General features: G+C 37.0%; 12 protein-coding genes and 1 pseudogene across 15 annotated transcripts in view; 10 read left to right on the plus strand and 3 right to left on the minus strand.

The window, feature by feature from the left end:
* Positions 1 to 1672: 1672 nt before the first annotated feature.
* Positions 1673 to 6820, minus strand: LOC116292299 (stromal cell-derived factor 2). Its single transcript, XM_031699582.1, has 6 exons — positions 6663 to 6820; positions 6440 to 6546; positions 4847 to 4929; positions 3887 to 4108; positions 2975 to 3077; positions 1673 to 1928 (listed from the first exon to the last, which is right to left on the minus strand). The coding sequence occupies exons 1-6, from the start codon at positions 6781 to 6783 to the stop codon at positions 1893 to 1895; spliced, it is 672 nt and encodes a 223-aa protein (XP_031555442.1). The 5' UTR covers positions 6784 to 6820; the 3' UTR covers positions 1673 to 1892.
* Positions 6821 to 12868: 6048 nt separating this feature from the next.
* LOC116292305 (lysosomal cobalamin transporter ABCD4 pseudogene) lies at positions 12869 to 13837 on the plus strand (annotated as a pseudogene).
* A 2785-nt stretch (positions 13838 to 16622) lies between these two features.
* LOC116292310 (coiled-coil domain-containing protein 43) lies at positions 16623 to 22887 on the minus strand. The gene is made up of 5 exons (XM_031699594.2): positions 22703 to 22887; positions 21992 to 22082; positions 20641 to 20794; positions 18857 to 18927; positions 16623 to 17352 (listed from the first exon to the last, which is right to left on the minus strand). The coding sequence occupies exons 1-5, from the start codon at positions 22871 to 22873 to the stop codon at positions 17165 to 17167; spliced, it is 675 nt and encodes a 224-aa protein (XP_031555454.2). The 5' UTR covers positions 22874 to 22887; the 3' UTR covers positions 16623 to 17164.
* A 3682-nt stretch (positions 22888 to 26569) lies between these two features.
* On the plus strand, positions 26570 to 33713 carry LOC116292326 (uncharacterized). Its single transcript, XM_089029269.1, has 4 exons — positions 26570 to 27312; positions 29984 to 30191; positions 32101 to 32243; positions 32827 to 33713. The coding sequence occupies exons 1-4, from the start codon at positions 26895 to 26897 to the stop codon at positions 33711 to 33713; spliced, it is 1656 nt and encodes a 551-aa protein (XP_088885395.1). The 5' UTR covers positions 26570 to 26894.
* Positions 33714 to 34032: 319 nt separating this feature from the next.
* On the plus strand, positions 34033 to 34927 carry LOC148911770 (uncharacterized). The gene has a single exon (XM_089029270.1). It carries the CDS (start codon positions 34037 to 34039, stop codon positions 34868 to 34870), a length of 834 nt encoding a protein of 277 aa, XP_088885396.1. The 5' UTR covers positions 34033 to 34036; the 3' UTR covers positions 34871 to 34927.
* A 4382-nt stretch (positions 34928 to 39309) lies between these two features.
* Positions 39310 to 66312, plus strand: LOC116292323 (uncharacterized). The gene is made up of 12 exons (XM_089028748.1): positions 39310 to 40061; positions 41860 to 42067; positions 43229 to 43371; positions 44096 to 45071; positions 49421 to 50157; positions 50236 to 50455; positions 51760 to 51917; positions 52217 to 53175; positions 57218 to 57962; positions 59929 to 60148; positions 60652 to 60809; positions 65007 to 66312. Exons 1-12 carry the CDS (start codon positions 39443 to 39445, stop codon positions 65999 to 66001), a joined length of 6138 nt encoding a protein of 2045 aa, XP_088884874.1. The 5' UTR covers positions 39310 to 39442; the 3' UTR covers positions 66002 to 66312.
* Positions 66313 to 67033: 721 nt separating this feature from the next.
* Positions 67034 to 69512, plus strand: LOC116292325 (protein IMPACT-B). The gene is made up of 2 exons (XM_031699614.2): positions 67034 to 67489; positions 67676 to 69512. Exons 1-2 carry the CDS (start codon positions 67105 to 67107, stop codon positions 68185 to 68187), a joined length of 897 nt encoding a protein of 298 aa, XP_031555474.2. The 5' UTR covers positions 67034 to 67104; the 3' UTR covers positions 68188 to 69512.
* A 273-nt stretch (positions 69513 to 69785) lies between these two features.
* Positions 69786 to 88056, plus strand: LOC116292322 (uncharacterized). Of its 3 annotated transcripts, none has more exons than XM_089028792.1 (4): positions 69786 to 70645; positions 71290 to 71512; positions 72131 to 72276; positions 87991 to 88056. In XM_089028792.1, exons 1-4 carry the CDS (start codon positions 69904 to 69906, stop codon positions 88002 to 88004), a joined length of 1125 nt encoding a protein of 374 aa, XP_088884918.1. In that variant the 5' UTR covers positions 69786 to 69903; the 3' UTR covers positions 88005 to 88056. The 3 variants fall into 3 exon arrangements, with proteins under 3 accessions (XP_088884918.1, XP_088884917.1, XP_088884916.1); XM_089028791.1 differs by lacking the exon at positions 87991 to 88056 and adding an exon at positions 85208 to 85314; XM_089028790.1 differs by lacking the exon at positions 87991 to 88056 and having other exon boundaries at positions 72131 to 74192.
* Positions 75254 to 77590, plus strand: LOC116292324 (protein IMPACT-B). Its single transcript, XM_031699613.2, has 2 exons — positions 75254 to 76020; positions 76945 to 77590. Exons 1-2 carry the CDS (start codon positions 75639 to 75641, stop codon positions 77574 to 77576), a joined length of 1014 nt encoding a protein of 337 aa, XP_031555473.2. The 5' UTR covers positions 75254 to 75638; the 3' UTR covers positions 77577 to 77590.
* LOC116292321 (uncharacterized) lies at positions 78538 to 98422 on the minus strand. 2 transcript variants are annotated; one of them, XM_031699607.2, is made up of 11 exons: positions 95770 to 98422; positions 90584 to 90782; positions 90242 to 90339; positions 89430 to 89555; positions 88971 to 89028; positions 88051 to 88157; positions 87152 to 87211; positions 85381 to 86765; positions 83924 to 84108; positions 82966 to 83014; positions 78538 to 82253 (listed from the first exon to the last, which is right to left on the minus strand). In XM_031699607.2, exons 1-11 carry the CDS (start codon positions 98386 to 98388, stop codon positions 82157 to 82159), a joined length of 4983 nt encoding a protein of 1660 aa, XP_031555467.2. In that variant the 5' UTR covers positions 98389 to 98422; the 3' UTR covers positions 78538 to 82156. The 2 variants fall into 2 exon arrangements, with proteins under 2 accessions (XP_031555467.2, XP_031555465.2); XM_031699605.2 differs by having other exon boundaries at positions 82966 to 83053.
* An 8400-nt stretch (positions 98423 to 106822) lies between these two features.
* Positions 106823 to 113252, plus strand: LOC148911771 (uncharacterized). The gene is made up of 5 exons (XM_089029209.1): positions 106823 to 108716; positions 109394 to 109572; positions 109659 to 110660; positions 110875 to 111877; positions 112114 to 113252. Exons 1-5 carry the CDS (start codon positions 108527 to 108529, stop codon positions 113058 to 113060), a joined length of 3321 nt encoding a protein of 1106 aa, XP_088885335.1. The 5' UTR covers positions 106823 to 108526; the 3' UTR covers positions 113061 to 113252.
* Positions 113253 to 119196: 5944 nt separating this feature from the next.
* Positions 119197 to 131395, plus strand: LOC116292290 (RNA-binding protein 38). The gene is made up of 5 exons (XM_031699573.2): positions 119197 to 119377; positions 122371 to 122875; positions 122985 to 123105; positions 123267 to 123324; positions 128909 to 131395. The coding sequence occupies exons 2-5, from the start codon at positions 122711 to 122713 to the stop codon at positions 129321 to 129323; spliced, it is 759 nt and encodes a 252-aa protein (XP_031555433.1). The 5' UTR covers positions 119197 to 119377; positions 122371 to 122710; the 3' UTR covers positions 129324 to 131395.
* An 11364-nt stretch (positions 131396 to 142759) lies between these two features.
* LOC116292313 (uncharacterized) overlaps positions 142760 to 144179 on the plus strand; it is a 2762-nt gene continuing 1342 nt past the window's right edge. Inside the window, exon 1 of the mRNA XM_031699597.2 lies at positions 142760 to 144179. This exon is cut by the window's right edge and continues 1342 nt beyond it. Within this exon, the coding sequence (XP_031555457.2) occupies positions 142893 to 143744 (852 nt within the window). The 5' untranslated portion in view covers positions 142760 to 142892 and the 3' untranslated portion in view covers positions 143745 to 144179.

Here is a 144179-nt window from a genome sequence, read left to right on the forward strand (position 1 = left end):
TTTAGTCATTTTTAGTGATTATTATAATGATGATGATCATGATGATAATAATAATGGGAGGTTCTTATATAGCGCATTCATACAACGTCCCAATGCGCTTAACATTTTTATGATTAGTGGAGCTAACTTTACGGGTTGCATATTAAGGCGCTATTGGTAGCCATGCAGCTTACAATCATGAGTCGACCGAGTATTTAATTAACCAGATACTAAACCTTATCCAAGAACAAGACCCTGGAGGCAGGATAGACTGGGATGCCTGGTCCAGTGAGATAGTTTACCGAGTCGCTTTAGAATCTAAAGGCTAAGTAAACATAAGTTGCTAAGTTTTGAAAGCCTGAAATCGAGCGAAGGGCATAAAAATACAATTCTAAATCAGGGGTTATATGCACTTTGGAGAATTGTAAACGTGTAAACGTAGCCTGACACTCAAAAGAGCGGTCACAAGGAAGTAGATCGTTTTCTCAAGATTGCGTGCGCATCCAAAGTTAAGGAACTTGACGGGCCATGCTACCAGAACAGGAGCTTTGTAATGAGAATTATCATACATTTCGAGAGGTCGACTTGTTCCTCTTGCATGATTTTCATTTGCGTTTCGCGCCAAAAAATGCGCGCTTGTATTTCTGTAGCACTCGCAAAAATTTCTTATGCCTTTTTTAAAGAGCGCGAGCATAACTGGACTCTGAAGATGACTTCTGTTCAGGTTGTCAAAACGTCAGTCACCACCAACAACAGTCTTCCTAAAGACTACACTCACCCGGACGAACACATTTCAAACTTTGAAAATTATGTTAACGAAGGAATACTTTAAATTTTGTTTTGGTTGGGGAACGGGTTAATAACTTTCTGAAAAAATAGCCCACTTCAAGCAAAATCTTTTTTTCAAAGGTTTTAGAAATCGCCTTCAACTATAAGGTTTCCAATGGTTTATCACACTGCCCCAAAATGCCTCGTTTTACGCTTAGAGCAGTAACACGGAACTCTTGATGGATGTGTTACCATCCAATAGCAAAAGCCATTAAAATAAGGCAATATTTTAATATGAGTAACAAATACTATGATTGTTAGACAAATTCTAAATTAAAGATATTTCAAGTGCTCCTAGTTATATAAAATATTGAGAGCAAATCACCAGAAGTTAAATTCAAGAGCAAAAGGATATCAAATACCCAAGTTGGAATGTCCTGTTGGTAATATTCTTTGAGAATGAATTCCAGAATTGCTAAATGTTACGAAAGCATTATTTTTAAAAGATAACGCTGTCATCTTCTGGGGTGCTTACCATTTAAACCAATCCATTGGGTTTGGATATGCATTCGCTAATAATAAGAAAAGAGCGGGAAACTTTGACTTTCGAAAAATGGTACACGCGTCTACCGGAAGAAACAAAAAGAGCGGGAAACTTTGACTTGTGAAAAATGGTACACGCGTCTACCGGAAGAAACAAAAAGAGCGGGAAACTTTGACTTTCGAAAAATGATACACGCGTCTACCGAAAAAAACAAAAAGAGCGGGAAAAGTAGATTACCTAAATCGGAAAACAGAGAGACTTTCCGAACGGAATGATTCATACCATTTGTTTATCAAAAGGAATTTCTGGTTTTTCCGGGTAAATGGTAAGCACCCCTGGTTTTATGTTTTGTTGGGTCAAGTTAAGAGAAATAAGCCAGACTCTGGATTAGAAAGGTATTTTATCTACAGTGAAGGAGTGAAACCATTTTAAAATCGTTTTTGAACACCAACATCACGCATCTTGACAGAGAGGTATATTCAAGACACTTATAGAATGAGAGCAAATAGCTTCACTAAGATCCAAGGTGCTGTAGAAGTGATATGTTTGTTAAAGAATTCAGAAAATCCAGTGATCTTGTCAAAGGAGGTCGTCGGAATTTCTAGTTATCTGAATCTGGTTTGATGTATATTCCCTCCTGAAATCGAGAGGAAATTACATTTAGCTCATCCATTAGTAAAGGAATACATACTGTCCAATTTGAAAATAATTGGATGAAAAAATTCTGAGGACTGACAAAATTGGAAGACGCCGATAGGCCAAGTCCAATTTGGCAGTCAAGAAGAGTTTTTTGAATTCAATTATTTCCAAATTGGACAGACATGTAGTCCTATTGCAGATTAATCATATCATCCCACACTATACTAGGCTGATTCCATAAGTCATAGTTTTCACTCGAAAGAATGCGAATGGAAACCATGGTGGGATGGAATATTGAAGTCATTGTCAAAGGAATTAAATGTAGGGGAGAAGAAATACATTCCTGCTAAAACAAGATGTGCTAAAGGTGGTTGAACTCTTGCCTCATTTCCATGAAAGGACATGAAATGTACCAAAAACATCATAGTGAGGCTCATAGGTCCTTGGTTCTTGCTTACCATGCAAACTTTTTCAAATTACCGCTGTGTTCCTTGATTACAGACTCATTTGCTCAGGCTAAGCCTCAAATCAGTGCCTAATTACTCGCAAATACCAGTAAAAATAACAGTAAAGTAAAGAATGCACAAGTTCAACAATACGAACACTTTGAAACTTGACAGACCTTGACTGGAACACGTGAATATTCTTCACAAAATAGAGGCTTAGCCTGAGCAAATGAGTCTGTATTCAAGGAACACAGTGGTAATTTGGAACTCAAAAAGGGTCTATTTCGAACAGCTGTAGGTTTTTATCATTTATTGTTACTACACTGACATTTTGGAAGATCACTAATTTTGATATACTCTTTCTAATGAAAGCATTGTTGTCTCCTATAACTGATGAACTAAGGTATCTCAAGGGACACGCCTTTTTCATATGGTCTATAAATAGCAATGAAACAGCCCCCATGTTTGTTGATCTAACAAGAGAAGCTAATGAGGAATGCTTTGGTATCGTCAACCCAACATGGTGGCTATGATATAACATGCACCCCAAGAATAGGTCAAGGATTTCGTAAGCTCTGAGAGGTACAAGTGTACTTACCATTGCCTTCCATTCATTGCCAGTCTCAGGGTAACTGTATCCACTGATCTCTCTCTGCCCATTGATTGGTCTTCCAAACTGGTCTCCTGTTGTGTGCAGATATCTGTTGGATATGAAAACAAAAATGATCAACAGAAATTCTCAGACATTACTTGGGCTCCCTACTGGGCCAAAGAACCTTTTACATGAAGAATTTTTTTCCTGTAACCTGCAATGCAATGCTTATAAAAGTAGGACATTGAAAGTTGCAGGTGAGATGTCAGAAGTGCTCAAATTTTTTTGCAACATAGTTTTCTTGGCCTGCAATAAGATCAGATATCTGAGATATCTAACTGTGCTCGGATTGTTCATTTGATTGCATTATAGATTGTGGGATAGATGCTATTTACTGCAGCTTGCTATGTCATATTGTGAAAAGAAAAAGCTCATTCGGGGTCTTGAATACACAATTATGCTGGAATGCAATTACATTGCATTGTATTGCAAGTAAAATCGAGTAACAGGGCCTATTTGAGAAAGGGAAACCACTCATGGCTATGACATTTTTTACCTCCTCTCCAGGGCGGAACTGTAAATCCATAATATATTTAACGAACTTATATTTTACAACCATCACTTACCACACACGGCTCTTCTGTGGAAGTTCACTACACTATACATTCTATGTTTACAACATACAATACTCAACTCACATGTTGATATTCACATAGGGAGAGAGGAAAACTAGAGAACCTTGTGAAAAACCCTCCTTGCAAGAGTTAGAACAACTAAATAAACAAACTCAACTCACATATGATCCAGTCTGAGCTGGGGCTCAAACTTGGACCAAAGCGGTTTGAGGCGAGCATCAGCAAAGTTCACATACATGTAATATTGAAAACCGCTATATGTGTACAAGTAGAGTATACTCACACGTTGGTTTCCCTATGCTTGAATCTTACAATCTGCTTCCTCTCCCAGTACTTTGTAGAACACACAGGTAACCATTCATCTAAATCATCCCCAACACCATCCTCACCAAAGGCACTCACTTCTTGATTGTGAGAGATAGGAGACTGGAAGTGGTGACTATGTAGGTTGCGCTTAGTCGCTAAGTGTTGTATTCTAATGGTAGAGCCACATTTTATAGGTGTTCTGTTGAGAATACATTTTAAACTGTTATTTCTACCACTTGAGCTGTGAACGAGGTGTTCAAAGCATGATTGGACGAAATGAACAAGCTAAGCATTTTTGGAGCTTGAAAGAATGAAGCAAGCATGGAGTTAAAGCAAAATTGTTTTTATTCTTTCTTTTCATATTTCTGCTTCTTGTAGGCACATACACCTATTTTGAAAATCGTTGTTGCACCAAGAGCCTCAAGTAACAAACCAAGGCTCCAAGAGAACGTCGGTACTGTACTTTTAATTATAATTGATTTATTCTTGGTTCATGCAAGTGGCTATAGCTCTCCACTAATTATCATCTCAAGCAGCCTTGCTTGGAGCAATTTGTGAAGTCAATAAATGAAAATGCACCATGAATAAACTAATTACAGCTAAAAGTACCGGCGTTCTCTGCGGTCTTGGCTTGTTGTTTGAGGCTTTTGGTGCAACAACGATTTTCAAAATAGGTGTAAATTAAACCAAGTTTAGTCAGAAGAAAACAGAAAAATATGCAAGGGTTACAGTAGCCTGGGAGTCAGCATTGTGATTGGCTGAAACAAAATTCAGCTAGTATCTCATTACCACTGTAGAGGGATCACATCCCATGAGATTGTGGCTGGCATGCGCAAGTCAGTTTTTAAAGCTCAAATATGAATGTTGAAGAGAATTGATACTGTAAAATACATTTTGGGTGTGACAAGCATGGCACCAAAGAAAATAATAGTCTTACCCTCGTTTACATGGATCTTCTACTTTTCCTTTTATTACCCAATAACTATTGCCATCATCAGGTGAGTCTACACCAGTAACAGACTGTAAAATTTAAAGGAGACAAAATGCTAGTGTTAGGAACTTCAATCAACTACAACTGAAATGATGTGCAGTAATGAACGTACATGTACTGTACTTTGCCTTGGTGCAAGGTTTACCCACTTTAAACAATGTGACGTTCCCAAGAGTATCATTTCTTTTCGTTAATGGTTACACATGGAAAGACGCATTGAATATACAGATACGACTCAAACAAAGAATCTTATTCTCAAGAGAAAAACACGAGGTCTGAAAGGGGGAAAACAATAAGCCCAAACTAAGTTGGTCTGTAGTACTAAAAAGTATAGTGAGCAAAGTGTATTAGATAAATATTGCTTGTGTACTGGGATAAATTGCTTGTTCCAGTCTATGTGAACAGAGTTGTTCTCTCCCTAGCCAGGAGGGTTTTTCTCCAGGTTCTCTGGTTTTCTTCTTTCTTTAAAAATCAACAACAATGTCTAGGAACATTAGAATATTTAATATAGTTGTAGTGTGTGAATGAACTGTAATATCCCCAAGTAGTATTTTTACACAAGTGAATATAATAAATGCGGCACGCTAATTGGTCACAATTTACATCTTATGCGCACGCCTATTCGTTGATTTGTGCCGCTTACAAAGATAAATAAAATTTGAAAAATGAAACAAAAATTATTATCCTTATTTATTATATATTCCCTTGTGTTAAAAATGCTAAAACAGTTATTCACCTCAGGGCCAGTGAATATCGGGGAATATTCACCTCACCCCTCGAAGACTTGTGTCTGTGTAAATATTTCCCGATATTCACATTGCTAATTATTGCAAAAATTCAAGAAGTATTTTTTCACAGTTTTCCGTGTTAGATACTCTGATGTAAACGTGTCAGATGCTGAGAGAGCATGAGAGAATTGTAGCAAACCACAACATGAAGCTTACAGTGTAGATTTACTATCAGAAAATAATCAATTTAACATAGACGATATGGAATTTCAAGACATTTTCATGTAAAACAAATGGTCACAAGCAAGAGAGGGAATTAGACGAGAAAAACTGTTTTCCACAATTTCGATATTTTGAGCAGCAAATCAGGTGAAGCCACGAGAAATGATTTGCATATATGCTAATGACATGACAGATTCAAAAAAATTTCTCAAGACCTTTTCCTTTACAAAATTTTGAGTATAAAATAAAGAAAAGAAGAATATCGAAAGAAATAAAAGGAATCGAATGTGATACTCTGAGAGCTGTTTTTTTTGTTTTGATAATATTTTTACGTAAAAACAGTCTGCTATTTCACAATGTCTTTCGAAATCGTATTCCAAGATTTCATTTTTTTACTTCCATCTAATTTAAATCATTTTCTTTGCAAAATTCAATAGCTTACATAGAAACCTTGACTTAAAATTTAAGATTATATATATTGTTTAAAATTTAAGAGAGTTTTTGAGTTAGTTTACGAAAGAAAATAAGAAAATATGAGGCAAGAATAACACTTGCAGGTTGTTTTAGGTGGAAAATAATTTGCACAAACCTGTTGTCCACTACCAGAACCATATCTAACTTCATGAGAGTGTAGCCTAACATTATGCTGTACATTTACGAGCTTAACAACACTTCCACAAGTCACAAATTTAAAATCTGTGGAGGAAAAAGGAGAGAATTATGACCAGTTCGTTAATTCGATACCCTGAACGAACTACCTACTGTCGACGGGAATTCAAACTTTTAAAACATTTAGAAGTTCTCAAACTCACCGTCCTTGTTTCCAAAGGCACATTGAGATATTACAGAAACTATGAGAATTAATAAATATGCTTTGAGAGCTGTTAAAGTTGGTAAAAATGAGGGTAAATGTGACGATAATGTGGTCGCCATGTTTGAATTGAGTCAAAAGGAACTGCAAAGCAACAACGCGGCGTCTTGGATGGCTAAGCCTCGATACCATGACGAAAGTGGACAAACAGGAGACAAACAGGAAAAACCGGTCAACCGGAAGTTAAATTTTTGCCAGAAGAAACGCAGGCTCTGGGTCCTTTTTTTCGTGCTCCGTTCGGTTCATAGTGTATATTGAACCTCGCCCAGTAAATAGACAAAAATGTAATAATATATGTAGATATAATATAGGAAAATGCTATCTGGAAAATAAAAAAAACCTTGAATTACACTGGGTTATCAGTTTGCCCGTACATGATTTTCAAACCTAACAAAGCTTTTCCTAAACTTTTGTCGGTAACGCCGTTATTTAGCGCATTATAAGAGGCGTGATTTATGCAAGTTTCATAATTTTGAAAAAGAAAAGCAAAAACATAGAAAAATTCGGAAAAGTGTTAAAATGATAGACCGCTGACTAGATGACGCTCAGCAGAGAGTTAAATTTTTATCAGCTCTCAGACGCCACACAGGGAGCCCGGCTTGGTAATGCTAAATCGGTAAAACGATCACGTTTCATATGTTGATGACAATACATAATAATCGTAACTCAATACACCCCTATTACAAACGGTCACTACGTAATAGAATACCAGTGTTTGTAACGCGTAACTTAATACCGTGATAAATTCAAATACGTAACGCACGCGTCTTACGGGGCATCTAACACTATTGCATTACAAGTTCTATTACGTAGTGACCGTTTGTAATAGGGGTGTATTGAGTTACGATTATTACGTAATGTCATCAACATATGAAACGTGATCGTTTTACCGATTTAGCATCACCAAGCCGGGCTCCCTGTGGACGCCATTGATTTTATCATAATCGGAAAATATAGTGTCAGAAACGTTGAGCCATCATCCTCAGCTTTCATTTAGCGTAAACTTTAGTCAGAAAGTAACGAAAATTTTAAATCTACGTTTTTTGAATCTTTATACTTGTCGTCATAATGAAGATTATAAGAAGTGACGCCGATAAAACCAGACCGTATCCAGTCGTCACTGCACTCACGCTTTTTTAAATGTGCGCGCGACGGCTTTTGGGAAGGAGCTTTGCTTTTCTCTTCTTTCCTTCCCTTGATGCACCGCGAACTCACTAAATTCTTCCCATCAACCACAGCGTGAGATTAGTAAGACAAGAGAAGTGACTGGGTACGAATCTGATCAGAAACAGTGACGTTGCAAGACGTCAATGCAAATCTTAGGTGCCATCATGAAGCTTGCAAAAATTGAACTGTGAAAAACATGCCCGCTATTTCAACTGAAAAATATATAACTCATTAATTATTGCGTCGCTCTTATGAAAAGGTCATTAGCAAAGTTATTTTTGTCATTTGGTGGCCTCAAATACAAAGCATTCAGTCGAGGTTGCAAGGTTCAAATTTAAACAATCCTTTGAAAGTACCTTGGCGCGTGGCTTGAGCGCTTTGTGATTGACCAGTGAACCGATGTATGGAAAATAGTGAATACTAAAAAATATATTACATGCTATTGAAGGTAACACAGAGCAAAAAGAGTACCCGAAACAGTAGAGTATTAACAAATCTTTCATATCATCCTTCATATTTTATCAAACCCTAAAACAACCTCTGAACTATTCTAAGTAAGGGCACGGCTATCTCACACATCATACTTGAGTTCTCCCCCCTTGAGTCCAACTCCATATCCGGGGAGTGGGAATCCCGATTGGAAACGGACGGGAATACTCATCGTACCTTTTTCGGGTTCCAGATCTGCAGTTTGGTACCTCTTAGGGTGTCAAAAATCTAAAAGGACTACCAGAGAGTAAGCCAGTACCTCTTAGGGTGTTTTTGAGGCAATAAGATACCTGAGATTATATGATGACAGTCAGTTGTAAATCAGGACTGATATTTATTTTCAAGTCATTATCTGACTTCTTTCACTTAGATCATAGATAATATTAGTACTTTTTAAGAGATAAAAATGATTAGTAGTTGCCACGCCCAACTGGAAAGGACTCGGGTCATTTTCGAAATTACCGACGACCATCCCAGCCCTTCAATATATTGGAGTAACCCCCTGGGCTCCATATACAGAGCACTCATTCTTAGTTAACGGGACCATTTGATGTCGCACATTAATAGATCACTATCTTTTTTTTTATCTTATCACCAGAACCACTTCTTGCTACTGCGATAGCTGTTTAGCGAATCCTCAAGACAGCCAGTGTTCTTGGAAAGCAGCCATTCTACGACAGCCTAGCACGTCAAGTGTTCACAACGAGCTTGTGGTGAAGATCGATGATTTTGTTGCAGCCTCATATGACGGAGAATGGTACATTGGCAAAGTGCAGGAAGTGGATGCAAATGACGGCGAGCTGTTGTTAACCTTCATGACAAGGAGTGGAAAGAACCCCCAAGCATTAAGTTTTCGATGGCCAACCCGAGAAGATGTACTGTGGGTCCCAAGAGCTTCTATAATATGTGTTATAGAGCAACCCACACAGATCGGCAAGACTCGCAAGTCCTACCGTCTGTCCTCTGCAACACTTGAACTCATCGAGACACGCTTCCGTCTTCCTTAAAACGTTTATATTATATGAGGTCGTTTGTTACAATTTAATAACAAATATCGTTTTTAGGGGGAATATAAATCATAGAAGTCATTACAAAAGTAATTCATGTTAACATAATCAAGTGTTCTTCTCAAGTAAACCTGTTGCGTTTTGCTATTGATCATATGGTCATTTACGTTACTTAAAATAGGAAACATGTAAGTTAGTTTAATAGTCAAACAGCTGTTTATTACATCTTATAATCTTCTAGAGTCGTGCGTTTTTTCATAATGAACGCAGTTTGAAATCCATATGTGTGCATACGAGCATATGTCGTTTACGTTACGTCAGGGGTCATTTACGTTACCAAGATACAATTCAAGCCTCTACTTTATTATAGCGTCTGATCAAAACCATCCTACTTTTATTTGAATTATTGACGTTTTAGACAAAATTACTCATCGAGATTGAATCTTAACTCCTCTGGAAGTTGAGATTAGGGAAAAAATATGGAAGGACATTCAATTATCTGTAAATCGTACAAGAAATTTTCAACAGCATTTGTGATTTTTTCCCATTTTTAAGAGGAGTTCAAGCTGTTGTATATTGTTTTCTGTTACTGACATCATAGAGTTACAAATAAAACAATAAAATGAAACCAAAATTAACGAAAACACTACCTTGGACTTGTATATTTAAAACCAGGGGTTAGAAAACTTTCCTTCTCCTAAGAGACAAGAAGGTTGTATGAAAACAGATGCAACTTTTTTTCTTTTGTAGATATAGATGAACAATTTTGAAAAATGCATTTTTAGATAGTATACATTAATATAAGGCTATTTTCGAGTCGTTCCAGCATACTTCATTTTTCAATCTATTTTAAGTCGACTTGGTCCCGTTAACTAAGAATGAGTGAGAGGCGCGCGAAATTCTGATTGGACTTGTTACCTCGGGCGTAATGCTTTCCTATTTCAGACATGTCATTCTCTAGAGTATCATTAATAGGTTGCTATCAATAGACGTCACTTAGAATAGAATAGAATAGAATACCTTTATTTAAACACGATAAAATTTAAAGCTAAAAGCTTGTGGGGTCGTGCATAAAATAAATTAAATAAATAAAATATAATATAAGTATGAATCTGTAAAAATAGCTAATTAACTTAGATAACTTTAAATATCTTATATATAATTCTCACACACATTCACATACACAAACTGCGCAAGCTATTAGACCCGCCAGGGGCAGAAAACACAGACAAATGCGGTGAACACCGTGTCAATAGGCATTCACCTCATCTGAACAGCACCCGCCACCCATAGCGAGTCCAACAGCCCGCGCAGTTACATTCACTCCATAATAAAATAATGTTACATATATACAAAGTCCTTTTTTCTAAAGCGAGACGTCGAGGCAGTAGAGTCAAAATTGAAATTTATAAAATAGTCCTTGGCACTGAGCTGTACTTTGATGTCCTTAAAATTTGAATGTGTTACCTTATCAATATTACAAATTATTAGATTCCATAGAACTGAGCCTCGATACACCAATGAGTCCTTTAAAAATCTGCTTTCAAACCTTGGAATTGCGAGAGTTTCATTTCCGCGTAAAGAATATTTACTATTGCGCTTTATAAAAATACTTTCTGATAAAGATTCTGGTAGACTACGATTGCTTGCTTTATGAAAAATCTTAAATATTTCTAATTTATAATCTAACTTAATTGTTGTCCATTTGTCAAATGCAAGTACATCAGATGACGCCATATCTTTGGGTAAATTGAAGATAATCCTAGCTGCCCTACAATGTAATCTCTCAATGGAATTGAAAATTTCTGAATTACAGCACGAACCCCATAAAACTAAGCCATATTTTACAGAGGGCAAAATTACTCTAAAGTAGAAGTTCCGTAAGATATCCTTAGGTAGAAATCTTGAACGTTTTAGCAGTTCTAATTTGTTGACAAAGTTCTTCTTTAGTTCCAACGCATGTGGTACCCAACTAAGCTTGTCGTCCACAGTCATACCCAGAAGACGCGTTTCTGAAACGTATCGTAAAACTGAGTTGCCCAGAAGCACAGGAGCTAACGGTCCAGTAATGGTCTTCCTGCTAATTATCATCACTTCGCTTTTTCCTGGATGTGGTGTTAAACGGTTGACCAAGCACCAGCTATAAACTTCTCGTAAGGCTTTATTGAGATGAGAGACAGCAATATCTGCAGATTCGCCGATACAGAAAATTGTTGTGTCATCTGCATACATATACGACGATCCTGAGACAACAACAGATGGTAAATCGTTAGCAAATAGTGTAAAGAGTGGTGGACCTAACACGGATCCTTGAGGAATTCCGGTAGACACTGGCAGCAGTTCAGATGTAACTCCATTCAACACAGTAAATTGCTGTCTTCCTTCTAGATAACTCTTCATCCACTCTAATAGGCCACCTTTGATGCCGAAATTATTTTCCAATTTACGCCCCAAGATGTCGTGCGAAACGCTATCGAACGCCTTTTTGAAATCGATAAAGGCTACTGCCACGACCTTACCCGAGTCTACGGCCTTTCTCCACATCTCCGTCAAATGAACCAACAACAGTTCTGTTGAATATCCAGCACGATATGCCCATTGCCTTTCTGAGATTAGATTATTGTTCTTAAAGACATGCTGCACCAGTCTGTCGTTAACCTCACTTTCCAAGATCTTACTCGGGACACTAAGTAAAGAGACGGGCCGATAGTTACCACAGTCAGTATCATCGTCCTTTTTAAAGATTGGTGTCAGCCTTGCGGTCTTCCGGTAATAGTTCTTTTTTGATGGCTTGTAGAATCCTGGAGATTGTTTTGGTCTCTTGTTTTCTGGTTTGATGTCGTGAAAATAGTCAAATACAATAGTTTGAGGACTTATTTTGATATGTTTTGACTTAGCATCCGCTAGTTGCCCCCCAGTCAACCGCTTGTTTGCCCCCCAGTCAATTCCAAAAAGTCACGTGATTGATAGTAAGCAATTCTTTGTTTAACAGTTGCAAACGAGAGGACACATGAATATGGATACAACTCAAACAAAAAATATTATTGCAAAGAAAATGACACGGGGTCTGAAATGGGAAAACATTAAGCCCAACAATATAAAGGTTTTGCACCATCACGTGGCCATCCCATAATACTGCTTGGGCTTCCTGTGGTTAGATGGCAGAACAATAAAATCACTCTGCTCTCGGGAATCGAATTGAATCCTTTCTTACGTAAAACGACTGTATTGCTCCTGCCATTTAACATGGCTGCCGTCACGTGGTGTTGCAAAACCTCTATAGAAAGCTAGAGTATATAAAATCAGACGTCCCTCCCACTCTTCAGAATGCACAATAGTGCAGGTGCATGTTACGTCATAGCTCTATTTTTTGTTGTCTTAATAGGTACTAGTGAACTCAGAGGCTCTGGCCCTCTATGGGTTAGGAACGGTTGAAGAAAAAGAGACAAACGAAAGACTCCGAAACTTAATAAATGTCCAACTAATGTTGCTCAACTATCAATTCTTCCTCAACTTCTCCGTCAATTGCTTTCATTATTTCGGTTACATTTTCAGTTACATAATCATCGCTATTGCTCTTTTTGCTGGAAAATATGATGGCTTGACACCAACGGCTCTTAGTGCTGCAATAAGCAAAAATTCGTTTGTGTCAATTTATTTGATTCGCTGTTATAAAAAGTTGATTGATCTGTCCTATCTTGTATCAAAGAAAGCAGGTTTTACTCGTAGGATAGGAGAGTTAATAGAAACCTTGATGAAAAAGGAAAAGAATCATGTTGACAAAGATACCAATTCTTGCTCTGAATCTTTGGATGTGTTGCGGTCTGGTTGTATCTATCAACTTGAGGCGGTTTCGTATGCAGCGCCCAAGTCGTCCGAGCTTCTCGTGAGAGATCTAAATCTTAACATAATTGCCGGGCAAAACATCTTAATTACTGGGAAGACCGGTTGTGGGAAGAGTTCTTTGTTAAGAGTGATGAGTAACTTGTGGAAGCCAGTTTCTGTAACGGTTGTCAGAAATCTCTCATTTCATCCCAGTAATATTATTATATTATCGCAAAGATCTTTGTTGTCTGATGGTTCACTCAAACAGCAAGTTATCTATCCATATGGGAAACCAATACAGCAGAGATATACAGAGAAATGTCAGATGGAGGATGAGAAAATTCTGAGCATTCTTGAAGATGTTGGTCTTACTGCCGTGTGCCGTCGCGTAGGAGGGCTTTACGAGAATTTCGAAGGCAACTGGGAAGATATGTTAACCCCAGGTGAGATGCAAAGGCTGGCGTTTGCTCGTCTGTTCTACCATAAGCCTGTCATTGCTATAATTGATGAAGCTACCAGTGCAATGGATACACAAACAGAGAAAGAAATGTACGAAAAATGCAAGCAATTGGGGATCACACTTGTGAGCATTGGTCACAGAGAGAAGGAGATGGGGATTGGAACTTGAGAGAAATATAAACATATTTTAAAATATCCAAGACCTTACTAGACTCTTCCACAGTCTCTCTCTCGTCCGTTCCGTCTCCACGCCTAGAGACTGTAACGGTACAATATCCGAAAGGACTTATGGGTCCCGAAAACTTGGACCCGGCTTGCGTTGGGAACCAAAATACTCGTCTACAGTCCCTCTTGTTTTCGCCGCCATCTTGAAAATATTGAAACAAGAGAGACTGTGGACGAGTATTTTGGTTCCCAAAGCACGCCGGGTCCAAGTTTTCGGGACCCATAAGTCCTTTCGGTCATTGTACCGTTACAGTCTCTAAGCGTGGAGACGGAACGGACGAACGAGAGACTGTGGAAGAGTCTAAGACTTTACATCCTCTGATTCAGAGCCAATGTCACATGATGGTGCAAAAGGTCTATAGACCGTTTTCTCGAGTTACGTGCACATCTAATCTTGACGGGCCACAAAACTGAAAAACGCAAATTCATTACAATTGAGAAGACAGTTTTATAGTAAAAGAGGAGAATAATCGATTTTATGAATTCATATCGAATATTTTTTCATAGCAATGCATGATAATACTCGTGTTCTGGTATCGTGGCCCGTCAAGTTCCTTAAATTTGGATGCGCATGCAACCTTGAGAAAACGGTCTATTGCCAAATCTTAGTCAGGGCACAAGTAGTGTAATCAATAATGAAATGTACCCAATAGAATGCAAATATTAATATCATCATCTCCATATCATCTTGTATTATATTATTTCTGCAACTCAAGTTGTGCAAAATTTGCAAACTTTCTACAACTAATTCCGAAATGTTTCCTGGGGTAACTACATGAGAATATTCTCTTACATGTAGCTACCCCAGAAAACATATTCTCTTGCTACATAGGTATAACAACAAACTTAATTAACTTTAATTGTCTTTCAGGCTATTCAAATCAATAGTCCCCTTCAAGGTTCCTTGTCAGCCATCTTGAAATCATAAGAATAACGCTGTGTTTCTTGATTACAGAGTCATTTCATTTACACAGGGTTAGCCTCGATTTTGCATAGAATATTCACGTGTTCCAGTCAAGGTCCGTCAAGTTTCAAAGTGTTCGTATTGTTGAACTTGTGCAGTCTTTACTTTAGCGTAAAATTGGAAATTGGTTTATTGCCTAAGGTGTTAAAAAAAGTCCCTACTAATGCAAGGTCCTTGTTTCGATGTACAGGCTCGGTTAACTTTCAAGATGGCGCAGGGAACTATCAAGGGAACTATTACGTCATAACCGCCATCTTGGTCGACGATAACAAAGCATTCCTCATTAGCTTCTCTTGTTAGATCAACCAACATGGCGGCTGTTTCATTGTTATTTATATCTCAAGGGATTTTGAGTCAGATGGTTAGTTGCACACACTCTATTAGTTTTTTTGTCTGGACTTTAAGATAATCCTTCAACACATTAGCGTGACATTTTTAAATATCTGTTTTGAGAAAATAGAATTAATGATTTCGATAACTCGCTAGATTAGGAGCAATCTCTACAAAACCTCTCAATTTTGAGAATATCGAAATGACAAATTTAAATGTCAACTTATTATTTTCTAATGAGGGAACCTTTTTTTACCGGGGAAGGGGTGAGGGGTGGTATGATTTGAAGGGAGGGGGGGTCATCAAAAAATTCAAGAAAAAAATTCGAAAGAATCCGAGCTGCACAGACCAGAAAGGAACGATGGGCCATTTTTTAAACGAGAGGGGGTCAGATTTATGATATGGGACAGCAAGCGAATTCTAACTGACAAAAAAAAAACAAAAAACAAAACAATCCCTAAGACCAATTTTTCAAAATGTCTTGCTAATGTGATAAAGGTTTAATTATTATGCCTTCTCATTCTGCCACAAAAATGTCCTACTTTCAAAAGCATTTAAATGGCTTTCTTGCACTTAAATGGCTTTCACAATCAGACACTCAAATGGCTTGTCCATTCGAGCAATCGGCTTGAACAGTGTGTATTTTCCATTGTTTTGATTGGTGCAAACATGACACACATATCATGCACAAAAAAATAAATTTTCATAAATGTAAATAGGATGGTCTCAAAAATAATTCAACACTGACCCAAGAGAAATACCCAGAGTAACTCAGCACTGTAAACTTCAAAATTCCACATCCAGGACGGAGGAGCATATCTTAAAATTAGGGATGAATTGGATGGGAACTAGAATTTTTTTGGAGCAGATTTCAAAGGGGGTTCATTTCTTTTTATTTTGTACTTAAACTAAGGATGCTTACCATTTAAACCAATCCATCCGGTTGGAAATTCATTCGCTAATGGTAAGAAAAGAGCGGGAAACTTTGACTTTCGAAATATGGTACGCGCGTCTACCGGAAGTACCGAAAAGAGCGGGAAAAGTGGATTACCTTAAGGTGGCTGCCTACTTTTAAACGTTCGATTTGAGCCCAACGTGCGCGCGCTCAAAAACCGCTGAAAAATCTACAAGATTTTATTGAAGAACCATACGCGTTTTGAGCTTCAACAGGGCAAAACCCTCAAATTTTGCACGGGACTCTGTATTTTTTGATAGCTCATTCGAAAAAACTCCTATAAATCTAGGTTATATCAACATTTTAGGAAAAGTTTAAATCAGGAACACGTAAAAAAATAGATTTTTGTAGGGTTATTTGTTCGCGACTTTATGTGATTTTTTAAGAGCACTGAAACTACAAAATATGACAAATCAATGTATCTCTCTGTCTTTTTGTCGAAAATATCCATGTACTATTGTAGAAGGATTGACTAGCCTTCGTTCGTGCAATCATATAGTCTGCAAATAACTATTATCTTATTAATCTTAATTTTTTTCTAATCACTTCCGGTAGCGCAATTTTTACTTCAAAAGCTCGTGCGTAGGCTTCCATTAAATGCTGATTATCTCGAAAACGAGCTCGGGACACCCTATTTTTCTTTCCAGATTTGAAGTGATTAGAAAAAAATTAAGATTAATAAGATAATAGTTATTTGCAGACTATATGATTGCACGAACGAAGGCTAGTCAGTCATTCTACAATAATACATGGATATTTTCGACAAAAAGACAAAAAGACACATTGATTTGTCATATTTTGTAGTTTCGGTGCTATTAAAGAAACTCATAAAGTCGAACAAAAATCCCTATCAGAATGACGCATGCCATTTGTTTTCCAACTGGAATTTCTGGTTTTTCCTGGTAAATGGTAAGCACCCTAAGACTACTCAGATCTGCCAGACTTCACTTCCTTCGATAAAGCAGTAAAGCATCCCTAGTTTTATACTTTGTTATTTATTAATAATTACTTTACTGATCCTGTCATCTTCGTCTTTCTCCTTTTTGAGTCCTCTTTTTCTCTTTCTCTTTTCTGTCGTCATTTTTTTGCTTCTGTTTTTCTTTGGCGTCCTTGATTTGCTGTTTTTTCTGTTCACTTTCCTTTTTTTCTTTCTCACGTTTTTCTCTTTCTTTCTCTTGAACAGCTTGAGAATTGGTATTTTTAAAGAGATCTGAAGGATCATTAATATTTATTAGTAAAAATACACAACTATGACTGAAGCTCATAGAATTCCAGTGTAGTGAAGCTGGGAAGTGGAATTCATTTTATTTAGTAAAGTATATCTTAACAATTTATTTATGCTATTTGCTTTTATTATTTGAAATTTATAAAAATTGCTGCTACTATCGCATTAACACACTGTATAAAAAATTTTTACAAACATCACTCCTCGTATGGGGCTCTTTCGTGAGGTTCCCTCCACATGCACTACCACTACATTTTATATTATTTTACAACCCACAACCCTCAACTCACATATATGGCTCAGCCAGGAATTGAACCTGTGACTGTAGGCATGAGCTACACATTGGTGAGAAGCCTGGGGGGGGGGGGGGGCACTACCACCCCAACTTGGGTAGGGGTGTGCCGCCAGGACCTCAAAACCCTGACCCTATCCCAAACCTAAAATTTTGATTTTACATACCCTACCCCAGACTATAACTAAGAATTGTACACCCTACCCCAGACTAAAAGACGGAAAATATGGTTTTACAATCGATTGCAATCAATATTTACTAACATTTTTATTGTTTTTGTGTCGGCAGAAAGCGTGGCATATTCGCCAGACAAAAACGACCAAATCATTTACCCTATCCCAGACTAAAACGACACCCTATCCCAGACAAAATGTCAAAAAATGATACCCTACCCCAGACCCAAAAGCCGAAAAACCATACCCTATAGGGCGGCACATACCCGTATAGCAAATATAGGGGAGTACCCCCCCCCCCCCGGGGTGAGAAGACAGTACCATAAGAGCACATGCAATCCATGCCACAATGTACCCATGATCCATTTATTCTCATTCCTCCTTCCATCCATTTATCTTTCTCTCTCTCCTTTTATTTCTTATTTCTTTCCTTTGTTCCATCAATCCATTCTTCCCTCCCAAATGGACCCTTAATAATGATAATGATAATATTTATCTAGACATGATAAGTTTACAGCGTGGCAGATACTGTGTACTTAATTACAACTATAATATCTCAATATCTGTTTCTCTCTACTCTCCCCCCCCCCCCACCCCCTCCGCATTATTTTTCTGGAGTGTTTTTCAAAGGCTATTTCATAAGTTCTTTTTTAATTTGATTTTGAATGCAGTTTTACTGGTGGTAACTCCAATATCAAAATTGTCTTGGACGAGAGCTTACATTGAAATACAATACAAATGAGAGAAATTCCATCAAGAAGAAGGGTGATTTCTTTTGTATTTCCAAGTTCTTTTTGAGAAGGGTACATTCTTTTAGTTAACTAAGCCATGGAATTTCTGTGTATTTGGTGGGATGTCAAGCATAAGAAACTAAGAGAACCATTTAACTACAAAGAGCTTTTCCGTTGTCATTTCCAAACATGGAACCATGAAATTTTTTTTAAATCTCGACTTTTCTTGTTCATCAGCTTTGTTCACCCTAACACCACTTCCTTCATTATTAGTTTAGTTGTAAAATAAATACCTTGTTCGTTGCCAGTTAGTCGAGGTGGGACACGTGCTTCAAGTGTTTCAACTTCATCTTCGCTGTCAGAATTGAGAATTGTTAAGGATCACTTTATCATACTTAATAAATAAAAAATAAAAACGAAAAATGTAATAGGATTTAGCAGCATCTCTTCAACTGCTGAAATTCCAATTGGAATTTATAAGTTGCTTTTTGCGGAGGAAGGAAAACCAGAGAACCCGGAGAAAAACTCCGTAAAGCACAGGAGAGAACCAACAAACAACTCTACTCACATACTACACAGGAGAGAACCAACAAACAACTCTACTCACATACTACACAGGAGAGAACCAACAAACAACTCTACTCACATACTACACAGGAGAGAACCAACAAACAACTCTACTCACATACTACACAGGAGAGAACCAACAAACAACTCTACTCACATACGACACGGAGCCCCAAAGTACTTGAAAACAGGTTTTATTGGTAAGAGACGAGCGCTCTCACTGCTATGCCACCTGTGCTTCCAAGGATATGCCCCTTTTGATTAGCTCGTTGATTTATTTGATAAGGCCAAAAAAAAAAAGTGTGTTTCCTGTTGCATGAGAAAAATAATTGGGGTCGGTAGGTCGGTTTTTTTTACTGATACAACAGTGGAAATAAGCTTACTGGGAACCCTGTGGTGCATTTGGAAATGAAAAAAAAGATTAGGGTTGGAAAAAATCGGCAAGAAAATTAGGGTTGGTTGCGCAACAGGAAACACACTAAATTTTTTGCTTTGCCTAATCCTAGTTCTTTTAACAAAGAAATTTTTTTTGCAGGTTCCCTAGTTTTTCTCCCTCTACGAAAATCCACATCTGAGTTGACTATGACTCCCAACTTGAAAGCTCAAGCTACTTTGAGAGTTGTTCACAATAAACTCTTTTCTCTTTTCGTTTTACTCAAGCTGTATATCTATGTAATTTACTTTGTATTCAAAATTTTTTTATTACAGCACTTCTCAATCGCATGTGTGAAATCATACAATTTGCCATCGTGACGAAGTAGGTTTAAGTGGATGTCAATAAATGCATTTCCATGACATTTTATAGGCATGTGCCCTTAAAAGCTTTGTGCTTTCCGACAATGCTGGGAAACGTTTTGATTGGTAGTCAACCAAAACTCTATTATGTCTCTAATTTTTTTTCACGATTTCGTGTGTTTGATTGAGAAGGGCTGTAATCAGTGGATATAGAATTGAATTGAATTAAAGTGGAGTGGGTTGTAGGTACTTCTACAAAAATAGTAGAGTCTGGGTGCAGGGAGTGAGACTTGAGAGTGACCCTGTATCATGACGCAAAGACAAAAACATATTATCTATATTTTATCTTTCAAATGAGTACAGCAGTGATGTGCAGGGGGGTGGGGGGTTGGGGTTGGGGGGGGGGGGGGCATTTTCTGGTTTATTTTCCTTCCTTATCAAAAAATCAACATGTGAGTTGTGTGTGGTATGTTTTATTTGAATGCAGTGGCAGTGTGTGTGTGTGTGCAGTGATGTCAATAGAAGCCAGCAACCAGCAGATTCCACCGTCTACTCTTGCTAATTCAGCCGTCTACTCAGCCAATTCTGGCCCCATTGTTTGTGTGTCACAGCCGCCTATTTCAATTTCATAACCTCCTACCAAAAATTTTATTGACAACCCTGGTGTGTGCACAGGGGGGCACCCAAATGAAAAGTATTTCCATTGCGGCACTTTGGCAATAACTATTTTAAAAAGAAATGAAATTCAAAAATTATACAAAATATTCAAGGATATTAATTTTCTTCTTCAGACTGATGGCCATACTCATTCAGCAGCTTTCTTTTGAGTTCAGCGTCTACTTGCTTGGCTGGTTTGGCAGTTGATAGAGTGGATGCCTGTTTCTCCATTATTTGGGCAAGCTTGTTTCTCTTATCGGCAGCTTCTTGTTCTGTTTACAATGAAAATAGTCATTTATAGAGTATTATAGTAATGTAAAAGAATCTACCGTAGATGACTTAATTAGATGATCAGCAAGAGGTTGTTTCAGAGTTTGATCTGTGAGTTAGCCATGCCCTGACTTAGATCAGCCCAGAGGTTGTTTCAGGGTTTGATCTGTGAGTTAGCCATGCCCTGACTTATATGATCAGCCCAGAGGTTGTTTCAGGTTTTGATCTGTGAGTTAGCCGTGCCCTGACTTAGATGATCAGCCCAGAGGTTGTGTCAGGGTTTGATCTGTGAGTTAGCCATGCCCTGACTTACATCAGCCCAGAGGTTGTGTCAGGGTTTGATATGTGAGTTAGCCATGCCCTGACTTAGATCAGCCCAAAAGTTGTTTCAGGGTTTGATCTGTGAGTTAGTCATGCCCTGACTTAGATCAGCCTAGAGGTTGTTTCAGGGTTCAATCTGTGAGTTAGCCGTGCCCTGACTTAGATCAGCCCAGAGGTTGTTTCAGGGTTTGATCTGTGAGTTAGCCGTGCCCTGACTTAGATCAGCCCAGAGGTTGTTTCAGGGTTTGATCTGTGAGTTAGCCATGCCCTGACTTATATGATCAGCCCAGAGGTTGTTTCAGGGTTTGATCTGAGAGTTAGCTGTGCCCTGAATTAGATCAGCCCAGAGGTTGTTTCAGGGTTTGATCTGTGAGTTAGCCGTGCCCTGACTTAGATCAGCCCAGAGGTTGTTTCAGGGTTTGATCTGTGAGTTAGCCATGCCCTGACTTATATGATCAGCCCAGAGGTTGTTTCAGGGTTCGATCTGTGAGTTAGCCGTGCCCTGACTTAGATGATCAGCCCAGAGGTTGTGTCAGGGTTTGATCTGTGAGTTAGCCATGCCCTGACTTAGATGATCAGCCCAGAAGTTGTTTCAGGGTTTGATCTGAGAGTTTGCCATGCCCTGACTTACATCAGCCCAGAATTGAGGTTGTTTCAGGGTTTGATCTGAGAGTTACAGTGTAGCCATTTCCCGACTTTGATGATCAGCCCAGAGGTTGTGTCAGGGTTTGATTTGTGAGTTAGCCATGCCCTGACTTAGATCAGCCCAGAGGTTGTTTCAGGGTTTGATATGTGAGTTAGCCATGCCCTGACTTAGATCAGTTTGTTTCAGTATATCCTACTTTGATTACAATATTAGTTCTTTTAAATAAAGTTACCTTTATCAAGCTGTCTTTTCTTTATAACATCAGCTCTTGATATTTTCCACCGTGACAGGATTTCATCAGAAACTTCTTCAACTGGTGCTTCCTGAAATGTAACAACAGAACGATCAACAATGATCCACAACAAGCAATACAACGATACAAAACAATCTCAAAAGTAAAATAAATGCCTTGCGAAAACACAGTATCGAGTTACCAACCTGCAAATCTTACTCATGGTTGTTACATTTTTAAAATTATTTTCTTTGTCATGTGCTCATTCAGTGATCATAAACCTGGTTCCGCGTTTAAGTAATTGCGAACGAGAGGGGAGGGGGGGAGGGCGGTCAAAAATGAAATGGCCCAAAATTGGTTGACACCAAAAATTTAAAGTACAACAGGAAAAATCAAGGATCTTACAAAGTTAAAAACCCAAAATTAGTGATCTTTATTGTCGAAAAAATCTATTTAAGATGACTCAAACCTCTCACAAATCCCACGTGCACAAAATTAAGCAATTAAGAAAAAACCTTTGACAGACAAAATATGAAAGCTAGTTTTTACCGACATTAATACGTGAACCATTCCTTTGAAATATTTAAGAAATAATCAAAGTTATGATTGTGAGTTCCATATCTTAAATTATTAATAGTTTTAGCAACATTTCTAGAGAAAAGAAGTTGATGTAATTAATCTTAGACGTTCGGTAGCGTTAAGTTTAATTACCGTCATTCCGTCTAGGATCCCAACCAACGCTTCCTGGCGATCGTCATCGTTAGAGTCTTCCTCGTCAAGAACTCCAGTAACATAGCTGCCAAAGACCTCTTCATCGAGTCCTAAATGCTTTAGTTTTAAGCACAACCATTGTTCGAAGTCGCCACCACTTTCGACCTCCATGTTGGATCTGGTGCCAAGAAACTACAGGCAACCCAAGGAATACTTTTGTCACTCTTCAGAAATATGAACAAATCTCATAGCCCCAGGCTGTTTTGCTCAAATCTCAATTCTATTCACATTTTTTGATCGTTTCTTGTTCATTTTTTGAATCCCATTCCCAGTGCATAAAATCTCATTTTCCCAGCCCAAAAAAGGCAAATCCCAGCTCCCATTTTACCCCTTCAGGACCCTCTTTCAAGTTTTTCAAGTTGGAGTTACCGACCATTTACCATAGGGTGCAGATTGTTCACTGTTACCAATTATTAATTAATACTCAAAGGAATGAAATGTGGTTTAAAATGGAAAATCATCATGAAAAAGGCATCATTTCTTTTATTTAATAATTATTTAACAAAAATGATATTCAAGAAAACTTGACATGTAGTCGGCACAATGGAAAAGATTATGTATAATTTGTTTTCACTAATCAATCACTTCCATTCCCTTTAGAATAGGCCTTTCGCAGGACATAGTCACATGACTTTTAATGACTGGCAAAAAAATATTGTACTATCCTTATCCTATCCCTGATAGTATTGCTGGGTTTCTTTAAGCTGATAAAAGTTTTTGAATCCCATTATCTGCTCAACATGGTGGACAAACACTGACCACCATGTGCTGTCAGCCAGAAAGAATTCTATTGAAACTTGCGATTCAGCTGATGAACATTCCACATGACACGAAATTACGTCACTAGTGCAACTCACCAATTCGATAAGTCATTCTTGTTTTACTAGGATAGCTTTTTAATAGCAAACCCATGACCTATGATCCAAGATCCAGGAAAGAATTTAGGAGTTACGTTTTGTGTAGGGAGGAAAACCAGAATGTCCAAAAGAACTAGAAATCCCTTGAAGCACAGGAGACAACCAACAAGAAACTCTACTATGACACCAAGTCCAGCAATTAAATTTAAAATTAAGATTAAAATTTGATATTAACCTGGGTCCGCTTGGTAAGAGGTCAGTGCTCTCATTGCTACATCATTTGTACTTCTCATAATATTCCTCAACATTTTTTAATGGGAAAATACGCTAAAGGTGGGGAAGGTTTTGGAAGTTTGTAGATGAGATTGGATGACAGATTGAACAGTCTCAAAATTGTGTTAATTCTTGGACAGAAAAACCTTCATGGTACTCAAGTTGCTAGTTTATGTAATTTATCCATCATGTTTATTGAATTTAATTGTCTTTCAATCTGTGTGTAAGAGTTAATTACCTCAAACATCGGCAATAAGCCATATACATCCTTAAAGCCACAGGGTCACAGGCCAGAGGGATGTATAGGCTTATTGCCGTGTTCGAGGGAATTAAGTATTTTATTTCTCAATTGAGAAGGTTTCCTATCAAATGTTGCTCATTATAAATGCAAAGTCTATATATAGTTATTAACCGAGTTAATAACTAACTATATATTGATCTTGCATTTATAATGAGGGTTATAACAAAAATAAAGCCTTGTGAATAACAAAGAAAACCATGTCAATTGAAAAATAAGAGTCATAAGGGACTGCTGGCATGTAGGGATTCAGGCTTTAGCCTCCACACCTTTGGATAAAGAGACCTTTAAGACGACGTTCTTGCTCGGTAGTGCAAACCTCAAGCTGCAGTTTGATGTCAGGTGTTTTCCGTCAAGCTTTTTGACATTTAGTAAGGCATCATATGGAAGTTGTTGCTGGAAGAGCCACCATATTGAATGTTGTTGATGCTGAGTGTTTTTCCGCATTTGTTCCGCAGTGGTTAGTAGTAAACTTGATGCTATAGGTCTCTAATATCCACTACATTACTTGTCTAACTCTTGCATATCTCAGTTTTTTTGGTTATTCATTTTATTTTTAGAAGTATTTTATATCATATTGAGTGGATAGATGGAAAAGTGGTTGGGCAGATGGATTATTGTATAAATGGATAGATGAATAGATAAATGGATGGATGGATGGATGAATGGACAGACGGACGGATGGATGGATAAATGGATGGATAAGGCTGCTCGAATAAGGGCCTGATAATCAGGGTAAAACAAGTATAACCGATGATGATTATAATAATAATGTTAATTTTTTATTAAATAAAACTATCTTATTCATTTATTTTAATATTGTGCAACTAATCAACTAAAGACCTCTTGCCTCTAACTCAAAGTTCAAGGTCTTTTTGCATTATATAAAGTGTTTAACTCTCGTATGCCAATGGCATTATGTTTTACGACAGCATGCAAGTGCAAATTGTGCTGTGCTGTCATCATATTTCATGTTTTTATCATGATTTCCAAAAAGAGTCTTCAATATTTCCCAGCTATATGCTAGATATCATATACTCTACCATATCAACAGTTGATGAAGGGTCCACAACAAGAAAGACAAACTTGAACATCGATTGAGCAATTGGTTTCATGAAGCTTGGTAGCTATGGTAAGCTTATCTTCACATATCGAAATGACGTCTATTCATATTTCAAATTGATGTTGTCGTTCTGGGAATTTTCCACTGTTACTTTTGTGTCACATTTCACGACGAACTTCTTAAATTGTGATACCACATCTCATAATTGGCCAATCTCCCATCAACAGGACGATTAGGTGTCATTCAGACTCTATTACTGTTTTGCATCGAAACTTACGTTGCATGAACACTCGCACAGACCCTGGACGTTGCATCAGAAGCCACTCCGATCAGAAAGACCCAGAGAGGAATAAACACATAATAATACGAAGCTGTTACCATTCCCTCTAGCTTAGCACTAAGAACAAAGAGAAAAGTCATCTTCGTCGAGATAAGAAAGAAAAACCACAACTTCCTTTTTAAAGTCGAGTCTGTGTCGTCGAAACCATTTTTTAATTGTTGTACAAAACGAACGGTGATGTAGCACAGTAATACAAAGTCAAACACGAAGAATGGGATGAATACGATGAACCAGAACCAGGTTGTTTGGCGATCAAGGCGAATAACGAGGAAAATCAAGAAGAGAATGAAGACACACCATATCGACAGGACTCTTTGAGCCATCGCCATCTTGTATCCTCTTCCAACACAGGAATCCCAAACCCTGATTTAATGAAATTTTGTTGAATCGTTCAGTATTTACTGCTCGAAAAAACATTTAAAATCGAAAATAAACGAAGAAACACGACTTAAAACTTTAACTATTAACAGTGAATTGAAAAAATTATTAATTTTTCTGAAGGTGAATGACAAATATTCGTTATTGCCCACCACAGGAAACCCAACAATTTATTTAGTGATTTGGATTCGAAAAACACTTAAGGCAGAAAATAAACGAAGCAACACGACTCTTCATGTAAATCTCATTTATTTCTACTTATCAACCTCATTATTTATCTGGATCTGGAGGTGGAGGAAAAAATCCCTGCCCACCACAGGAAACCCAAACTCTGATATGGTTTCTCCTTGTGGGCATTGATGTTCCAAAAAAACCCTTAACTATATTTATTTTTACTTTTTTTTTTTGGGAGGAGAATTACGCACGAAAAAACCTCCCAAAAAAAAAAAAAAAAAAAAAAAGCAAAAGCAAAACAAAACAACGTCAACAAAAAACAATAAATAATAATCTGGGTTGCCTGTGGTCGTTCCAGTGCCCAATGCGTGTCATATTTCCCGGAAGTGAAAAATAAAGTAAACTGAAACAATTCCAAGAAAAAAGGCGGGTCGGATGAGAAATTTTTAATCGGGGTACTTTTTAAGAATTATAGGCTTGAAGTTTCTAATTCTTCGTTTAAAGAGAATTTGTATATATCCTATAGGTGGAAGTTTAATTTAAGATCCATTAAATGGCAAATGCAGCAGTTGGTTTCGACGTACTAAAAGCTTCACCAGAGAGGGACAATTTCATGAGGTTACACTGGTGTAATAACGCTTCTGAATTGCAAAGGAGCTAAGATCGTTAGTGGATTCTTGGATTATAAGGTCCCTGATCTGGCAACCAAACTGAGAGATCCAGATGTGAAAAAAACACTAAAGAAACCTATGTACGATTCTGAATGGAACAAACTTTACCCTTCCAGTGGAGTTGTGGATTCAAAGTCATTCGATCTGTCTTTATCAATTAAATTACTAAAGCGAAAAGAAATTTATGATGGTCTTGGGGATCTTACGACTATTAGTTGGAAGGAACGTCCAAGCCAAACAGATACAAGGATCGTAGCAGATATAGCAAGATTGAAATGGTACCGTAACAAATTCGCACATGCTGATACCTTGGAAGTTAGTCATGATGATTTTAATGATCATTGGGATGATATCAAGGGTGCTTTACTAAGGATTCTAGCTTCATACAGTGATTCATCTAGTGTTACCCAGTGCGAGAAAGAGATTGATGAGTTTCGTACTGCTCCTCTGAGTACTAAGGATATTAAACAAGTTGGAGAAAGTTTGAGCTGGTCAGGTGGGTAACCTTCAAATTAACTATCTCCCAAATACTGCTAGATATGATGTACCCATGGGCGGATTTAGGAATTGGAGAAGTAGGAGGGGGACCTTGGAAATTTTGGCATTAGAAGAACCTCTATGACTAACAAAAAGAAAAGAGGGGACAGCAACCCCTTTTGGTCCTACCCCTAAATCTGCTCATGGTATAGCTTAATTGTTATCTAGAAGTTAAAAGTGTTGGAAGTATGATCCTTGAATGTCTGGATATCTGTTATAAGAGCAGTGATCATATGAATGGAAAACAAACAACGTGACATCGTGATTGTGATATTGACATGGCTTGTCATTAAATTTCCAGTAGTTCATTCAATCACAATTGGTAGTTACAGCTACACCCGGGGGGGGGGGGGGGGGTACTACCACCCCAACTTGGGTAGGGGTGTGCCGCTAGGACATCAAAACCCTGACCCTATCCCAGACCTAAAATTTCGATTTTACATACCCTATCCTAGACTAAAACTGAGAATTGTACACCCTTTCCCAGGCTAAAAGACATTATTCAATAGGTTGCAATCAATATTTACCAACGTTTATATTGTTTTTGTGCTGGCAGAAAACGACCAAATCATAACCCTATCCCTGACTAAAATGATACCCTATCCCAGACAAAATGTCAAAAAATGATACCCTACCCCACACCCAAAAGCTGAAAAACCATACCCTATAGTGCGGCACATACCCGTATAGCAAATATAGGGGATAACCCCCCTCCCCTCCTGGGCAAATACAGTAGGCCTACAGACAAATTCCTACACATGGTATATGCCTGTAGCTGTATCATTTGACCCACTCACTATGAAAATTAGTCTAAGCACAGCACAAACAATGGCAGACGCATTTTAATCTTTTTTTCCCTGGGATGCATGACGAGCTGGAGAGCCTATTTTACGGTAAACAGCATGTAGTCTTGGTTTCTACAGATAATAGTTAATCCGATTTCTGTGATGTCAAGATGACGAATGCCAGGCAAAAAAATCAAGCATCTGTAAATATGCCTACACTCGATCTATTTAGAGTTATAAACCAAGTCAATCGCACAAATAGGTCGCTCGGCTATGAAAGTCCCAATAAGACACCCAAAGCATAATATACTTGTCATATAATCACTTATTACCTGTAGCATTAAAAAGCCAATGAAACAATTTCATTGAAACAAACATTTATGAAAAGTACAACACAAGCTAAGAACAGACGTATTACAAAACAGAAACTGGACACATCTATCACAAAACACAGTGATCTAAGTAAGCATGCAAATTATACAGGTATACAAGTACCTAAGCATAAATGCTGCCTACAGATCTATCACAAAACACAGTGATCTAAGTAAGCAAGCAAATTATACAGGTATACAAGTACCTAAGCATAAATGCTGCCTACAGATCTAATACAAAGACAATAAACGCACATCACATACATAAAATAACAGTAAAAGGGCTAGAGCAGTGATAATGTGTAAGAAAAACCTGAAATCCTTTGATCTGGCCCAATAGTTCATCGAAATGTTCTCAGTGACCCATTCAAATAAAGCGCCACAGAAGAGTCACATGATATCTTATAACGACGTAAATACTGCTTCAGTGACGTCCATTGATAGTGGCATGCTGTGTTAATCCGTACGATGACATGCATTACGCAAGTATTCCCTATGCAATGAATAGAAATGAAATTTGAGACCAGCACTTTGAAAGTGCTGCTTCACGCCGGTAACTAGGCCGTGTAACTCGTCATGTTACATACCCATTGTTTACATTAGCCGCAATAGTAAATTATACATTAGACCCTTTGCAGTCCATTGGAATGCAGTTCAATTTGTAGGACATACCAATCGGTTTCCAATTCTCAGGAGCTTGAAATTCTTTTGTTTTTTTCCCTCCAAATTGAGCTGCTTTGACAACACATGCAGGGGTCTATGGACAGATTCATTTTGTTGTCCTCAGGGATTGCTTCAAGGGAGGGTCATGTGAATCCAGTGTTGGATCATGCCCCACCCCTCATTGTGAATCCAACTTTGCCCCTATTTCGTTCTATCAGTAATAATTAATAATAATGATGATGATGATGATAGTGATAATAATAATAATAATGGTGATGATGACAATGATAGTGATAGTAAATATTGATAGTGATAACAATAATGGTGATGATGATGAATATGATGATGATGGTGATGATGGTTATGATGAGGATGATGGTAATGATGATGATGGTGACAATGATGATGATAGTGATGATGATGAAAAAGGTGATGATAATATTAAGTGGTCACGTGACTTCCGGTATTATTCCCCTCTCAGACAACTTGCCAGGAAACAGTTGAATTTCTTTGTGTTCATGTGACTACACTCTCGACCAATAGAAATTGAAGAAAATTTAGCTTTGACATTTGGTATATGATAAATACAACATATACCATGCTTGCAGAGGTCCTTCTCTGTCCTCCCTTAATGTGACTGATAAAGTTTAGAATCTGGTTTGGTTAATTTTATGTCCTATAGTGATAAACTTGTTTAATATATCTTAAACATTAGTAGAGTTGTAGAGGAGAAGAATGGCATTGTCTTTTATTATGACTAGAATCCACCATTAGACCATCAATTAAGTCATTGAATTTTTCATGTTTTCAGACATATCGGTATTCTGCACTATAAAATTAGCATCAACAGGAAAAGAGTGGCTTAAAGGAAGTACCTACATACTAAGTAATTGTATAAATGGTATATTAAGGTGCTTTTATTCCATGGAAGGGGTAGCAGTAGGTGATGTTACTGATGGATCAGTGAAGATTGTACTCTGGGTGACAAATACAGGTGCACTTGAGAGATTCTGGAGAAGGTAAGTAGATATTTGATGTACATGCTATGCACCTACATATTTTACTGTTGCTTATGAGCCAGGTTAATGAAGAGATAAATGGATGGATGGGATGGATAGATGAATAGATGGGTGGATGGGATGAATGGATGGATGGAATGGATGGATGGGATGGATGAATGGATGGGTGGATGGGATGAATGGATTGGATAGATGGTTGGAATTGATGAATGGATGGATGGAATTGATGGATGGATGGATGGATGGATGGATGGATGGATGGATGGATGGGATGGATGGAATTGATGGATGGATTGATGGGATGGATGGGTGGATGGATGGATGGATGAATGGATGGGTGGATGGGATGGATGGATTGAATAGATGGTTGGAATTGATGGATGGATGGATAGGATGGATAGAATTGATGGATGGGTAGATGGATGGGATATATGGAATTAATGGATGGATGGATGGAATTGATGGATGGATGGATGGGATGGATGGAATTGATGGATGGATGGATGGATGGATAAAATTGATGGATGGATGGATGGATGGATGATATGATATCAACTTTATTTAGACACGAAAGCTCTATCAAACTTAAGTACATTGATATAAAATGTCTCATACAAAAGGACTTAACTTTGGTCTACCTAGAGGCCGTGTAGAATATAACAGTAAAAATATAAATACTATTTACACATTATATTGTAATATGCTAAACTATCATTACGAAAGAGAAAAAAAACAGATTTTAAATAATCAATTAGATAAAATCAATCCTTATAGCTATTGATGCAGAGATCATACTGTTTAATTCTCTTTTTAAATTTTGAGAGGGAGCGCTCCTCTTTCAAGGAATCAGGTATGGAGTTCCATAATTTTGCACCAGTGTACGCAAAACTTTTCTCATAGATATCTGTTCTGACCTTGGGAAGTTGGAAATTGTTTGCAGAACAGCGTAAAAAGTAAGAATCGGTTCCGAGGTGATTTTGGAACATATCTTTCATATAGGGTGGGGCTAAACCATTAACAATTTTAAACATCATTACAGCTTTCTGCTGTAATCTGCATTCAGCTAATGGCACCCAACCAAGGTATTTAAATATATCGTTTGTCCGTACACTGGTGTATGGTGCTCCAGTAATTATGCGCGCAGCACGATTTTGTAATTTCTGTAATTTTTCTGCTCATATTTCATCAAAACCATCCCAAACAAGACAGCAGTAGTTGAAATATGGTTCAACTATTGCCTTGCACAATTTGTTAAGGCAGTCTTTGTTTAGGAAGGGCTTAATTTTCTTAATGATGGATAAATTACTTGAAATTTTCTTCTTGATATTTTCGATATGACGGCACCAAGTCAGATTATTATCTATCTGTACTCCAAGACATTTTGTTTCGTTGGTTTTTTTCAAGTTGAGGCCATTTATAGAAAGAGTTACATCCTCCTCGCGGAAAGCAGATAATCTCTGTCTAGAGCCTATTAACATGAATTCTGACTTAATGACGTTTAAAGTTGGTTTGTTTGCACAAAGCCAAGATGATACATGATCTACATCTATGTCAATGGATGGATGGATGGATGGATGGATGGATGGATGGATGGATGGATGGATGGATGGGATGGATGGAATTGATGGATGGATGGATTGATGGATGGATGGATGGATGGATGGGTGGGTGGGTGGATGGATGGGTGGATGGGTGGATAGATAGATGGATTGATGGATAGAGTTGATGGATGGGATGAATGGATGAATGGATGGATGGATGGATGGATGGATGGATGGATGGATAAATAGATAGATAGATGAAGAGGAATGGATAAAAGGAAAGAAGGAAGGAAGGAATCAGGAACAAATGACCTTAATTCTTGATCTCAAGAATGATTTTTTGGTAAACCCAAACTTTTTTGTTCCAGATACCAGTCAGGAGAACTTACAAAAGAGTTAGAAACAATTCTGATAACTCACGAGCTGAGACAGCTCGCAAAGGATGACGAGGTGAAATTAGACGTCTTTGTTAGTGAAGACGAATACAAAAGAGCACAAGAACAGCTACAAGGTAAGCAACTTTTCATACTTAATCCAGCTATGACCACTTCAAGCAGAGGAGGATCCACTAGTATCCCAGAATGCATGGCGAGCAAGATAAAACCATTTTTTTATTTAAGCAGCTAAAATTAATATTTCCGAAATTGAAAAGTAATGTTATACTTAACGATATCTATTTCTAAATTCTTCAAGAGATTTAAAAATACACGTCAAAATACTGTTATACTTGTTGCGTATTTTCAGGTTCAGTACAGATCCTACAACTGACTACTTTTATTTTGGCAAATTAGTCATGTGCTAAAGCCACAACTTAGTAATGGTAATGTTAGAATATTAGGTAGAAGTATCGTTTCAAAAAGATTCACATAAACCGGTGAAAGCTTAAGAAAGCAACAATAAGCATGCAAAGACACTTGGGATACTACTGAATCCTCCTTTGGCCTTCAACGCTCCTTATAATAGGTAGAGAAGTGAAGAGAGACAGATGCATTGAAAGGGTGTTGAGCCCAGACATCTCACACACTAATGCTGAAAGAAAGTACAGTGAACACCAATTCGTTATCTTTTAACTCGATCAACTTTTTTTTTCTTAGCCAAAGAAAGAGAGGAACTGTCAGAGGAATTTGAAACCTTAATGAGAATCGAGGAAAAAGCCTCTAAATTTGAAATTTTTGATGGAGAAATTATTAAAGATGGCGAAAACAGGGTTCAAGCTCATCTTGCTGTGATAACATCCAAGGACCAGGTCGAGGAAGTTTTGGCTGAGCTGAAGAAAAAAGATCCTGATGTTCCTAAGGCGACGCATAACATCTGGGCCTACAGGATTTTTGATGCCAAAAGAGATGCCTACGATGAAAAATGTGATGACGATGGCGATGATACTTCTGGAGCGAAACTCCTTCGCTTTTTACAAAGAACACGAGCTACAGATGTGATGGTTGTTGTGTCGTGTTGGTATGAGACCACTGCAGAAGAATTAAGGGAAGTTAGGTTCAAGTGCATCCAAAAGAGCGTTCGAGACTTATTTGTGACCCATAGCGGGAAAGTGAGCATTCTACCACGGAAAATAAAATGGAAATTTTACGAGGAAGCCCCAAAGTTTGAAATTCTTCACGGAGAAACCATCGAAGATCGCAAGAGCACATTCCAAGCTCACATTTGCGACATAACATCTCGCAAACAGGTTGACCAAGTGTTGAACGAGCTGAAGAAAGATCGTAAGATTGCAAACGCAAAGTACAACATGTGGGCTTGCAGGATCTATGATGAAAAGAAGAAATCCTACATTGAAGAAGGTTACGATGATGGCGAAAATTTAGGAGGAGAAAGGTTGTTGCATTTGCTGCAAAAGAGCGACGCCAAGAATGTGGTTATCATCGTGACTTGCTGGCATGATGGAAAACTGGGCAAAGACAGATTCAAACACATTAATAAGTGTGCTAGCGACCTTCTTGAACAAAGAAAGATTTCTAAAAACTAGTACGAGCATTTGAACATTTTATTGATTCACACACATAAATATAATACAAGTATTCACAGGAGCAATATTAATGAATAATGAAAAGAAAGTTGAAGCTAAATTAATAATTATAAAAGAAAGATCAAATAGTTAAAACTTTCGAGTCGACAACCACCCATTGTAAGGTTTTAAAACTATTTATGACCAAGAATATAGCTAACTATTTACACAAGATGGAGATCTTAAGGTATAATTCCCTTGAAAGAAATTTTGCCAATAATTCTTTCATGAAACTTTGCATGGACATTAACTATGTTATGGACATTTAAAAACTGCAATAATGGATGCTTTTCCATTGTAATATCGTAAGTTTATCTAAAAATCTAGATAAATTAGAAAATTTACTTATAACCTTAGATAAGCTTCCAGAAATATTAGCAATTACAGACACTAGATTAAATTCCAATTCTATTTCAAACGTTGATATAGGAAACTATTCTCTTTATCATAATGATTCACCTACCATGGCAAGTGGGACAGCTATTTATGCGAAGGAATCTCTAACAGTTATCAATAGACCAGATTTAACAATTAATATGCCTAATGTAGAATCTACTTGGATAGACTTTGAAAACGAAGAGAGTAAGCAAAATATCATTATAGGCTGTATTTATAGACATCCTAGTGGGAACTTAAATGAATTCACCTCTTTATTTGAAGACCTTCTTAAAACAATACATACAAGATATGACGTTTATATTACAGGTGACTTTAATATTGATTTAATGAAATATATTACTAATGCATCTGTTGAAGAATACATAAATATGCTCTTTTCTAATGGCTTTTATCCAACTATCACAAAGCCAACAAGGATAACTAATACCTCCTCAAGCCTAATAGATCATATTTATACTAATTGTCATCATTTAGACATGACACCTGGTAGAGTAGAGATCAATATATCAGATCATTTGCCAATTTTTTGTTTTATTAGTAATCACAAGCAAAAGAGTGAGCTTCCAACCTATTATCGAGATTACAGTGGACTCTCCCGTAAGCGACAACCTCGGGGCCAGGAGAATGAGGTCGCTTACGGGAGATGGTCGCTTACGAGAGCTAACACAGGAAGCCCAAACAATGTGAATCCCAACACAGGAAGCCCAAACCCTTTATAATTTTGTAACTCACGTGTAAAAACTACTGTATTAACGATTAAACTGTTTTAATCAAAATTTTGAATTTGCTATATGTTTAAAGTAGTGTAATTGTAAATATTTCGTCGGGGTTTCAATACCCGATGACTATGTTCTTAAATTTTTTATTGTTAAAGGATCTGTCACCATTACTGGCTCTTGGGTGGTCACTTACGGGAGAGGAAAAACAATGAAAAATTCCAAAATTTTAACCCCAAAGGTGGTCGCGGTCGCTAAATTACGAGAGTGGTCGCTTACGAGAGAGTTTTTTTACAGAGTTTATATGGGGAACAAAACGGGAAATTCAAAAAGTGGTCGCTTATGGGAGATGGTCGCTTACGAGAGTGGTCGTTCAAAGAGAGTCGACTGTATTCTAAGTTTAATGAAAATACATTCTTGGAAGTGCTTCATCATGTCAATTGGCCAGAAATGTATGATACAGATCTTGATAGAACAACTACAAGAGTTCTGGATCTAATAAGGGATATTATAGATAAACATGTACCCTTAAAAAAGTCTTCTAAGAAAAAAGCAAAACAATTGTCAAAGCCATGGATAACAAATGGAATTTTAAAATCAATTAAACATAAAAACTACTTGTATAAAACTCTCTTTCAATCAAATGATGATCAAAAAATACAACACTATAAAAAGTACTCTAATGTACTAAATAACCTGATTAAGTCTAGAAAACAATAAAAACTTTTCAATGAAATTTGAGGAAAATAAATACAATCCTAAGAATACATGGAAATTAATTGGTAGACTAGTTAACAGAAAAACAAAAGGTCAAATTCGGCCTTCCAAGCTAATACATAACGAGCAAACTGACTGTCGAGAAGGATATTGCAGAGGAATTTAATACATTTTTTATCAATATTGGACCTGAATTGGAAAAATCTATTCCACAATGTAATGTTGAAAATGTTACCCAGTTTATTAAATCTACACCATTAGAAAGTGCTGTCTTATCACCTCTTTAACACTAGATGAAGTAAAAACACGATTTAATAACCTGGACAGCAATAAATCTTCTCTTGATATCCCTAATCGCTTAATTAAACTAGCAAGCTCTGAATTGGCGATTCCAATTACACATATTCATAATGAATCAATTAGATTGGGATTAGTTCCAAGCTCATTCAAGATTTCCCGAGTCACTCCTATATTTAAATCTGGTATGTTACTAATCCAAGCAATTATAGATCAATAGCTACATTATCATCATTTGCTAAAATACCTGAAAGAATAATATATGAACAAATTGTCAGTCATCTTGACAAAAACAATTTACTTTTTGATTATCAGTATGGATTCAGGAAAAAGCGTTCTACGGAACATGCTTTGTTAGAAAGCCTTGCGGATATGATGAAGCAAGCTTTTGACGACAAAAAATCACTTGTGGTACATTTTTAGACTTCACGAAAGCCTTTGATACTGTTAAACGTGGCATCTTGGTACAAAAATTGTATGCTTATGGAATTAGAAGGCTGACACTTGATTGGTTTAAAAGGTATTCAAGTAATCGTAGACAGTTTGTTAAGATTGGCAATTCTGAATCTAGTCATAAAGAGATATGTGGAGTTCCCCAAGGTTCAAACCTTGGTCCTCTTTTGTTTTTCATTAATGTAAGTGATCTACCTAATGTTTCTGAAATGCTTAGTTTATTTATGTATTTATGGTATTTATGTTGATGAGAACATCAAATGGACTCGGCATATTAAACATGTTACTAACAAAATAGCAAAAAATATAGGTATTATTAGGAAGTTAAGGTATTTTGTCGACCTAAAAACATTAAAGGACATCTATTATGCTCTCATTTACCCATGATATGGCTTGCTCTCATTGGGGTAATACAGTAATGATGAAAAGGTAAATTATACACCGTGAAAAGATGAAAAAACTTACTGACGTTTCGGACGCTAGTCCTTCGTCGGAGTAAAAGAGAAAGAAGTGGTAGAAAAGAGTGTATATATGATAGAATAAGACAAAAGAAACCAATGAGAGAAAGGTAGGCAAGGAAACAAAAACAAACAATCAAAAGACAAAAGAAAAGGTTAGTTGAAAGTAAAGCGTTCATTAATCCCGTTGGGACTAAGAGTGCCCAATAGGTGAATAAGCCGCATTTCTTTGGTCTTGCGACAATCATTGTTGCCGTTAATCAAAGAAAGGCCGAAAACAATGAAGTCAGAAAGAGAATGGTTGGCTAGGTTAAAATGGCGGGAAACTGGTTTGGTGGGATCGTTATTGCGAATATCATAAAGATGATCGCAAATGCTATCACCAAGACGGCGGCCAGTCTCGCCCACATACAAAAGATTACAGCGGGTACATTTAATACAATATACAACATTAGAAGTGGTACAAACAAAGTGGTCAGTGATTTTAACAGTTGATTTAGGACCGACAACAGAAGTGTGAGAGGCTATGTGAGGACAAGTATAACAACGTTTACGAGAACAGCGAAAAGTACCAGGTTCTTTGTTAGAGGGAAGAACTCCCTTGACCAAGAAAGAATGACCTTTTCATCATTACTGTTTCATTAGAAACACCGACGCAGCTCACACTAGTTTTTAGCTAGTTATATCTTTTGGGGTAATACATCTAAATCTCATCTAACTAAAGTCAATACTCTGCATAATAAGTACCAAAGTAAGTAAATAAGTAATAAACACCATTCTATAACCTACTACCAGTGTACACATTTTGAATTTCAATAATCTGCTGAAATTCAAAATGGGTCGTTTTGTATATCAAATTATTCATAACAAATCGGAAGTCCCAAAGGTCTTCTGGTCAGTTCTAAAACCAATCTCTTCTGCTGCGCATTCCTACAATACTAGACATGCTTCAAAAAGCAATTAATACACACCATATGCTAGGAACAACTATGGTCAGTTTACTTTTACAGTATACTATGGGAAGAAATCCCTTAATTATTAAAAATATCAATTCATTCAAAGTTTTCAAAAGTTCATTAAAATCACATCTGTTGAGTACCCAATAGTAGTATATAATTAAAATTTCAAAATAAATACATTCATATAGCTATTAAAAATACTTGTGCTAGTTTTGCACGACAATCTTGCCATTGATAATATATATTTTCTGTATTTAGTGAAAGTTTACTCGAAAGTTTATACTACTTAAACCATCACTGCACACTCACTGTAGTAACTGTTTATATTTAATATTTATTTATGTATCTTTTTATAAAATCTAGAATAACTTGAAAATACAGTGGAACCCCGCTCTAAGGACACCTCGGTTTTGTCCGTCCCAACGGTGTCCTTATTAACGGGGTTCCACTGTATAAACAATTATGATTTGTTATATTTATTTCTATTTAAAGTGTGTGAATCAATTGAATTGAATTGAATTGAATAAAAAGATGGGGTCACCATTCTCGTTTTTACGCTAGATGGTCTCCAAATATGTCAATTTATGGGTTTTATAGTGAAATGCGGTAGCAACCGGAAGCTGTAATCAAGAACCTTTATTCACAATTAAAAGATAACAAAACGTACTTATAACTCAAAGTTTACTAGATAATCTATACTATTAAATCCATCAAAGTCATTGCATAACTATGATTCTTGAACTATGAGTGAAAAATGCAGGTATGTGCGCCTCTAGAACGTCCAAAAATTACACATGTCAACTATTCCCATCAAAATATTTCAAAAGCTATCCAATAAACTTTCCTTCATATTTTGATATATAATGACAAGCGTTGCATTTAATCAAAAATCTGAAATAAAATGGGGGTCACCATTCTCGTTTTTGATTTATCTTGGAAAAACATCTCAAAGTAGTCGAAAACTGACACTTTTCCGAGTGGAGACTGGGGCGAGTCAGATAAAAATCGTAATTTCTCTACTCAAAAAAAGAGAAAAAATGTGAAAATTGGTTTTGAACATGTTTCTTATTTAGTTTCTGAAAGAAAAATGCCTAAACTTTGTTAGTTCCATGCTTTTAGTAGCATGCGCAGAAAAATGGGCAGTGCAAAACAAGGGGAAAATATAGATATTAGTGTAATGGGATATGTTAATGAATATTGTTTAAATTTGGTGTGCAATAACACGTAAAAGATTATTGTTATTGCATTACTTTAAACTTGGAGATTAGAACTAAGTAATTAATAAAATAAATATTTAAAATTGAAATTCAAAATTTCTATTCATTTATCTGGATCTTTCTTGTGGCCATTGATGTTCCAAAAAAACCGTTAACTATATTTATTTTTACTATTTTTTGGAGGAGAAATACACACCAAAAAACAAAACAAATGCAAAACAAAACAAAACAACAACGAAAAACAATAAATAATAATCTGGGTTGCCTGTGGTAGTTCCGAGGCCCAGTGCGTGTCATATTTCCCGGAAGTAAAAAATGAAGTAAACTGAAGTAATTCCTATGAAAAAGGAGGGGCGGATGAAAAATTTTTAACCTGGGAAATTCTCAAGAATTATTGGCTTGAAGCTTCTAATTCTTCGTTTATAGAGAATATGTATATATCCTATAGGTGGAAGTTTAGTTTAAGATTTATTAATGGCAAGTGCAGCAGTTGTTTTAAACGAAGTTCTACAAGCTTCACCAGAGAAAGATAATTTCATGAGGTTATCAAGGCTTCTGAATTCCGGAGGATCTAAGATCGTTAGTGGATTCTTTGATTCTAAGGTCCCTGATCTGGCAATCAAACTGAGCGATCCACTTGTGCTTAACGTGCTACAGCGATTGAAAAAGAAAAAAGTTATAAACGATTCTGAATGGAACAAACTTTTCCCTCCCAGTGGAAATGTGGACTCAAAGTCATTCGATCTGTCGTTGTCAATTAAATTACTAAGGCAAAAAGAAATTTATAATGGTCTTGGGAATCCTATGAATGGATGGAACAATCTTCCAAGCCAGGCAGATACTTCAATCGAAGCAGATATAGCAAGAATGAGATGGTACCGTAACACATTCGCACATGCTGATGCCTTGGAAGTTAGTCATGCTGATTTTGAGAATTATTATGATGATATTAAGGGTGCTTTACTTAGGATTCTAGCTTCATACAGTGATTCATCTAGTGTTACCCAGTGCGAGAAGAAGATTGATGAGTTTCGTACTGCTCCTCTGAGTACTAAGGATGTTGAACAAGTTAGGGAAAGTTTGGGCTGCTCAGGTGAGAAAATAAAAATACACCCATACTGCTTGCTGGGTATGACTTAACTGTCCATATTTAGAGATTGGAAGAACAGAATTACCCATGGGGGGACACAGATTAGAGAAGGGCGGGGGCGGGGATGCTCGTCGTAACTTTTAAGGTTCCAGATCTGCAATTTGGTACCTCTTTGGGTGTCACAAATCTAAAAGGACTACCAGAGAGTAAGCCAGTACCTCTTAGGGTGTTTTTTGAGGCAATAAGATACCTGAGATTATATGATGACAGTCAGAATGGCAGCTGTAAATCAGGATATTTATTTCCAGTTCATTATCTGACTTCATGTCACTTTGATCATAGGTAATTTTAGGGATAAAGATCATAAGTTGACATGCCCACCTGGACTGGACTCAGGTTGAGCCAGCCCGTACCGCTCGGAACGAGTTACATGATTGGATTAAAAAACAATAGATTGGTCATCCAAACAATAGCACTAAACCTAACTTTACGAAAGCCGTACTGTACTTAGGGAGCAATGAAAATCCAGCTTTCAAGCGGTGCTGGATTACTCCTCAGGTTACCTCTTAGGGGTCATTTTGAAAATTCCAGACGAGCATCCCTGCCCTTTTTTATAAAGGGTCCCCCCTGGGCAGAAATACTTGCATTAATTAAACCGCTCTTTATATGACATAGGACTTTTATTAACCATCCCTCACCCCCACTCCCCCCACCCCTCAGCACAGCAGACACATTGTCAAGTATTTAAAGTGCTTATAAGCCTTTACACAATATTTTCAGAACTGATTCTTTAAATAGTGAATAGTTGATTGTGAAAATAATTCATCATTTGAATGTCGGGTCTTTGAGATACGAGGGTTTATATTCCCAATATGTTAATGACTATGACATAACATAAGGGATTTGAATTATTTTGTGGCAACTTTTAATATTGAACGCTGGACATTTTTTGAAAACAAATTTGTAAGAACCTTTACGTGATTCACAAGTAAAAGGGTGATGCTTTTAAATACTGTATTCCAGAACAAGTGCAGTGTTGTATGTTAAATGATCCCTTATGTTACGTCATAGTCATTAACATATTGGGAACATAATCCTTCGTATCTTAAAGACCCAACATTCAAATGACGAAATATTTTCACGATCAACTATCCACTATCTGAAGAATCAATTCTGAAAATATTGTGCAAAGGCTTATAAGCACTTTAATTTGGCTTCTTCCCCCCTGAGTTAATGCAACAGCACTGCTCCAAATATTGAACTACTGATCAATCTATTGTGCTGTCTTCAAAACTAAGGGGTTTCAGCAAGGGAGGGGTTATAATCTAACCTTAAAGAATTTTGCAAGGTGTGAACCCAGTGTTGGATCTGGGGGGAGTAGGTAGGACATGCCTAACCCCTTATTGTGAATCCAACTTAGCTCCAATTTTATTTGATTTGAATAAGCCTAAAGCGAGATGACATTTTACCCCCGACTCTATACCATAATAGTTTTTAAAATTCTTTCATATTAAAATTTTTGATTCCTTAGAGAATACAGGAACAATAGTCATAATTAAAGAACAAAAGCAATGTGAAAAGAATTATGGTCTCGCTTCAGGCTTATTAAACTTTAGAATTTGGTTTGGTTAAATTTTATATCCTAAAGTGAACTGGTTTATTTTGTTAAACATTAGTAGAGTTCTATAGGAGAAGGTTGACATTGTCTTTATGATGATCCCTCTTCTTATAAAATCCTAAAATCCTTGATCCACCATTAATTTGACCATCAATTAAGTCATTGAATTTTTCATGTTTTCAGAAATGTTGGTAAACTGCACTACAAAATTAGCATCAACAGGAAAAGAATGGCTTAAAGGAAGTACCTACATACTAAGTAATTGTATAAATGGTATATTGGAGTACTTTGATCCCATGGAAGGGGTAGAAGTAGTTGATATTACTGATGGATCAGTGAAGATTGTACTTTGGGTGACAAATACAGGTGCACTTGAGAGATTCTGGAGAAGGTAAGTAGATATTTGATGTACATTCTATACATACTTCTTACCTACATATTTTACTGTTGCTTATGAGCCAGGTTAATGAAGGGATAAATGGATGGATGGGATGGATGGATGGATGGATGGGGTGGATGGGATGGATGGATGGATGGATGGGATGAATGGTGGATGGATGGATGGATGGATGGGTGGATAGATAGATGGATGGATGGATGGATGGATGGATGGATAGATGGGATGGGATGGATGGATGGATGGATGGATGGGTGGATAGATAGATAGATGGATGGATGGATGGATGGATGGGTGGATAGATAGATGGATGGATGGATGGATAGATGGGATGGGATGGGATGGGATGGGTGGATGGGATGAATGGATGGATGGATGGATGGATGGATGGATGGATGGATGGATAGATGGGTGGATAGATGGATGGATGGATGGATAAATGGATGGATGGATAAATAGATAGATGGATGGAAGGAAAGAAGGAAGGAAGGAATTAAGAACAAATGTCCTTAATTCTTGATCTCAAGAATGGTATTTTGGTAAACCCAAACTTTTTTGTTCCAGATACCAGTAGATACCAGCTTATAAGCCAGGTTAATGAAGGGATAAATGGATGGATGGGATGGGATGGATGGATGGATGGATGGGGTGGATGGGATGGATGGATGGATGGGATGGATGGGTGGATGGGATGGATGAATGGATGGATGGGTGGATGGATGGATGGATGGATGGGTGGATAGATAGATGGATGGATGGATGGATGGATAGATGGGATGGGTGGATGGGATGGATGGATGGATGGATGGATGGATGGATGGATAGATAGATAGATAGATGGATGGATGGATGGATGGATGGATGGATGGATGGGTGGATAGATAGATGGATGGATGGTTGGATAGATGGGATGGAATGGGATGGGATGGGTGGATGGGATGAATGGATGGATGGATGGATGGATAGATGGATGGATGGATGGATGGATGGATGGATAGATGGGTGGATAGATGGATGGATGGATGGATAAATGGATGGATGGATAAATAGATAGATGGATGGAAGGAAAGAAGAAAGGAAGGAATTAAGAACATATGTCCTTAATTCTTGATCTCAAGAATGGTATTTTGGTAAACCCAAACTTTTTTGTTCCAGATACCAGTCAGGTAAACTAACAAAAGAGTTAGAAACAATTCTGATAACTCACGAGCTGAGACAGCTTGCTAAGAATGACGTGGTGAAATTAGACGTCTTTGTTAGTGAAGACGAATACAAAAGAGCACAAGAACAGCTAGAAGGTAAGCAACTTTTCATACTTAATCCAGCTATGACCACTTCTATTCAGCTTGGATGTAATGTTTTCCCATTTTAAACCACGTGTTATTCTCTTGTGAATAAGATTCTTTATTTGAGTTGTATCCATATTCATGTGTTATCTAATGCGCAACGATTAGAGCAAGAAATGATTGGGAGTTTATTTCACGTGGTCTGAAATAGGAAAACGTTAGACTCAAGGTGAAGAGGTCTATGAAGTCAGTCACCTAAAAATCCTACGAAACTAAGAAACTTAGACATTGATATTTCAACCTCTTGGTAACTATTGATGCACTTGAAATCTTTTACAAGTCACAGTCTCACTTCCTGTGAGCATCCTCAAGTGCTTTTATCAATAGACCATTTTCTGGAGTTCCAAATTACCACTTTGTAGAGAGTTTAAGATTCTCGTTTACGGCAAACGTGAAACGTCAGTTGACAATTAAGAAATTCTTTAAAATTAGTGAAAAGGAATCGCAAAAATCTCCAAGTAGTAGATAAACAAAAGAATGCTGGTCTTTGTCGAGAAGGTTTGCAAAAGGTAAAGTGAAATGTAGGGAAACGATGAAAACGTGGTCACGTTTGCCGTTTCTGGGAAGGAAAAACGGGAATCTTAATCTGTTGACCTCTCACACACTAATGCTGAAAGAAAGTACAGTAGTGAACACCAATTCGTAATCTTTTAACTCGATCCACTTTTTTTCTCAGCCAAAGAAGGAGAGGAACTGTTGGAAGAATTTGAGACCAAAATAAGAATCGAGCAAAAAACCTCTAAACTTGAGATTTTTGATGGAGATATTGTTGAAGATGGCGAAAACAGGGTTCAAGCTCATCTTGCTGTTATAACATCCAAGGACCAGGTCGAGGAGGTTTTGGCTGAGCTGAAGAAAAAAGATCCTGATGTTGCTGAGGCGACGCATAACATCTGGGCCTACAGGATCTTTGATGACAAAAGAAATGCCTACGATGAAAATTGTGATGACGATGGCGATGATACTTCTGGAGCGAAACTCCTTCGCTTTTTACAAAGAACTCGAGCTACAGATGTGATGGTTGTTGTGTCGTGTTGGTATGAGACCACTGCAGAAGAATTAGGGGAAGTTAGGTTCAAGTGCATCCAAAAGAGCGTTCTGGACTTATTTTTGACCCATAGGATAGTGAGAATTCCATCGTGGAAAATAAAGAAATTTTACGAAGAGATTAAATACAAGCCATTTGAGAAAGAGCAAGAAGCCCCAAAGTTTGAAATTCTTCATGGAGAAACCATCGAAGATCGCAAGAGCACATTCCAAGCTCACCTTGCCGATATCACATCTCGAGAACAGGTTGACCAAGTGTTGAACGAGCTGAAGAAAGACCGTAAGATTGCAAAAGCAAAGTACAACATGTGGGCTTGTAGGATCTATGATGAAAAGAAGAAATCCTACATTGAAGAAGGTAACGACGATGGCGAAAATTTAGGAGGAGAAAGGTTGTTGCATTTGCTGCAAAGGAGCGACGCCAAGAATGTGGTTATCATCGTGACTCGCTGGCACGGTGGAATACATCTGGGGAATGATAGATTCAAACACATTAATAAGTGTGCTAGCGACCTTCTGCAACAAAGAAAGATTGCTGAAACTAGTACGAGCACAGCATCTCCTGACCCGAAAGCCTCGACGGGAAAGGGAAAGAAGTCGCGCAAGTAATATATATATATATATATTTTTATATATTATAGAAAGACCAAAAAATTATAGATGAAAGAAAGTCCTGTTGTAGATGATATGCCTGAAAAAGAGTTTCCACGAGTTTAAAAAAAAAATTGAAAAATTTAAAAAAATTAATTGAAATAGTTTTTTTGGGATAATTTCTTCATCAAGTACAACGTTGTGATCTTCTTGTACTCATAATTGTGCTTAATATACCAAAAGTGGTATAAATATAAAAGTTCCTGGAAATACGAATGGTCAAAAAAGAATGATTCACGTTTTTTGTTTTATTGTTTAGACCAGTTTTCGTTTGACTCAGTGAAAAGTCGGTGCTGTGTGCGTGCATGCCTTGCGGCGACCGCGAGGTTTTTGCCAGAATTTTGATTGGGTTTTGAGCTTTTTTTCTCGCACAATGTGATTGGACTGGCAGTGCCGTGACATTGGCGTGACCTTGTCTGGGGCGTGTTCATGCCTTGTTTCAGGTATTTGATTGGATGGAGAGTAAATTCTCGTTTAATGTGATTGGTCTGGCGTATGCATTGCCTTGTCACGATCAATAACCGTGTTCGTACCGTGTGCTTCTCTCAGTCATACAAAAACTGCTCTATTTCAGTGCGTGACCAAGTTAAACGGTTTTAGGTAACGTCTACACTATACTAAAGCCCTGGCTAAACGAGGAAACATTTTCCCAGAACTGTTTACCGCGCGCATGTTTCCCCAATGTTTCCCAGTTTATCCACACATGCGAAACGTTGCTGCGTGCAAAAAAATTTTGCTTCCAAAAATGTTTCTGCTGTGCGGCAGAAACATTTCATGCTTCCAAGACGCATGGAAACAATGTTTCCCGATGTTTGCTCGTTTAGCCACAAAAAAGTCAGCATTCTAAAAGTTCGTTACTTGGCAACGCTCGCTCTGTCTTGTCAAAACAAGATGGCGGACGAGGAGGTGCGCATGCGCTAACCGATGTTGAGTAAACATGTTTCCCGTTTCTGGAACACGTTTCTTCGTTTAGCCAGTGTCTAAATGCGTATTCGAAACGCTTTTTTTTGTCTCAACGAAAAGGTATCACGTTCACGCGTTTTCGCCCGTTCACAAAACTGAAACGATTTCTATATTATTCTAACTACGGCCGTAGGAAAGTTGTATTGAATACAAGACGCTAGAAAAAACTACTGTGTTTTTAATTTAATTATCCTGTCTGCTTGAAATATTGATTTAGCACACACTTTCTTAAACTTTTTCCTATGTTTTTCAGTAAACACTTTTATCTACAATATACGATACATTTTGTTAATTTTTAAAACACTCATTAATAATTCATAAGCTTATGGTCCAATTGCAGCCACCATACACGTCACGTGCATGAACCTTTATACCCGATAAATTCCTCTTCATTAGTATTCAAGTGATTTTATATAGAGACACATGTGTCTTTATATAAAGACACATGCAATCTTTATATAAAGACCACTCGAATACTATGAGGATGACTTCATCAGGGATGAAGTATGCATCCAAGTTTAGATGAAGACATAGAGCTTCAAGGCCATAGTCAACCCTAATGATCTTTGACTAACGTGCCTATCTTTGCCTTGGCACGCAATATCCAACGTGTGGGAGCTTCTATTGAATCTGGTTGCGCATGCCCGTGACGTCAAATCTCTATCGAAGTATAAAAATCCATGTTCGTGACGTGTATGGTGGCTCCAGTTGAACCAAAATCTTATAAACAGTTCAAAAAACTCGTAGATCGTGTTTTATCAGGTATAAAAACACTCCTACTCGTTTTTTAAACACTACATAATACACTCTACAAAATTACTCGATCAGTTCTGATTGGACAAGAGGAGTACGATTAAATCCCAAATCGTACTCTGCAGAGTTGGAATTTATAGATACTCGTGATGTTTGGAAAGTTCTCAAATTTCGATTTTAAAAACTTTCAAAACATCACTCGTACCTATAAATTCCGAATTGTACTCGAGATCGTGTGATTTCCTATACTAATTCCAATTGGGATTTTCAGAATTAATTAAAGTAATAAAGTAATAAAGATGCAATTACAAATTCAAAGGTGGGACAGTTAAGCAAAAGAAAGCAATAAATTACGGGAGGCTTCTAGGGGACATGGGAGATGCGAGTTGGTTAAAATGACTTTATTCCTGTTTGCTAATCATAGCCGAGTTGCAACAAAGCAACTCCTGATCTCGTCTTTTCACTAACTCGCATCTCGTCTTTTAACCACCTCGCACCTTCAGCCTGAACCAGAACTTTGGACAACAAATTCAGTCTGTTATGAAGAAAATGTACAAACAATCTTTATGGCACGGTGCTAGCGCTTTTGTCTCAAGACCTTTTGCGATACCATCCAATCTCTTACCTAGAGAGCCAGCGTTTCTTTTAGCCTGCGGCAAAGAAAGAGGGCTCTGGCATAATCCAATTTTTGAGATCGGGATTTCTTGGACTTCCGGTATAAGAGCGCATGCGTTTAAAAACTTGCCAAAAAGTATGTTCCCGATTTCTAATTTTCATTTTGATCGAGAGTTAACACAGAACTCTGTTTGAAAGGATGATTTTCATCGATCATTTCACTTCCGGAAAATTGCGCATGCGCCAAAAATGGATTATGCCAGAGCCCTCGTTCATCGCCGCAGGCCAGAAGAAACGCTGGCTCTGGGTCAAGATTGGATACTAGCAAAGTTGCTTAACGGACCACCTAAACCTAGTTAAATAAAGTTTACAATATACATCCCAAAGCTCTATTAGGAACAAAATAGATGATGTAGACAGTGCCCGGCGGCAAAAAAACGGTTTTTTGGCCTTTTGCCATAAGGACAGCTTTACGTATTTAAGCTCGATATTTTGTAAACACGTTCTTTTGAAGCCAAATAGCAAAATATCAAATGCGACCAAAATTTATTGAATGCGTATTTGAGATATAAAGCCGTGTACTTTGGGAGAGGTGATATTTTGATCAGCAGAAAACTGACATTTTCGTGAATACTAATAAGTAGCCTTTATTCTAATTCGACAAAATTTCGTCACAAGTTTGGAGCAGCAGTGACACAAATGAAACGCTTAGAAATTTGGAGTATTTAACTCAGTTAAATAAAAACATCGTGAAAGTAGCGGGCTTTTCGTTTTTCTGCCCTATCGATGATGTAACCTCAGCTCACCGAACTCGTTATATTATTTATTCAGCAACCATTAATAAGGCCATTAAACACAGTAAAGACTGTAACGGTTGATACAAAACAAGCATCCATGAACTGCTAAACTTTAAATGGTATCTTATATAAAAATGTCTAGACTGATTCCATAAGTCGTAGTTTTCACTCCTTTGTGGGTTGTGCACGATATCCAGAAACGACAAAAGAGCGAAAACACCGAGCAAAACACGAGGATATACTTACGATAATGATTTCTGGCTAAAATACGAAAAATCATATTTCTAACCCAAAGGTCATGCTACATATTCCAATATTACTACGTTGTTCGACTGTGAATATATTACATTTTGCAACATGTTACTCGGTCTCTGATTTCAGATCTCAGAACGAACGAATGTTTTTTTTGAAATAGGTGTATAACTATGGCGGCACTTACATAGAGTACTCAAGTGTGACGTCACGAAAAAATTAATTTTGACTTTAATTATTTTCGATCTCTAATTTCTATAGACAATCAAAAAAGACGTTTACACACCAAATTTGACCAGAATCGGTCAAATATCAGCTGAGATATGACCATTTGAATGCATAATTACTCCTTACAAATCACTGTATTTCCGGCTCCGTTCCAAACGTCATTCAAAACTCGAACTAGGGCGCTAAAGCTCATCAAATAATAGTATGGATAAATTCATAGGCTACCCTGAACCGAAGAACGCTGCCATACATGCAAGTTACCTTAAAGACGCCGAATACTTATCTAGTTGACCTCACTTATTCAATAAGCTAGCCTATTGAAAATATTTGACTTCAGACAAGACCACTCAATAGAATATTAAGTAAATAATATTCTCTTGGACAAGACTTATATGCAAATGGTCATTCTCGAGAATGAGCAGATGGTCTTCTTGTGTAACAGTACCTTAATTGGTGTCATAAAACAAAACAAATCTATCCCAAAATGCATTACTGCACTCGCTGTCTTCTCAGTGCAAATATTCTACCCGACGACTTGAAAACGTTTTCCGGGTAGTTTAATAACTGATTTACTCCTAAATAACAACTTTCTACAAAATCTGTCGATGCAATCGTAGGCTCTACAATGAAGTAGTTCGATCCATTAACATTGAATTCCAGGAGGGAGACGTTGTAAAGCGTTATCCTTCTTAAAATTTCACGTGGGAAATGGCGAGTGCAAGAGTTTACCGAAACGAAGTCTTGCGGACTACACCAGGAAAAAGTCATTTTACAAGACTATCACGGCTTCTAATATGTGGAGGAACTAAGGTGTTGAGAGAGCTTTTTGATTCTATGATTCCGTCAACAAATCTCCATGCATTTTTGACAAATAAAACGGTAAACAAGCAACTAAAGCAGATGAAAAAGAAGAGATTGTTGACGAGACCTCAATGGAATTCTCTTTTCCCAACCGTCACTTCATGTGGTAAATCTACTGATTTTGATATAACTTTGATATTCAAACTGCTGAGAGAATTCTGTAGCTTGACTCCACCACCAAAAGGATGGGACGAGCTTCCTGACGACAAAGATTTGACTTTACCAGCCGATCTAGCGAGGATCAAGTATTATCGGAATGATGTTTACGCTCATAACGACAAAATGGAGCTGGATGACACTGATTTTCAGGACCTTTGGAAACGCATTAAAGATGCTTTACTGAGGATAGTGAAGCATTACGACTCTTCTGCTGTTTTAGATTGGGAAATGGCGATCGAAAAGCTCCTGACAGATCCATTGTCTGAAGACGCTCAAGAATATGAGGAGGAATTGGAAGAATGGTATCTGCAAGATCAAGATGTCAAAAAGATGATCTTAAATGCAAACAAGGACGTCATTCGGGAACTAAAACTGGCTCAAAAAGAGAGAAAGCACTTTCATTCTTCTCCAGGTAAGAAATCCACGGTCCTCCCTCTCCTCTGAACCAATAATGAATTGAATATGCAGTCTTCTTTTTATTCGTTTTAAGTCAATGTGCGATGTGTCTGGAAGCTAGCTACTGTGCTAGGATGGGTTGGAGGAAGTTCTTATTTGTTATATCATTACAAAGATGATCCGGAAAAACTGGTAAAAATGGTAAACAGAGTTGTACTTCCAATGGGTCTGGCAGTAAGTGCTATCGTAGCTGGCTCTACCGTCTTACAGATCCAAGCAGAAAGCGTAGCTGCACTGGACGAGCTGTGGAAAAGGTAACAGTTATGTATTTAACAAATAAAACAGCTTTTTCCGCTCAGTAATAAAGCATGCATGGAGGTGACGTAAGCACAAAGTGTCTTGAGTGCTTTATTACTGAAAGGAGCACAGATATATATAGTTACTAATTTTACTTTTTAACCATGTAATAAATACTAAATACATGCTTGAGTTGCTGGTTAAGAATGGGATTTTCTTTTAGTTTGAGTTTGAATTCTGCACCCTTTACATTCCAAGTCAAATTAAAAGAAACCATGCATATCGCGCCATGTAAATTCCCGATTGGGCTATTTTTAGAAAGCGGATGCAGTTTAAATTTTGCCTTACCATACTCTCGTGCGTCATCAAATAGCACACACGCACTGTTTCCGTTTCGTTTTTAGTGATCAAAACACAGGCTTCCCAGACTCTCAGTTCGTGGATTGGGTATGGGCTTCCTGTGGCGTTATGGCTGACTTTGGCCGTTAAAATTTGTTTTAAGTAGGGAGTGTTGAACTACGATTTTTATGAATTTTCTTTTCTTCAGCTTTTTTAAATACCGTTTTCAAATAAAGTTTAATACTTACAATCGTCTAAAATGTGTTTCATTTTTGTCGTGCGATGCGTTTTAGGCAGCAGTAGTCTTTTAGCTGTTTATTTGGGTGGTTGAAAACTCGCTACTTGTGCATTAAAATTACGTAAATCGCGCGAATATACCGGTAACAACATTGAACGCGCGAGTTGTTTATTTGAAGACCAGGGAAAAGTACGCAAAAATAGTCTCTGATTGGTGGCATTTTGGTTCCGGTTATTGGTATCCATGATTGTGGCATGTATTTCTTTCGCAACTGAAAATGGCTGTATACGTAATGACGAAACATGTCTTGTTTCAAAATAGAAGTCTTAAAATCTCTTAAAATATCTATGACTTTAAATTCAGTTAAAATATTTGTTGTTAAGTGTGATTGTCCAGTGAGAAAACGAAACTACATTCTCTTATGACTTTACTCTAGGATCAACATCATTGCTGATTGCTTATAGTATTTTGACAAAGAGTAAACTTTATAACATAACTAAGATATAACGCGCTCGGCTCCGCCTCGTGCAAATCTTACGCTACCATCGTGCCCTCCCAACTATCCGCGTGCACCATCAATAGATTTACGCACGCTAAGCATTGACCATTGCTTCAAAACCGGCCTTATACGAGCATAAGTTTACCCTAGATCAAAGAATCACTGGAATTATCAACGGTATTATTGACAGATTGAAGTATCTCATATGATATCCTCTGACCTCTTTCCCTTTTCTTTTCACTCAGATACGAAAGTGGCCAGTTGGAACAAGACCTACAGGAAGTCCTTCTGATAGATGAAGTGATACGCCAGGCAAAGGGCAAGGAGATTGAAATTGAAGTTAGCATCAAGGAAGACGACTTCCATAACGCTCGCCTTGAACTACTGAGTGCTCACCAACAAGGTATTTATAATGGTAATTGAACTGAGCGTAGAGCAATTTTTTCCTTATGCTTTTTTGGCTTTTTTTTCTGTGATGTGTTTGGTCAAATGATCAAATTTAATTGGCTTTTCAAAATGTGCTATTTAAAGCTCAAAGTGGTGCGATTTGTGATAAAATCGCACTTTTGAGAGGCAATCAGATTGCAGCCGAATCACCAGTGATGTCAAAATCATATAATTACTGTCATATAATCAGTTTGTCACACTATTACAAATGTTAGGATCATAACGATATCTTATTTTCCATAAATTTTGGAACAGATGCCTCAGAGGGCGAAAACCCCAAAGACTTGCAGACTGTATCTAAAATTAACATCTTCGAGGGAGAAATTGTTGAAGATGGCGAAAACAGGGTTCAAGCTCATCTTGCTGTGATAACATCCAAGGACCAGGTCCAGCAAGTTTTGGCTGAGCTGAAGAAAAAAGATCCTGGTGTTGCTGAGGCGACGCATAACATCTGGGCTCACAGGATCTTTGATGCCGAACGAAATGTTTACCATGAACATTGCGATGATGATGGCGATGATACTTCTGGAGCAAGAGTCTTTCGGTTTCTACAAAGAACCAATGCCATGAATGTGATGGTTGTTGTGTCGTGTTGGTATGAGACCACTGCAGAAGGATTAGGGGAAGTTAGGTTCAAGTACATCCAAAAGAGCGTTCTGGATTTACTTCTAACAAGTGGACTAGAAATTCAAACTTCCAAGATAAAGAAATACTTCGAGAAGATCAAATACACGCCATTTGAGAAGATGAAAGAGCAGGAAATCCCAAAGTTTGAAATTCTTCACGGAGAAACCATCGAAGATCGCAAGAGCACATTCCAAGCTCACCTTGCCGATATCACATCTCGAGAACAGGTTGACCAAGTGTTGAACGAGCTGAAGAAAGACCGTAAGATTGCAAAAGCAAAGTACAACATGTGGGCTTGTAGGATCTATGATGAAAAGAAGAAATCCTACATTGAAGAAGGTAACGACGATGGCGAAAATTTAGGAGGAGAAAGGTTGTTGCATTTGCTGCAAAGGAGCGACGCCAAGAATGTGGTTATCATCGTGACTCGCTGGCACGGTGGAATACATCTGGGGAATGATAGATTCAAACACATCAATAAGTGTGCAGTAGATCTTCTTCAGTCAGTGGGAAAGATCAAGAGCAAAGGCTGTGGTGCTCCTAAATCCAGGGTTGGTACAGCAAAAGTAAAAAGAAAGAGCAAGGCCTAAATCAGTAGCTGACGTTAAATCTTACTGCTTTACCTAACAGGACGTTCAGGCATTTATATAAAAACATTTATATAAAAACAGAATAGAATCAGGTTTGCTGCACTAAAGTGGGGTGGTACGGTAGTACATACAATTTTTCTCAGTATAAGCGTGTTTAAGTCTAGGAAACTAGCTGGAAAGTGCTTTCGATGTCATAGTTAACACATGCTCAAAATAATTGGATGTTACTAAAACAGGAAACGGGGAATGTTCAAAATAATTGCTTGATATTACCCTAGCATGTAGACAGTAAACTAAGAACCAAAGATTAAAATGTAGGTTTTTATCTTATTTTTTCCAGTTGTATTTAGGGACAAAAAGGAATGCAATTTTTTTCGGATTGGTTGATTTGTTAGTTATCGCATTTCAAATTCATGCCAACCTCATAGTCTTGTCAAGGAAAGCAGTTTCGAGCCTCCTTAAATCAGTGGTAGGGTAATGACGTCAGTGAAAGAATGCTTATCACAAAACTTAAGGTTTTTGTTTTACAATATACACTATTTGAAACGATTTGAGTCGTGGGCAATACCATACATGTATTCATCTTTAAAAAGTAGGCAATAGTTAATGGTTATAGTAAGACTAGTAATGATTGCATAGCTATAGTATAATAATTAATAATAATAATTTAATGAATTTGCATAGCGCAAATCTCAATTGGGATATTTTTATTTGCGCTGTAACATAAATGTAAAAAATATATAAAAAACTAAAACTATACTAATATTAAAATATAGGATTAAAAACAATAGTATAAAATTATTAGCGATATAAACGATAACTAAAAATCTGCGAAAGCCATCTTATATAAAAAGGTTTTCAATGATTTCTTAAAATTAGTCACAGTTGGAGCTGTCCTGACCTCCAAAGGTAGCCTGTTTCATAAATTAGGTGCAGCTACCATAAATGCTCGATTTCCTAATGTCTTATATGTTATAAGATTAACATGTTCAAGTAATATTCTATTGCTATTTGAACATAAACTATATCTACTCTCTTTTTTAATGTTAATAAGGTATTATAAGGTATAATAGAATCCATATTAGTGACAACCTAGCTGTATAAAGTTGTAGAGTTACTTTTATAGTAAATCGGATAGTTTGAATGTAAATAATGTAAATAATGCAAGGTTAGAATGCTCCAGTTTCGAGTTCTCAGCTGCTCAGAGTTAGCCTCGACTTTGTGAAGAATATTCTTGTGTTCCAGTGAAGGTCCATCGAGTTTCAAAGTGTTTGTATTGTTGAAGTTGTGCATTCTTTACTTTAACGTTGGTTTTGGTGAATGTTTATACATTGATACTGAGTTTGTAATCAAGAAGCACAGAGTAACAACTCAAAACGAAACAAAAAATATCGAAGGATCCTTACTTTAATACTTGCTCTTTTCCAAATAGGAGGTTCGTACGTAGTTGTCACTTAAGGGGTACGATTACAGTAATGAGGTGAAGTTTGATCATCTGTCGATTCAGTGTCGCTAGAACCCCCAACAAACAAACAAACAAACGAACAAACAAACGAACAAACAAATAAACAAACAAAAAACACAAACAAACAAACAAACAAATAAACAAACAAACAAACAAACAAACAAACAAACAAACAAACAAAAAACACAAACGAACAAACAAACAAACAAATAAACAAACAAATAAACAAATAAACAAACAAAAAACACAAACGAACAAACAAACAAACAAATAAACAAACAAAAAACAGACAGACAGACATATAGCCAGACGATACAAACAGACAGTAAAAGTTCATCCGTGTGCCAACCACCTAAAACACAGCCTCAAACTATAGCTCTAGTAATCGATTTTCTAAGAATTAAATACATTTATAACATTTGACAGTTTAAAAAGCTTTATAGTATTCGACAATAAAAGTTGTAGAGTTTTTAAAATACAAGTTATAGATTAAAGTAGTCTATCGCTCTTCGGTGGAGCCAGTATCTTCTCAGTTTCATTTTAAATATTCTTTAAAATTAGTTGTTAAAGTAAATTGTGTAAATATAGTAGTTTTGTTATTTTTTATCGTGTAGAGTGTTTATCAAAAAAGAATAAGAAAATAAATCAATAAAGATTGTTGTAGATCTCGTATGGTGTCTTGCACTATTTTTTATTTTTGAAGCGTTTCAAGCTCGTCAATTTCGGCAGCCACAAAGTTTGGTTTTAGTCGCCTGTCAATCAGACTGTTCAACCTGACTGCGTTTCTAGAGAAAATTTTTTTTCCCCTCAGCGCTTAATGTGTGATTATAAAACTACTACTATAATCAGGGCCACCTTGACAATAAGAACCAATCTAATTGTAGAATGATTTCAAATTTTGAGCCAGTCAAAAACCAGAGCACCACGAGAATTGTAATTTCGCCTTAATGTAACGGACACCAGGGAAAAACGTTTGCGCATGCGTGCACCTCAGCACGTTTTCTAAGAATTTTGAAGAATTTGAGTAAGAAAATAAATGTTTGTTTTCTCCAAGTATACAAAAAAGTTCGAGAGTATACTTTTGTCAGACCAAGATACTGTATTAACAAACCCAATATAAAAAAATAGTCTTAATTTTCAAGCATGGACACTAAGTTTTGGCATTTTGTGAAGTCCAATTTATAAGGCACGTTTGAAAGTCAAATTTACTTATGTTTTGACTAATTTGCATACGGATTCAGAGCATGCGCACACGTTTTTCGATGTTACGAGTAAACAACTAGATAGGCATCATGAATTTCTTTGAAATTCATCTTATATTTGCTATTTTTACGTCCATTCGGTAACATTTAACATGACTTGAAAAATAAGTAACGCGATGAAAATGAAGAAGCAAGTGGGAAAAACTTATTCTTCTGAGTTCAACTTAAACATTTTAATGGCTTCACATGTCAATCACGGAGATTTGCACAGAATCGTCAAAACTAAAGCTTATTTTGGTCAGAACACTTCGAAAACAGACTTGAAAATTCGTTCAATTTATAAGAAAGACTATGTTTAGCGTTTATTTTGATGCATACGCGCTTTTTGAAAGTGAAAAAAAAAATTATCTGAGCTCCGTCTTCAAACATTTCATTGGCTCCATACGTCAGTCACTGAGATAATTTATTCATATTGATGTATTTTCGACTATACTTCAAGAGATTTGCGCAGAATCGTCAAAACTAAAGCTTATTTTACTCAGAACAATTTAAAAATAGGCTTGAAAATTCGTTCAGTTCATAAGAAAGACTAGGTTTGGAATTTATTTTGAAGAAAGACGTGCTCCTTCTAAATGAAAAAAAATTATTTGAGCTCAGCCTTAAAACACTTTATTGGTTTCATACGTCAATCACAGAGATAATTTATTCATATTGATGTATTTTCAACTAACTTTATGAGATTTGCGCAGAATCGTCAAAACTAAAGCTTATTTTACTCAGAACACTTTGAAAATAGGCTTGAAAATTCGTTCAATTTATAATAAATGCTAATTTTGACATTTTTTTGAAGCAAGACACGCTCTTTCAAAGTGAAACAATATATTTATCTCAGCTCAACTTCGAATATTTTTATGGCTTCAGACATCGTTCATGGAGATAATTTAGCCTCACATCCGGAATTTTCTTCTATTTACGAAGAAAATTCCGGATGTCACCGCAGGCTATTCCACTCTAACTGCTTGAAATATTTTGCTCAGAAAGTTTTCGAAATAGGCTCGAAAATTTGTTCAAATTATCAAATAAAGGCTATGTTTGACAATTTTTAAAACAAATGCGCTATTTCGGATTCAAAGTGCACGAAACAAAAATCCCCACCACCACCACTCATGAAATTCTTTTTCTCAACTCGACTAGCTTTAGAGAGGCATGGGGACGAATAAGAACAAACCTTTCCTGGAATCTCGTGCGAAAAATATAAAAAATTCCAAGAAAAAATGGGCGGGTAAATTTTTAGTATAGGAAATGAAATTTTTGAAAAATAGGTTCTTCTTTGACGAAACGCCTTCCATTATGGCCAGTGGCTTAACTTTAGGAGAGACACTATGATAAGGATATCCTGTGTATGGCCAGTGCTCCAGCAGATCCAAGCGAGATCTTGCGATCTTCAACAGAGAAGAATAATTATACGAGACTAACAAGACTTTTAATAGAAGGAGGAACTTTTATCTTAAGAGAATTATTGGACAAAATAATCCCTCCCCACCAATTTAAACATGTACTGATGTTGCCAAAAGTACATAGTAAATTAAAGTTGTTGAAAAAGAAGAAAGTAATCACGCCTTTGCAGTGGAAATCTCTTTTCCCAACCGTCACTTCATGGGGTAAATCTACTGATTTTGATATAACTTTGATATTCAAACTGCTGAGAAACTTCTGTAGCTTGACTCCACCACCAAAAGGATGGGACGAGCTTCCTGACGACAAAGATTTGACTTTACCAGCCGATCTAGCGAGGATCAAGTATTATCGGAATGATGTTTACGCTCATAACGACAAAATGGAGCTGGATGACAGTGAGTTCCAAAACCTTTGGAAACGCATTAAAGATGCTTTAATGAGAATTGTCCAGCATTATAACCGTCCTAACCCTTCTGCTGTCTTAAAATGGGAGACAGCGATCGAAAAGCTCCTGACAGATCCTCTAGACATCAAGAAAAGTCATGAAGATAACGATAAGTTAAAGATTTGGTGCATTGATGATCCGCAAACGCTTTCAGATTTAAAAGATGAGAATGCGAGATTGAAAGATCAAGTAACTCGGTTGGAATCTTCTTTAGGTTAGTATTCAACGAATTGCTATCAAACGTATTCATTTACAGTAACCTCGTCAGTAATGGGAAATCTTACAGCACATATTATACGTTACGCGTGACCAGTAATTCTGAAAATTCATCGAATGTAGCTAGCTTCCAAGACTTCATTTCAGTAAAAATATTAGGTTTTGAACCCGCTAACATGAATGATTGTAAATTATTATCCAAAAGAATTCACTTTCAACCACAACGCTGAAAATTAGCTTGAATATATCTATTTTTCAAATATAAAGTAATTTGAATTGCTGAAAGCCGCCGAAAGCAATCGAAACACGAGATACTGGTCACGCGTGACATCATAAATTAGCTGTAAATAAATGAAACACAACCTTATTATCATATACATATAACTTTAATTAAGCAATAATTGTAACAATCTACACAAATGAAAAGATAAATTTGGCTATAAAAATACTGAATATCTCACTTCATTAAAAAAAAAAACAATTTCCCAAAAACAATCTACACAAATGAAAAGATAAATTTGGCTATAAAAATACTGAATATATCGGTTTAATACTTTTTGGGAAATTGTTTTTTTTTTTAATGAAGTGAGACCTAAAGTTTCACCAGAATTTTGTTCAGCGTTTTTTAAGAAGGTTTCCCAGTACTTTTAATAAGTGAAAATTAAGAATTGGAGGAGTGCTGGGGGTAGTAGGGTGAAAAGCTTTAATTAGGAAGAGCAGGACTTCACTAAAGTTTGCTAGATTGTCACTAATGCCTATCAATAATAAACCACATTCCTAAACCATCTAGTATATACAAATACATCGTTTTAAATATTGAATAGATTTTTTAATGACGAGAATGTAGAATTCCATATTTAATTTCTTACGTCTAGAATTTCTGCCACCAGCATTCCTTTTCGTTAATAAGACTTTTACATTTCCTGTTCTTCATTCCAATTAACCAATTAGTGTTAAACTGAATTAGGGTTATAGTGTTGTAGAACCATTTTTTGTTCCCAAATGATCTAAATCCCAGTCCTAGTGATGAGCCTTGGGGGAATCCCATGTTGGTGATTCTATTTTACATTCTCAGTGACCTTAAATCCCAGTCCTAGTGATGGACCTTGGGGGAATCCCATGTTGGTAATTCTATTTTACGTTCTCAGTGATCTAAATCCCAGTCCTAGTGATGAACCTTGGGGCAATCCCATGTTGGTGATTCTATTTTCCATTCTCAGTGACCAAAATCCCAGTCCTAGTGATGGACCTTGGGGGAATCCCATGTTGGTAATTCTATTTTACATTTTCAGTGACCTAAATCCCAGTCCTAGTGATGGACCTTGCAGGAATCCCATGTTGTTGAATCTATTTTACATTCCCAGTGACCTGAATCGTGGTCCTAGTGATGACCCTTGGGGGAACCCCATGTTGGTAATTATATTTTACATTCCCAGTGACCTAAATCCCAGTCCTAGTAATGAACCTTGAAGACTTCCCATGTTGTTGATTACATTTCCCATTCTCAGTAAATCAAATTCCATTTTCCAGTAAAAAAATGTAAATCCCTGTACCCTCTTGGGCCTTCTTCACAAGTCTTTTCCTGATTACTGTTGTCAAGTTTTTCAAAATTCAAAAGTTCTTCTTTAAAAAGTTTGGGAACATATTATAATAAGCTAAGATGAGATCATTATCCACATGAATAAGACATGTTTTGGGATTCAGTTTTTTGTTTTCTTTTAATATTTAATACTTTGTTATGCATGAATATCACTACAAGTAAGAAGCTTAAAAATTTAAAAGTTAAAAATAACGTTATTTATTCAAGTTTATAGCCCATTACTAGCTTGGGCTATGCCATCTTGCTTCTGTAGTGCTTAACAGCTCACAGTGTGTTTATATCACAGTACAGAGACATGTGCATTTTATCTATTCCTTAAAAAAATAATTATCTTTATTTGACAACATTTTTCAAATTATAACAGTCAATGTCCATTGCAATTGGAGGTCGAGAATGCAATGGATGATAGCTGGTAGTGTGAGTACTCTCCTAATCCTCAACTACAAAGATGACCCAGAATCTCTGATCAACATGATAAGTGATGCATTACCAGTTGGACTGGTGGTAAAATCTATTGTGGCAGGATCTATTGTTTTGCAGCTAACATCTACCTCAGATGAAGCTCTGAATGACCTGCTAACAAGGTATTTGAAGAAATAAAACTATGTTGATAGCAATTAAGGAAATGAAAGGAAATCTCCTTTACTAATAATTACTAGCAATAATCATTTACTACTACTACACTAATTATCATTTACTAATAATTATAGTATTAAGTGTGGCAATATGAGTGCAGTTAAAATGAAATTTAGCCATTATACTAGAACCAAAAAGAGGTGTAGCAAGGGGAATCCTGTTAAAGAGGGATAGACTGATATTTAATATTGTCACTAAACAATGTTATGGGGGGGGGGGGGGGGATAAATGGTATGTTCTTCGACCCCTCTCTCCATCAGTATTTATTATGTAAGGGTACTTACATTGTCCAAGCTTATATAGTCCTAAAGAAAGTAAAGGAAAGAAATGGAAAGAAATAGAAGGAACTGAAAGGAAAGAAATAATCAGTAGAACTATCCCAAGGATGGAAATAACCCGACCACAACCGAATACCATCAATTAAAATGTAGTATTTTTTCTTTTCTTGAAGATACCAGTCAGGTCAACTGAGAGAAGATCTCGCGAAAATATTCATGACAGAAGAAATCAAGGCGCTATTTGATGGCCAGGACGTCGAATTTAGTGTTGAGATATGTGAAGAGGAAATAGAAAATGCCCGTCGTGTACTAATAAGTGCTGCAGAAGCAGGTAATGTCAAGAAATATTAATATTTAGAATTAAGGAGTGTAAAAAATCTTCATTGTGGTCAGGACATGCCCTGCGAGAAAGCCAAGTACCGGAGTGAAAATGTTTAAAGTGATCCCATCAAGGATGGTTTAGAAGTAGTTCACTTTCCTCTCACTTATGGGGACTTGGGACTGCAGGGTTTGTTAGGTCTCTTCCACTTAATTCCAATTAAGTAAGTAAGCCATGCTATGGCTTAGCCGATAGGATGTTAGCGGAGCTCTCGGGCCCGACCGAGAATGGCACCATACTTAAGAAAAATTGGTAACCAATGGAGTTGATTTTTCATTGCTTGATTACGTCATTTCCGTCCGTCCGTACGTCCGTCTGTGTACACACCACAGGGTTCCCGCTTGATTTCAAAGCAAAACTCATGAATGCACAGAAAACATCGCTCTGGGACAATATTAAGACCAAGAACAAAAGTAAAAAACCCTTTAATGGAGTCAAAGATGGATAAATAAGTATTCTTCAAGAATTCAGGTGCTTTTTAGCGAGCAATGGTATAATTTTACTTTTAAGAAAAATAAGCAGTTTTGTCGACAAATCAAAGACGTTCTATCATTTGTTTTAATATTTCTAAAGATTATTTATTTTAATCTTGAATAAAATTTAAAAAGAAGTACATATTACATCAAATATTCGCCATTTATTTTCTTTGAAAATCTTTAAGAATTCAGCCTGTTTTTTTAGCGACCCGGAATCGAATATTTTTACTTTGCTGAAAAAGCAGTTACGTTCGTCTCCTATCGGAAAATCAGAGAAGACTTTCTTTCATTAGTTTTAGTATTTCTATATAATTTGTTTTAATGTAGCATTAAAATAAATTATCTATAGAAATGTTGACTGCAGTATAATACGGAATACATATTATACCAAATATTTGCCATTTAATTAGCTTTTCCAGCCAGTATGATTAGACAAAATGACCTTATATTCGGTTTTTGAAAAATTCCAAATAAGCTATAAGCCAAATATTCAAGATCATTTAGGAAGGCCAATTACTGAGAAAGAAAATTGTTGTTTTGCATTGATAGATTTATCTTTTGTTCTTGTGAAATTGAACTAAATGTAGGCATATATTTTTCGAAAACGTTTGCCTCTCAGTACGTCGACTGCAAAAAAAGTTGTTCTAGATGTGAAGCCGTTGTCTTTCAACCACAAAAACCAGTTTTTACATACGAATCCGATGGAATCCTTTCTTATGCACTAGAAGTAATCAATAATTGAGGGAATTGAATAAGTTTTCTGATGCTTTAAAGGCTTAAGATATCGACTTATCAGTTTTTTTTCTGTCTGAAAACCAAACGAGTTGGTCATGCTGTTTCGTGAAGCAACTGTTATATGAGAGAGAAAATTAATGTTTTTTACAGACTAAGCTAGACATCAGTTTTCTAATTACTATTTCTTATCGTATGAAAACAAGATCGATATAAGATTTCAGTAAGACTACCATCACGCACAAGTTTAGATAATGGTATGCTTTGAATTTACAAGTAAACCTCTTAGCTCCTCCCATTAGCATGTACACCTCTGGTTACGCCCTACACACTCTTTACCCCTTTGCTTAGTTATTTTAGCACTATTCTTTTAAATCTAATTATAGAAGTGTTCCTCGTAGACCTTTCTATCGTTTACCATATATTCATATATTAACTTTAGTTTAAGCTATGTTTAGTTCTAAGATTTTCATTCGTATTACTCTTTAATAAGATATCACACTTAGGAATTTACTATTTCCTTTAGCCAATCAAGACTCAGCGATAATATCACATTGATTGTAGAATGACACATGTCATGAAGTTATTATAAACAGAGCTCATGTAATAAGTTTAAGTCAGAAAAGGAGAAGAGAGTCAGAGAAAGTAGAATAAAGATCCCGTAGCTCGTACCGAGAGCGGTCGTCCCATAACACATCGTCACACTTGCCACGCATTTCTCGATTTATCCTCAATAAAATATTTAAAAAAATCATATATTTTTCTGAAATCTCATGGATATCCTCTTTTCATATGACATCTATGAAAACAGGTTTGAAAAAGACCTTTTGGTTTTAACACTATTTTTTGATTTTCGTGCAAGCTAAAACAACAAATATTGTACAGGGAGCTCCGCTTTTCATGGCACAGAATGCCTATTGTTTTAGGGACATGCACTTACAGTTCAGATTCTCACGTACATTTCAATGGGTGGGCATAAATTTGAATGATAATAGAATTCCTCAAGTTCTGATTGGTGAATGCATCCGAGCAAAGCGGGGAGCGGGAAGCTGCGAAGCGTATCCCTCGAACGAAGTGTGAGACTGACAAAAACCGCCTCTATTGTCTTTATAATCCGTGTTTGACAAGTGAACTCCACGCATGTAAACAAACTAATATCTAGTCTTTTTACCAAACTTTTTTGACCAGCATAGGAATTTAGTTTACAAATTGAAACTTACGGCTCTTTTGCAAGCTAACCGACAAATAAACTCAATACAGTAACTCATATGCTAGTTTAAAGGAAGGATTTAAAACCTAAAGCGGGGTTAACTAATCGGTTAAGTCTGGCGGCCAAAGACAGAAAGCTCTGTTTTCTCTTGTCGTTTATAAAAAAAATTGTTTGCTATCAAAAACCGTTTAATGAAAATGAAAAACTGTTTGAGTAAATCGCTTGTAAACAGAAAGTTTCGCGTACTTCTTGTTACCGGTAAATTTTTATTCCTGTTTTCGATTCAAAGCTTTTCTTTTATAAATTAAGAGTCAAGGAGACGCTTAATACGCAGTTAGCCTTTATGGAGCTGCCGATCTTCACCTTTCTTGAATGAGCGATATGAAAACCTATTAGTAGATTCGATATCATATATAGCATATGAGTCATGACAATTACTCATTTGGTGGCTCCTAAAAGTCAAAGTTGAATGAACTAGGAGGTTTGTCCGATGAAAAAAACACACAAGACAGTGTTTATTCATTCAATTTGGAGACAAAAGAGCTAAATGATAAATAGATAGATATAACTAGCTAAAACTAGTGTGAGCTGCGTCGGTGTTTCTAATGAAACAGAATGATGAAAAGGTAAATTATACACCGTGAAAAGATGAAAAAACTTACTATAAGTAAAAGTTTTTTCATCTTTTCACGGTGTATAATTTACCTTTTCATCTTTACTAAATGATAAATAGCTTAGGCGAGAAATGAAAAATGACTTAATCCATAAACAATAGAGGTTATGTTTTTGATGCTGCCGAGAGTCCCGCGGACAGCTGCAAGTACTTCGGGAATCCCGCTCAACCCAGGCGCAAAGACCACACATTTTTCTAACTTTAAAAACCTCAAGTATAATTTCAACGGATAGTCCGTGTAAAGGGTGCAAAATGTTCTTTAGACATTAAAGTTTGTTTTGCACCTTTTGGCCATCGACCAACTCACTTGGAAAACAAAATATTTCAACATCAAGATGTACGACCTCTATGTTTCCATACTTAAATGTTTAAAAAGTCCTTCTTTTTCTTGTTAAAATCCTCAAAAAAAGTTTTATCGTTTAATTTTTTTGATTTTACCTAACGACGAGATGATATCTCTACTTCCATTTGCACCCTTTGGCCATGTAAATAACTTAAGAAGAAGATACAAAATTACTGGTTTTCAGAGTCTACTTGAGCCATTTTTAGCCATTTCTCTTGTAATTTTACTCTGTAAACGAGTCACAGTCAAGTGAACATGATTTGAACCGCGCGCCAAAACAATAGAAATGTCCCGGATGTGTCCGCCTATTCTGTGCCATGAGGCAGTGCCTAAATAGCAGATATTAGAGTTACACTCTGTCGCCCTCAAACAATTGTTTCAAGTAGAGGTATTTGGGTCAATAAAATGAAATGTATAGAACCTGACCCAAATGCAGCAATTGTCTGAATGCAATAGAGTGTACTCCGATATCTCCTATTTAGAGGTTGTTTTAGAGTTCTATCAGTGAGTTTACCATTCCTTGACGTAGATCAGCCTGGAGGTTGTCTCAGGTTTCGATCTGTGAGTTAGCCGTGCCCTTAGAACAGCCCCAGAGATTGTTTTAGGGTATCGATAAAATAACGTTTCTTGTAGTTCTCAGCTCCAAGCCCCCTTGAAATCCCATGAAGGCAAATTTATATACTTATGTATTCTATTTTTATTCTTATGAAAAAAGAAAAGAAACGCGAAGAATTAACCAAGAAAGAAGGGCTGGCACAGGCTTTAAAAAAAACTAAACTTACGACGGATTTAAACATCTTTGACGGAGAAATTGTTGAAGATGGCGAAAACAGGGTTCAAGCGCATCTTGCTGTGATAACATCCAAGGACCAGGTCGAGGAAGTTTTTGCCGAGCTGAAGAAAAAAGATCCTGGTGTTGATGAGGCGACGCATAACATCTGGGCCTACAGGATCTTTGATGCCGAACGAAATGTTTACCATGAACATTGCGATGACGATGGCGACGATACTTCTGGAGCAAGAGTCCTTCGCTTTCTACGAAGAACCAATGCCATGAATGTGATAGTTGTTGTGTCGTGTTGGTATGAGACCACTGCAGATGAGTTAGGGGAAGTTAGGTTCAAGTACATCCAAAAAAGCGTTTTGGATTTACTTCTAACAAGTGGACTAGAAATTCGAACTTCCAAGATAAAGAAATACTTCGAGGAGATCAAATACACGCCATTTGAAAAGATGAAAGAGCAGGAAATCCCAAAGTTTGAAATTCTTCACGGAGAAACCATCGAAGATCGGAAAAGCACATTTCAAGCCCACCTTGCCGATATCACATCTCGAGAACAGGTTGACCAAGTGTTGGACGAGCTGAAGAAAGATCGTAAGATTGCAAAAGCAACTTACAACATGTGGGCTTGCAGGATCTATGATGAAAAGAAGAAATCCTACATTGAAGAAGGTTACGACGATGGTGAAAATTTAGGAGGAGAAAGGTTGTTGCATTTGCTGCAAAGGAGCGACGCCAAGAATGTGGTTATCATCGTGACTCGCTGGCACGGTGGAATACATCTGGGGAATGACAGATTCAAACACATCAATAAGTGTGCTAGCGACCTTCTTCAACGAAGAAAGACTGCTGAATCTAGAACGAGCACAGCATCTACCGATCCGAAATCCACCGCGACAAAAAAGAAAAAATCTAAGAAGCACAAGTAATATCAGGATTTTTTAAAAAGTTTAAGTTAAAGATAGAAAAACACTTTTATACATGGTAAAGAAAATGAAAAACAATTCCTGTTGTAAATGTTATGCCTAGAAAGAGCTAGAGATATGCCTATGGGGGCTTCGTATTACAAAGTTTGAATGGGGAAACGGTCGTAAGGAGAGATTTGACTCTATTACTAGACTAGGAGGATACCCGAGATTACACTCTATTAACCTCACCCCTCTCTCCCCTCCCCCAAAACGAATGCACGTTACAAAGAAACTGCTAATAGAAAATAGAGTCACAAGCACTCTAGGAGCCACTGGACTGATAAACTTCCTTTTGTGAACACGAACGAGCTTTGAAACTACAATACCCTCCTATAAAAAGGGATACCTTAGGCTCCTTTAACACGTATCCGAATATTTTTGAAAGCGGAAATTTTTTATTGCGTTTTCCAAAAGATACTCATCCATGTTTAGCGTTTTCGAATCGTTTTCCCTCGTCCACAGGTAGCCGTTTTCAAAAAGCTGCGTTTTCAAAAGGCGTATTCACCGGGTAGTTGGGTGGGGGGGGGGGGGGGGGTCGGGGGTCGGGGGGTCGGAGGGAGCTAAGGAACACTTTTTTAGCGGGAGGGAGGGAGGGGGGATCTCTAACTTTCTTAACGGAATTCAAACTAAGAAAAATTAATGTGCCATCTTTGTAAGAAGTGCATGTGTGTGTTTAGGGGGGATGCGTTGCTGTAATATACCGTGGAGTCCCAGGGGAAAGGTTGGCAATAACGAGGGTTCGAAAATCCAGGGGAAAATATTGTAGCGACGTAAGTCCAAGGGAGACAGAGATACACGTAGTTCGAGACAACAAGACTCGAAAAACTACATATAATACAATAAAACGAAAAAAAAAAAGATATTGAATAGTTTTTATGAAGATATAACGTTAAATAACTGCTATATTCCTATGATGTATAAATTGGCGGGGAGGATCTGGGTTTGACTAGATTCCAGTCCCTCCCTTTTGATCGGAAGTTAGTTTTTCCTTTTTCCTGGAAGTACACGATGAAGTCATTTTCCCAGAAAAAAACCAATTGATTAAGTCATGATGATTTTCCAAGATGTCTGAGGAAGACAACATAAATAAACATAGCAAGGAAATCGAATCCATTGCCACATTCTATGGGGAAAATTTCAATCGATTTAGTAAGGAAACTGTAGATGAACCGGGTCTAGAATACGAAATCTGGCCGTTAGGTAGAGATCAAAAATACTCAGCATCGCTTCGGTTCTCTCTCCCCGACAAGTACCCAGAGAGACCTCCTGTCTGTGAGCTCTACTCAACATGGATGACGGATGCTGAAGAAGAAGAGGTGAACAAAAGATTCGGCGAGAAGTTGAAAGAGAATGATGGTAAAGGAATAGGAATGCTAGATGCATGGGTTGGAATACTCAGGGATTTTGTGGAAAGGAAAGCAGACACAGAACAGGAGAAGGATGATGAAAGTAAGTTAGAAAAACCCTGGGAATTACAGTCAAAATCACCCATGCATTCCTATCGAGGTTCAAAGATTCAGTTTATTATTCGAAGTTTGATTTCCATCTTGCTTTGAAGCTAATGCATTAATGAAACGAACGTTGTAAATTTGAAATCAGTCAACAGTAACTTCGTCTCTTTCGGTATGTTTTTAGTGCCTCAAAATGAAGACTTCAATGAATCAGAATCGGATGAAGACGACGAGCAAGGTGCCGCAGATGAACCTGTAGAATTCACCTGCCCTGAAATATTCCATGGTGGAATGATATCAGATCGCAAGAGCACATTCCAAGCACATTTAGCTGTCATCACATCCAAACATCAAGTCGAACAAGTGTTGACCAAACTAAAGCAAGATCGCAAAATTGCAAAAGCAACTTATAATATTTGGGCTTACAGGATTTTTGATCCAGAAAAGAATGTATATGTAGAAGACTGTGATGATGATGGCGAGTCTGCAGCAGGAGGGAGGCTGTTGCATTTACTAGAAGCATCAGACGCCAGCAATGTGATTGTTATAGTAACTCGCTGGCACGGGAATATTAGACTTGGACCTGAGAGATTCCAGCATATTAATGAGTGTGCAAAGACGTTGTTACAAGCACAAGGAATCATTGAAGGCAAAGATGTCAAAGAAAAAGTCAAAGGAAAAGCCAAAAAACACTAAAAAATAGCTGGAACTGCGTCAATGTTTTTTGTAGTTCGTGCAATCTTTATAGAAAATCGTTTTTTCGTTTGGAAAACCTAAAATAATTCCATATTCTAATTTCCACATCTTGGATTCCAGATTCGGTACATCTTGGATTCCAGATTGTACATCTTGGATTCCAGATTGCACATCTTGGATTCCAGATTGTATATCTTGGATTTCAGATTGTACATCTTGGATTCCAGATTGTACATCTTGGATTCCAGATTGCACATCTTATATTCCTGATTGTATATCTTGGATTCCAGATTGCACATCTTATATTCCTGATTGTATATCTTGGATTCCAGATTGTATATCTTGGATTCCAGATTGTATATCTTGCATTCTAGATTGTGCATCTTGGATTCCAGATTGCACATCTTATATTCCTGATTGAATATCTTGGATTCCAGATTGTATATCTTCGATTCCAGATTGTAAATCTTGGATTTCAGATTGCACATCTTATATTCCTGATTGTACATCTTGGATTCCAGATTGTATATCTTGGATTCCAGATTGTATATCTTGCATTCTAGATTGTACATCTGGGATTCGAGATTGTACATCTTGGATTCCAGATTGTACATCTTGGATTCCAGATTGTACATCTTGGATTCCAGATTGCACATCTTATATTCCTGATTGTAAATCTTGGATTCCAGATTGTACATCTTATATTCCAGATTGCACATCTTGCATTCTAGATTGTACATCTTGAGTTCCAGATTGCACATCTTGGATTCCAGATTGGAAACCTTGCATTCTAGATTGTACATCTTGGATTCCAGATTGCACATCTTATATTCCTGATTGTACATCTTGGATTCCAGATTGCACATCTTGGATTCCAGATTGCACATCTTATATTCCTGATTGTACATCTTGGATTCCAGATTGTATATCTTGGATTCCAGATTGTACATCTTGGATTCCAGATTGTACATCTTGGATTCCAGATTGTACATCTTGGATTCCAGATTGTACATCTTGGATTCCAGATTGTAAATCTTGGATTCCAGATTGTAAATCTTGGATGCAAGATATCATCATCTTTAGACAAAGAACATTAACATCTTTTATGGAATTATGATGAATAACTTTAACAAAATCTGCTACTTCAAGATATACCCACCAGAATATCAGGCTCATTCCATACAGAATTTGGTTTTGAAATTCTGTGAAGAAAGAAATCACCTTTAATTTTCTGTTAACTGAGTTCAATACTAAAAGACTAACTACATTGCATGTTTTAAAGAACATGAAAATATGACTTAAATAAATAACTATTTTTTTGTTGATTGACTGTGTAGACGTTTGCAGTTTAAGATATATAATGACAGTGGCTTACATCCTGAAACCCTTGATTCATTTTTAATAGATTGTACTGCTTATATATATATATATATACATACATACATAATATATATATATATTATTAAATATTTTATTCAGATATATACTTATTAATATACCATGCAACCCCTGGAAAGGAACTGAAGCCGACTAGGTCCCAGGCCCCAGTGACCGTCATTTCCAAGAACTCATGAATATTTATGAAGTTCGTAATTTCTCAGAATAAAAACAGTAGGACGGGCAAAATAACAATCACTAAATCCAAATGTTCGCGTCTATGGATTTCAGGCGATTATCCTTGAGATATAGTTATGGTAGTGGTCTGTAAATGAAAATATGGCCGCTGGGAATAGTGCTTCGCGTTTAGGCGAAGCATTGCAAGCTTCTCCTCAGAAAACGAATTTCACAAAATTGACAAGACTGTTGATTTGTGGAGGAACTCACGCACTTAGAGAATTGCTCGACTTTATCATCCTTCCAAAAGATCTCACCAACAGACTGAGGGATCCTACCGTCTTCGGAACCCTAGATGGCTTGAGAAGAGGAAGGATACTGACTCAGGATCAGTGGAATATTCTGTATCCTTCATCTGGCGTTGTAGTCGAGTCAAAATCCTTCGACATTACTTTACTTTTCAAGCTGTTACGAGAAATCTGTGGTCTTACAGCACCAGTCGTCACTGGATGGGACAAACTACCCAACAGCACAGATACTACCGTGGAAGCAAGCTTGGCGAGAATCAAATACTATCGCAATACATTATACGCTCATGTCAACAATATGGAAATCAGCGACGAGGATTTTAAAAACTATTGGAGCGAAATCAAAGAAGCTTTGCTAAGGATATTTCGTTCAATAAGTCCTACGTCGGAGGCGGAGTTTGAAAGAAAAATAGATGACTGCCTTGCTTCTCCTATAGCTGAGGACGATAGCAAAGATGTGAAGGAGCTGAAGATGTGGTACATGGAAGAGGAGATATCGAAGAACTCCGCAAAACTGGAAGAATTTGATAAACAAATAAAGGAATTAAAAGATTCTATGAAAGACAGAACTACACCAGTCATAACAGTATACCCAGGTAGGTGAAAAATAGCTGTCACATTACGAAGGGAAGGCTAGGGTTTATTAAGGGCAAGAAAAGGAAAGTCATAGATTTGCGTCCGGACAATTAAAAGAAAAAAAGACGAGGCTTTATTTCATTATTATATTGTGGACAATATTATAACCCATTTGGAGTTATAATCTAGACCGAATATACTGCACCACAGGTAACCCACGCGCGGAAGTAATGACCTCGTACCAGGCTAAACCACGAAAAAGATTGACGTTTACTGGGGAAGATGATTTGGAACTTGCATCTGGGTGATGAAGTACCTTTTTTGTGCAAATAATGACATTTTCTTTAAATGATGAACATTTTCGATCTGTGGTAGCGTCTAATTCATGCCAGCGGTGAACGCAAATCTATGGCTCATTGTCTTGGCCTAACTTGCAACACAGGCATAAGCAACATACACAGACTCGTTACAGCTCTTCTCCAACAGGTGTGCATAGTCTGCAAATATTGCTACTGTTTATGCCTGTGTTACAAGGCTTAGGTCTGGTACGTACAAACCTGCACCACAAGCATCAGCAACATACTGCACACTTGTTTCAGATCTTCTTTAGCAGTCGTGAAGAAAAGCTAATACCAAATTGAAATATTTTCTCTTTCGAATTCAGAGATCGCTATACAAGCCGTCATCAAGCTAGCTTCAAGAGGGTTCTGGCTGGCTGGTAGTGTGTACATACTGAACCGCTATAAAGATGATCCAGAAAATTTCTTAAAAATGGTGAAAGGATTTGTTCTTCCGACTGGTGTGCTGGTGTTTGCTATGACAAATGGGTCTATACGACTACAGATAAGAGTGATGACCTTGAACGGTCTGGAAGAAGTCTGGGAAAGGTAACAATGATTTAGAATTTTGACCTTGTGTGAGGAAACATTTTGACTAGATTTGCAGGACTGTAAAGCAGTACGGCACATGAAATAGAAATGACTACATCCTCTGAGCCAATCACATCACAGACAAGCTACCGTCATGGCTTCGGCACGGCACGTCCGTATCACTATGAGTTTTTCTGAATCATACAAAATTTTCTCTCAATGAAACTTGCGTGCCAGACTAGTTTACTCCTGACATTATGCATAGTTCTGTAAACCTTTCACGAAAAGCTGAGTAGAGCTCATTGTTATTTCTGAAACAATAACTCTTACGTCATGAGAAAAGTTTCACAAGAAACACCCTACGTGAAACTTGTCACACAACCCCCTTCGTGAAACGTGTCACGCAACACCGCTCCATGCCATTGAAATCTAGGCAACACGGTTTAACTGAACTTGTAGTTTGCAAACATTTTGAAGAGAGTGACATATTGAGCAAAATACGTGTCTGACATGTTCTTTGGCATGAAAAAATTGACGAAAGCATATTCTTTTGCGGTTAAGATCAAAGCACAAAGTGAGAATTCTATAGATGTAAGCTGAGATAACACTGAAATATGTAAGCTTTTGTTTTGTTAGGTACCAAACTGGTCAACTAAGAGAAGACCTTCAAAAAGTGTTGGTCAATGAATGTGGGCTTAAGGAACAAGCAGATGGTGATGTGGTTGAGGTAGACGTCACTATCTGTGAAGATGAATACAAAACAGCTCGTGAACTCCTTAAAGGTAGGTCGAAATCTAATGCATTTATCACTACTGGATGTACTGCGTAATGCCATTTTGCAACCCAATAAGCCCTTTGCAGTTAACGGTCACGTGTCTGTACTGGAGAGCAAAATTTTTTATTTTATTTTAAATTGGTGATTTTTTTTAGCTACTTGTAAAGAACTGAATGAAACGATGTGTAACCAGTGTGTCACGAAAAGTAGTTTTATTACGATCTCTCGAAACAGGTTGTAGAAAGTTTGTTCGCTCACCAGTATATTTCATCATGGGAATCAAGATGTTCATTCATTTGCTCTCAGTGAATTAATCAGCACGTGTTTACTGGAGCTGCAAAGGGCCTATTGATAAGGCAGCCGATAAATCGAATTGGAATTTAGATGTTGAGGGGGAGGAAAAACCGGAGAACCCGGAGAAAAAACCATCACAAGCCATTAGCAGCACAAGCCTCGTGCTTCGTTTGGACTTAGGGACTTCAAGATTTGCAAAATCTGCGACGGCGACGTCAACCGGAAGTGTAAATAACTTCACTTTGGGGTTTCGCGTCTTCAAAGTCTGTCTTCCCTGTGGATGAGTTGACTTTACTGACAATGTTTTAAATGAAATCTCCAATGAGCAGAACCCCAAAGAAAAATTATTTACACTTCCGTCGCCGTCGTAGATTTTGCAAATCTTGAAGTCCCTCTTTTCGGAGTCGGAGAACGCGTTGCATCTTGTGGTTGTTTTAGGGAACGTTTTTTTTACATATATGGCGTCTTTTCCGCTTGCTAATAGTGAGTATTAAAAAGAAACCTTAATCATCTCACGGTTCGGACAACACTGAAAGCGATGAAATGTGAGACGATGCAGCTTAGTCTCCCACGTGACCTGTATGTTTTAGAGAAAAACATCTACTGGGGCATCTAAGTTATCTATGCGTGAGTTAACAGATAAAGACCAGCGGTTACTAGTTAGGACTGCATTGGTGTGTTGAATACAACAAGTGAATAAGAATGACTAGTGGTTACTAGTTGGGACTGTGTTGAATACAACAAGTGAATAAGAATGACTAGTGGTTTCTAGTTGGGACTGTGTTGATGTGTTGAATACAACAAGTGAATAAGAATGACTAGTGGTTACTAGTTGGGACTGTGTTGAATACAACAAGTGAATAAGAATGACTAGTGGTTACTAGTTGGGACTGTGTTGAATACAACAAGTGAATAAGAATGACTAGTGGTTACTAGTTGGGACTATGTTGGTGTGTTGAATACAACAAGTGAATAAGAATGACTAGTGGTTACTAGTTGGGACTGCATTGGTGTGTTGAATACAACAAGCGAATAAGAATGACTAGTGGTTACTAGTTGGGACTGTGTTTGTGTGTTGAATACAACAAGTGAATAAGAATGACTAGAGGTCATTCTGCAGGTTCACACAGCTAGGGCAATGCCAGAAATTTTATCCCACCTACCCTGTTTTTCCTTTAGCGTATTCCATTACGAGAGAAATTATTTTAGTGATTCAGTTCTATAGAACATTATTTTTTAGGATAGCTAGATAGCTATTACTTAGACAATTTGGCTACCTATGGACATGAACTTTAAATCTACACAGTTAGCATGTGAACAATTTCATTTTAAAAATTATTAGTCTTAGCTGATTTACACATGTACTCCAGAGTTATAAAAATTGTATTATAATTATAATAAAGCAAGGGTTTGGGTTAAGTGCTCTCATACTGGTCACGCTTTGCCCATAGACTCATTGCTGACTATATCCTTGGGGATTATAACCCCTATGTATCCATCACCATGGAAACTAAGGCTAATTCTGGGAAAAATTACCCTGGGGGAATATGATCCCTCTGCGGCCTAGGGGATACTTACCCCTAGATTGAGAGAGAATTATTAAGCTGCGTTCATAGTGTATGGCAGAGGGGGGGGGGGGGGGGGGGGGGCAGGTGAAATTGAGGGGGGATCGGGAAAATTTTGGTAGGAAAAAGGGGGGATAGGTAAATTTTTATCAGAAAAACGGGGGGATGCACAATTTTTGGAAGAAGCTACAAGCCTTGCTTAAGGGGGATCGTATTTTTTTGCATGACTTTAAGGGGGGTGTTAAGAATTATTCTGGGCATTTCAAATTTTCACCTGCCCCCCTCTGCCATACATTATTATGAATGCAGCCTTACCTCTCTTTGCCATTCATGACCAGTATGCTAATTGCTGTAATTGCGATTGGAGCCACTTAATTCCCATACCCCATTACCCCACCAACTATTGCTCTTGTTGTTGCTATTACTCTAATGGTTTAGCACAGGCAGCCCAAACAAGGTTCCTGTGTATGGTTTATAAGGGAATGTATGGGAGTTATGATAAAGTCATGACAATAAAATGTTTCACTTAACAATTTGCTTCAAAACTTGCTGCAGTTGTTGCTTTTACTTTGTTCAGTCTTCTGGCGAAGTTTCAGCGCGATTTGAGGCCGTTTAGTGGGTTTTTTAAAATTGTTGAGTGAAACATTTTATTGTCATGACTTTATCATAACTCCGATACATTCCCTTATAAACCATACACTGGAAATTTGTTTGGGCTGCCAGTGGGGTTGGGAGCATTAATTTTGGTTCTCGAGAATTCTGCGCAAATGTTGCAGATTTGAAAGAACGCAAACTGAACAACTTCAAAGCCGAATAGCGCACTTTTTATGCATTTTTTAGCAAAAATAAAAGTTCCTAAACTCACCTCTTGCCCTACTTTGCCTTTCTTGGTCATGTTAGGAAATTTTAGAATGATTTTGGTGAGAATTCGTGAGGTTTTTCTTTGACCTTTTCTTTGACGCAAAGCGACGCAAGCAACTTTGACGAACTTTGACTGGAATGAAAATACACAGGTAGCCCAACCTTAACTGTATTGAAGGTTTAGAAAATTAGAAGAAAATCTCTTTATAGATATTAGAAAAATCAATAACAAAGTTCTGGGAATTAGAAAAATTCCATACCAGTTTTTAAAGCTTTTTTAGCCTATTACTTGTAAACATTTACAGCATTCATTAAAACCAAGTTTGGGCTCCCTGTTTATCCTCAGCCTTTCAGCACAGGCAGCCCAATTCAGTAATAATTCTTAAAAGTTCTTAACTTTTTATGTTAAAAATAGATACGAACAATTCTTGAAATTATTTTTATGATAAAATTTGAAGGCGACTCTATAAAACTAAAGATAAATTTATTTTGATAAGGTTTCATCATCTTAATTTTACCACGAAAAAGCCCGTTTGGGTAGCCTGTGGCATTTAGGGGAACAATGGCCATTTGTATCAAAATATGAAATTTAAACAACTTTTAATTGCATAACTCTTTCTAAAAATCATGATATTTTGTGCATAGAATAATGTCTGACTTAGACGTTAATGTCGACGAGAATATCGCTCGACAACTGGAAGAAATCGAAGCTCTCAAAGCAATTTATGGCGAAGATTTTTATTCCACAGATTCAGATAGCAAAACGTGTGAAATGTTGATAAAAAACGAGTTCAGTTCTAAATTTTCCGTTTCTCTTCGCATCGTTCTTCCTATTGATTATCCCAGTAATGGAGAGCCTGTGTTAGAGATCGTCTCTTCGTGGATGACTGCTAAAGATTACGAAGAAATTACTGAATGTTTTCAAGAGATTTTTATGGAAAATGTTGGGGAGATTTTGTTATTCCAGTGTATTGAGAGGTTGAGGGAGTTTGTAAAGGGGAAAACAGCCGAAAGACAAGAACTGGAAGAAAGTAAGTTATGTATTTGATTATTTTACGTATTCATAAAGCCTACAAAGCATAAGGGACCGTTTGTTTAACCAGGGAGGGGAGGGGAGGTGCGTGGGATTCACCCCTCAACTTCATTATCCCATTAAAAAATGGCTCTTCAATTTTTATTTTGCTTATTGTAAAAGTACAGTGCTACTCTGAGTTTTTGTTCGCCCCCTCTTTAGCCTAATTTTTTTCAATAAGCCCCACTCAAATCCAATTGCAACCCATTCCTGGAAAAAATGAATGTGTCATTCCCTTGAGTGTTGTTTCTTTATTTCATTCACAAGATACATAATATAACCCTGAAACAATCTCTGGTCTGATCTAAGTCAGGGCATGGCTAACACAGATAGAACCCTGAAACAACCTCTGGGCTGATCTGAGTCAGGGCATGTCTAACTCACAGATAGAACCCTGAAACAACCTCTGGGCTGATCTAAGTCAGGGCATGGCTAACAGAGATAGAACCCTGAAACAACCTCTGGGCTGATCTAAGTTAGGGCATGGCTAACTCACAGATAGAACCCTGAAACAACCTCTGGGCTGATCTAAGTCAGGGCATGGCTAACTCACAGATCGAACCCTGAAACAACCTCTGGGCTGATCTAAGTCAGGGCATGGCTAACTCACAGATCGAACCCTGAAACAACCTCTGGGCTGATCTAAGTCAGGGCATGGCTAACTCACAGATCGAACCCTGAAACAACCTCTGGGCTGATCTAAGTCAGGGTACGGCTCACTCACAGATAGAATTGGAATTTAACATGTAAGGTTTCTGTGAAGAGACCTAAGCAAAAAATTAAGAAAAAAACCTTGAATAATTAAAGGAGAGATGGAGTAGACTCTACTCTTCTTGAGGCTGGTAACCATAGTAACTGGTATTAATTTTGAAATATTTTGCAGGTGCTTTTAGTGTTGCAGATGTGGAACCAAGTACAAATGGAGAACTGGATATTGCTGAAACAATGAAAAGCTTCAATCTTCTCGATTGTAATGATGATAATGATGATGAGGATAATGATGATGATGATGATAATGATGATGATGATGATAATGATGATGATGATGATGATGATGAATTGAATAACATTGAAATAATGCATGGAGAACCAATGAGTGATCGCAAAAGCACATTCCAAGCCCATCTTGCTTCTATCTCATCTCGTAATCAAGCTCTTCAAGTTTTGGCTGAGTTAAAGAAAAATCGGAAAATAGCAAATGCTACACACAATGTAATTGCATACAGGATATATAACGAAGAAAAGAATGCTTATATTCAAGATTGTGATGATGATGGTGAGAATGCCGCAGGGTCGAGACTCTTGCACTTACTGCAAATAACTGGCGCACAAAATGTTATCGTGGTAGTTACTCGTTGGTATGGCGGCTTAATGTTAGGACCTGATAGATTTAAGCATTATAATAACTGCGCAAGAAACTTACTGCAAACCGCTGGACTGGTTGAGAATAAAGGAATGACAGATCAAAAGGATTCAAAGGGAAAGAGTAAAACAAGAGTTAAAAAATACGAATAAGAGGGGATTGAAATTTGCAAGGGGTGGGGAGGGTCTGAGGAGGGTATATTGTGTAGTACCAGAAAATATCCATACCTCCCCCATGGAGGGGGACTGGAATTTCCAAGGGGTGGAGAGGGTCTGAGGAGGGTATAATATTGTGTAGTACCAGAAAATATCCATACCTCCTCCATGGAGGGATATTGGAATTTCCAAGGGGTGGGGAGGGTCTGAGGAGGGTATATTGTGTAGTACAAGAAAATATCCATACCTCACCCATGGAGGGGGATTGGAATTTCCAAGGGGTGGGGAGGGCCTGAGGAGGGTATATTTTATAGTACCAGAAAATATCCATACATCTCCCCCATGGAGGGGATTGGAATTGCCAAGGGGTGGGGAGGGTCTGTGGAGGGTATATTGTGTAGTACCAGAAAATATCCATACCTCACCCATGGAGGGGGATTGGAATTTCCAAGGGGTGGGGAGGGGCTGAGGAGGGTATACTTTATAGTACCAGAAAATATCCATACATCTCCCCCATGGAGGGGATTGGAATTGCCAAGGGGTGGGGAGGGTCTGAGGAGGGTATATTGTGTAGTACCAGAAAATATCTATACCTCCTCCATGGAGGGATATTGGAATTTCCAAGGGGTGGGGAGGGTCTGAGGAGGGTATATTGTGTAGTACCAGCAAATATCCATACCTCCCCCATGGAGAGGGATTGGAATTTCCAAGGGGTGGGGAGGGTCTAAGTAGAGTATGTTGTGTAGTACAAGAAAGTTTCCTAACTTCCTTCATAGAGGTGTGCTGCCTATATGTCCACAATAAACAGGTTGTTCCTGATGTTGATGTGAAGTGTAGACATAACATATTTATTCCTCAATCCCGGGGGGGGTGGGGTGGGTGGGGTAGGGAGGGTCTAAGTAGGGTAATACCTCACCATGGAACATGATTGGAAAAATCAACAACTGCGATAAGAAACTTTGAATTCATTGTTTTATTTACCTCTGAGTAATAACTATTATAGAGATGCCATAAATTGTTAAAGACGATAATAATCTACATAATATAATAATTGTACAATGAATTGCAAAACCTAAAGTCCTATGATGACATATATCATTCAAGTGAAGCACGACATACATTATCACCCTATATTCTCTATAATTTAGCCCAATAATTTTGAATCCCATTTCACTTCATAAATATAAATAATAATTAGCTATGAATTTAAAAAATAATACTATAAATGATAGCTGTTTGTAGCAATTTTTTTTAATAGTCTTATTAATACTCATAGATGCTGAAAGCATGAGAAGGTAGCTTTTATGATCATAGCAAAGTCTTTTTCTTACTTTTCTTGTGCTCTACAGCTCCCCGGGTGTTTATATAGGGGTTTTGCACCATCACGTGCCGACAGTCATGTTAAATGGCAAAACAATAGAATCACTTTAAACTTGGGAATTGAACTCTTTCTCATCTAAAACAATTGCGTTCCTATATTCTAAGGCCCTGGCTAAGCAAGGAAACATGTTTCCAGAAACATGTTTACCACGTTCATGTTTCCTCAATGTTTTCCAATTTAGCCACATGTGAAACATGCAACAAATTTTGCTTCCAAGACGCAAAAAATGTTTCTGCTGTGATCCAGAAACATTTAATGCTTCCAAGATGCAAGGAAGCAATGTTTCCCGATGTTTCCTGACAGTTTTGCCACCTTTGGAAACATTCAAGGAAACATGTTCCTCGTTTAACCAAGGCCTAACAGGGCTGTGCCATCACACGATGGTGCAATCTTCATAAAATGCTTTATAAAATAGTACATTTTTATGATTGTGTGCACATCTCTATCCTCTGATAAAAACAATGTACGAAGCCGATTGGCATTCAGTTTAACCTCAAATACTTAGTTATATATGGCATAGATATTTCTGCTACAGTTTTTATATGAAGATACTCAGTTTTCTAACCAGTCTGGAAGATTGACATTAGCTTAATTTTTAACAAGCACAAGAAAAGCACCAAAAAGATGAAAGAAAGAAGGAAGCATAACTTATGAACCAAAACAATTCAACCAAACACAAACAAAAATGAATAAAATGGAACACAAACAAAGCAAAACAAACAAACAAAAAAAAAAGGAATTAAAAAAAAAACAACAAACTGAGCAAAAAAAAAAAAAGAAATCAAATTACAAGCAAATGAACTAGCAATTAATATGAACCAAACAACAAACAAACAGCAAACAAACAAACAAAAAACAACACAAATACAAAAAACTGCATATGTACTAAAAAAACAAAATATTATAATACATCTATTTCAAGAAACGTCGGTAGGAAATCTGAAATCTGAGACCAAATTGACTTGTGGGTCGTAAGCTGGTAACTGTTTTGTGATTTTAATTAACAATTCGCATTAATATTTATATATAGGATATTACATGGCCGCTTGGAGATACGAATTTTATCTTCGAGTGTTCAATTGATATCTCACAAGTGAGCGCACTCCAAGCGGCCATGTAATGTTCTGTTTATTACATAGATATCGATGAAATTTAAATAAGACAAAAGCTCAAAAATTCAACAGCGATATCTTCGCGTGTGAAAGATATGGTATCTTCCACTGATGAAAGATATCAAGTTTTCGACACTAGAGAAAACCTGGTATTTCATCGATATCTATATAATAAACATAAATATTTCCTACTTTGAGGGATGACCTGTGCTAACGACCTATCTGTCTCTTGTGCTTTGATTTTTTAACGAGAAAACACTTAATTCACACAATTCCACTTGGTCTCAGATTTCAGATCCACAACCAGCAACGTTTTTTGAAATAGGTGTATGCAATATTGTAAGTAAAAAAATAAAATCTTAGAAATCCTTGCAAGTCGAGGAACTGAAAACGACTTGTCATTCAGTATTTATATTTAATCCAGCTAATACACGAATATTCTTTTTGTCACAATCCATAAATTATATAGAGGATATTACATGGACGCGTGGAAATATAAATTTTATCTTCGAGTGTTGAAAAGATCTCTCACAAGTGAATGTAGCGAATGAGCGAGAGATTTTCAACACGAGAAGATAAAATTCGTATCTCCAAGCAGCCATGTAATACTCTGTTTATTATATAATTATCAATGAAGTATGTTTTGGCTTTTTCAGGCAATTCTTTCCATATATTTTTGAATAGCCATCGCAATGGTGTTATTTTCACACGTGAAAGTAACATGTTATTTTCACGTGTGAAGATATCAATTTTTTGAAATAGAGAAAAATAGATATTTCATTGGTAATTATATAATAATAATAAATATTTATTGTGAAATCATTGCTTTCATTCATAATATTTAATAGCCGAGCACAATATTCTATTTTTCATTAATTACATTTTCTATGATTTCAACATCTGATTATGTATATATATAATATGCATTCATTCTTTTTACCAAATTGAATAAAAACGTCGTCAGGCTCAAAATGTTAAATCATCACAGGGTTTGAAATAACTGCCGGTCAACGGTCAATGTTTGACCTAATATGGCACTTGACAGGTCAGATAGAGTTTTAAAGGGACATGTTAACAAGTCATATTTAAAAAATAAAAAAAAATAAAAAAAATATTCAACCTTGACCGTCCAAAAATTAGCAAAGACCTGTCAAAATGTATTTGGCAGGACATCTTGACTTATGACCAGCTGTAATTTTGGGCCCTGCTTTAAGGCTAAGGGCACGAGGTATTTTGGCTAGCTGTGGCCTAGGCATTCAGAAAGTTTTTGCATACAGACACATGCACTAAGAGTGCTAAAATGCTTTGTTCACTGACTGTGAATCTATGTTCAAGCGCCTGCAAAACTGCATTATTCATGTAATGTTAATAGGTCATTTCACGGATCCCATTACTCAACCTCAGCCTCGTCAGCGTGTAATATATTCTTTAGAAATTGCCTACAACCTGTGAAATTTTTAAGTGTTTCAATTGTTCGTTGATGTGTAAATTCCTTTCATTACTGCGGACTGTAGTCAAATTCTAAAGAATAATTACACGAGCCGCGGGATCTGTGAAATGGTCTATTCTATCTACACAGAACACCCTTTGGTCTTAGCTTCGATAATTTAACCTTTTCAATTTGACAATGTTTTTTCAATAAATTTTAGATAACCGGTACTGATTTGTTCCATCGGCGGCTACTTACCTCATCTTAATGACTATTACAATGCAACTACTATAACTGTGGCCACCTAGACAGCGAGAACCAATCAAATTGTAGAATGAAGACAATACATTCCAACTTTGGATAGTGAAGCCAATCAGAAAGCAATAGCCTTTTGACATCTTTTTTATTCCCACGAGAAAATGACAAAGGCTATCTAGTTGTTTACATACATAACGTCAGGGTAAAATTAGCATTCTTGTGCAGTCTAGTTTTCTGATTGGCTCGACCACCCAAAGTTGGAATGCATTGTTTTCATTCTACATTTTTATTGGTTCTCTTGTATAACTGGTCTAAGAGGCCATGGTTACAGAAGTCATAACGTAAGAGAAATGCAAGAAGATATGGAGGGTTTGGAATGAATATTGCAATAAATATTTCATTCAAGGTATCCTTGTCTTTCCATGTTTATACCATGTTGTAGTTCTGGTATTAGCTCCGGAAGGAAAATCTCCAACAAGATGTAAATTAATATTCTGTCCAAGACAATAGCAAAAAAATAGATTTAATACTTATAGGCTTTTGGTGAAGTTGCAAGTTTTCAAGAGAACTGAAGAAGTAGAATAAGAAGGAATGCATAGAAATATGTCTGGGATGAATGGATAAAACACAGATTGATGGATGAGTTGAAGGATAGGCTTATTAGTGGATGAGGAACAGAGGGAGGGAAAGACAGATGGATGGGATGGGTAGGAAGGGATGGATGGAGTCGGATGGATGGGAAGAAGTGAATGGGTGGGATGGATGGATGGAAGGATGGATGGATGAATGAAGTGATGGGTGGGTGGGTGGATGGATGTATGTATGGATGGATGGGTGGGTGGATGGATGGATGGATGCATTGAAGGATGGATGAATGAAGTGATGGGTGGGTGGGTGGATGGATGGATGTATGGATGGGTGGGTGGATGGATGGGTGGGTGGTGGATGGATGGTGGGTGGTGGTGGATGGATGGATGGATGGATGGATGGATGCATTGAAGGATGGATGAATGAAGTGATGGGTGGGTGGGTGGGTGGATGGATGGATGTATGGATGGGTGGGTGGATGGATGGGGTGGATGGATGGATGGGTGGGTGGGTGGATGGATGGATGTATGGATGGGTGGGTGGGTGGATTGATGGATGGGTGGATGGATGGATGAATGTACGTACAAATGGGAGAAATCTTAAAATAAAGTTGTTTACCTATTGATAGCAGGGTTTTGTAGAGACTCCACTGCATTGCTTGCACAATCTTTGTACACCCGAGACCCAACCAATAAAGGAAAAAGGTCTGAAAATTAAAATAATGAAATACTAGAGAAAGAAAAACTTAAAGATAGAAAATGGAAAGGTGAATGGGCCAATCTAATGGGGGAGGGCAGGGGATTGTGGATCCCCAACCTAGGTGTGATGATCTTTTTAATAATATTGAGTATGACTTGATGTGCTGCCTCATCGGCTTGCCCTGAACATAAATCTTGCACTCCTCCTAAAACAATCCTGCATTACAGCCATTCCCTCTAGCGATTGTTTCTGCCGCGACGAAGAAGCTTTTGGTGGACGTCAATCAAGGTGTTTCCATGAAATTATATAGGCACGTGACCTTATAGCTTTGTGTTTTCCGACATGTTATGGAAAAGCCTTGTGATTGACGTCCACCAAAACCTTCTTCGTCATGACAGAAAAAATCACTAGAGGGCGCATGATTTAGAATGGCTGTAATGCCCTGATTAAATGGGTCTTATGCTGATTTTAAAATGGAAATATATAATTTTATTGCAGCAGCACAGTAAAATATTGCAGTATCATCAACAGCTTAAGGGATTGAAATTATTAGTCAGTAAGTCACTGGTCATGATGACAGGTTAAATTAATTTTAACTTGGCCACACCTCGTTTCTGGCTCAATGTTACTGGTTAAAATGACCAGCAAGGCAAAGATTTGACCAAACAAGTACCAATCTGGGCAGACATTGTTCGATGTCCTGTTGTATTTTAAGCCCTGACCTAAGTCAAGAGAGCAAAGATGGATCATTTTAGCCCAAGGGGCCGCAGCCCCTCTTTTATTTTGCTCAGTCAAGAGACCTCTAGAAAACAGCAAAGCTTTCTAACCCCCTCCAATTTTTTCCGACTCCTGGTTCTGCCAATGCAAAATTCATTACCTGGAAAAAACTCCATCAGTGTTTTAATGGCTTTTATCTTTGTTTTCTCTTTTTCTTCCTCTGATTTCTGCTCCCCCGAGGGTTCAAAGAGCTTTCCATCAGGCCAAACCACTTGGATAAGGTTCTCTAGATAAAAACCCCAGTTGTCCTCTGTAAATAAATCATCTATTTCACTTCGCACAAACCTAAAAAGTAAAAAAATAAAATAAAATAAAATGTTGGTTCTAAATTAGCTTAAACCTAGATTAACTTGGACATGTTTTCCCAATTCAGACCATGCGTCATTCCCTTGAGTATCACTTCTTTGTTTAATGGTTACGCATGAGAAGACACATGAATATGAATACAACTCAAATGAAGAATCTTTTTCCCAAAATTTTAGACCATGTGTCATTCCCTTGAGTATCACTTCTTTGTTTAATGTTTACGCATGAGAAGACACATGAATATGAATACAACTCAAATGAAGGATCTTTTTCCCAAAATTTTAGACCATGTGTCTTCCCTAGAGAATGAGATTCTTTGTTTGAAATGTATTTATAATCATGTGTCTTCTCATGCGCAACCGTTAAACAAAGAAATGATACTCTAGGGAATGACACGTGGTCTGAAATAGGAAAGCATTTATATTTTTATTTTTATCAATCATTAAGAACATTATGCCTAAGCTGTAAAGTATTAGAGTGACCACAGTAAATCCGTGAAACGTTAGTAGTACTAAATAGCACAATTTCATGCAAATTCCATTATTTTCTATTGTTTAATTAGCACTATTTTGTACTATTTAGTAACTGGTGTTTCACGAATTAATTGTTTGCACTCTATCAAGTCAGTCATAAACAAATTTAAAATTTCATATCTTTTGTTTTAAGTCCTGGTAGAGGGGGAGGGGGGGTAGAGGGGTGAGGGGGTAGGGGAGAGAGGGTGTAGACAGGGAGGGGATGGGTAGAGTGGTGAGGGGGTAGATGGGGGTCGAGGGGAGAGGGTGTAGACAGGGAGGGGATGGGTAGAGTGGTGAGGGGGTCGAAGGGAGAGGGTGTAGACGGGGAGGGGAGGGGTAGAGGGTGTAGACAGGGAGGAGATGGGTAGAGTGGTGAGGGGGTAGAGGGGGTGGAGGGGGGAGGGGTGGAGGGGGAGGAGTGTAGGCGGGGAGGGAGGATAGAGGGGTAGAGAGGGGAGGGAGTGGGGGTAATGGGGGGAGGGGTTTGCAGAAGCAAATATCTATGGCTATGAAACACTCGCTCCACATTCACTGATACTACATTCATTCAATATTCTATGCAGGCAACTCTCATCTCACATTTTGAAGAAAAACCCTTGTGGCAAGCTGGAGAGATCAACACATCAAAAGAAACTCTATTGAATTCATAGGAATGGAACCAGCATCTCAATCCAAAGGACACACAGATGTGAAAGATGAATGTTTTACAAATGTATTTTTATTCAACATATCATACCATTCAAAAAGAGCTCCAAAGATTCCCAGAAATCCATCTTGTACCCTGTCAATACTGGCCCAAGAGTCATGTCCCTTGAGGACCTCGCACGTCAGGTCCAATATAGCATGCGAAAGAGGGCACTGTGGCTCCTCTACCACCATATCTCCTGCTACTTCAGTCACACAACTTGGATCATCAGAGCTAGACGTGACAGAAGGGATGTCTATTTCTCCTCCATTTACAGTGCTATATTTGAAATTTTTTTCGTGTCCTCGTGTAGTAGTTTTCCTGGTATCAACTGGGATACTTTGAATATAAACATCTTTTTTATTCTCACCCATGGGGGAGGACCGAGAAGCATATTTTTTGCGCAACTTCTTAGAATCAGGAATCTTCTTTTGAAATGCTTTAACCTTGTCTTTAACTTGATGTAAGTTTTCCAATGACTCTTCTCCTTTTTCCTTTGAAAATGCTTTCACTTTATCTTTAGCATGGCTTAGGTGTTCAACAGTTTCAATCTTTTTCTCTTTAGAAAACGCTTTGACTTTCTCCTTTGCTTGATCTAGGTTTTCCATTGTTTCAATCTTTTTTTCTTTAGAGAAAGCTTTCACCTTATCTTTAGCATGGCTTAGTTGTTCAAGCTTTGCATCCTTAGACAAGGACTTCACCTTCTCTTTTGCCTGACTAAGATGCTCAACTGTTTCAGCTTTTTTATCCCTAGAAAAGTTTTTAACTTTGTCTTTAGCATGGCTAAACGGTTCCATCGAATCAAATTTGGTTTCTTTGGAGAAGGCCTTTACTTTATCTTTCGCATGACTAAGTTGTTCAACTGTTTCAATCTTCTTTTCCTTTGAGAGTGTTTTAATTTTCTCTTTAGCATGACTCAGATTCTCCATCGATTCGACCTTCTTTTCCTTAGCCTTTTGAGCTGCAAGCTTTAACTTTTCAACATTACTTTTAGAAAATTTAAGTTGATGTGAAAACTTGGACTTTTGTTGGTCATTAGTAGGATCTGTTAGTTCATCTGCTGGACAAGGAGGTGGTGGTCTTTCTGGGACCTCTGGTTTTGGTTTCTTTTCATGAACATCTTTCTGGAACCACTGTTTACCAAAATCAATAGTATCTTTTTCATTCAAGCTTCCTGTACTAACAGAATGAGTTAAGGTAGATGGGATGCACAGTCCTGGAGATTTGCTTCCTAGAACACCATTCAACATGTCATCTTGTGACACGGCAGAGGCTGTGGAAGGTTCGTTTGGGCTGTCACTTGTGTCACCTGCAGTTCTTGGGGCAAGAAGATGTAGAAGATCGTCGTCGTCATCATCGTCATCGTCATTACCACTGCTGTCATCATAGCTGTTATCCGTATCAGTATCATGATATGTCAGATATGGTGTTGATAGCTGTGAAATCAATTTAGATATAATAAATATCTCATTAACTAAAACTGCCGTGCCCTGACTTAGATCAGCCCAGAGGTTGTTTCAGGGTTTGATCTGTGAGTTAGTTGTGCCCTGACTTAGATCAGCCCATAGGTTGTTTCAGGGTTGGATCTGTGAGTTAGCCATGCCCTGACTTAGATCAGCCCAGAGGTTGTTTCAGGGTTGGATCTGTGAGTTAGCCATGCCCTGACTTAGATCAGCCCATAGGTTGTTTCAGGGTTGGATCTGTGAGTTAGCCATGCCCTGACTTAGATCAGACCAGAGGTTGTTTCAGGGTTGGATCTGTGAGTTAGCCATGACCTGACTTAGATCAGCCCAGATGTCATGGTGTTTTCCAAGTATCATACCTCAAGAGTGTCCAGAAATGCTGAGAAACAGTCACCAGCACACACCTCCTCTTTATCCACCTACAAACCCACAAAAATAATTTTTAAAAAAACGTTTTCATCAAAAATACTTATGAGTAGATTTACAGCCTCTCCATTCAACATTTATATAAATTCTTTTGATCTAAATTAGCCTTAGTTTGCGGATTTGTAGAAATGCAATTGCATTATGGGGTAGTTTTGAGGGAAGCTTCATTTGTCAGTTGACATTCTAAGTACTAGAAATGAAAGTTAAGAAAATTAACACAAAAATTAAGGTTTCCTATATCACTCTTAACTATCAGCAAGCAAAAAAGACGCCATATAGGTATTACGAGAGAATTCTTTTCGTATTTGAGTGGTGAGCACCAAAAACTATTTTCTTGAAGAAAGGCTGTTGTACAAGGCTAAATCTTGTCATTTAGAAAGTTTAACTTGTTTGGAAGTAGAGATGACCAATGAAAGTGGAATCAAAGTGTTAACCCAAAGCAAAAATTAGAATCTAAAATGAGGTTTAGGCCTTCATTTACTTATTTCCCATATATTTTCTATAAAAAAGCCTGACAAAGCAACATTCCAACACAAATGCAACAAAACATCTTTGTACAATTGAAAATACCACTTTAAACAGGCATTTTATCATAGTACATCAGTTTCTAACTGTTTGAAAAAGGTTTTGAGTGTTAACCCAAAACAAAAATTAGGATCAAAACTCATACGATCTAGTTCTAGTTTTTGCCACTTTTTGCCATTATTGTCTCGTCATTGAAAAAAATTTCCTCTAAAGCATCTCCATAATGCAACACATTCTGCAATTCCAGATAGTCTTATTTAGACTCTAAATGACGTCACCTAAAAAGAAACAACTCATTCATACATACCAATGGCTGTTCATCTATGCTACTGTGACGTACTATTGTCCAATGACAAGAACTATCTACAGTATCTGGACATGCTTTGGCTGTGTCCTCTGTCCCTTCTTGATGCTCTGCAACACAAAACAAAACAAATAAATGAAGATGATATAAAAATCCTGTAACCTTCCTAGGTCTTCTCAGATCTAGGGAAAACTCACTTTCAAGTGGTGGAGTGGGGAGTGAGGGTCTGACAGAAAATATCCTATACATTAGACTATACATTAGAAATTTGCAAGGGGTGGGGAGGGTCTGAGGAGGGTATATTGTGTAGTACCAGAAAATATCCATACCTCCCCCATGGAGGGGGACTGGAGTTTCCAAGGGGTGGGGAGGGTCTGAGGAGGGTATATTGTGTAGTACCAGAAAATATCCATACCTCCCCCATGGAGGGGAACTTGAATTTCCAAGGGGTGGGGAGGGTCTGAGGAGGATATATTCTGTAGTACCAGAAAATATCCATACCTCCCCTATGGAGGGGGATTGGAATTTCAAAGGGGTGGGGAGGGTCTGAGGAGGATATATTCTGTAGTACCAGAAAATATCCATACCTCCCCCATGGAGGGGGATTGGAATTTCCAAGGGGTGGGGAGGGTCTGAGGAGGGTATATTGTGTAGTACCAGAAAATATTCATACCTCCCCCATGGAGGGGGATTGGAATTTCCAAGGGGTGGGGAGGGTCTGAGGGGGGTATATTGTGTAGTACCAGAAAATATCCATACCTCCCCCATGGAGGGGGATTGAAATTTCCAAGGGGTGGGAAGGGTCTGAGGAGGGGGACTTGAATTTCCAAGGGGTGGGGAGAGTCTGAGGAGGGTATATTCTAAAATAAAGAAAACACAAAGGAAACTTTGTTGCTCCGGAATGATCAAAAAGAATTCCATACCTATTTCGAGAGCAGTCTTAATGCTGTCAATCACTTTAGTCACCTGTCTGCTGAGCATCTGAAGAATCAAAAAAACAAAATTCATCATTAGCGCTGATTAAACTCATGGTGTTAGGTGCTTGTTCGATGTCACACTGAGGGTCTGGTCAGTGGAATACTTATATATACCTACCATAGGCAGGGAGGTTGGGAAAAAACCAAATATAACATTTATTGTGTGGTTGACAGAGGCTAGCGATAGCGAATATCATAATGCATATCATTGTTGGCCAAATTTAAGTTCAACCAGGTTATATGACAGAAATTGATTAGCCAATCAGATTGCGAATCGCGTTTGCTGAAAAAGAATCAATACCAATAGACCTTTGCACACCTTGAGAAGACGTGTGGATTGGTAATAATCAAGGTGGGTTGGTGGGTGGGTGGATGTATGGATTACATTCTTCAACAAGTCCTTACCTTGGGAACATGTACTGACTGTACTATCTGCGCAACGCTCGGTTTAATGAATGACACCCCATCAATCACACCAAGGAACTGTTTCAGATCATCACAGTCACGCAGCTCTGGTTTAGACACAAGACTCTACAACAATCACAGAAAATATCTCCATTAGTTTATGGGTCTGTAAAGAGTAATAACTCATCTGAAATGATACGTGCGTATACAGGCAAAAAACGTTGTTGTCGACCAACTGAAACCTACATGACTAGACCAAAAGGGAATATGGGTAGGAATCACTTAAGCCTGTGTCTGGATATTGGGGTTTCATTTTTATGTGACTAAACTAGTCATTGCAGACCATAAAGCTACAGACACACGGTGCAACATTGCACATGATGTTGCATGCAATTGATGTTGCAAGCCATGACGCATGATGCAATTTGTTGCACACAATGTTGCTTAAGTAGAAAACTATCCTACTTCAGCAACATTGCCTGCAATGTTGCGAGCAATATTGCACCGTGTGTCACGCCTTAAGAATTCTTTTCTAACAAAGCAAAGAACATTATATAAGGACAAACAAAAAAATAAGTGTGTTTCCTGTTGCGCGACCAACCCTAATTTTCTTACCAATTTTTGCCGACCCTAATTTTTTTCATTCCCAAATGCACCACAGGGTTCCCAGTAAGCTCATTTCCACTGTTGTATCAGTAAAAAAAATCCGACCTACCAGCCTCAATTATTTTTCTCATGCAACAGGAAACACACTTATTTTTTTGTTTGGCCTAAGTAAAAATAAACTCAATAACAGAACTGACAACACGTACCACAAGATAGTTCTGCAGCAAGCATCTCCTTCCTTCCACAACTTCCTTGTCAAGACGACCAAAAGGTAAGTTGTATTTTCTGTTTGGTTTTAAAATTCCTAGGGACAGAATGAAGTAAAAAATAGTCTGTGTGAATTTACAAATTAAAAGTAAACTTAAGCATGTGAGATCACTGCGCATTGAGCCACGAACCTCTTGCTTAGAAAGCAACACACTAACCAACCAAGCCACAAAACAAGTGTGTCACTGAGGATCAAACTATGGACCTCTTGCTTAGCAGGCAGCACACTAACCAACCAAGCCACACTTGTTCAATTATATCTTCCTCCCAACACAACATACCTTTCATGTACATTGCGGTAGGCCCGCTGCAGAGCCGGCTATGAAGTTCCATGAATTCTCGGTAGCGTCTTTTGATTACTCTTTTGTAAGGTATGGTTTTCTTGTTGTGAGGATTCTCTTCTTTCTCCTCAGTTGATTGCAGCTGGTTTTTTTCATCTAACACAGCTTTGTACACACTGGGCCAGATGCGTATATCATACTGAAAGAGTGAAAGAAAAACTGTATTACTAAAATGAATGAATGGATGGATGGATGGACGGACAAACAGATGGATGGACAGACGGACGGATGGTGTATGGGTAAAGTGAAAGGAAGGGAAACTAAAATCTAATACAATATGTATGAAATTCTAGATCTAAAAATATTATGAAGTGTAGAAATCTATGTAAGAGTATACTGAACCACCCCACCCCACCCCACCCAAACCAACCCCACCCTACTCAAAATCTATAATCTAAATTCCACTAAATATACATAAAAAAATATTACATAATAGAAATCCATGTTAAATTAAAACCACCCCACCCTACCCCCTTCCCCCTTTTTTTGGCAGGAACAATAAAATCGTTTTATATGAGAAAGAATTCAATTCCCAAGAGGAAAGGGATTTTATTTTATTAAGGTTTGTGCTCCGTTGCACATGTGAGAAGACACATGAATATGGATACAGCTCAAACAAACAATCTTGTTCTCAAGGGAATGACACGTGGTCTGAAATGGGAAAACATTACCCCAAGCCGAAGAGGTCTATTAGTACTATGAAAATGTCATCAGACCACTGAATGGGTGATAAATACTAACCACAACTTGGTTGATTAAAGTTTATACAGACATGTAAAACCACACCAGACGAAACAGATGTGAATTCTATTGAACAGTTGGACAAATAATAATACAGTACGACCATATAGCTTACCACACTTTCACATGGCTACTATAGCATTATAAGATGTCAATTCTGATCGCCGGTCTTATTCATCTCGATAATAATCTTAGGGAAAATTAGAAGAGATAACTAGCTAAAAACTAGTGTGAGCTGCATCGGTGTTTCTAATGAAACAGTAATGATAAAAAGGTAAATTATACACCGTGAAAAGATGAAAAAACTTACTGACGTTTCGGACGCTAGTCCTTCGTAAAGTAAAAGAGAGCAAATTTTAGGTAACATTAAGAGTTTGTTTGATGTGTTGTTTATTCCCTTGCCATAAGCTTTTCTCTAGATTCTTAGGCTTTCCCTCCATAAGAATCAATATATTATGAGTATTCAGATCAAATTTGGTCACCTCCGATAAAAAGGTTTTGAAAATTTTAAATTTATTTAAAAATAATTGAACTACAAGTGTAACTTGAAAACAATATATATAATATTGATTGTATTGCTAGTGAGAGAGAGAGTAAATAGAAAATAGTATATTTAAGAGGAAATTTTTTTCAATAATAAGCAATAATGACCTTTTTGAAGCGGTATTTTCAATTTGTACAAAGATGTTTGGCTGCATTTGTGTTAGAATGTTGCTTTGTCAGGCTTTTTCATAGAAAACATATATGGGAAATAAGCAAATGAAGGCGTAAACCTCATTTTTGAATAACGTTTTTGCTTTGGGTTAACACTTTGATTCCACTTTCATCAGTCATCTCCACTTACAAACAAGTTAAACTTTCTGAATAACAAGATTTAGCCTTGTACAACAGCCTTTCAAGAAAATATTTTTTGGCGCTCACTGCTTGAATACGAAAAGAATTTTCTCTTAAAAGGTAAAAAATAAAAAATATTTAAACTAGCATAAATGTATAAAAGGTTTTTAAATTTTAATTCTATTTAAAAATAACTGAACACAAGTGTGACTTGTACACATTTAGGATATTGATTGTATTGGTCGTGTAGCTAGTAAACTAAATTGGAAAATTATAGTATTTTAAATACCTATAATACATTTTAAAAAATTATTGTAAATCTTTGTAAAGGCACTTGTAAATGTTTCAAAGGATTTTCCTACGATAAGCTTCAGGATCTTGCTAATCGTTAGAAAGAAAACTGCATTGGAAACTTGAATCAAAGTCCTACAGTATTAGTTTTTTCCTCAAAGAATATCGTGAAAGTATTTTTCTATTTACGAATAAAGATTTTAATTTCGTTACTTTTGTTTGTAAGTTGTTGAAAAAAGAAAAGAAAAGAAAAGAAAAAAGAAAAAAGAAATATATAACTAACAGCTTAATTAACTTAGGTGGGTGTGAAAGTTTTTAAAATCTGAATAATTAACCTACTTGTAGACAATAAATAATTTATGAAACAATTTATAATTCATTTTTAAATGCTTTTTTTCCTTGGAGACTTTATCTATGCAGCTATACTGTTTTCCCATTTCAGACCTTCAGGCTTTAAAATAACAGTTGGTAAGTCGCTGGTCATGATGGCGGGCAAAATTTGTTTAGCTCGGTCGTACCTTGTTTCTGGCTCAACTTTACAGGTCAAAATGACTGGCAAAAAAAAGATTTGACCCGACAAGTTCTAATTCTGGGCAGACATTGTCTAATGGCTTGCCATATATTCTAAGCCCTGCCAACTTAGAAATAAGATTTCCTTTCAAGGTACTGCAGTGGAATACCAATTTATCAGAGCTTCATCTTTAAGTTAATTCCACACACAAAATAGTAAACTATAAATTAAACGAATAAAAAAAAAATGTGGAATATGCAACAGAAAAAATCTATGGGTTATAAACAAAGCTCTTCCAACCTTGGTACATGGACAACATGTTACTGATAAACATTGAAATAATACTCAAGCAAATATATGTGAACTTGAACTAAAATAAAAATCAAAAATTGTTGATTATGAAGATTTTTAGTGATGGATACACCTAATTGAAAAACGTAGTCGGGTTCGAGAAGGTCATATCATCGAAGCTAAGACCGAAAAGGTATTCTAAGGAGAGATAACTAGCTAAAAACTAGTGTGAGCTGGGTCAGTGTTTCTAATGAAACAGTAATGATAAAAAGGTAAATTATACACCGTGAAAAGATGTCCTTCAAACACTAGTCCTTCGTCAGAGTAAAAGAGAAAGAGGTGGTATTCTAAGGTATTCTAAGTATATTCTAAATATGTTTTAAAAGTCAATTTCAATTTCCCAAACAAACTTCTGGGATGAAAAGGAATGGAATTAAATGATTGAATGAAATTTAGCATTTTTTACAAAGAATTTAGCAAGAGTTTAGAGTTTAGAAAAGAATTTTATTTTTGATCATGAAAATGGAAGAAAAAATTTCAGATTATCAAAATGTATTATATGACCGTGAATCTTAGAGCCTGGACACTAGCAAATAGAGCAATCTGATTGGATAGATCGCATCACGGACTGGTCTAGATTCTCCAGTATTAACCGGTCCGATCACATATTAATCTTACAGCGAAAACATTTTGTCCTTTTCATTGAAAAGTGGTCATATAATAAAACTCTTCACTGCACTCGGTCTGTACATTCCGACCTCGGCCAAGATTATCCCGTACAGACCTCCCGCTCGGTTAATAAGATCTAAGTATAGTTCCAAAGCTTTGTAGCACTTTTCTTCTTAAATTTATATAAATTTTAAATATTTTCAAAACATAGCTTGTTATTTAGATAAGTGGAATTAGATAAAGAATAAAGACTGTTTATAAATATTTATAATGATTGTACAATGCATTGCAATAGTGAAGATAAGTTGGAAACCAATAAATGAATGAAAATAAATAAAATGAATTGATAAATGAAATGAATAACAATATTATTAATTACATTTATCAGTGGCTTTCCTATAGAGGAGCTCTTCGTCCACTGAAATTCCAATTGGAATTTTAATTTTTAACATTAATTTTTGTGACAGGACAAAACCCCTTGAAGCATAAAATAATTTAACAATAATAATAATAATAATAATAATAATAATTTTTCAATAAACAATTCTACTTAAAATGACACCAACTTCGGAAATAGACCTCTTCGACTTGGGGTAATGTTTCTCCATTTCAGACCATGTGTCTTTCCCTTGAGAATAAGATTCTTTGTTTGAGCTGTAACCATATTCATGTGTCTTCTCATGTGCAACCGAGCGCAAGTCTTAAACAAAGAAATGATACTCTAGGAAATGACATGTGGTCTGAAATGGGAAAACATTAAGTCGGAGCCGAGGAGGTCTATTGTACCAGGGTTGCATTGGTGAGAGGTGAGTGCTTTCATCGCTATGCCAACCGTGCTCCCCATAATAAATTAGTGAATGAAAGAATAAATGGGAGAGTAAATGGATGGAGTAATGAATGAATGGATAAATGAATAAATGGATGGATGAATGGATGAATAAATGAATGAATAAATGGATGGATGAATGGATGAATAAATGAATGAATAAATGGATGGATGACTGAATGAATGAATGGATGAATGAATGAATAAATGAATGGAAGGATGGAATAATGAATGGATGGATGAATGAATGAATGAATAAATGAATGAATAAAAGAATGGATGAATGGAATAATGAATGGATGGATGAATGAATGAATGAATGAATAAATGAATGAATAAATGAATGGATGAATGAAATAATGAATGGATGGATGAATGAATGAATGAATGAATAAATGAATGAATAAATGAATGGATGGATGGAATAATGAATGGATGGATGGAATAATGAATGGATGGATGAAGGGATGGATGAATGAATGGATGAATAAATGAATGAATAAATGGATGGATGAATGGATGGATGAATGAATGAATGAATAAATGAATGAATAAATGGATGGATGAATGGATGGAGTAATGAATGAATAAATGAATGAATAAAGGAATGAATAAATGAATGTATGTATGAATGAATGGATGGATGGATGGATGTAGGAATGAATAGATGAACCATAAGTTTATGAGTGAGAATATGAATTACCGTAATTAACAAGTGGATAAGTAAAGAAATGAACAAATGAATAAAAAAAATTATGGATGGTATGAACGAATGATGAATGAGTAAACAAATCATTGAATGAGTGGATAAGTAACAGAAAAAAAAAAAAGATTAAATAAATGAATTGATGTTGAGAAGGATGGATAAGTACGTAGTTCGATGGATGATGGATAGCACTGACATTTTGGACAAAATATGTAATTTTCTCAGTACAAAATTTTAAAATAAACCTCAACTCTTACCTCAATCCTGTAGAGAGTAAATTTACTCCTTCCCGGCTCCCAATCAGATTCCAACGCTGTCTCAGAACTTGGTATACTAATCAACTTACTGGGGTGAATCTTCACGACAGTTCTATTATCACTATCAGTAGTATCACCCGAAGAACTTGACGGCATTCCATATACAATCTCCTCTTTAACTGACGCTGCTGGTGGCGTACCATACCAAGTCTCTGTTTCGCTCTCTGATGACACATCTACTACAGCTTGACTACGAGAAAGCTTCCGCCCTGAGCTGGGTGAGTCTGTCTTGGTTTTAAGGACTGGCCGATGGAATGGTAAATCAGAGTCAAATGAGGCAGAATCAATACTAGACGGCACGTTAACTTCCATAGAATCTGCACCAGAGGAAATACTGGTTGACTTAGAGCTTCCACTGCTAAAACCAAAATTCTTTACTGGTGATTTAATGCTTGAGATAAACTTTCGCCCTGCTAAAATCACAGAATCGCTAAATGAAGGATCCGATTCAAGCATCCTAGGCTTCGGTGGTGTCGTTTCCATTGGTGACCGAGGGTCAGACGAATCGCTGTCTTTTGAACTATATCTGTTGTCACGGAAACTATCAAAACTGTTTTTCCCATTAGAAGTATCCTCCGTGCTTCCTGTTATCTCTCCATTACCTTTATATCTGTCTTGCATAAATTCACTCCTTTTCGCAAAGCCATGTTTTCTTTGCCGAATATTATGTTGATATACGTCACCGTCGCCATTCATATTATTGCCTTCATTGTCAATTTCTCTTGATATTGCACCCCTCGGAGGTGCTTTCATGATCGGTAAGGGTGCTATGTCTTCTGAAATTTCATCATCATCACTATCATTCCCTTCGTCCATTTCTTCTCCTTCCTCAACCTCCATGTCGTCGTCACTAAATGACTTAAAAGATCCATCGCTGCTACAGAAACTAATGTTGTAATAGGGTGAGCCGTAAACCGGGGTCGGGTGGATAGTGGAAGATCGTAACGGCCTTTCTACAGGGTCAAGAGTCTCATCACGTTCCAAAACTGAAGACATGTTATTTGGAAAACTCACTGATCTTTGAAAGCTTCTGCTGCCATTGCTAACACACATCTTATTTTGCTTGTCAATACCATTTGTCATAACATCCAAGTCTTCAGGCAGTGATGCAGTTCTTTTCCTCATCTGTGCAAATTTATTTTTCAGATTTCCATCTAACTCATCGCTTGCTTCAAACCTTGTACAACACGTACCAACAAAATCCACAATTTTTTTAGAGCTATTTTTAAGTCTTTCTCTCTCAATTGCTTCTTGTTTCATAGCCTCAAAGCTTTGAGTTTGAAATGTTTTGTCGCCCGAAGAGGGTAAATATCCCCAAGAAGAAGACAAACTAGGTCTGTTACAGCCTTCAAGATCTTTTTCAGAATCTTCTGGCGAGATTAAATTTCCATTACCAGAATCAAAAGTTTTTACATTTTCATTAAACATTGAATCAGAATTATCCAATTGTTGATTATTTCGAACTAATGAGTCTTCTGTGTCCTTGATTTTGATCCTATTATCAATGATCGCTAAATCTGTAGTCTCTTGTCCTTCCGCGGGGAAGATCCTCACCTGTCTTTCAAAGGAAGAAATTACATTCTCTTCCTCTCCTTCGGGCAGAATATTCTCAATATTCTTATAAATCCCACTAGGGTTGATCCCAGTCGAATTTCCAATCGATTTTAAGCCATCCTTATTAGCTTTATCGCTAGTTTCTTGATCGTGCAGTTTCTGATCTGTCAAAACATCTGACAGCTGTTCTCTTGGAGGAGAAAGAAGATCAATGATGGCTTCGTTGACCCACTCTGCGTCACTCAACATATCCACAAGATCTACTAGTTGAACGGCCAAAATCTCCCTCAAAATAAATCTGCCCATATCACAACTAAAAATATTTTCAGGTAATAAAGCAGCTAGTAGAGAATCTACGACAGTTCTTAAATAATTGAGCTCAGAAGTTGGGTTTTTTAAAGCGAGGTGTTTGCTTGGGATCTGAGATTCGTATGTTTGGTGTAGAAGCTGTGAAGACGTGATGGCTAACTTCAGATTCGGATCCTTGTCTTTGAGGACAGAGACAGCTTTATTAAACCTTTCTAGATGCGCATGGAAGACCATAATGACTTGTTCTGATAGTAAATGTGAGTCTAGGTTACTCATTCGGTTGTAAATGTCCACGGATAATTTCTGAAGTGCCGCTTTACTTTCTTCGATGAAGACATCACCTTCTGCAACCTCGCGGTACCAAGACCCCACAAAATCCCTGCTTACATTCTGTACTACCACATCGATCCTCTTAGATATAGGTTCAGGTATCCTACAAAGAGCGGTTTGTCCATCTGTAGTGTTTTGTGAAGAAGATAAACAGCTCTTATTTTCAAGGAAGTGCGGAGATCCATAACCTACCCACTCTAAGACTTTAAAGACTACATCAAAGTCCAGTTCGTATTTACTGGAAAGAAATAGATAAATAAGCCACCAGCTGGCAAGCGCAAAGACTGAATAGTAAACCAAACATTTCCACGAAAATCCTGTTAATATGAAGGCTAGTAAGGCTAGAAATGAGGCTAAAAGTCTCATCTTTTCATGATGGTTTTCGGTTTTCTTGCGCCATGTCCATTTGTTGTCGAATAACATGACCTCCAGCGTGACCAGGCCTAGTGGCCTTATTCGGAAAGCTGTCGGAAAAACCGAACTCCTTCCGAGTGTTTAAGACCCACAAAATAGGGCGCAGGGCGCGGGTGCATTCGAAGAAAGAAAGAAAGAAAGAAAGAAAGAAAGAAAAATATCCCAAAATTAATGTCCCAAATTACGACAAAAAATAAATATAATAATATTTATTATTTAATTTAATTTTTTATTTTATTTTATCATTTCATTTCATTTCATTTCATTCCATTTCATTCCATTTCATTCCATTTCATTCCATTTCATTCCATTTCATTCCATTTCATTCCATTTCATTCCATTTCATTCCCTTTCATTCCCTTTCATTTCCTTTCATTCCCTTTCATTTCCTTTCATTCCCTTTCATTTCCTTTCATTCCCTTTCATTTCCTTTCATTCCCTTTCATTTCCTTTCATTCCCTTTCATTTCCTTTCATTCCCTTTCATTTCCTTTCATTCCCTTTCATTTCCTTTCATTCCCTTTCATTTCCTTTCATTCCCTTTCATTTCCTTTCATTCCCTTTCATTTCCTTTCATTCCCTTTCATTTCCTTTCATTCCCTTTCATTTCCTTTCATTCCCTTTCATTTCCTTTCATTCCCTTTCATTTCCTTTCATTCCCTTTCATTTCCTTTCATTCCCTTTCATTTCCTTTCATTACCTTTCATTTCCTTTCATTCCCTTTCATTTCCTTTCATTCCCTTTCATTTCCTTTCATTCCCTTTCATTTCCTTTCATTTCCTTTCATTCCCTTTCATTTCCTTTCATTCCCTTTCATTTCCTTTCATTTCGTTTCATTTCCTTTCATTTCGTTTCATTTCCTTTCATTTCGTTTCATTTCGTTTCATTTCGTTTCATTTCATTTTATTTTATTTTATTTTACGGCACGGCACGCTTATAGCACTGAACTTTTCACAGTCACACGAAAACTGCTCTAGCGTCCACGTCCACCCTTTCCTCCATCCACCCCACCCCCCCCCCCTCCCTTCCCATACAAAAACGTTTTTGCTCAGTCATAAAGAGACAAACAAACTAAGAAAAAAAGAGATTGAGAGAGTCATTATGATCATCCTTTCAGTGCCTGTGTGGCAGATTTGAATAATGTTAGATTTAATGGCGCAAATACAAGTTCCTTCGGAAATTACTTTTCTTCATTAGAATTTTACGAGCGCGTTCCTCAGTTTCTTGGCGCCAAAACTCCGCCACGGAAGCTAAGTAAAACTGGCTTTAAAAGCTTTTTTTAAATGAGGATCTTACATAGGCAGTTTTACTCTACTACTTTAGCCGATAATTCTTTTGAATAGTACATTTTCATTAGCTGTTTCATATAGCTCGGTTACTACCCTGCGAGCAGAGGATATTTTAAAAACCCTCTCCCATCTCCCAACTTTTATAACTTCATTTACTACCACTACCACTACCAGAATCCCGTGCACACTTTCTTTTGTTCAGTTGATTAGCACCAATTGTCTTACTATTCTTATGAGGGAATACAAATTTCAATACAGTAGGAAAGAAAATTGGCGAAACATTTTGGTCGGAGTCAAATGACGCCATCATGCAAACAGCCTTTGGCTTTCGGTATACACCTATTTCAAAAAACGTTGTCATCGCCAAAGACGATAGGCGATAGGTCATTCCGACATGGAAATGGTTTTGTTGAATACAAAGAACATCGAATCAGTCTCAACACTAAGGTCCATGTTCCTGACGAGAATAAGAAGCAGAAACACAAGTCATTCCAGCTATTCTTGGATCTCGGAATGACATATATCCTATCGCTTTTCGCCTATCTCCTATTGCCTATCGCCTTTGGCGATGACAACGTTTTATGAATTAGGTGTATATGCCCAATTTCGAAAAAGTTTAAAGAAAGGATTCCTGGAGAGTTATATCTTCAACACAAAACCAGGCCAAACCAACTATAATTTTACCTGTTGTAGCCAATGCCTGTATTTTCGTATAAACACTATACTTTTTTTACTTGTCAAGTGAATTGCTGCTCGAGTTATCGCGGTAAATGAGTCTAGCTTTTAGAAGCCAAAACCAGGCTAAACCAACATTTTCTTAACGTTTTTATTCATGTTTTCAACATTTTAAGCCACTATAACCGTGTTCCGCATATTCTTATTCTTTAATCTTATACTCATCAATTGTTCATGAGCTCATCGACCAACCAGGGGTTTTTATTTGTACCACGTGCAGTTTGAAACCCCCATCAAATACGACCGCACCCATTTCAAAGTTCTAGTACTTTGGAATATTTCAAAGTCCTACTACTCGGACTTCGAAATATTTCAAAGTACTAGAACTTTGAAATAAAAACAAACATAACAAAAAGAGTATAAGATGTCGTGTCAAATACTCGTTGCTGTATTCTATTGGGGTTTCAAAATCCTCGTGGAATTTCAAATGCGTCGGCTACGCTTCGGCATTTGAAATTCCACTCGGATTTTGAAACCCTAATAGCATATATAACTAAGGACTTTACTTTTATTTTCGTACGAAATGAAAATTGAATGTTATAGATTATCTACGTAACATTTGGCGAGACCATTTTGACACATACAGTCACCATTTTGATTAATTTGTGGGATACTTGGACGCCATTACGGCTAAGATAGTCATCACAAACCTCAACTTTTAAATAAAAATGATGAATGTGTGGACAGTAATTGAACTAAATGTTAAGAGGAAATGTTTTTCAATAGCGAGCAATAATGGCAAAAAGCGCCAAAAACTAGACCTTTGTATGAGTTTTGATTCCAATTTTCGTTTTGGGTTAACACTCAAAACCTTTCATAAGCAGTTAGAAACTGATGTACTATGATAAAATGCCTGTTTGAAGCGGTATTTTCAATTGTGCAAAGATGTTTTGTTGCATTTGTGTTAGAATGTAGCTTTGTCAGGCTTTTTTTTATAGAAAATATATCCGAAATAAGCAAATGAAGGCCTGAACCTCATTTTGATTCAAAGTTTTGCTTTGGATCAACACTTTCATTAGTCATCTCCATACTTCCAAACAAGTTAAACTTTCTGTATAACAAGATTTTAGCCTTGTACAACAGCCTTTCTTCAAGAAAATAGTTTTTGGCGCTCACCGCTTGAATACGAAAAGAATTCTTTCTGAATATAAAAACAACATTTCGTGTTGTTTAACCAATAAAATCTCTTTTTGGTCTACTTCGTCTTAAGGAACTGAATCAGTAACGAACTTGTAAAGTAAAACGGATGAAATACGTTGTGAAGTGTGTTCACTGTCAGGACAGAAATAAAAATATATAATTCCCCAAAATTGTTATCAGAAATATAAAGAAACAAGCATAAAGAAATGGCCCTGGCAGCGACCATCCTCGGTGCCTTACACCTCATTGTAACCATCTCTCGTGATTGTAAGAGCCTTTCATTGCATACGCACACCGTTCTCATAATGGCTGACGAGCGCACGAAAACGATGTCAGTCACCTAGTCATCATGCAAGGCTGAGCAAGGCGAGCAAGGCTGCTTATTTAAAATAAAGGTGGATAGACCTCTTGCATCGATCTCCTAGAGGGATTGTTCTGGGGGACAAAACAATAGGCCATCTTTTCTTATGAAAAAAATCCATTGTTTTTGTCCCCCAGAACAATTCCTCTCGGGACTCAAAGGTGCAAAGACTCGGGGTGCAAAGGGTCTATAGCGCAAATTCAGGTCAAAACAAAAGGCCAACTTCTTTTACTTTTGATTCTATAAACACATTTCACGTGCTTTTATATCTTTTATTGTGAACTAATGACTGGGTGAGCTCGTTTTCGTGCACTTGTCAGCCATTAGTGCAGTTTTCGTATGACTGTGAAAAGTTCACGGCACGAACACGGTCGTGCCACAGCAAGGGATACGCCAGACAAATCACATTGCACGAGAATTTACTCTCCATCCAATCAAATACCCGGAACACGACATAAACACGGCGCGGACACGGTCACGCCAAGATCACGGCACATTTAGACCAATCATATTGCGCGTGAAAAAAATCATCCAATTCTAGAAAATTCTAGAAAGTATCACGGTCACGGCACGTCATGCTTACGGCACTGAGCTTTCACAGTCATACGAAAACTGCACTATGAGAACGGTGCACGTGTATGAGTAAGGGCGATTTATAACTTATAAATCAACATTAAATCATTACTCGCGATACTGGTAATTTTGAGTTGCATCAAAGTGCCTACACCACCTAGCTTAATATTTTCAGCATTGATTCTAAATAAAGTGAATATTTGAATAGTACAATATTTTCATATGGTTTGAGTGATGCATCTTGGAGATATCAAGGTTCATACTTTCAATATTTTTTTATTTTTTTATAGCTCTATACTTTTCGAAACTATTTCGCCAGGAAAATGAATATTTTGCAAGGATGCAAGATCATGTTAGATTGCAGGCTCTCTGAACAATAAGAAAATGATATAAGCTCCCTGCATAAATGAATAATAATAATGATGATGATGATGATGATGATAATAGTAATGATAATGATAATAATAATAATAATAATAATAATAATAATAATAATAATAATGGGAGGCTCTTATATAGCGCATTTATATAACGTCAGGTCTTAATGCGCCTTACATTTATAACCAGTGGTGCTAGACTTTACGGGTTGTAATCATCTTACAATCTTCGGAATTGTTATAGTTGATTAGTATTATGCTTCCAAATTGGGATGGGCTGTTGAACCGGAAGACAATCCCCTACTCTGACACGAATAATTTAACAGGCTCTTTTATGTCCCCCATTTTACTGTAGGTTATGAAGAGTTGGAGACAGGGCCTACGGTTTTGAGTCCTTGTCCGAGAAGACTTGAAGGTCTAACCAGGCCATTTGCAGATATTCATTACAAAGGCAGCGCCTTCTCCTCAGTTATTTTAAAACCCTGAGTATTGGTCCGGCCGAGGCTTGCACCACGACCTCCAGCACAACAGACCGACGCTCTTACCAACTGAGCTAGCCGGGTGGCTTAACTGCGATGATTTAGGTACCAGAAGATATTAAAGCAATTAACAATATCTGTTTTTAAATCACTACATGGTATCTATCCCTCCTATATACAAAACCAGTACTTTGATTGTGATGTATATAGTTACTGATGCTTTTACCGTGTCTAAATTAACTCATGTATGTATAACATTATTATTATCATCATCAGAGGGTTCAATTTCATGTGAAACTTGCCCAAGATTGCGCTTGAAACCTTACACACACACACACACACACACACACACACACAATGGAGAAAACAGAAAAAATCCTCGAAGCATGAGAGAACCAGCCAGGAACTAGCTCATAAATGCTCGATGACACTGATCTAGCTAGAAGATCGACCCCGGCTATGCTTGGGTGTCTACCCATACAATGGGTAGTTTTCCCAATGGATTCCACAAATGCCCAACCAACAAACTCCAATAGACCGTTTTCTCAAGGTTGTGTGCGCAATGGGGCCACGATCAAAATGAAAAACGCAAATTCAGTAAAATTGAGAAGACAGTTTTATATTTAAAGAGGAGGCTAGAATAGAATCGATTTTATGAATTCTTATCGAAAAAAATCATAGCGGTGCATAATAATACTCGTGTTCTGGTATCGTAGTCTCCCCCACAGCCGCTTTCAGTGTCATCACACAACGCTTTCTCCCCTGAGTAGCGTTGCGTGACGACACTGAAAGCGGCTGTGGGGGAGACTACTGAGTATCGTGGCCTGTCAAGTTCCTTAGCCTTGGATGCGCACGCAACCTTGAGTACACGATTTATTCATAAGTTTTTTTTAGTAGTTGTTGATTTTTTTCTGAATGTAACCTTATAAGAATGCATTGATTCTAAGACAGGCATTTATGATTTTCCACAATCAGTACTTGTTCCATGCTTTATATCAAAAACACATTTTAGCTTGTCCGAAGTAGCAACAGTAACTAGGAAGGTAGAACAATGAATGGGATTGGTGTATTGAACCCACGCGAGGGATCACGTCAGTGCTCAGCACCATTAAGGCATGGCTCTTTTGAGGAAGTGATGGAAAATCAGTTATTTATTCATATATTTGACAGTTTACTATGAATCTTTCCCAAATTTGGCTCGTAGTAGTAATTCTTCAAGGCAAGCAATTACCGCATATCTTTTACCATGGAAACCAGGTCACGTGACCACAAGGCCGCCATCTTGGATTTAAAAAAAAAATCGTTTGTAATCGTATTGAAACTACTTCAAAAGTCCTTAAAAAATCCATATTCCTTTTGATATTTGTAATACCTATATGGATCTAATTGGATATCTTGGAAATTATATTAAATTTAATTTTTAGAATATTTTTAATTTTTTGGAAAAAATAGAAAATATTCTAAAAATTAAACTTAAAATAATTTCCAAGATATCCAATTAGATCCATATAGGCATTGTAAATATGAATAGTAATCTGCATTTTCATGACTTTTAAAGATGTTTCGGTACGTTTACAAACGGCTTGTTTAATAATCCAAGATGGCGGTCTTGTGGTCACGTGACTTAGTTTCCATGGCAACCAAGGCTTTAAGGTTCCTTCTTTTCACAAAAGACATTAACTTGCCAAGTTTGGTTAAGATTCGTCGAAAACTGGCTATGATATAGCTAATCAGTTTTTCATCTGAGAGCCATGCCTTAATGATGCTGAGTGGGAGGCAGCGTTGACACATGCACAGCTCGTGCTTTCGGATCGATATGACTTTTCTGTTGAGTTCAACTCTCAAAATTCTCTGATCTCTGATCGAGACAGGCGTTAAACTGAACTTCACATGAGGGAAAGTATAGTAGTAATAAATTATGCGTTCGGTGTGTATAATGAAGTAGAGAGAATAATAGAAGAATATCAAATGCCCTTGGCGGGAATCGATTCCCACCAAGGGCATTTGATATTTTTCTCTTATTCTCTCTACTTCATTATACACACCGAACGCATTATTTATTACTCTATACTATGTCTATTCTTTGCGTACATATTTACGGTGTTCAACTTACCTATAGAGAAAAAATATCGCTCTGGGATCCTCACGAGTACCCTACATTTCATATTCTGGCTGCGTTACCAGCGTGGTTGGTCCTTGTAGTGTAGTGGTTAACACATCGCACTAGAATACCGAAGACGTGGGTGCGATTCCCGCCAAGGGCATTTGATATTCTTCTCTTATTCTCTCTAATTCGTATGAGAGAGTCGAGTAGTCTGATGAATGAGAAGACTGTTTTTTTTTTAAACGAGAGAACTGTTTAGTTTGTAGATAGATGAGGCAGTAAGCCGTGTGGGATGGGCTCGGATATCAAACAAGAACATGCGTAATAGGTAAATTACGAGCCTTATATGAAACGACTGAAGAAGAGTGCCAATGGGCCTTTCACAACTTCAAGTCGCGTAAAATGAGCCAGCTCAACTAGAAACCGTGGACAGTATAGTAATAATTTGTATAAATTTCATTTGTTTTGATATATACTTCTTCTTGTTAAATATGACCGAGTTGAATGTTCAAAGTAATAAACTCTAATCGCATGTGAGTTAAGACAACACCGTTTTTATAACATACATCTCCCCATCAAAACGTTCTGCGCAAACTAGATCGTTATTGGAAGTGCGGTTTTTCGAGGCATTCTGCTGATCTAAGTCAGGACGTGGCTAACTTACATAGCCATACTCTTAAACGACCTCTAGGCCGATCTAGAGCACGGCTAACTAACAGATCAAACCCTGAAACAATTTCTGGGCTGATCAAAGTCAAGGCATGACTACTCACAGATCGAAATCTGAAACAAGCTCTGGTTGGATCAAAGTCAGAGCATGGCTAATTCGCAGATATATCAGTTAAAAAAAGGTAAGAGCATTTACAAAGTTTAAAGTAAAGAGAGAACTACAACAAGATTTCATGCCTTTTCCTGTTATAAGGTATTATGTCTATTATAAACACCACAATCCCAATAAAATACCAAAGTGATGGCGTCACAAAATGATTTTTTAAGAACTTTAGTATTTTGGTGACATTAGAGAGTTTTAGATTTACGTTCACGGCAACCGTGAAACGTCAGTTGACCATTTAAAAATTATTTTAAATAGTTTAAAAAGAATCGCAAAAAAGTCCAAGTCGTAGAAAAACAAAAGAATACTTGTCTTTGGTGAGAAAGTTTGCACGTAAAGTAAAATACAGGAAAACGATGAAAACGTGGTCACGTTTGCTGTTTGCGGGGAGAAAAAAAGTCGATCTAAAACTCTCTATTATCTGAAACTGTCGGCATGTAAAACTACGATATAGCGAGGAATTTCAAACCGATAGAGCGAAAAACGGCTGATATTAAGAGGGCTAGTCCCTAAAAACCAAACAACGTGAGCAGACCTTGAAAAATCAAAATTCTTCAAACTTTGCCAGATCATAGCATTTGGGCTACTATTAAACACAAAATAACTCAAAGGCTTATTGGGACGTTATTTTTTATGAACGGAGGCAATTTTGATTTTCGCCGTTTTAGGGCGACTTTTGGGGTTGGAATACTACCTCTCAACCCAAGCTCATTTCTATATCAATCTCAAACGCTATGCACTTTTAAAGTTGATACATAGAAAGTATAGGCATTTTTCTACATTTTATTAGTTTTCTTGATAAATATGTAATACGTGGAATATTTTACAGATTTTTGAGTTTTTTCGATTTTGAAGCAAATTCAAGAAGAGCAAAAATAAGCCAACTTCACACTAAAATATCTCCACTGGTATGTCGATCCAGGACAAAAAAATACTTCTGGAACAACGAAGGGCATGTCTTCTTTCGAAATGTAAAATAAAATTTTGGGGCCAGTTGAAAACAGGATTCAGAGAGTCGAAAATTGAAAGGCTCATAATCTCAAACATCCACGCGTTACGGTATTGTTATGTCACGCAAACTCGCGTCTTCAGCGTAGTGAAAAAATCCCTTTGCCCGTAGAATGACTTAGATCATCAAAACTGACTAGCAAAATCATTTCTTATAACCTTTAACACATTCGAGTTGCATTTTGTGAGAAATTAAAAATTATATTTTAAACTGGAGCAACTCATTTCACACTGGAAATAGTAAAATTTTCTAACAAAGTTAAACGAACGAAACTCATTTGATTTTCCATCTCGCTACACGCAATTCTTAGGAATTTAAACATTAATTTTATAATTATTTAGCAGTTAATTAGAACTTACCAAAAATACAAGATAGATTCCATTCATTTGGCGCGCGATTTTCGATAGCGAGAGTTTATATATTTGCCGCGATCGGAACTACAAACGAATAACAAGATATTGCGTTACACACAGGAAACACAAGCGCATCGGGGTTTATCAATCTTTCCTACCGATTTTCCTTCTTTGTTTTTTAAGGAAACTCCTATTATTTTGAAATTTGCAATTATATTAGTTTGGGTTTAATTTTTTGGGGGATTTACTTTTTGTGTCCAATTTTTTTTTTCACGTCCTTGGTCCTTGATTGTCAAGGGGGACTGGACTGGGGACACCTGTTTTCAATTTACTTCCAAAACAAACAATCCTGGTCTCGTTTCACAATACCAGGCATTTACTTCAAAGTAAACAATCGTGTTCTTCGTTATTTGAATAAGTATTTCATATTATTGAGTCCTCTCAACAGCGAATGGCTGTATGTAGCTATTCAGCTTATGTTAAAGGCCCTTGTGGCTCTAGTCAGGACAGAAAAGAAGATGTGCTATGCGTAACTCTCGAAAATTGTGAAAGACCCATCAAAGGACATTTGAAGTTTCTCAATGTTAGAGATTCAGCTTTGGCAACTGAATCACAGTTACTTCTGGCAAGGGCAGGTAGGACGACTGGATGTTTGTGAATATTAGCCTCATGAATTTCTATAGATGGTTATGTACTCGCATCAATCGAGGGGAAACGGTCAAAGCTGGATCCGTTAGACATAAGAATTATGTGGTTTGTCGTTACCCTGAAACAAATCATACTTAGTTCAAACGTTATTTAAATTGGCAGGCATATTTGAAAATCCATCCGATAAGCTGATGCTAACAGTGTGTCCGCGTCACCGAGCCCAGCATGGAATAAGGTGGCGCTGCTTTAAAAAAACTTGCTCAATGCCAGTGAGTTGGGCCCAACACAAACTAAACCAGTACAGAGGCGATCGTGGTCTTACGAGCCAACAGTCAAAGGGGCTTTATCAATTAACAAATAACTTGACTCCAGTTGGGACACGTGAGTATTTTTTTATAATTTTGTATCTGCCAATAAAGGTAGTTTTGATAATAATGTTATGACATATCTTGCCATCACAGATCAAAATGAACAAAGACAAATAGAGAATCTACTACTCAATGGATACATTTTTTATTACCTTGGTTCTGCATTCATCGCCCACTTCCACTCCCAGCTACCCCTTTTACACAACACACAAACCCCGGGTTGGGTACTCCGCCAGAATTTTGGTAGGGGTGTTCCACTGGGATTCTGAAAGGGGTACCCTGTTTATGACATAAAAACTCAAAATTGTAGACCCTGTTTATGAAAAAATATATAATTCATTGCACTGAGTTCCTGTTTCAATTGTCATGTCATCTCGCGTATCGTTTTTTTTTGTTGTTGTTGTTGTTGTTGTTGTTTTTTGTTTACGACCATAATAACCAGTTTCGGTCAATACGAAAGTAGAAACCCTGAATATGACAGGAAACTCAAGAAGAACTTGGAACTTGAGTGTAATTGCATACCCTGTTTACGACAAGCAGCTCGAAAAACCCTACCCTGTTCAGCGGATCATCCCCGTATAGTCCATATATGGAAGTAACACTCTTACGCTGCGGAACCATATGTCCCTACTGTTGGTAATTACGTATGTAAGCCTACTACAACTGAGTCAGAAATGTTTTGTTTTCTAGCAATCTGCAAACAATGTCGAATGCAATTAAAGTCTGAAGTTGATTTACTGCAATATCGATCCCTACCCGAGAATGAAGAAGATCCGGTCATTCAAACGTCAGATGATGAACAAAACGTTGAAGAGCCTGACATTGCTTCAAGTGAGTGTGCAACAAAAAACAGTGACGCGGGGAGTGAAGTAAGTAAATAATTTGAGAATCATCGTTCAAGATGATATCGAGTAAATAATGCTAGTGGGGTAACATGATTCAAATTCTTTTGCAGCTATTAGATGATTTGCAATATGCATTAGAGAAGCTGAACTTAGAGGAGGACCCAGCAGTGATCTTTTCAGACTCAACAGAGAGTAGTAATGGCTCCATAGACCTTTCAAAACAGAAACTCCAGAAGTTAAACGAATTTCTACGAGTGTGCAAAGGTAACGCAGAGTTTGGTTCGATTGGACAGCCCAATAAACCATGGGAAAATATGAGCCAGCGTAGCAAGAACGTCTACATCAATAGAGCCACCGAAGCCATTGTTTCTGTATTGGATGTCTTAACTCCGGGTGATGCGAATAATCTTTGGGAAGCTGTGCAGTCCTCTCACTCTGTCGATAAAGTTCTTGGCGTTTTACAACCAACCGAGAGACAGTATCTTGAAGCTTTGGCTGAAGCGTACCAAAATGCAGGAAGCTGGGATACCAAACGCAACATTCTTGCAATCATGAGTGACCTGGTGACATTTTGTCAGATTCAAAAGTTTATTCCCGGCCTGACTAAGTATCGTTTTCAGGCAGCAAGAATGCACATTCTGAAGCATGGTCGGGGTACCCCTGTTCTTAAAGAGAAAAGTCCTCGAATTAGAATCGATCCAAACCAGCTTGATCATTTCCTGTCCTTTATAACAAGCAGCCATGTCGTACAGGATCTTCCCTTCGGTCAACGTTACTTGCACTTATCGAATGGTCAGGTTTTAGAGACTCCCAATGTCATACGACTTATGATTCCTCAGAGGATCATAAATCAGTATACCCAGTTCTGTAATGAAAGTAATGTGAAAGTTCTAAGTCCATCTACCATGTACCGAATACTCTCGGTTTGCACTGCCACAGTGCGAAAATCCCTCCAAGGTCTAGATTACCTTTCAGCAGATGGAGCAAAAGGCTTTGATGACTTGACTATCCTTATCAATCAACTTGCTGATTATGGCCAAGACAAAGCCTGGATCAAAAACTGCGAAGGAATGCTAAAAATAGGAAAGCAGTATATAAAAAACGACTACAAGGTTCGTAATCATAACAAAACAAAACCGTATTCAGTACCACAGCGCATTGAAAAAATTAAGATCTTTTTTATCTCTTTATTCAAGCTCATTTTTAGATTTTAAAAAAAACGTTTTCTTGCAAAAGGAGAAAGGGCAAGAACCCAAAACCACACAAAACGACCAAAAGAACGTGAAATGTGTGATTTTATTATTAAACGATATGAATTTATTATAGGTTCACATATCAGAGAAATCTCAAGTGAAAGATCACTGTACTGTTTACGCACTCAACGACCCAAATGAAAAGAAGTTGTGTTCATCATGTAGCGATCACCAACATGACCTTAGTTGCTCTTCTTGTGAGGAACTAAAAACTGTCCTTTCTTCAATCAAGAACGCAGTGGCAAACGTTTCGAAGCGTCTAGGAAACGAAAAGGGCGATGATATGATGTTTTCTTGTCAACAGGCAATACAGGCTATAGATACTTGGAAATCCCACCAACTTCGATCATTGAGACAAGACAAATCACGAATCGACATGATAAATGAATTAGATGAGAGTACAGTGTTGATCACCCAAGACTGGGCGATGAAATTTCTTCCCCAGAAGTATCGAGAAACTCAGACCGATTGGTTCGGAAAGAGAGGGATTAGTTGGCACATATCTGTAGTGGTCAGAAGAACAGCAGCAGGACAGCTCCAGCACCAAGCATTTGTACACATTGCAAAAAACTGTAGCCAAGACAGCGATGACGTGGTGTCTATCATGGAACACACCCAGAGGCAACTCAAAAGTGAGCATCCTGAAATCACTGGTGCTGTGTACAAGCAAGACAACGCGGGGTGTTATCACAGTGCAGCTATGATAACTGCCTGTCACTTCATGCAGAAAGAGACCGGAATTAGAGTTAAGCGTATTGATTTTAGCGATCCTCAAGGAGGGAAAGGCTCTTGTGATCGTAAGGCCGCAACGATCAAAGCACACGTTCGTCGTTACATTAACGAAGGACACGATGTTTGCAATGCAGAAGCCTTAAAGGAAGCCATTCTCTCCCATGGTGGTGTGCGTGGTGTTAGAGTTGCTGTGATTGACGCTGCTGGCTTACAAACAATCCAGGGAATTAAACTAGTTGGGATTAACTCCTTTAATAATTTCAAGTACAGCAAAGATAAGCTTACGATGTGGAAAGCCTATGACATTGGTAAAGGGAAATCTCTTGACTGGGCTACACAACAAGGTAATTAATGAATTTTTATTTAAGCCCTCCTTATTTATTGTTTTTAATATTACGATCATTATATATGTTATCGTTTTTGTTTTTTCCCACAACGAAAATGATAAACTGGTAGTGAAAAGGGGAGAAAAAAAATTACGAAAAAAAGAATGTAAGAAAAAACAAGAACATGAAGAGAGAGAGAGAGAGAATTAATAAATAAGAACTAATCAATATATCTTTTTTTTTTGTTTTGTTAGATCTTCGAAGCCCTTCCTTTGCAAAGTTTATCGAATCTTTTTCAGAAGGGTATTTTGTTGAAATCATTCAACGACCGGAGAGTGTGGAGGCCCAAGAAAGTAGAGATAACGAAAAAGATAAAGTGGAAGACGACGTGGAAGACAGTGAAGGATCAACCGCAAAACTTTTCGCCTGCCCTAAAGATGGCTGCGTTAAAGAGTACAAGAGATATAGTTCTCTTGAAAACCACATCCAATATGGTGAATGTAAGCGTGTTCAAGAGAGAGAGAGCTTAATGGATAAGGCCAAGATTATTTACCGAGAAAAATTACTTTATGGTGCTGATAGTGTCCCAGATATGTCCAGCTCGATGCTCTACACCTCACCTGCAGATGACTGTCTACCAATGGGCTGGGCTTTGAAAAGATCTAAAAAGACATCGCGATTCAGTGACCGACAGAAACTTTATCTTAACGACAAGTTTTTAATAGGACAGGCAACTGGCCACAAGATTGACGCAGGGACTGTATCGCGCGACATGAGATATGCTAAAGACAGCAATGGCAACAGGCTGTTCACGATTGATGAGTTCTTAACACCACAGCAAATACAATCGTATTTCAGTAGAACAGCTGCAAAGCTGAAGGGCGTACCAGTAGATACCCTAGCTACTGATGCAGCGGAAGAGCAATTCGCTGCAGCTACAGAGGAAGAAGGCTATCAATCGACGCGAGAGGAAGTCATCCAGCAATGTGGGCTTCTACATCCCATTACATACGAGACCTACAATCTTTGTCGGCTTAACAAGTCTAATGGGCTTAAACAATTAAGTATTAACGTGCTTGCTAGCATTTGTGAGTATTTTGATATAGATACGGATAACATCACCAGTCGTCGAAAGGCCCCTTATATCGATCTTTTAAGGACAACTTTACAGTCGTGTTCTTGTGTACTGGGATCCGTTTGATTGATTCATGGTCAGAATCATAAAGAAAATCAGTATACAGCCAAGACCGCTATTATTATTTTATAGATCTTGCGCTTGTGTTTCCTGTGTGTAACGCAATATCTTGTTATTCGTTTGTAGTTCCGATCGCGGCAAATATATAAACTCTCGCTATCGAAAATCGCGCGCCAAATGAATGGAATCTATCTTGTATTTTTGGTAAGTTCTAATTAACTGCTAAATAATTATAAAATTAATGTTTAAATTCCTAAGAATTGCGTGTAGCGAGATGGAAAATCAAATGAGTTTCGTTCGTTTAACTTTGTTAGAAAATTTTACTATTTCCAGTGTGAAATGAGTTGCTCCAGTTTAAAATATAATTTTTAATTTCTCACAAAATGCAACTCGAATGTGTTAAAGGTTATAAGAAATGATTTTGCTAGTCAGTTTTGATGATCTAAGTCATTCTACGGGCAAAGGGATTTTTTCACTACGCTGAAGACGCGAGTTTGCGTGACATAACAATACCGTAACGCGTGGATGTTTGAGATTATGAGCCTTTCAATTTTCGACTCTCTGAATCCTGTTTTCAACTGGCCCCAAAATTTTATTTTACATTTCGAAAGAAGACATGCCCTTCGTTGTTCCAGAAGTATTTTTTTGTCCTGGATCGACATACCAGTGGAGATATTTTAGTGTGAAGTTGGCTTATTTTTGCTCTTCTTGAATTTGCTTCAAAATCGAAAAAACTCAAAAATCTGTAAAATATTCCACGTATTACATATTTATCAAGAAAACTAATAAAATGTAGAAAAATGCCTATACTTTCTATGTATCAACTTTAAAAGTGCATAGCGTTTGAGATTGATATAGAAATGAGCTTGGGTTGAGAGGTAGTATTCCAACCCCAAAAGTCGCCCTAAAACGGCGAAAATCAAAATTGCCTCCGTTCATAAAAAATAACGTCCCAATAAGCCTTTGAGTTATTTTGTGTTTAATAGTAGCCCAAATGCTATGATCTGGCAAAGTTTGAAGAATTTTGATTTTTCAAGGTCTGCTCACGTTGTTTGGTTTTTAGGGACTAGCCCTCTTAATACTGAAGCATTCCCATACGATTTTTCGTATTTGAGGCTGGATCTAACATGATTGCACCCACTCCAAAATAAGAGAAAATTATGAGGATTGCTTGAGTTTAAACAACCAATTTCCACATTTCTTCAAATATGAACAATTCAAGACTGAATTGCAAAATTTAGAGTTTGATGTAGTGTCACACTTCGGTACCGAAGGTTTTCTATTCGTTAAGATTATTGACTAATGGTCGTACACAATATACTAATCCGTGTTTTGTTGCTGCACTTGAAATTAATATTTTCTCTTAAACCAAATTCTTTGTTTTCACAGCTTTGGTTTAATTTTTCCGACAAAGACGTGACAATATATATAGTTTGGAAATGATTGATAAAAAGACGAGCATTTGGAACGCCTTTTTCGCCGACAAAAAGCCGCCGCTCCCTCTGCACACGTTTTAAAACTTTGAGCGCGCATCAACGCATTTTTAAAATGTACTCCCGACATATATTGTGCATGCTAAAGTGTTCTTTACCAGCTCTAAGATATGATATATATGTTTCACGAAAAGCGCAATTACTTTACAATTATTCTAATCCGAGTTAATGGAAATTGATATGCTGATGACGAACAAGAACGGTTTGAAACTGCCTCGAGCGACGAAAACTTCCAAAACACCATCCATTTTGATTGCACAAGAACTTAATTCCAGCAGACATCAGTTTTTTTATTATCTGGGCAATACGCATTAGTTAGATCAAGCCACTAAAACTATCGTTTTCTAAAAGTACTTTCCCCGTATCAGATAGATACGATAAAGCCACAAAAGTGTCTTCAAAAGGTTCTCTTGTGAATAGTGCATTAAGTAGGATTAAGATTGAAGTGAATCGCCACGAGTTTGCCTAATGGTCGTGGGTCGTGGGTACGAAGTCGTGGGTCGTGGGTATGAAGTCGTGGGTCGTGGGTATGAAGTCGTGGGTCGTGGGTACGAAGTCGTGGGTTCCAATTTTTTTTCCAAATTTATCATTTCTTCACTATACTTCCAAATCGAGATTGTGTGGATTTGTTCCTATAAATTCGGTGCAATTGTGGGTTGTGCAAGGTAGTCTGTGTCTATTTGGCCTTTAAATATGGGCAGAAACTAAAGCACGACTTTTAGGGTGCTTTTCAATGCCTTGGTATTACAAAGGACTATTTGACTTTAAATAGAGAATGCGCAGGATTGAAATCAGCGTATATTTCAAGTATTTAGTTCACTAATATGTTGTTCAACGTCACGCAATTCGGACACAAGGCTTTAATCAAAAAGGTGTTGACAACTCTCAATTTGTTCAAGTAAACACTTGACGCTGTTTTGGACTGCTGCTTGTCAAGAGCTCTTGCCACTTTAACCAAAACAAAAGACCGACCGAAGACGTCCAAACAGATCTGTTTAGAAGTATAACCGTCTATGAATGGCCTATCGTCTATGTACTGTTTAATAAACGAGCAGGAGTGTTTTATCAGATATAAAACCTCCTTCATGGTCATGATTTCTAGTGTGTTTTCTTCATGAATGATTAATGAGTTTTCTAATAGAATATAGTCATACTCGACCAACTTTAGAGCTCTATATAACATAAAGAAACGAATTAGTATTCCCTGTTTGTCATTGGTAGTTAAAAGCAAATATTTTGAGTTTTGGCGTGATAATAGAAAATGAGAGGAGCATCTTATCAGATATTTCCATAAATTTTACACCAACAATCAGAAGCAAAAATAGACTATAATAAAATCGAAATTCATAAAAAATTTTGTAGTGTCCACACACCGTGAGCCATACAGAGTAAAATATTCAGTTCAATTTATGGCATAGCTAGGCTCTTTCCAGTCGCACCCAATACGAAAAGATACTATAGATCTCTCGTATACATTAGGACATAAAATTAAAATTTGGTTCCAATAAAACTGAATATAAGGTTTGAGACTGGTGATGAAGATGAAGATGGAGACATGTGGACATGATTTTTTAAAGAGCTGACTCTATTCGAATTTCTACTTTCCTTATAATTTAGGTATAGACCCGCAAAATCAAGAATAAAACATCGTTTTGATTATACTTACATCAAATCGGTTCTTTTCTAAGTTACTAAATATAACTTCTTTGACCTTCTTGGTATTTAAGCCCAACTGATACGCTGCCGCTGCATAAAAGCAGTCCTCATCAACCTTGGAGTCGTAGGTAACGGTAAACCCCGCACTTTCAAGTCGTTTACTCAGGATTTCCATATTAACACAAAGAAAACTACTAAGAAATAGTGAAACAAGATTTCTCGCAACGCGAATTTGCTGTCCATCGACTTCACACGTTTGCAGCGCGCGGCTTGTCGCTCCAGTTTCTAGGTAACATCCGGATAAAGTCCATTGAAGACTCCTCGTTTAAGCGAACAAGGTAGACAACTAGTGGTTTTTGTTTGTTTGTTTGTTTGTTTTCTTCTTTTTTTTTTTTCCTTTTTTTTTTTTTTTTTCTTTCTCTAAATTTATGTTTAAACAGCAAGGCCATTATACTTAAATGAAATGTAAGAAAGTGCTAAAAGGTTCTCCAGGCCACCAATTTTGGTGTATTTTTATAACACTGTCACGCAAATCAGACACAGACTACCTTGCACAACCCACAATTACACCGAATTTATAGGAACAAAGCCACACGATCTTGTTTTGGAAGTATAGTGATAAATTTAAATTTATAAATGATAAATTTGGAAAAAAAATTGTAACCCACGACTTCATACCCACGACCCACGACTTCATACCCACGACCCACGACTTCGTACCCACGACCCACGACCCACGACTTCGTACCCACGACCCACGACCCACGACCCACGACCCACGACCCACGACCATTAGGCAAACTCATTTCTAGACACAGGGATTAGACAAGTTATTGTGAAAAGGTCTGAAAGTACTATAAGATATTGATTATGAATAAGCAAAGATCTTAGAACTGAATAGCATTGCCCTCTAGCGTGCGACAAACGAGTATATGTCAATAACGTTTGTTCGGTTGTGCAATTAAACTTGTGTTTGCCAATCTATAGTCGGTAAATAAAAGACAAAGTTTAATGGTCTGTGCTCAGGAAAATGGGTTGAATTGTAAGGGACTATTCAAGTAATGTCGTTAGCTTAATGAATAAATCAGTACAAGATTGAAAAGTTCGTTAGTGCATACAAGCGACAATAGAAGCGGTTGTTTAATAGAAATGCAAAAATAGAAAGTCAGTTTGAGGGCGAGTAGGAGATAGGAAATAACTAAGTAAGCGAGGAAGAAACGAAGGAATTAAGGTAGGATATAATCAAGGAAGGAATGAAAAGAAAAAAGCGAATGAAGAATCAAGTAATGAAAGAACTCGCTATAAACAAAGCAAGCAAGCAAGAAACGAACATCTATGAAACGAATGAACGAGGGAAGTAACGAAGAAAGGAAGGAACGAACAAAGGAACGAAGGAAGGAGTAAACGAAGGAACGGACGAAAGAACCAACGAAGAATATTATAACGAAATAAATTATAACTATATTTTCATGTTTTTAATAGTATAGACCAAATCAGCTAAAATCTTTTGCGTGTGACGACGTGAACAGGAAGGAAGGGTGCTTGGCAACGCAACACAAACAAACATACAAGATGGGCATCCTCAACCCAAAAATTCTGTAGGCCGAATTTGAGGTCGGACAAAAGCGACAAAATAACATGACGCTTGCTTAGTTCACATTCCTTCCCGGCTTGGCTTCGTCCTAGCTTTCTTTTAAAAAAAAAAAACCCCTGACATTGAAGCCAGTTATGTTAAAACTTATGTACAGTGCTTTCTCATATTGCGCTTTAGTTACATCTAATTTAATTACAAACAAATAAAGAATTCGCTTGTCTGAGGATCAACGGTTTTAAAGAACCTGCTTAGCTCGAGAGAAAAAGTTATGTGTATAATTTTGGAAAATGAATTTACTACAAACTCGTAAAATCTAATGTTGCACTGATTTAGTGAAATTTAGTGAAAAGATACGAGAGCTGAATAATTATAAATCAGTAATTGCAAAGCAGTATGTTCCTTAATTTCAGTGGTAGAGGTTGTCTATGGGAAGGATTGGGACAAGTCTTCCTGCATGGGACGAGTCGTTTGTTTCTTTGCCCAGGAAAACAATGGTTAGCCAAAACAATTTTATCAAAAATGATAAATAACTCCTTACACTCACTAAAATCCTGGCATAAACTTTCTTTTGTTCTTTGCACACCTAAAAAAAGCTGAATTAGCATAGCTTTAACTGTACGCTTAATGAGAACAGAGTTAATATAGTTCCCCTCTATTAACTCTGATGAGAATGAAGTCTTGTAGCTCCATGTTCAAAGGGACGTAGTTGCTCGTTCATTTTTGAGTGCTTGTGAAGTTTCCATTAGTAGATACACAATGTTTAAATCAATGCTCCTTGGAAAGATGCCGATCTTTCGCATAAAGATCAATAAAATAGACGTTAATTGAAGTATCATCCCAGCAATCGTAACTGATAGTGTTTTTCCCTCTTAATCTGAACTGCAAAAGTCATTAAGCAAATTGCAGAAACATACGCGACTATACTCATGTACTAAATGATCTTGCTACGGGAGCAACTCAACTTAGACCCGCTAAAGATGGCTAAACAAAACATTATATATTGTTTTTTAAAGTCTTTTGTATCTGAAATAATTCATAGGGTGATATTGAAGAGACCTAAAACGTATACGACTTTGACCAAACCACACTAGTAACGACTTTGAATATACAAAGCTAGTTCACAAAACAAAACCAAAATATACAAATCAAACCATACAGAAAAAATAGTTTTAGATGACTTACGGATTCAATATCAATGAAATTCATGGCGCATAAAACTCGGTTTAAATATTTAGTGGTCAATGCCAATATTTTCAGTACAAAAATCAATTCCTTCGAATTCATGTCAGTGGACTCCAACATGCAAGATAGAGTGTTGGTACGACCTTTAAACCCAAAAAGAACAAAGATAAATATTACATTAAACAGTGATCAAAATTCATTGCATAGTTTCACGTAATAGCAGGGAACCTTACTCCTCTACTCGAATCATTGTTGGTATAAAATGATAATTTGTGGTCTTCATAGGCGAAAAAGTGTCGACGCTACCGGTTAAGACGGATGGCAGCCTGATTGATCGGCAGCGAATTTCACGTATTTGGCAGTTCGCTCGTTCACAAGTTCGTTTGGAATAATACAAGGTTAGTTCGTAGTAATCACTTCTTTATAAAAGAATACTCAATGTAAATCATCAAGTGTGCTTTAGCTGTAGTATGGACCGCATCAGAGGAATAATTAATGTCTGGTAACATATGGAAAAGTTTACCCTAATAGTATAGTTATATGTTAGTTAAAAGCTTTAAAATATTCTTCATGTAGAGTGTGCATGGAGAGATTTTGTAGTTTGTTGCTAGGAAACGCGTTTGTGTGAAAAGAAAGCCATTTCCTCCTAATTATCTGTCAAGAAAGCACCCACTTGACAACTCGTCGAACGGTTTTGCCTCAAGCGCTTCGTATGTTATACGCAACCAATCAATGCCAGTAGAAATTTCGCATCATCCTTCGAACTGTGCTTAACTTCAACTCGATTCATACTCGCTTTTTCTTTAAGAAATTGTTTTTAAGGTTGCTAAAATAAAAGTTAAAACACCGGGCGATATACTAATCAGGTAGGGTTTCTCACTGGGCTTAGTTTACTTTTACTTAGTTTACTTAGTTTACTTTTCCTCTTTTACTCCGACGAAGGACTAGCGTCCGAAACGTCAGTAAGTTTTTTCATCTTTTCACGGTGTAAATTTTACCTTTTTATCATTAATTTTCTTAGGTTAGGTGAACCACACGTTTATTCCCTTCTAACAAAATGCGTGAAAAATGGCCGTATTTCTTTCCGTTTTTAAGTCTGGATATCTATCTAAACTTCCTTAGTTCTTTTCTATCAGATATGAAAAGGAAAGAACCAAAGAGCAACGTCCGTTGAAGTGTCGCATCAAGACTGATAACCGAAGGAGTAATGTTTGCTTTTAAGTGGAACTTCTTGAATCTTTTAACGCTAAGGAAAGACTTCTTACAAGAAGATAAAAAAGTCCTTAGACGTTCAGATAAACGAAGAATTTTGTAAATAATTCTAATTTTTATGAATTGAGAGAGTTTTGAATTGAGTTGACCTTAAATGATAGTGATAATCATGTATTGTAATCAATAATAATGGTAGCCTTACAGCATTGAATATCAAAATCTTCCAAAGCCATAACCGTGATGCACTTATGGCCCCGATACGTAAACCAATTTATTGTCTTTTGAATGGTAGTAACACAGTAAATGGAAATAATTGGTGGACATGTTAATGATAGTTCAAGAATGACAGCTGTCAATCAAAAACCTCAAAAACCTGTTACCCAAATGTTTTCACTCGATAGATTCAAGATGCATGTCTTTAGGTCGATTGCTAATTGAGGGCCATCAACTCTGCTCTTGAAATAAGTCCCCAGCTTATGCAAAAAAGTAACCTTCAATGAGCTTTATTTTTTATTATGTAATTCAACCAAAGGTTTCCAAAACTCACAGAACAGAATAAATAGTTGAATAGTAGAATGACGTTTGAAGGAAATCAGTTCAAAACTCGCAAAAATATCAGTTTTCAAAAATCGAAATTTGGTATGGAAACATTCGTTGCAGCCTAGAGCAAATATTCACACTTTTCAAAATTCAAATCTTTGCGAGATTTGAACTTATTGACTTCAGACTTCACCATTTTACAAAATTTCGCATGCTCTTTATAGCTATAGTAATCGTTTTTTCTGATTGATTAAAATGTACCTTTGGTAAAAGCTCATTACAAGCACTAAAACCTTTGATTCTTTCCACTGAAAAGATTCTTTCAACTTCAATCCGTTTTTAAAATATTTTTCTTCTCTCGATCACTTTGAAAATCCCTTGAAATGAAGCATAGCCGTAGTTTTCAAAGTCTCTCTCTAATTAAATAAACTTTTGACAATAAAACAAAAACTTTCTGTGCATAGTAAACAAGAGTTCTAAGTCAATATTTAAATGCACTCCGAAAAGGTAAACACTACTTCCAAAGAAGAAAAAATTGTGTTTTCCTAATTAGGACCTTAATTGTCGAGATATTTGAGCGAATATAAGGACTCTTAACTAGATATGGACGAAGTGTTGGAAACAACTTGAGTGTTTTTAGCAATTATTATTAATGAACTCTGAATAAACACAAAGTTTTTAATCCGATAGCCAAACAAATGCTCGTCAAAAGAGAAAATGAGGGCGCGGAGGCCTAAAATGATCGTACGAATGACGTCCCCCCTCATCTAGTCTCCCTCGCATCCGTTTTTAGTGTCGGTCGTCACGCAACGCTCCCTCCCCACAAACGGCTGCTTGTACACTTGCATGTATGTACATGCATGTACACTTCTTCTATGAACGAGTTGAGAATGCGAAATAAAAGCTGCACGGTGATTGGTCAGATCAAAAGTCCGCGAACGGTTCTCTAAATATGTAACCCGTCTTGTGATTGGCCAAACAATGAGAAAGGAATGTAGTTCGAATGCAAGCAGCCGTTTGTGGGGAGGGAGCGTTGCGTGATGACCGACACTAAAAACGGATGCGAGGGAGACTACCCCTCATCCAAGCCAATAAAAAAAATGTTTGTTTTTTAAAAATCTTTGTTTACAAAAGTTTAGACTTTTCTGTGGTAAAGGACAGCTTTGACCGATAGAGGGATCAAATTTCAAATCTCTACAAAGCCATAGGTTTTTTAAGTACGTCTTATAGTTTTGGGCCAATAATATAAAGTGTGCGTCACTTATGGTGGATTTTCACGGGAGGTTGAGTGAAAAAAAGTGCTGGTTTGTAAGAAAATGTACTAATATTTCACTACCAGGCTGAATTATTTGTTATATATATTTATCTTGAGGTATTGAGTCAGTTTGGAGCTTTGTAATGTAATGTATGAATTTAATAAACTCTCTCATTTGCATAACATTGAGAGCTTAGTTGATCCATGGCTCTAATCAATTTTACCCTACCTAGGAATCCTAAAAACTCAGCACACAACACCAAAACAAACAAATAGTAAAGTACGGGAAAATATATCCCATCGAACGTGAAAGCCTGATTGATCTTAAAACTTTATAGAACTGTCATAAAAGATTTAGGCCTGTTAATTAACTCCTCGTTACAGGGTGAAGTGAGTCCCTGAGGAATTCGCGGTTAAGAGCAGTCCGGAGTTACCATTGGAGGAGTTATAATCCGGTAACTTCAGCGTAGCAGAAGAGCAAAGAAAAGTCTGTCGACAGCTACTTTGCACACGTGTAAATTACTGTCAAGTATATGTGAGCCGTCAGTTTTGCATTCTCTTGCGACCCCTTACGAGGACACAAAGAAAACCCTTCACCTCTTCTAAAGACGCAATTTAAGACTTCCAAGACTACTCAAGTTACGGAGAGACCGGTTTCAAAGCGCTAAAACACAAGGCTACACAGAGGATAGGACAGCGAACTTCGGAGGGAAGCTATAGCGAGATGATTAAGAACAAGGATACAAAGTACACGAAACTCTTCGTGGGTGGAATACCGTACGAATCTGACGACGATGCCTTGCGAAATTTCTTCACACAGTTCGGGGAAATCGATGAGGCGGTCGTCATTAGAGATAGGATAACAAAACGATCTAAGGGATACGGATTTGTGAGTAAACTTGTAAAAACTATATTATTCAATGCTGAAAACAAACAAATTCCGTCCTCCGCAGTACATTTCCCTAATCGTCAACATATTTTTTTCTTCTTTACGTTAGGTTACGATGGTAACTTCGGACGCCGCGAAGTTGGCTTGTAAGAATAAACACCCAATCATTGATGGTAGGCAAGCAAATGTGAATCTTGCGTACCTTGGGGCAAAACCAAAACCTGTAAAAAGTAAGTCCAACAAACAAACTCTTATATTTAAAGTCCTGATTCAATATATTTAAGCTCTGATGTAATTACGAGTCCTGTAGACGGATACTTTTTGGAGTGATTATATTTATCTTTGCTTGTTATATAAAGTAAATAATATGATTTCTCTCTCTTAAATCCAGTAACTAACAAGCTGACAAGCAGCCCGACATATTCTTTCCTCCCTGATTGTTCTATTGGGTAAGCAAAATATATTATTTCAATCTTTTGTACTTCGAGAAGCAATCGGTTCCTTAAATCAATCTTGACTTTCGTTTCAAATACGATAGCAAAAAAAAATTTTCATCTCGAAAATAATTTCCGTTATTAATATGAAAGATAACGGGGGACATGCTTTATTGGTTGCTAGGCTCAAAGCATATGGTATGCATTGAAGTGTTTAAAAAACCAGGTCGAAATATTTCCAAGGTTATGCCATTGTTGTGAAGTTTTGAGAGCTACTTTTCACTGCCCAAGATAAGGAAGTCTTTATATTTATAATCAAAAAGATCCCGAAATCTTTCCTTAAAGGTTATAGGCTACTCAGAAGAGAACGATTTTTTGGGAAAGTTCCGGTGTACCTACTAGCTTGGAAGCGCTTCTAAATATGCTATCACGACAGAATTTATTTTCTAGCTGACACGCGCAGAATTTTAGTCCTAACAGAATTCTAGTTTTGGGACGCGTTTAATTGCAATTTTTATTCTACGCTCTTTACAAAACCATGAGTGTTAAACGAAGACAATAAGCAAAGTCGTTAGTACAAAGTACGTTAGTACAAAGTAGTACAAATCCCACGTAAACTCATCAATATTTCAAAACTTCAAAGTTTATTTTTGAAATGGGGTTTTCAAGCGGCTTTAAGTCATGAGATCGTGTCATCAAATTTGAGATATGTGTTGAAAACAGTGACATCTTGCTTCCCTAAATATAAATCATTTTTTGTCGCAACAGAAAACAAACTTATGAGGTAAATAACAGTACATGCAATATTGACTTTTTTGTTCTGGTATTCCTTTGTTCTGGTTAAATATCGACACAAAATCAACTTATGATTACTTTGCCAAGGCAATCAAGGAATGGAAAAAAAAAAAAAAATAAAAATAAAAAGAAAAAAATGTAAACAAGAAAGAGAAAATTCAAAAGATTTTAGATTTTCGTTTTTAGACTTCAAAATGAGGTGCTTAGATAAGCTTGGTGTTATTGTTTGCGTCCATTTGGAAAAGATCTTTTGTTTTCGAACGATTCCATACATGAAGCCATTTCAATCATTTCAATCATTTCAATCAAATATTTTTGGTCTTAGAACCGTGTCTTATTTAAGCATTTTGATGTTTATTAGTATTTTCCTTTCGATTTTCTTTTGCCGTTTTTCTTTTTGTCCTAGTAATCTTGTGCTTATTAATAATTTGCACTGTTTTTCTGCGAAAAGATGCTCAAAAAAATTAATTTGTTCAGATCACAAATTGTTTAACTTAAGCTTGAACTTTGCTCAAAATTTGCATTTCCAAAAACATGAGCTCTAAAGCGAATTTAAATCCCTTTCAGGTAAAATGCATTTCTTTAAACGTCAGGGGACTAGGTAATACAATAAAAAGGAAGAACATTTTTGCTTGGTTGCGCAAACAAAATGTCCAATTAGTTCTCCTTCAGGAAACTTATAGCTCTAAGAATGAAGAACAAATTTGGAGAAACGAATGGGGAGGTCGTGTTTATTTCAGTCATGGAACAAAACATAGTAGAGGAACAATGATTCTTTTTCATCCTTCTTGTGTTATCGTTGTTAAAAACAATATCGAAGATGAAAACGGTAAATTTATAATCTTAGAAACTGAAATTGAAGAAAATTCAACCATTATCGCAAATATATATAGTCCCAACAACTTAAGTAAGCAAAAGCAGTTCTTTGGTGAATTACATGATCAAATAGAAAGATATTTTGGTGAAAGTATTATAATTGGCGGTGATTTCAATTGTGCATTAACATCACTAGATAAAGAAGGCGGTCTACCGGTTATACAAAAACAAGCTGCTATAGAAAGCATCCACACGTTAATAGATCACGCTCAACTGACGGACATTTGGAGAGATTTGAATGCTAGCAAGAAACAATTTACGTGGAGAGATAAATCAGCAAAAATTCAGTGTAGGCTTGATTACTTCTTGGTATCGAAGCATCTTAAACAATATACACACAATAGTTACATATCGTACGCTCCGGAATGTGACCATTGCGCAGTTTTCATTGAACTTAAAACCGAACATTTTAAAAATAAAAGAGGACCAGGTTTCTGGAAATTTGATAACTCGCTCTTAATCGATGAAATATATATCGAGAACCTACGCAAGAATATTCCAATCTGGAAGAATAAATACAAAGATTTAGAGGATAAATGCCTGTTTTGGGATTTGATTAAAATGGAGATCAGAGCCTTTTCGTTAAGCTATTCAATTAGGAAAGCAAAAGCTAAAAAATGCCAGGAAAAAAATTATTTCGAGAAGATAGATGAGCTTACGAACACTCTATCAGCAACGAAATCAGAGGAAAAAAGGGCGGAGACGATTGCAGATATAAACGATACCAAAATGAAATTAAAAGCTCTCCTGGATCAAAAAACCCAAGTATTTTTATGGTTTAGAGAAAAGAAATGCTTCTAGAAAGCATCTTACAAAATTACACATTTCAGATGAAAAGATTACCGAAAGTCCGGAAGAAATTCTTTTGGAACAAAGGCGGTTTTACGAAAAACTTTATCAATCGTACGTATCATGTTTCGACGAATCTTTAAATAATGAATTTTTTTCACCCTCCAACCTAAAAACGCTCAATGAAAATCAGACACGTGCGTGTGAAGGTCGTCTGACCAAAAAGGAATGTTTTAATGCACTGTTAAAATTTTCGAAAAAACAAAACTCCCGGAACGGATGGCTTATCTGCAGAATTTTACCGCTTTTTTTGGCAGGAGTTGGGTGAAATTATGTTTGATAGCTTCAACTATAGTTTACAGAAAGGCGAAATGAGTATTAGTCAAAAGCAAGGTATCATCAACTTAATTCCGAAGAAAAAGAAAAACCCGCTTTTTCTAGAAAATTGGCGCCCTATTTCTTTATTAAATACTGATTACAAAATAGCTACAAAAGCGATAGCTAACAGAATAGAAAAGGTATTGCCTTCCATAATAAACCCTAATCAAACTGGATATGTTAAATCGCGATACATTGGAGAAAATATTCGATTAATCTCGGATATCCTGCAGTACACTTTAAAGCTAAACATTCCTGGAGCAGTCGTTTTCGTTGACTTTAAAAAAGCCTTTGACTCTTTAGAATGGGATTATATGTTTAATGCTCTTAAAAAATTTAATTTTGGTCCGCAATTAATCGCTTGGGTTAAAACGTTTTACAGTGACATCTCAAGTTGCGTAATAAACAACGGATATGCTTCAGATTTTTTCTCTTTAAAGCGTGGTGTTCGACAAGGTTGTCCCCTGTCCGGCCCACTTTTCGTGCTTGCTGTTGAGATGTTAGCATATGCCATTAATAATAACTCTGAAATTAAGGGCATCAACATTAGGGGCAATGAAATTAAACTTACGCAATACGCCGACGATACAACATGTTTTATGGAAAATGAAGAATCTATACAAAATCTCCTGAAGCTATTAGAAAGCTTTAAAGCTATTTCAGGATTGGAAATAAATATCAATAAAACCGAAGCGATGTGGATCGGCTTGGATAAGGGCAAAACGTCTCAGCCCTTCGGGTTGAATTGGACCTCGGAACCCATTCTAGCTCTCGGTATTTATTTTACGTATAACAACGAGTTAAGCAATCAATTAAATTTTTATGAAAAATTAAAAAAACTAAAGAGCTGCCTCTATGTTTGGAAAAAACGTAATCTATCTCTTTATGGTAGAATTAATATTGTTAAAACGTTAGAGTTGTCAAAACTTATTTATAACGCGTCCGTTCTACCGGTCCCAAATAACTTTGCTACGGAAGTAGATAAGATCACGTTTAATTTCATTTGGAAAGACAAACCAGCCAAAATAAAGAAAAGAACTATAATTGGCGCTAGAGAGGAGGGAGGGTTGAATATGGTATCTTTTAATCATATGGATAAAGCCCTCAAACTTGCTTGGGTCAAACGGTTATTAGATGGAAGAGAAGCGGAATGGAAAGTAATACCACATGAAACTCTTATTAGATATGGAGGACTTTTCTTGTTCACGTGCGACTTTGATGTAAAGATGCTAAACATAACCGGTATACCGCCCTTTTATGAGAATATTCTGAGATATCTTCAAGATTTCAACTCAAAATCTTCCTCAAAGAAAAGTATTCTAGAAAAAAGTATTTGGAACAACAAATTAATTAAGGTCGGTGATTCATCAGTGTTTTATAAATCATGGTTTAACCAAGGTATCAGGACTACAGAGGATCTTTTAGATGCTGAAAACAGATTTTTAAGTTTTTCTGATTTCAAGAATAAATATGGCATTCACACTGATTTTCTCACGTACCAGGGAGTAGTGGGTGCAGTTAAGAAGCTTCTAAACACGGCCTCCAAATTCGAATATGAAAAAACTTATTGCGATTTATCCAAAATGAGTGCAAAATCCATAAGACAGATTTTTGTGTGCAGGGATTTTTTACCGCCTACAAATCAACCTATGATTCTTCAGGAAGGTGTCAACCCTTCCGAACTAAGTACGGTATATTCACTCCCTTTCATTGTAACAAAGGAAATTAAACTCTCGATGTTTCAGTTGAAAATTATTCACAATATACTCCCTTTAAAAAGCTACTTATTTAAAATTGGCGTCACTGAAAACGATATTTGTCCGTTTTGTACTTATCGTGAAAAACATACTTCTAAGCACTTCTTTATTTTTTGTAAAAGAGCTCAATCTTTTTGGAAAAAATTTAAAGCATGGTGGCTAGAAATTACTCCTACAGCTGAATTTGAAATCACTACAGCATTGATAATGTATGGTTATCTAACCAACATCAAAAAAAATATTTTGATAAATCATTTAATTTTGATTGCAAAGCAAAACATGTTTTATGCTTTTATAAGTGAGGAATGTTATACTTTCCAAACTTTTCTCAAGCACGCAAAAGCTAAATTCGATTTAGAAAGAAAAATTGCTTTATCCAAATCAAAATGCGCAAAACTATCTTTCGAAAAGAAGTGGTCCCCTTTTTCTAAATTTTTGAGCAAAGATATTTCAAATAGTGTAGATTGATTAAGATAAGTTTCTCTTTTGAGTCTTTACAGTGCAAAAATAATAATATATATTCTTTTTGTTGTTGTTTTTTTTTTGTTTGTTTGTTTGTATTGTCTATTATATACGACAATAATAATTAGAAGGACAATCTAAATTTAATAGAAAATGTCACTTTCTTTTTTTTCCCCTCTCTCTCTGTTTTCTTCTTCAAAAACATTCAAATGTCATATAAATAGTAGGGGAGGAGGTCGGTAACAAAAGTAAATAAATTAAAAATTAAAAAAAAAAAAAAAAAAAAAAGAAAAAAATTACCAACGTGTATAAGAAATATAAGGAAAAGAGACAAAAAAAAACAAAAACAAAAACAAAAACAAAAAAAAACAAAAAAACAAAACAAAAACCAAAACAAAAAACAAAACAAAACAACAACAAAACAAAAACAAAAAAAAAAAACCAAAAAAAAACAAAAAAAAACAAAAAAAAAAAAAAAAAAACAACATGAAGGCAGTGTCTCGTTCGCTAATTAATGCAAAGACTGTTTTGTTTTTCTGCAGGCCATCTCCACAGTACGTCTACGCTACACCAATCTATTCACCAACGCAAGCGCCATCACCAAATCCCATCAGTCCAATAACGATGATTCCACCTCAATCACCAAACGGGCAGCTCGCCCCATCAATGCAAGCATTCCAGCAACCTTGTTACGTCGATTGCAACGGCAATGCAATGATGATTGTGTATCCAATGTACGAGCCTTACCCTCCCTACCCCCCTCCGTATCCGACCAGTACTACTACGTACGTGCCATCTCCAACAGGCAACAACGCCGGCCAGATCTTCACATTCCCTACCATGCCAGGGCCTGGAACACCGCCTCTGAATGGTATTAACGGTACAATGAATGGACAACAATTTTTCCAAGCCCCACCCTTTGAAACGATCTGCCCACCACCACCACAGGTGCAGTGAGCGTTTGTTTACAAGCGCATTTTTATAAATCAATTACACAGAATTATTCAAATAGTTCATTTATGAAGAGCTAGGAGCAAAATTACATAACAAACGAAATCAATTCAAAGTCATCGCCCTTACAGTCACCATACGTTTGAGCGGTTTCGTATGATTGGGAAACAATGGGCACTGGCTTACAAGCACGTACACAGTACGACATGCAGTAATATTGAAATGGTTTCCCATTATCAATACGGATTATCGTATGAGTGGGAAACGTACGTTACATGTAAGAATGGTTACCGTATGAGTGCACTGTATGACATGCCGTAACATTGAAATGGCTTCCCATTGCTTGTTTTCAATTCTAGTTTTCCCCATCGTTTCCCACTCAAACAAAAACCGCTCAATAACACCGTGATATAGGTTCATTATGATATTCAATCCCACAGACAATTAAAAGTAAGATTGTCTAGTCATTAGTAGTCAAAGTATTACACAAAACACGGTGCTTATACGTGTTTTAGTAGTGCTAGGACAACCACGGAATATTTTCAAAAGTTCGTACAGAGCTAAAGCACAGTTAATTGCAAACACTTAAAATAACTCAAAGTTAGAATATCAAAATGCAAAACGCGAAATCAAACTTCGGTCTAGCAAATATAATACGATTCTTATAATACGATAAAGCTTTTCTTTGAATATTTAGCTTAGCTGTCACAAGTTAAAATATATTTTTGTTGAAGCTGCATAGGTTTATCAAATAAGAGTTTATGAAGTCGTAAAAGCTTATTTCCTAAAAGGGGGGTTTAAGCGTTTAAGTTTAAGCCTGGTTTCCATATGATCGCTCACGATCGCCGGATCGCTGAAAATGATGCCAGCGATCGTGAACGATTATATGGAAACACTTTTCAGCGATCGAGCGATCGTGAGCAACCGTGAGCGATCGTTAGCGATTATATGGAAACACATTTCAGCGATCGAGCGATCGAAATGTATTCCATAACGCATCTTTCAGCAGTGGTAGTCATAGCGACGCTCTAAACAAAACAAAACATTGGCCTTGCGTGAAGACTGTATATTCTAGATTGATCTTGAGTTCAAGTTATTTCTACACAATATGGCTGAAAGTCATGATAGTACAGCCTTAATGGAAAATATTCTCGATCAAACAGTCGAAGCTCATCGAATAGGTTGTGGTAAAGACCTTGCTGTTTTCTGTTTTTGAAGACATGTCTCACCCAAAAACGATGAGATCTTTTCTGTTTCAAATGTGATCTTCGCTTGGCTAAAGCAAGCAGAAGAACAGCGCTTCCTTGTAGAAAGACGCTTTCTTCGTCCGCCATGTTGTCAAAACGCTATGCTACCACGCGTGGCTCATATGGATTACAACTTACCATATACGTTGGCTCATAAAAGAGCCACAAACTCAAGTGGAGCTCACTGTAGCATAAACTTCAGCGACTTTATGGAAACATATGCCAGAAACTGATAGCGATCGTGAGCGATTCATGCATCAATAATTTCAGCGATCCGGCGATCGTGAGCGATCATATGGAAACCAGGCTTTAAGAGCGTAAACCATGGGCGCGGCAAAGATAGAGAAGTTTTAAAATCAGAAAATCGCAAAGAAAAACAAGTTTTAATGTATTGGCTTTAAGAAATAAATTGATAAGGTTTGAGATGTCATGGCCTCAAAAGAAAGCCCTACTTTAACAATGCCTCTTTTCTTGCATTTAGTTCTATCTTTTGAAAGCGAATTCTCTAAGTTCCTAATACTTGGTCAAACATTGTTTTAGTAAGACACTCAACTGTTATTGATTTTTTTATAACCTTTCATCAACGGTTCATAATGTAAAATTAAGTCAACATTTAAGGAGTAAAATATTTATAAACGAAATTGCCTAGAATTAATGAATACGAATCTTGATTTCAAAATAGCTAAGAGTTAAAATCATTTCGGGATTGACCGCCAGAATCTAAAGATTTAGAACAGTCTTGCAGATTTTGGAAGTCGCTAAACTCTGTACAAAAGCCATATTATTTAAACAACAAGCACCATTTGATAATAAAAATATTACGTATTAAAAGTGTGTTTCAATGTTGTCTTTTTGAGATTAGGTAAATGTGAAAGAGCGAGGCTAGAAGACCATGGCTTCCGAGCTGCAAATGTTGCAATCCTTTATAAAGTTATGAGATTATAATTACTCCCTTGTCATTAATCTTATTCCAATTAATGTAAAAGTCGAATTTTATGGCAATGAAAATGTTTCTATAATTCTCCTATTTACGACTAATAAAAAAACATTTTCTATATGAAGTCTTAGCATCAAAACTAGGAGTTGTAGTTTCAATTTTGTTATTCTAACTTCTGCTTTTGTTTTTTATTTCAAAAGTGAGAGTAAGCCTGCAAATTCTAGAAATTATGGTATTTTCAAGAGTCGTGAATTAATAACGAAGGATAAACGGGCGAGAAATGGTGCCACAATACTAAAGTGATGAAGAAATGTCTTGTTATCTTGAATCCATGGCAACAAGCTTGCCTGTAACTAACTACGAACATATGGAAAGGTGTAGAATGAATATATGTCTCACTAACAACTGATAAACGCCCTGAAAGTTAACTGATAGTGACGATATAACATATTAGAACCATCCGGTGTTACATATAAACACCGAAATAAAGCAAACTTATAATACATCGAAAACTATCCTCAAGTAACTGTCTAAATTGAGCTGGCAGAATTTTTTGCATTAGGAAATTTTTAAAACCAACGTAAAAGAAAATGCTGTATTTCCATATTAGTTTGACATTTGCCTTTTCTTCACATAAGGATGAAGTTAAGATTGCAGTTAATGTATCGCTAAAGGGGAGACCTACTAATGCAAAAAACATGTTTATAGTATTTACACAATGACAAGAGAAGATTTTTATCAACTAGCTTAAGTCACACGCCGGGACAGGATTGGACAATACGAGGAATAAGCACCCTACGTCTACACAATCCTGATCGCTTTTTAATGACTTTCCCTCACGTATAAAAGCGCGCCATTTTCAGGTACTTTTTGCACTCGTTTTTCGCCGTCATCAAAGGTCAAGTCCTTGTTGTACTATTAAAGAATGACAGCCATTTCTTATAAAAAATAGTTGGAATTGTTTCACGTTTAATTTCTTTGACCGAACGTCCCAAACTGAACCGTAGGTTAAATGAATAGTCAAATTATACATTAGCAATTACACAATCGGCTTATTTATCTTTTTTTATGAATTTTGGAGTGAGTTACAGTTCGTTATAATAAAACTAGACATTATAGATTTTTTGCATTCAGTTTAAAACTCTTTTTTTTTTTTTTTTTTTTTTTTGATTCTTCAAATGCCTTTAAACGTCCTGAAGGGAGAGTAGGTTACCTCCCAAAGTTAAAACCATACTTTTTTCAACAATCTTTAATCATCTTATAATGGATGTCTTGTAATAAGTAAGACAACTTCAGAGCAGGGGGCATTGTCCCTAGAAAACCAGAGCGTGTGTCTTTGCACGTTCACTACCTAGCTAGTATACTACCCAAGGTTGGAGAATTTATAATTGCATAAGCCAGTGTTACATAACTTGATCACTGTAGGGTATCACTCACAACATAGCAGTCAGGCCAATTATATATAATTATTAGATCATTTGAAAACTTGCTCGTCACACAATGCAAGAAATATATAGCGAATTGATGATGTTGATGATAGAAAAATGCCTCCTTTTTTAAGTTCGCAATCGACTAATGACAGTTCAACTCTGACATTTTCAATTTTACAGTTCTATTCAAGAAATTAATCGATGAAGTCCAACAATTAATTATAACTTATAAACTACTGACCTGTAACAAGCCTAGATTCTGTACATACAAGGTGTTAAATTCGACTTTATTTCTAAATCATCTGAGATGGTCTGTCAATGGAATTTTTGATCGATGAGGTCACTGGTGAGAATCAGTAAAACGGGCGAAGTCCGACGACTGAATTAGCGCTAGTCCTTTGTCAAAAAGCCGCGCGCCAAAAAGCCGCGCCAAATGGATCTCAATGCTGCTATATTTCAATTCTGCATACTTTTTACATATATATTAAGATGTTCTTCGATTTGGAAATTTAATTTCTGCTCTGTGACCTAACTTGGTTGCAAAAAAATTCTTATGAACATCATGAACAACGTACCGTCAATACTTAGTCTCCTACGCAGCCGCTATTAGTGTCGTCACGTCACGCTCACTCCCCTAAGTAGCGTTGCGTGACGAAACTAATAGCGGCTGCGTAGGAGACTAGTAAATACTCTGTCTGAAAAACAATTCTAAATTAAATTAAATCTACTCAATTAAAAGCAACTTTTGTATCCAACTGAAATGTCCGACTTTAAGTTTCTTTTGTGTGTAAAGAATGTCAATATTTTGGATGGATGCTGCATGTGAAGCTGACATGAAGATTTCTGCTTGACAGCGTCCTTGACAACGGTTGCCAGGTACAAATTTGGCGGGAACTGAGGATGGCGATGTAGAAGTGGACTCAACAGTCGTTAAGGGTTTTGATATCTGAAATTGATAAAGAAAAAACTATGACGGAGGACGGAGGAGAAGGAGAAGGAGAAGGAGAAGGAGAAGGAGAAGGAGAAGGAGAAGGAGAAGGAGAAGGAGAAGGATAGCAGAAAAGGAGATGACGAAAATAAAAAAATCAAACAATCTCATTTTTTCGTATTATTTGCCCATACTGACATAAAAATCATGTCTGGCGCCTTCATGAAGTTTTTTTCTTTTTGTTTCCCTTGTGTTTTTTTCCAATACTCTCTTTTTATGCCTCGACGATTGAAGAATTCCAACGTTCATGGCTGTATGACACGATCCTGTCTGAGCGTATAAGAAACTTCGTAGATAATTCTAATAATTTACGAACTATCAATGACGGCTCGACAAAAATGTTCGAAAAGATGACGAAGTTGGAGTATAACTTTACTGATGCTTATCAACACGGATTTAAGTTCAAGTAGGTCTTCCAATTTAGGGCATGTTTCCTTGATGAGAGTCTAGAAATAATATGCTATGGCATCTTCATGAGCCTATGCATCTTGTAATCCTTCATTCTAGTGACAGACACTGCTGGTTTTCGTCAAGCCTGAAGTCTAAAGTTTTCTCTTTTCTGCAAGCTTCCTCCTCCAAAAAAAGCTAAATTCTATATTTTTGAATATACAGAAAGAATTAAACTTTTCGATATCTGTTTTTTTTATACTTTTGTGATAGGAAAAATATCAAGTTATATTCAAACGTACAGTTAACTTTGCAAATATCTGACATAAGTCATGTCTAGACATTTACCAATTCGAGGAAAGGCCTTTATCAATGGTATTTGCTAAGTGGATAACAAACTTCCTAATCCTTCCGTAAGCCAGCAAATTGGCAAAATTAATTCCAAACATCCACTTTAAATATTTCTTCTTCGCATTCCTAAACTTCAATAGCCTTTGATAAGGATTTGTACCTGTTTATGACCACTTTTAAGCAGCAAAAATTATATAAAATATTATTATTATAAATATATTCTATTACGTTTTGCTGTTGTTCTCTAAAGATAATAATAATTTCTCACAAATTTTGTGGAATTTTTCGAGTACTTGACTTTTTAATCGCCATTGAATTTTATATTAATATTATAGATATCTCACTTGAATTCTTTAAGTAAATGCGTTAAAGATGTGACTTCAAATTTTTTATTGCTATCAGTGATAATTAAAACCATAAATTGACTCTAAATCCTTTTTCATAGGCACTAATAAACTTTGATGATACCTTTAAGTGCATTCTGAATAGTTTTATCAGTATTTAAGAAGGATTTTCGGCAGCCAGAAGATAGGTACCGATACGGCGGCCATCTTGAATTCTAATCCGGTTTTAATTAAGACATTATGGGAAGTCGAGGGAGCAAATACTGGGAAATTGATAGACTGCACAGCTGTCAGTGTGACTTTTTATATAACCTTACATTTTTCAATGAAAAGAACTTTAAAACTTCAAGTTATTTGAAAACGGAATTTTTTTAGATTTTCTACCTTTGTCTCCTCTGAATCACCCAAAATTCAAGATGGCCGCCATTTCAGTAAAAAGGCCTTTTAGTCTAAAACGAATATTTTTGGTACGTACTGACAGAAAAATCTTAATATTGTGCCACAACACTATGTCCTGAGCACAGAACGTGTACGTGCTCGTAGGACGGACCAGAATTTGACCTTTTCCAGTAAATTCTTTTCGTAAAAGAATCAAAACCATTCAAGGTCACCCTTCCAAGCAAATTAAAGCGGCAACAGACAATGAAAATTCTCGCAAAAAGGTTAGATTGAATTAGCAATAGGAGACTTGCACTGAACAAGTCACAGTGACCCTACCTCCCTTTGACGAACAGTTAAGTGAAAACGAACTTTAGAAGTGAAAAGATCAGCTCAACATTAGTAAGAGGGTGAAGTTTCAGCTCATGATGTTGACTATAGGAAAGCATGTGATCTCAATTCTATCAGGCAGAACGAATTAGCCAATCAGCAAACGTTTTAGTTCGTAGGATTTCCTATTTCCAAGTTTTCGGCTCGGAAAAAAACGTCTTCAACTCAAAAATATAGAAAATAAAACACAACGATGTAAAGATTTACCAAATAACTTTTAGAAGTAGCATATTTTATCGTCGTTAGTGGGAAAGATTCCGTTTTATCAAGAGATAAAAGAAAACATTTGGAAACTTTCGCTGTGATAAACAATGCATTTGCGCCTTGTTTTCAAATCACCTGGAAAATAGTATTAAATATAAAATGGGAATATTTTATAAGGATTTGTATGGGAAAATGTGCTGGATGCCAAAACTTTGCCATCTAGCACATTTTCCCATACAAATCCTTATAAAATATTTACGACTTTATATTTAATGTCATTTTCTTTTGTTTCGCTTGTTATGAGCGAAAACTCCGCAACCCTACTAATATCGAGGTGCTCTTTTCATTTCTGATGTTTGTTTTAACACAGCTCTCATCTTAAGGGAAGTAGGGTCACGTGACCTGTTGGTGCAAGTCGTCGATTACGAGGCCGAGAGGAAAAAACTTGGTATTGCAGTGCATCGCAGGACTGTTTTAGGGGACAAAATAGACTCCATCTTGGGAATATGTTGCCTAAAACGTCCTGTAGTACACGACAATGCCACTCTCGACCTAGTTTTAAATTTCCTGAGCCTCAGAACGGTAGCCGTGCCTTTGCATCGAAGCTAGACGAGAACGGGTGAGCTTGCTGCAATCATAGAGACATGTGAGCAATTGTCCAAGGTGTTAAAAAAGGTCTCTATCATTGCAAGCTCACCGTTCGTCTCGCTTCGATGCAAAAGGCACAGCTACCTTTCAAGATGGCGCAGGGAACTGTGAAAGGGACTATTCGATCATTGAGCCAACAGGTTCGTTAGCCACTGGCAATATTTTTCTTAAGAGTGCTCTGCTTGTAAAACAAGGAGGCGATTTCAGTGAGTGACAGACAACGCCTTCTAATTAATCTCAGCAGAGAAAAGCGTCAAATGCATGAAATGTACACTAAGGTCATATGGTATTCCTAATACAATAGAAAAAGCTCTTGTAATGAACGAATTAACACACAGATAACACACTTGTCATATTAGTCTCATTGACAACGAACAGCAATGATAAGCAAACGTTTCATAAGGTCGGTATCTTTGTCCGAAGCCATTAAAAAACACGAACTATTAAAAGCAGACTTAGCGCTACTAATGCTAAAAGAGGGGGTTTAAATACGATGATGAATGTCTAGAGAAATCATTAATCTACTAAGTATTTGATGGATAATCCCAAGATAGAACGAAGTGCAAGGTTGTTTACATAAAGGGGAATTTTGACTTTTGGTTGTCAAGAGCTCTCATTGGCAAAGACGGTACTTAAGACTTAACCGATCTTATCACGCTGTTGTATTTTCTTTGAAATTACGTTGCAATACTTGATATAGTGACACAGCAAATTCTTGAAATTTACTGCGTTCCATTCTAGTAAAAGATCTGACAAGCGTTTATGGTTTCTAGCACGTCTCATTTAGCGGAATCATTCTGAGCTTTTATGACAGCTTTGCTGGGTTTGAACTAGTTAAAAATTTAGACAGCGAGCAAGCCAATTGGTTTTTCCCAAGAGGTTAGAATGTGTGTATCCAAGAGAGCATAACTGTTATAACTAAGAGAGGTAAACTTCTTAATATCGCGCGCGCCATATGTAAATCCCCGGTTGGGCTATTTTTAGAAATGGCGCGCGCGCGATTTTAAAAGCTCACACATTCGTTTACACATCTTGATAATTTTGAAAACGAATTTGAAAACAGAGCTTTGTGAAAACATAAAGTGTGGACGGATAAAAATGATCCGAAGAACGATAATGCGTGGACGGGATTTCTTTGAAAACGAAACTAGTGCTTTAGCATTGCTAGGCAAAGTTGTTATAAACGGTAAATAGTCGTCAAATTTTGAGCCATCAAAATTCAACAGGCTATCACTATATCGGTGGAAAACATCGATAAAGGAAAGAAAAAAACCTTGTTCTTTTATCTCAGATTAGTCAATGACGAAGTTAACTCTTTAAAATAATATACTTCAGCTGTTTCTGATAAGATATTTCGATAGAGGAATATTAATTTTGACGCTGGAGTTAGCGACGAAACATTAAAGAAATAAGCAGACTGAAGACGTCATTCCATTAACCTGGTCAAGGAGTTTGCTCAGTAAAGGAAACAAAATTTGATATCGAGAAAAACTGATAACAACTTTTAAGATTGACATCTAAAACAACTGCAAAGATTGCATGTCTTCTGCCTAGCCTTCTTACGCCATATTAGAATTTCAAATCATTTCCTTAACTTCGTGTTAATTCATTATCAGACAGACAGACAAACGTTTTTATTTGGTATCAAGTATTAGAATATACATAGAATCGTATGTAAGGGAATCCGGACTTATGGTGGATTCCGGATTCCAAGCGCTGGATTCCGGATTCCGAGAATCTGGATTACGGATTCCAAGGGTCTGGATTGCGGATTCCGAGAATCTGGATTACGGATTCCAAGGGTCTGGATTCCGGATTCCGAAACTTTTGTATTGCGAATTCCGGATTCCATAACGTTAATTTTCAGATACTTTCTCTGAAAATTATATTTGATATACTTGCCAGTATAACTAGGGAGGTGTCCTTGGTATATAAAACTAGCGTGATAAAAAACAATTGACAAAAGCGCATACATGAAGTTTCAGACACCATAACGTATTGCAAATAGCCCACTCCTCCCTTTTGAATTCATTTGTCATATAACCTCTAATATTAAACGACAATTTCCTGATCTGAATTTCAATTTAATTATTGTTAAAGCGCGCCGGATTCCAAGGCCTGAATTCCGGATTCCAGAGTGCTGGATTCCGGATTCCAAAGCCTAAAATTTCGTGGATTCCGGATTCCGGATTCCCTTACATGGGGCGAATAGACATTTTACCTGAATAAATGTATGAAGGCTATAATTGTTGATTTATAGTAATTTCAATTATGTTAAAATAAATTCGCCTATTTAACTTATTTGGTACAGTTACTATCAGTGCCTATAGTTTGGGTAAGAAGACCACATACTATGTTAATTCTGTATTGTATGTGATCTTTTTATAAAGCAATTGTGGTCCTGTGCCCCTGATCACGTGAAAATCTCGTTGGGAAGATAAGATTGCATTTTAAAAACTGACTTTTAATGGGCTTGCCTGTGGCAGCCTTGAAAATAGTTTGGGTTTCCTCGTTTCTTTTCGTGTATCAGAAAATGCAAAAATTGGGTGATCTCCGCTGAGCATACAAACTGCCTACAATCAGGCACTCAAATTGTCAGGGATCTAGCGCACAGGAATCCCGCACCGGGAAATTGTGTAGAATACTCTCGCTTCTTGCTACGCTCGTATCAGTTGAACTGTTCAAAAACATTTATTTACAAAATATTCAAAGAGTTTTACAGTGAGGACACTCAAAATAATGAACACTTCGAGTTTCTTGTCGCTTAAAAAAAAAAGTGTACAAATAAGGTCTATTTCGATTTCTCTGTGCATGTATTTCAACTCAATGCGCGCCTTACTTTAGAGGGATTGCTTAAAACAATAGAAAAAATTAGGAAAAAATGGCCCGAAAAAACCTTCACGCACCACCTCTAGAAGTAAAATCTTAGATTTCGTCCCCAAATATCTCCAAAACTAAAAACCAAATCACAGAAATGAATAGACTGTCTGTCTGCATGTATGCGAAAAAACATATTTGTGTATAGAAATTACCATTACACACCCCGAGTATCGAGAATTTGAACAGATCTCTGAGGGGGGAGGGGTATGTACCGGTACCCACCACCTTAATTCAAAAAATCGGGTCCCTATTTTGGACCATTGTTTTGACCTTCGCCCCTAAACTGTTTTCAATTTAACATGCATAAGTTACCTTTAGCCGGCTAACAAGGCGTTTACTTAGGTTATCTGAAACTTGAAACACATATATATTTTATACATTCTCTACTTTCACATCCCCATAATGCCTTGCGTCTTTGGGGGGTAACCAATCAAAAAACTGCATGTCCCAAATTGAAAGGTTTCACCTGCTTTTATCTGTACAATACTATTATCAGTTTATTCCAAATAATTTTTGCGTGTACAGATCATGAAGAGTTTTGGTCTTACAGAAAATGTACCGACTTACGAAAAAATGTTTAAAATATACCTTGAACGTCTTCAAGCTTCTATCTTTTTCTGTTTTTTACTTCTTCTTTTATTTTTGGATACCAAACAAGGTATTGTCAACATTGTCTGATCAGCCTTCAGCAAAATAAGTGGGTTTTTACCCTCTGGTTACCCCCCAAAGACGCAAAGTATTATGGGAAGTGAAAGTCGAGAATTGAATTCTTAGTGTTTTTCTGATATGATATTGAAAACAGTATAGATTATTTTGAATCTAAATAGGCGCGCAATGCATTGTTTGTCACACCGAAAATTTACGGTATTTTCTATAATCTCTTATCAAAACGAAATATTATCCCGCCAAAACTGCAACGAAAAATCCTATTTCTCAAAGATACTTGGTAAATCTCCCTATTATTTTCTATATTTTCGGGTAAAAGTTGTTGTTTGTCAAGCTAAAAACTTGGAACTAGGAAATATTGAGTTAAGAACAAAATGTTCGATGATTGGCTAACTCGTTCGGGCCGAGAAAAGCAAAATCACCTGGTATGTTCACGTGACTGTATCCTCATTGACCACATGACAGTTTAGCTTCAAGAAGCAGTACTTACAAAAGTCCGTGAAAACGAACAAAACTTTCACTGATTGGCTAGCTCGTTGCGGGCTGCTGAGAGAAGCAACATCACCTAGTACGTTCATGTGACTGTATCATCATGGACCACATGACAGTTTAGCTTTAAGAAGCAGTACTTACAAAAGTCCATAGAAACTTTTATTTCGGCCTCTTAACCGTTGTTTCTATCAATTTCTAGGTGAAAAACAAAATGTTGTTAATAAACTCAAGGTAACTGAATACCATTGTACATTTTGCATTTTGCATGCACTTTGATTGGTTAGATACTGGATTCAGTTTTGTACATAGTTGGTAATATGTCAGCAGTTCAATAATTATCTCCACAACAGTGCAGCAGACCGAAGCTTCAATTTTTCAACCAAAAGATCTATGATCATTAATTGTGTTTCATTAGCATTTTGGCTGACGGCGCTCGTCTGGAACATCTTCTCTTTCGTTTCAAAAGTTCTAAATATTTGATAATAGATGGATGATTATGAAAATAATTTGAAGATCACTTTGATTAAGGCAGCGGCAGTGGTCAACTATTACTGCATATGTTTTCCAGTGTTAACACCAGTGTTAACTTAATTAATTGAGTTTTCTTTGTTTTCAAGTAAAATCTGTTGTTTATCGAACCAAAACCCATGAACTAGAAAATATTGAGCTATGAACGAAATGTTTGCTAATTGATTATGAAGCGTTTTGTCTGAGAGAAGCAAAATCACCTGGCATTCATAGATGAATTATTTGCTTGCAAATGAGATTTTATGTTGCAAAATAGATTTCATTTTCACTTTGAATAATCTACTCTTGCATCGTAAAGCTAACAATAGATTACCAGTAACCCCCCTCTGTATATGATTAGCATTATTTTTCAATTGGCAGCTTATCTAATTATCTTTGTCCTACTGAGTCAAATGTTTTCTGGATTTAGTCCCTCCATTTCAATCTCACCAGCCCAACACAGCTGATGACCTCACTCCTTGAATAAAACTTTACTGACCCTCCCCTCCCCAACCTTTTTTCCTGGAACAAAAGTGTTTATTTTCAACTTGTTATTCAACAGAGATAAACCTGATATGGCAACCAGTTGGGCATCTTCAAGTAAAGAAATCTAAGCTTTGCTCGTCTTTCTAAGTTATTGATTGATGGTGGAACACATGCCTTAAGAGATTTATTTATTATTTCAAAATCGCATACATATCCAGAAACATGCATTTTTTCGTAGAGATAACTAGCTAAAAACTAGTGCGAGCTGCGTCGGCGTTTCTAATGAAACAGTAATGACAAAAAGGTAAATTATACACCTTGAAAAGATGAAAAAACTTGTTGACGTTTCGGACGCTAGTCCTTCGTCGGAGTAAAAGAGCATTTTTGCATTTTTCGTAGTCCATCTTAAAAAGAAAAATTTTCACAAGTTGATCGCAAAAAAATAGAGTTAAATTGATATACCTTAATATGCGCTACGAAGATGACGTTACGTATAGATTATGACGTCAAAGCAGAGACGTTTGGCGCGCTCGGCGTGCTGTGATTTCTATTTTTTGTGCGTAACCGCTGATCATAAGGACAGCATTTGGTTGGAAATTACATTCAAGGAGTTGACTTTGTGTCTTTGTGTCTGTCCTGTGGTATTGACAGGGCTGTCAACTCTCCCGGATAAACCGCGAGTCTCCAGATTTTGGACCGTATCTCCCGGTCTCCAGATTAGAGTCTCAAATCTCCCGGATAATCCCCGAAGCTAACCATTTCTTGTGAGACTCGACTTTCACAGTCATAAAATTCCAATTATTTTATGTTGTTTGTGTTGTTTTACATCGCTAACAAAATCAAAACGTTCCTCATAAACTGTTCTTGCAAGCAGGCCATTGTAATAAAAGCGATAATCTGATTGGTCAGAAATAAACCAATCACATCAAATGTTACAAAGCGAAAGATGTCTCTTTGCGCGCTTTTTGACGTGACGTCATGTCCCTTCCCTATCAATTCTCCAGATTTGAATATCTCGGGGGTTGACAGCCCTGTATTGAGTGATGAATACAAAGCTATGAACTGGATGGGAAAGTAAAAAGCTGAGCTAACTGGTTTTCTTAAAATAAAATACATATTAGCAAAAAGAAGAGGAGAGAAACGGAGTACCCTTAAAGCAGAGATGGAAGAAGAGACAAGAAAGCACGAATCATGATTCATACAACTGGTCTTCCTGTGGTCATCAGCAATCAAAACAAACATGGCGGACGAATCGAAGCTTTCGTACCGTGAAAAGACAATCTTTGATCTTCCACAACAAGACATCGTATTCGACAAAATATTCACCAATCTCAGCTTAGACGAGATATTTAAGTGTCGTAGAGTGTGCAAGGACTTTAAAAATCTGTGCGAGGGACATTTTAAAACAATGAAAAAGATCGACATCAACAACGTTCTTCAACCTTCCAAAATGACTTCTGGTATCCTTGAACAAATTACACTTGAAAATTCATCGCTTAATTCCATTATTTTAAGGAATCCAAGGTTTCTACTTGAAGACTGTGTCTTAGTAAATATATTCAGTAGGAATTATAGTTTGCAGAAGTTGGATTTGAGCGGTTGTCGAATGCTTACAAGTGTAATCATTGTAAAACTTGCTACATTTTGTCCTCTACTTCGTGAGCTGATCCTCTGTGGATGTCTTTGGGTGTCGCCTCAGTCTCTTATAAAGGTTTTCCAAAGCTGCCTTTGCTTAGAAAGAGTAGATCTAACCCGCTGTTCGAGAACTAATGCGGATTGTATAAAAATCCTGGCTCAACACGCTCCAAAACTGAAATTTATATCTTTGAATTATTGCACTGGGATGACAGATGAGTGTATGGCTACTCTAGCATCTCGCTGTCCTTATATAACTCATGTAGGAATAAGTGGTTGTATTTATTTGACAGACTCTTGTCTTAAAACACTAGCAGCGAAGTGTCCTAATCTATGCTCTGTGGAGGTCGAAGGTTGCAATAGCATGACTAAAGAGGGAATTTATGTTTTGTGGGAGAGAGGTATCAAGACAGATGTACAAAGAGAATTTTTTGAAAAATCAAAGTTCTGGTCTTAAATTGCTATTTTCAAGAGTTATTGTGTATCTCCAGAAATTATCCATACCCCCCCCCCCCCCAGAAAAATTTGGAATTTCTGAGGGGTAGGGGGGTCAGAGAAACAATAAAAACTACAGAGTTTGTATGGAAGGAAATTGCAAATATTGCCAGGGGTAGGGGAGTCCTTAAAAAAATTCCTCCATGGGGGGTGTGGGGAGGTGGTATGGGAGATTTCTGGAATTACACAATAGCTTTTTGAAATATTCTGAGCAATGGAACCAATACTAGTAGTCTTAGCTATCATTTGCAGCATTGAATGCCTTTTGGGCATATACAACTTTTTACCTCAGTCATAATATTTTCCATTTATGGCCACATGTCATTCCCTTGAGTATCATTTCTTTGTTTAATGGTTATGCACGAGAAGACACATGAATGTGGATACAAACAATCTT

The sequence above is a fragment of the Actinia tenebrosa genome, unplaced genomic scaffold (genome assembly GCF_029948245.1).
Source record: "Actinia tenebrosa isolate PJP-AT-01 unplaced genomic scaffold, QUT_ActTen_1.0 PGA_scaffold13__45_contigs__length_12533684, whole genome shotgun sequence".
Classification (NCBI taxonomy): domain Eukaryota; kingdom Metazoa; phylum Cnidaria; class Anthozoa; order Actiniaria; family Actiniidae; genus Actinia; species Actinia tenebrosa.

Bases quoted from the DNA above. Each gene is read 5' to 3' on its own strand.
- LOC116292321 (XM_031699605.2), bottom strand. From the start codon at position 98,388: ATGAGACTTTTAGCCTCATTTCTAGCCTTACTAGCCTTCATATTAACA. The intron at 84,109-85,380 runs GTATGATATGTT...TTTACTTTTTAG, and splicing joins TTTGGAGCTCTTTTTGAATG to GTTTGTGCGAAGTGAAATAG. The intron at 83,054-83,923 runs GTAATGAATTTT...TTTAATTTTCAG, and splicing joins ACTGATGGAGTTTTTTCCAG to ACCTTTTTCCTTTATTGGTT.
- LOC116292322 (XM_089028790.1), top strand. From the start codon at position 69,904: ATGGCCGCTGGGAATAGTGCTTCGCGTTTAGGCGAAGCATTGCAAGCT. The intron at 70,646-71,289 runs GTAGGTGAAAAA...TTTCGAATTCAG, and splicing joins AGTCATAACAGTATACCCAG to AGATCGCTATACAAGCCGTC. The intron at 71,513-72,130 runs GTAACAATGATT...TTGTTTTGTTAG, and splicing joins CTGGAAGAAGTCTGGGAAAG to GTACCAAACTGGTCAACTAA.
- LOC116292299 (XM_031699582.1), bottom strand. From the start codon at position 6,783: ATGGCGACCACATTATCGTCACATTTACCCTCATTTTTACCAACTTTA. The intron at 6,547-6,662 runs GTGAGTTTGAGA...TTTCCTCCACAG, and splicing joins TGCCTTTGGAAACAAGGACG to ATTTTAAATTTGTGACTTGT. The intron at 3,078-3,886 runs GTGAGTATACTC...CATATCCAACAG, and splicing joins AAGCATAGGGAAACCAACGT to ATATCTGCACACAACAGGAG.
- LOC148911770 (XM_089029270.1), top strand. From the start codon at position 34,037: ATGCTTTTCCATTGTAATATCGTAAGTTTATCTAAAAATCTAGATAAA.
- LOC116292310 (XM_031699594.2), bottom strand. From the start codon at position 22,873: ATGGAGGTCGAAAGTGGTGGCGACTTCGAACAATGGTTGTGCTTAAAA. The intron at 22,083-22,702 runs GTAATTAAACTT...GTTACATTTCAG, and splicing joins GGATCCTAGACGGAATGACG to GAAGCACCAGTTGAAGAAGT. The intron at 20,795-21,991 runs GTAACTTTATTT...CATTGTAAACAG, and splicing joins GAAAAGACAGCTTGATAAAG to AACAAGAAGCTGCCGATAAG.
- LOC116292325 (XM_031699614.2), top strand. From the start codon at position 67,105: ATGTCTGAGGAAGACAACATAAATAAACATAGCAAGGAAATCGAATCC. The intron at 67,490-67,675 runs GTAAGTTAGAAA...GTATGTTTTTAG, and splicing joins ACAGGAGAAGGATGATGAAA to TGCCTCAAAATGAAGACTTC.
- LOC116292326 (XM_089029269.1), top strand. From the start codon at position 26,895: ATGTACGATTCTGAATGGAACAAACTTTACCCTTCCAGTGGAGTTGTG. The intron at 27,313-29,983 runs GTGGGTAACCTT...TCATGTTTTCAG, and splicing joins AGAAAGTTTGAGCTGGTCAG to ACATATCGGTATTCTGCACT. The intron at 32,244-32,826 runs GTAAGCAACTTT...TTTTTTTCTTAG, and splicing joins AGCACAAGAACAGCTACAAG to CCAAAGAAAGAGAGGAACTG.
- LOC116292323 (XM_089028748.1), top strand. From the start codon at position 39,443: ATGGCAAGTGCAGCAGTTGTTTTAAACGAAGTTCTACAAGCTTCACCA. The intron at 40,062-41,859 runs GTGAGAAAATAA...TCATGTTTTCAG, and splicing joins GGAAAGTTTGGGCTGCTCAG to AAATGTTGGTAAACTGCACT. The intron at 50,456-51,759 runs GTAACAGTTATG...CTTTTCACTCAG, and splicing joins CTGGACGAGCTGTGGAAAAG to ATACGAAAGTGGCCAGTTGG.
- LOC116292324 (XM_031699613.2), top strand. From the start codon at position 75,639: ATGTCTGACTTAGACGTTAATGTCGACGAGAATATCGCTCGACAACTG. The intron at 76,021-76,944 runs GTAAGTTATGTA...AATATTTTGCAG, and splicing joins AAGACAAGAACTGGAAGAAA to GTGCTTTTAGTGTTGCAGAT.
- LOC116292290 (XM_031699573.2), top strand. From the start codon at position 122,711: ATGATTAAGAACAAGGATACAAAGTACACGAAACTCTTCGTGGGTGGA. The intron at 123,106-123,266 runs GTAAGTCCAACA...TCTTAAATCCAG, and splicing joins AAAACCAAAACCTGTAAAAA to TAACTAACAAGCTGACAAGC. The intron at 123,325-128,908 runs GTAAGCAAAATA...GTTTTTCTGCAG, and splicing joins CTCCCTGATTGTTCTATTGG to GCCATCTCCACAGTACGTCT.
- LOC148911771 (XM_089029209.1), top strand. From the start codon at position 108,527: ATGCTAACAGTGTGTCCGCGTCACCGAGCCCAGCATGGAATAAGGTGG. The intron at 108,717-109,393 runs GTGAGTATTTTT...TTTGTTTTCTAG, and splicing joins CTTGACTCCAGTTGGGACAC to CAATCTGCAAACAATGTCGA. The intron at 109,573-109,658 runs GTAAGTAAATAA...ATTCTTTTGCAG, and splicing joins ACAGTGACGCGGGGAGTGAA to CTATTAGATGATTTGCAATA.